Below are 144,179 nucleotides of genomic sequence, written 5' to 3' on the forward strand. Positions count from 1 at the left end.
AAACCAAACCGGTTTCATTCCTGTCCCCTGTGGGTTCAAAGCACACTCAGAAGACGTCGCTCCTTCCTAAATGTTGATTCTGTTTTGATGTTGGAGGTTCAAGACCTTTTAGAGTTGAGATTTGTTGCTATAGAGGTCGTCTTGGATCATAGAGGACTGTTGTATCTTGAGTGCAATAAAAAGAAAATTGTGCAATAATAGCATCTTTTGTGCAATAATGTCTTTTTTTCCAATGCGTGTTCCCTTGAATGGAGGCAGTGATGGACTGAAAGGATGGACATGCAGTTCCAGTTTCTCACTGAGACAGAGTGACTGTGAAGTGAGCATTGTGTAGTCTGTGAGCGCCATCTATTGGAGGAGACCTTAACAACCACCCAGTGAAATGGTACAACACACCCTCAATAGCTCTTTTTCCTCCCTCCATCGCCTTACCTGCATTTCTCCCTGTAGTATACATACATCATCTGTGGCTTTGTTACATCAAGCCATGAACTTTGAAATTTAACCTTGAATTTTTTATAGTGTAGTGTTTAGATAGATAGATAGATAGATAGATAGATAGATAGATAGATTTTATTGTCATTGCACAATCATATACGTATAATAATGCAACAAAATTAGGGCTCAGTCCTTTCGGTGCAGGGGGTTACCTACTGAGCATTAAAATTTTTACTCGTCAGGTACTAAAACTTAAATTGTTAATTATGGCACAGCACAATGATCAAATATTTGATTGAAAAGTCAATATATTTCAAATATAAAATGTTTATACAGAACTTTGATGTGCAGATCCTAGGGAAATTAAAGATAGTCCATTAATACTGCTATAATGAAATTTAATAAGCCTAATAAAAGCAATGTCACTGAATACGGTTGCTCCAAATATAGTGCATCGTGCCACAGAAAGTGCTTTGAAATGTCATTGTCGATGTGGTTTATATTCAGATCTATTCATAGCTTTACTCTCCGAATCTACATCAGTTGCTTGTGCAAATGCTTTCCATGTTTTGAGTGTAAATGTTTGCATTGCCTGTAATCTGCATGAAGGGAAAAAAAACAACAACAACACATCAGCAAGTCAGTGCCTAATATTTTATTTTCCTGGGAAAGACATTTTGTACAATAAAGAAAACATTCCATCACAATCCAAATTAAAGTGAAAATCCACCCTAAGAGAATTCATCGACTGTGTCACCCTATGATCTGAGTTAAACAGTATTTGTTGTCATGAGCACTTTCCTCCCAGAGCCACACACAAGACGGTCAGGGTCAAAATCTGATGTCCAAAACAGTGAAACCACAAAGTAGCAGCCCTTTTTGCTGACCAGTCTGATGAAAATCCACTGATGATGCTTCACTTGGCAGCCATAGATGTGGGACAAACTATCGCGATACTTCCTCTTGCGATACATTATTGATACACTTGTGCCAGTTATCGATATTTGCATTTTCAACTTAATCTGCATGGATGCACATTTCTGTGAGCCGTATTTTATTCCCTGCCTTCAGGTATTTGAACTGGAACTGTCGTGTTCATGTTGCAGTTGCTGTGTAGTCACTGAAAAATATGACTGATTCCTGCTGATTGGAAAATTATTTCACCTTTTTCCAGGGTGATTTTTCTTCTTCAGTTGCAGAAATCGTGATGTATCATACATTATCATCTTACAATATATTGCAGAACCACGATACCATCATTATCGTGGGTTAGGGTTAGGTTACTGTGACCGTATCGTATCGCCAGTTACACAGCGATTCTCACCCCTCATAAATCTTTAATTAGAGATTTTTTGGACTCACAAAATGATTGTTGGGAGCATTAATGTCCAAGTGAGCTTTATTTCATTGTAATCCTGTCATTTATGGGGGCTGAAATGTGTTCATTTCCCCATAAAATCACTGTGAATACCATAACTGCATCTGCAATCAGTCTCCAAATGATTATCAATGGAGCAGTTCCACAGTTTGATTTATTTGATATGAAGAGTTTCGGCTGTCTTGTTTGTAACTTTGGAGGAAACCTGCTCATGTCTACAAACCTGGACCAACCAGGTCCAGGATCACAGGATTAACTGGAAAGCAATTTCCTTTTTAAGTCCCAAAATGTTCCACATCAGTTTAGCAAATATTGATGAATACAAAAACAAACAAAACAGTAAAATATTCTAATAGCCACTGTCTCTAAATAACAGGAAGTTTAAGATGTGATGAGAAAATAAACCAAGTTATACTTGCGTAATGCTTTAGTAATTGTTAGTTGGCTATTGAAATAACATGATAGCACGGTTAATTTATATTACACCACTTCCCAACACCTTTGCCAACCTAACGCTGAGAAAACTACTTAGCATATGAGAGTGCAGACAACTACTGAGCATGCACTTGTTTGATTGTAGAATATGCAGTTAATAAAGCAGACTCTGCATCTGTCACCCCTCTGCCTCTGCACCATCTATCTACAGGATGTAGCGACCCTCCAAATACTGCCACTGTTTGAGGTAAAACGACTGCTGTGCACTCCAGCCACACTTTTTCATTACGCCCTGCCACAGAGGGAAACCACTGCATAATAAAACTAGGAAAGCAGTGACAAAAAGAAGTGTCTCTTCATAAGAACACACACATACACACACACACACACACACACACACACACACACACACACACACACACACACACACACACACATTATACAATCTCTCTAAAACATGGAGTTTCATAAGCCATCCACAGCTGTCACCCTTAGGCCCCATATCTGTGATAGCATCTTCAGAGAAGGAACAGATCTGGCAGCAGAGTCTGAGCCGACTGTGCCGTGAGTCCCTGTCGTCAAAAACATCCAACAGAAGCTCTTCTATTGCTTTTACACACTCAGCAAGTGAGCAAAGGAAAGGCCGCAGACTGCAAAAATACAGAAAAATAATCTTGCAATGCTTCAACAGATGCTGCATATGGTCAAAGTGCGTGTGACCAACAAACTGCTTAAACAGTGACAGAGGCTTCATGTCCCTTTACCTGGCTGACGGTGCAAATAATCTGTTTTGATTGACTTGACTGGAAGAAGAAGGAGAAGAAGAAGGAGGAGGAGAGAAAAAGTCGAAAAAGCAAAGCGAGGAGTAGGCGGGCAATTTGTGGACTGAGCAAAGTTTTAGCATCAAGTCTTCTTGGTCAGTGGAGCAGAGTGAAGAGCCAACCGTGTTGGTACCAAGGCTGAGGGAAACGAGGGAAATGTGTGGAACACGGCTGGATCCACGTCTCAGCTTGAGCCCAGTGCAGCTCAGTTCACCGATCTCACACACAACCTGAGCTAACCTTGACCATCAGAGCCAACTCCACCTCCCTACACTCCTTGAGCCCTTGGCAGCCATTGTGACCTTTAAGTCTGTCAACACTCGCAGGGCCAGTGTGGCCAGCGGCTGTGGATGGGATGGAACAACATTTACGTACAGCTTCAGAAGATCCCTTTAAATTCTATCAAACCGATCACCTTTCTGAATATCAGCACTGCTACAATAGAAAATGTGGCTATGGATATTTTTCCATAATGATAAAAGATGGGCACTAATAAAAAGACCATTACATGACCATTTTCTTGTCCATTAACTTGTACATATTTCACACCATTATATGCCATACAAATATATAAATATTTAAAAAATGTCTCTTTTATGATGAGCAAGCATTGGCATGCTTCTTAATTCTGAGCTGTATTTCTGCTCTAGTCGCAAAATCAGTACATTGCAGGATAGAGGCAGGATTTTAGCAAGTATGTGCAGGTATGAGTGTTTAAAAACAAAAACAAATAAAACAAAAAAGCAGGATGTGAGAATTTGGCTATTTCTGCTGCTGTGTGTCTAGGTGTAATTCGGTGCTGCTCAAATTGGCTGTATGGCAAAGAGTTGAAAATAAAAATCGATGGGACTGAATCTGAGCTTGGAAACTGTGTAACAGTCATATGAAGCAAATTGAGGCCAGTTTGGTAAGTTATACTTCCCTTTTCACAATTCATCATCTCCTCTGCCACACTCCCGCCTAGGTCAGCTCGTCACGGGAGGTGTCACTCTCTTGAAGGGCAACCATACTGCTGCAGGACGGTGGTGAGTGTGTGCAGGTGGGCGGCCATCATGATGGTGGGGCGTTCTGATTCTGGTATATGGATGCCTTGTCTTTCAAAAGGTCCAAGCATAGATGGCAGCTCCAGCTCCCTGTGTCCAAACAGCACACACCTTGATCAGCGTTGCCATGTGTGGCTGCCCATGAAAGCAGCTAACAGCTAACTCGAGTGATTCGACCCATGAGATTGTGGCCCAAAAGTTGTTTTTTTTATCTATAAAAAAGGCGAATGGTGAATTTAAAAAGATAAAAAGTAAGAGTCGTTTTAGAAGAAGCAGGTAGTCTTACCCTCTGGAGGTTCGGACATGGGTGGGCTGAGGCAGTACATGTGATATCCTCTATCACAGTCATCACAGAACAGAAGCTGATCCTACAGGAACAGGACAACAAGCAAACTTTAAACTTCAAACATCCCACCGGTACACTGTTGATGTTTGTGTATGATATATCCACTGAAACCATGAGGCTGCAGCGTCTGTATGATGGGTCGTGCAGGTGAGCTTACGTCATTCTCCGAGGTGCCGCACATGTTGCAGCACTTGCACTCTATACACTGCCAGCGGTAGGTTTTCACAGCAGCCATCATTACTGGAGTGAACTGCAGGCAGGAGGGGTGACCTGCATGTGGGCAAAAAAACAAACAAATTTATTTTATCTTCGATTTGTTGGACTAATTCGGCATGAATCAGATCGAGCAGCTGGCTGGCTTGTGTTTACCCGAGCGTCCACAGTCCGAGCAGGACACCAGCTCCTCTGACTGGCCGGTCTTGTGATTGGTTTTGGAGTCTCCCAGGCAGAAATCACAGTAATTATTCGGCAACGCGAGACCATCTGGGCCTTTCTTGGGAGCTGACAAATGAGAAAGAACACGACCGATGAGCAGGAGTGTTCAATTACTCAGAAATCCAATGAAACAACATACGTGATGTCCACCAATTCGATCCTGGAGCCTGGCTGGTTTACACTGACTGGCCCTGGCGTCTCACAGCGCCGCACTCACTCTTGGGCTCTTCGGGCAGAGGCAGGGGAGGCTCGCTGATCTCCATCTCCTCCTTCTCCTCGCCCTCCTCCTCAGCCAGGTGGGAGTGGGCGTAGTGGTAGCTCAGGCCGGGACGGTTCTTGTAGCGCTTCCCACAGACTGCCACCAAAACCATAAAACACAACATGTATGAAAACAAAGGACACATGAGAAAAGGCCATGCTGCAGGCAGAGTCAGTGAAGGCAACAGAGTGAGAGGGAGGATCGATTGCTATTTCTTTTGCTGCTATCGTTTTTATTTCCTTTTTTCTAACCAAAGGATGCAATTAATACTAGTGAGAGCAATACTATTGTCCTTGCCAGCCGTGTTTATGGGAACTTTTCAAGCAATACGGTGTACTTAAATTACAGTCCTGCATTTTGCCAATCACTGGATTGTTTATATATCAACTTGAGCGTGGTCTATTAAAACATTTAATGTTGATAGTGGAGAAAAGAATGTGAAAGTAGTGCTGTTGTGTGTAACAGGCAGATATATTGAAAGCAACAACTGGCTGCAGAGGTGACAGGGACATCTGTAGCGGTAAAGCTCTATATCTAACATCTTTTCTATGGAAAGAAGCTTTGTGGGCAGATCTTGAAAGAGACGCACTCGCCAAAAATCTGTACATTATCTAAAAGTACCTCACAGCCCATACATGCCTGTGTAATTTGACTTTGCATGATCCAATTACACCATTACTGGGTTCTGTTCTACACCTTGAAAACTGTTATGGCAGTAAAAAGTCGAAGTCTGCGGCTGTTAATGTGATCAAATGGCGATATGTGAGACAGCAGACGAGTCAACAGTCTACATTTATGAGACAGCAACATCGCCACGGTGACATGATATATTCGGCACTAAATTGGAGAGAAAAAAATAATTATGTCTCTATGCCTCGAGACAACGTTTTGAGACATGCATGTGTTTTATCCTGTCAGTGCTGTTTTGTGGCAACCATGCATTTAGCACAGCACCGTAAACAAACATCAGCGACTGATAATTTTATGTAGTTGGCCAATGAGATGTAACCGAGTACTTGCAGAGGGGTGATTTTCACAGCAGAGGTTTTGGCTTATCCTTTAATTTCAGAAGACAACTGCTGTACACATTAGCTAGGCAGTAATTTTGCAATCAATGATGTTTTTTTCCTAACTCCACTTTTATGTTTTCTATTAAATGTAAATGGTGCCATAATGCTCTACTGATTCCAGTAATTATGAAAACTACAGTGGAGCAAGAGAGGCTTGAAAAGTGCAGTGGGACAGTCTGCGGAGAATTCATGGGCTTCAGAAGTGAGGACGCACAAAGCCGTTATTGTTTTAGCGCTGTCACACGGGGGGTTTGAGGTCTATCATAAGATCACACACTTCTTCTTTCACTTCAACACTTTTCCTTTTCTCTCACTAAAATAAAGACACAGTCACTCGCTTTCATTTTCATTTCCTCAAAGGCGTACATCCTGTTTCTTCAACTGTCAGCCTAAATTAAACTCTCCGGGTGAGCACTCTACTCAGATATCTCTCAGCCCAGTCGCTGAACAGGCGGCTGATCACACTCTGGAGGGTTAACACATTAACCCTGGGCACAAATTATCATACTTGTGGGACGGCAGGCAAAAAGGTCAAACTACTTTAAAACCAAAGCAGAGGCATGGTTTTGCTCTAAAACACGGAGAGTGGAATAAGACTGAACAGGGTGCAGAGGTGTGGAGGAGGAATAAAGAAAAAAGCAAAGAAATAAACAGTAATGCAGTTAAATTACACATTAATTTTGCAAGACAAAAGACAAAAAGCACAGAGCGTAAAAAACAACAGTGGGGTTCAACCTCTATTAAAGGAATACTCCAGCGTTTCAGGCAAAATACTGTGTTTGATACCATTTTCACCTCTGTATGTCCAGTGATTCAACTCCTATGGGTAGCATTTTGTGTTTTAGCTTAGCATAAAGACTTGAAGTCAATGGGAGTCATTAGCCTAGCTCCATCAAAGTGGAAAAAATAAACCTTACAGCAACTCAAAAGTTGTCTTATTTACACGGTGTATCGTGTATTTGGAATACACCTTTTAGAATTAAAAAAAAGAAATTTAGGAGAAGTGAATTTGTCCAGATCTTCCTTCAGCACTACGCAGATCTCTGTGATAGACGTAAGGATAAATGTGTTCAGCGGTTACAGCTCCACCATCTAACTTCTCCTGAAATGACTCTCATTTTTAAAAATTGTGTATTTCAAATACACGATACACTGTGTAAATAAGACAGTGTTGGAGTTGCTGTAAGGTTTATTTTTTCACTTTGACGGAGCTAGGCTAATGACTCCCATACACGTCAAGTCTTTATGCTAAGCTAACATGAAATGCTACCCATAGGAACTGAACCATTGGATGTACAGAGGTGAACATGGTATCAAATATCTTCTCTCAGTCTGGGTAAGTCAGAAAAAACTTATTTTGCCCAGAGTGTTGGCATATTCCTTTAAGCTAAATTCTTCAAGGAGGTGATGTTGAGACAGCCCATTGCTTTGGGGCAACTGCTAAATTTGTTTACACTGTAGGATAATGATCTTGACTGAAGATTATACATGAATAAATGGCCAAATAATGTAAATTAACATACTGATCCTATGAAGTGATCTACACAGAGAGCAATTCGTAACACAAAGACAGAAAAAAAAAAACAGGCAGTGAAGACAAAAGACAGGCAGACTAAGGGTAAAAAGGAATGAGAGAAATATACCTCTTTCAGAAGGTTTTGAAATATGCTTTTGTTTGATAGTGTCTGAAAGAGAGAAGAGAGAGAAAAGAGAAGAGAGAGCAGAGACAGAGACTCAGAGAAACAAGCTCATGGACTGACGGAGAAATCAGTCAGTCAGCACCGGCCTACCGGAAGAACTGCAGCTGGAAGTGAAAATGATCCACAAAGAGGAAAATAACATCAAGCAACACAGATAGGTAGGTCGACAACACTTGCAGAAGTGAAAAAACAAAAAACAAAAAACAAAACAATAGAACATTTCCCTGCCCATGGAGAGCTAAGTGGAAGAAACAGATGATATCAGAATGGCAAGAGAGAACAGCTGAGCTCTGATTTAGAAAGTCTAACAAATGAACACAGAAGATGAAGTGAAGAGCAGAGAGAGGAGGAGACAGATGGAGAGGATGATGGAGGGAAAAGGAGAAGGAAGGAGACAGAATGAGGAGGAGGAGGGTGACTCAGGTATTGCTTGATTAGTTGCTTTTTAGATCACAGAACTGGTGCACATTGCAGGCTTTACACAGAGCTGATACTGACTTGAATTGAAGTGCAACCCCCTCCCCCCCACCCAACCCCAGTGCACATGCTGCAGCCAGCCCTCGGGACTCACTGTCACAGGCGTACGGCTTGTCTCTGTCCTCCAGAGCCGCTGAATCCAGCTTCTTCCGGTTGCTACTCACTCCTCGACCCTGCCGACACGGATGTTTTCACGCGTGATTATCAGCAAACTGTTAACGAACACTCTCGGCGCTTGCTCTTGAAATGCGTTCACATCCTTACCTTGCCCTTCCCTTTGCCTCTCCTTTTAGGCGTGTCTTCCTCGTAGTCTTCATCGTCCAGGTCATCCAGGAAGTCGTCCGGCTCTAGAATTCTCTGTGTCGACAGGGAAGAGCCATTGAGGCAGTGGAAAATTAAATCATCCCACTAGAGCCCGACTGATACTGATTTTTTGGGTTCAATCCTGATAGACATTTTGGGGAAAAAAAATCCTCTGATACCGATACATTGGCCAATCTTTTTTATATATAAAAACACAGATTTGGGACAAGGAATCCTCAAATTTGGCGCCTCATCTGCTCAGCTGTGATTGGCACAAACTATTTAATGATATTTTAAATGCCAACATAAACGCTTATACCGATTAATCTGTGATGAGTTAATATCGGCCACTAACAACAGCCAGCTGATGTATCAGTCAGGCTCTACTTTGCTGCAAACCCACCGGGACATTGCTCTGCAAAATTCTCTTACTTAATTCTCTTACTAAGAACATGTTGAGTTGGGTATGTCAACGCTGAACAGCAGTATTTTAGGCCAAAGTCTTCAGCTGAAAACAACAAACCTTCCTAATGCGGGCGGCGGGGTTCAGGCCCGTGGTGATGTCACTCAGGCTGGGCTCTTCCTCGGAGCCTCGGAGCTCCGCGGACGCTCGCTTGTCAAGAGATTCCCCCTTCAGAAGGGCCTCCAGGCTGCTGCCGTCCGACGACAGCAGCGTGTCTTTCTTCAACCCTAAATCCAGCTCTGGGAGGAAACAGCAAAATGAGAACTATGCACAACATACAGCAGCACTCTGCATTGCAAAAATAGCTATTTATACAGTGAATGGCTCTGGTCTTCAGTTCTGACTGGCCCTGATGACATTACATTAATACACTTACTGAAGCTGCCACTCACATTTGTTGGATGGAGAAATATTATCACTAATTATTATTATTTAAAGAAATACTTCATCATTTACTCCCACTGTCTTGAAAATCTGAGACGAAACGTTTTCACAGAGGACGTGTATGAGAGCCTTTTGTGAAATGTAAGGGGTTCATTCAGCAATATTTTAGCTAAAGTACTGTACAGAGCTTTGGAACATATTGCACACCCAAGTAGAGATTCAAGACTTACATTAGACTGCAAAAAGATTGAGAATTTGAAACAGACCTTATTGCTGGTGGGGGTTTTTTGTTTGTTTGTTTGTTTTTTTAAGTCACCGATCAACAACATTCAACAGAACAGCTGTTTCTGTGTGGCATGCAATTAAAACACTTTCTGTCTAACATTTCAGGGTAACTAAAGATAAAAAGATATATATATATATTTTAGGTGAAAAATTCCTTTAAAAAATGTATTTTTTTGAAACCTCTCAGCTGCCAACATCACTGTTTGGTATGGCCCTGTAACATTATTTATTATTATTATTATTGTTGTTATTATTATTATTAGCATTATTAGCATCATCATTGTTGTTGTTGTTGTTATTGTTATTGTTATTGTTATTATTATCAGCATTATTAGCATTATTATTATTTATTGTTTAAATCTTGACACAGCTGATGGTGAAAGTGGAGCTGAATCCTGAGGTACCTGTCTTCAGAGGGGGGAAGATAAGTCGGGGGTCCTCTGGAGGGTGAGCTCTCCGCTTCTTCCTCCACCTCCTGGAGGGGTAGGTGTAGAGCTGCCCTGGAGCCATGCCTGGGGAACGTCAGGACAACACCTTGTTACCACTCCTGTACATGATACTATGATCAGGGGTTCCTAACCTGAGGGTCAGGACCCCAATGCGGGTTAAAAAGATAATTTTGGGGTGTTCACGTGATGATTTATCGGACAGGAAAAAACATTTCTAGTATACAATTTCATTATCATGTCTAATTTTCCATTATTTTGGCAGAACAGTTTTTGTGATAATAAAAGAGCATGAAAAGGGAACATTCCTGTATTATTACTGTTCACTGCTCTGCATATGAAGCCTCTAACAGGGCACGCCAGAAAGCATTGCTTCATTTTAATGGGACACATGCCAGAAAGGCCAAGAACCATGAACCTAAAGGGATAACTTAACAGTTTTTGGACACATTTCTACATTTGTCTCCCAGTTTCCTTAAAATGCCATTCTTTCTTGATACTACAAGGCACAGCTAGCTGCAAGCAGGCTCATATTACACTGATCTGTCTGGTGCAACGAAAAAGCAAATGACTTGCTCATTTGAGCCATTCCCAAGTGTTGACACTGTACAAAGGTCAACTCCTAGACCTGTCACATAGATCTTCTCCAATTTGTGAAAAAAGCTAGAACAGACTGCTATATTTAGCCACTCATTATGCAAAGGCGTGACGTGTGTCTGTCTTTCTGCTGTTTTTAGATGATCCTCAAAGCCCTGCTGCTTCACTAGACGCCACAAAATGCAGAGTCAAAAGAGATGGAAGAGATGTAACAACATAAAACTTTTACAATCCTACCAAGCCATTTTAAGAAATCTGAATGTCAAACATAGCCTAGCCTATCCTCCATCTGCTCCTGACTAGCAAACATCCACAAAGAAAAATATACAGCAGCAATTCAAAAGCATTTCAACACTCTTCACTCCAAATCTTCCCAAAGTGTGCCAAAACATAATCTCTGGACATTCCTGAGCAGCTTCTCAACCCTTGACATCATTACAGTTTCAGATGCTGGTTTCAACCAATGAAACACATCTTGCTGCTGTATTTACTTAATCCTCCTGTTACCTTCAAATTTACTAACATTTTTTGTCAATTGGAGCCAATTTGACCCTAGTAATTTAAAGAAAATGATTATAATAATAATTGTTACCCAGGTTTTTGTGTCAGGTACTTTACTTTATCATAAACAGCCCAAACAGCCTGAGGTCAAATTAACCCCAATGAAACACCTATGGGTACCAAATGTGTGCAGGACATTGAAAACATATCATAGTGTTTATTTTATTTTTTACTCAGCTGTCTCCATTAAATTAGGAAAAGTAATTAGATATGAAGCAACAAAAATTAAAGTGTTAACCATGTATTAAGAAATGCTAAACACTGAATGGGGTCAAACTGACCTCAAAGATAGTAGGAGGGTTAAAGCATTTATCTTAATAGAACAAATTTAGTTTGCTAAGTCGACTCTGGATCATTTGAGGTGGCTGTCAGTGTGTTTTGAGTGTGTGTGTACCACCTGGTCCCCTGTGTCTCTTCTCCATCCAGATGTAGCAGTTGCTCTGAGCCACTCCGGTCTGAGAGTCGAGGAAGGGCATCCGGACACTTCTCTCAGCACAAAGCCTGGCATTGTAATTATGACATTGCTCCATGGCATCTCTGTAGTACTGCTCTCCCAAGCTGAGGAAAAACAAAACCGGAGCCAGGAACTAGTCATTAGGCCTCTCCTGCAAATGCCAACTGCCTGTGTCAGTGAAACCTCGCCATGCGCAACCTAAGCTCTGCTCCTGCTCAGGTGAATTTGTTCTTTTCTGGTTTGAAGCACTGGGAAAGCAAAAAAAAAAAAAAAAAAAAATCACTCTGGCCTGGCTAATTCAAAATCAATGTAGTCTTGCCTGAAATGTTTGAAAAGTTAGTTTGTCACTTTCCATCAGGCTTCCTGGCACCTTGGAGAGGCAGCTCGGTGCATAATGTCATTGAACACCAGAGCGAGTCATTAGTGAGAGTGCAACAGCGGGCGCTCTTTTGTTGGTGCATCAACAGCAGCAGGCTTAGCGGGGAGCACAGTCTGCCGTGTTTTCAACAAAAATACACCGAGACACTGCAGGCTGATGCTTCCTGTCCACGCTGTTTAGTAAAGCTAACACACAGGAGGCTGATTCAAATCCCACACTGGCAGGGAGAATCTGGGTTCAAAAGTGAGTCGGTAAACCTCCTGTCTCTCCTGTCATTCAACAAAGTGGCCTTGAGCAAGGCATTTAACCCAGGGCTGCTCCAGTGAGGCTGAGGTGAACAGCAGAAGTCTGTAGTTGTGCTGAGTAGTGCAGCTGGGCTCTGCTGAAAAAGAGTGTGCTAATTCAACTCCAACATATATATTTTTTTTTCCAATAAAGGCTTAATTGTTGAGTTCACAGTGAAGAAAGACAGGAGAGAGCAGAGCGTGACCTGCAGCGGACTGAGTGGACTGGATCTGAGACTGGATCATTACAGGTACGCTGTGTGTCTTCACCAGCTGAGCTACCAGGATGCTCCTTTAGAGAATAAAGTTTTAAGAAGTTTCAGGCAGACCTTAAGTCACTACAGAACATGCAATCAGAGATCACTACACGCTAAACAACAACTCTTACTATCATAACGTTGTAATGTCTCAGTTGTAAAGTGCTATGTTATCTATTTGCCATTTGGTTGAGAATAACCAGATGGCTTTTACCATAGGAAGCAGGTCAAAACAATGACTGACTGAACTAATTGGCTTTTAATTTTTTTTTTTTTTTTTTTTTTAAACATATCAATTTCATGAATGGCAGCCGCAAGATATAAAAAATGGATACATGTTGCCCAGTCCCCGCTTGAACAAACTGCACACTGTTTTAGCATTTCAATGTCTTCATTAAAATTTCATACGAGTAATTACACTTGTGTAGCACAACTTCTTTTTAATCAACACTATGCAAAGCACACCGACTTATTTTGAAAGATGTCCGGTAAGTGTTTGCTCCGTGAGGTGGAACAGAGGCATATACAAATCATTACAGAAAATCAGCAACTCTCTAAGGAAATGAATGCACATTTCCAGAAAAGGGAGGCAGACACATGACATCCTGATGCAACCAGGCAGCGCATAACTAATGTACCTGAAGCACCTCTGTGTTGTCACAAAGCACACATGATGTTTTAATAGACTCATGGTGTGATTATGATGTGGTTTCCATTTACTTTACTGTATGAGGGAGAGTTTATAGGGTTTCAAAACGACACTCTCTGGTGTGGGTTTGACAACTCAGGTATTCATCGTTTACCATGGTAACTGGGCACTTAAATGCAATGTTATGTCTGAAATGACCGCAAAACATTTCACATATAAAACGCACCGAGAGTCTTCTTCACTCAAACTCCTAAACAAATACGGAAGTCAGCGGAAATGTAAGCATGTGAAAATGTCACCGGGTCGGTGGGAACTGGCAGCACCGGGCTTCACCGTGCGTTTCGTGAGGTTTAACACCTATCGAGGTGTCAATTACAGCTTTAATACACCTCAGGTCGACAATGGAAGCGGTGACCTTTAAGCCCAATCTTTCATTCATTCTTTTCAAGTTGGGCATCGAGCAGCCGTGTTGTTGCGCTAACGCTGTCCACAATGACAGTCTGCTTTAGCCTGTTAGCGAGCTGACGCTAGCCGCTCTGCTCAGCACCGACACGGATATCATCACCGGGCGACGACGAAGCCGCAACCCGCCGTAATATCTGTTTAAATACACCTATAATGAAGCCGACGCATGTTCCGCGGTGTGTTCCCACAGCTCACACGGCAGAAATGTCATCTGCGTGTGTGCTAGCTGCCCCACTTCCATTCCAGGATGTGGACAGCCGTGACGCTCCGACGGCGTTTGCTAACCTTACGGAGGTGTCAGTGTTAGCGAGCTAGCTGGCCGGGCGGCCGCCGCCGGGCTGTGAGAGCCGAGCAGAGCGGCCTGCGGTGCGTCACCGCCCGCCGAGGAGCGAAGGAAGAAAAGTCCAACACTTACAGTTTGACAACATTCTCAACAACAGCTGCCATCTTGCTTTAACACACGGGGAAAGTCGCTCATGGGTAATGTGTGCCCTGGAAGAGGACTTGTAGGCGGAGGAGAGGTGGCAACTACTGCCCCCTAGTGGTTCAATTCAGTTCAGTTCAAAGGGCCTTAATGGGAAAAGGGAAACAGGTTTACATTGCCACAGCTAAGTATGAAATAAAAACAGAAAAAGTGGATTTTAAACAGTGGAATTGCTGTTAAAATTCTATACACATGCAAATATATACAGATAAGTAAAAAAATAACTCAAATAGTACAGTAAGTATGTCTGTGTACAGAGATCTGGACAGGACCACACAGGTGAGTCATGGTCTGACATGAATTACTAGGGTCAACACGGTGCTATCAATGACTTAAATTAAAAATCACTTCCATTTAAATCCAGATTCATGTCAAAATGGCTGCTGTGAAAGTTTTTTGTCCCTAAGTTTTTAGCACTGTCGAGCTTTCAACCATTGTACCACCAGAGCAGTGACATCCACAAACAAATTCATGGCACTAAAATTTTGTGAAAAGTTGTAGTGTTGCAGCTCTACACATAGAATTAATCAAATAATGTACATTTTTACAATAAATTGCAGAAAATAACATTCAGAGTGACTGCAACAGGAGCTCACTGACATCTGCTTGGCTTAGCTGAAGCCTGGGACGCAGGATTTATGTGGGGGAGCAGTAACACACCAGTCATCTTTTAACGGCACAATTAAATCACCATAAGGGTTGGGCATTTGAATTATGATATTTGCTACTGAGACTATGATTTCTTGTGGAATAAAACACTGCATATATATTTCTGGATGTATGTATGGATGGAGTTTGGGTAAAACAGTAGCAGTGTCTCTCACAGGACCTCCCTCCCTTTTTTGTCTTTGCTTAACAAAAGTTTTTATGAATAGAGTTTACTTATAACTTGTTATGTAATTAAAAATAAACCTGTGTACCTGGGTTAAGCCATTAGGCTTCAGACTCTTGCCAGTTTACCTACAAGATATCTCCTGGGGTGAAGTTTGCCCATGTGCTGTAGTACAGACTGTCATGTAATAAAACTTCTTCTTCTTCAAATAGTGTTGCAGCACAGAAGACCCATGTTGGCACTGCTGCCCCTCACAGGATCATGCACAATCTTACAGCAATTAAGTGACTAATAACCCCAAAGTTTGCTTTTTACCAGGCTGTCTAAAATATTTAATCACATTCTCTATCCTCTGACTGCAGCCTCTTGACTGACAATTTATGATCTGAAAGCAAGAGTTTGGGGTCCTGTAGATGAAGCTCACTGGATGCTTGCTGTGTTTCATGGTGGAGTGAGTCATCCTCAGTGTGCTCCACTGCTTCAACACGCTGCACGACAGGCTGCTTGATCAGTGGTCAGTGTTTACCGCTGCAGGGGAGACAGGGCTGGCAGGCACACTTTTCACCCTCTGCCCCATTCCTGGCATAATTCATGATAGAATATTCTCACCAGCAGCAAATGAAAGGCTAAGGTCTCAGCTATGAATAAATATAGTTTAATGTACACAAATGTCATCTAAAATTAGGTGATTCATTATTAAAGTCATGTTGTGCACTGGTGTCAACCAGTTCCATCAAAATAAATAAATAAATAAATAAATAAAAGAATTAAGCAACCGATAGAAGCAATTTGAACATTTAATTTGAACAAGAACCAGAAAACATGAACATTTAACAGAATATTTTAAAGCCAAACAACATTTTTAAGCAATTCATCAGTAGGAATGTCTAATTATTTTTGCCATTGTCCATTCAAAATAATAGTAATTAACAATATGAACACTGTTTTTAACATTTCAAAATAGTTTTAATCTCAAAATACCCCAATAAAATACATGTATGAAACTATACATTATTTAGAGAGGGAGAAGGAGTTGCTGCATGGCTCTAGTGGTTCATACGACAGGTGCTCTCCAGTGGGTTAGGGTCAAAGTCCATTTAGAAACAAAGTCCTGGAGGTCTTCAAGTTGCTTAGTTGCCTTGCTTAAGCCATAAATAATTATTTTGCTTCATTCAACCTGATGGACTTGATAAAGTGGACACTGAGTGTACATCCAGACCTTTCGAACATGTTTAGATTCATTTTCAGTTCACATATTTGTCAACTTGCTATTGTTTTGCTCCATGGACAAAATAATCAGAGGTTTTCCTATAAATAAATAAATGCATTAATTGAACATACGTGCTGAGTGCCAGCTATTAAATACTTTGATTCATAATCCGAACTGAAGCTTTAAATAGCCCATTGCTAATCTTTGCAGGGTCATACACTTTGATAACTTTTGCACTTTAAATGTTTCATATGTGTATCTGTGCATGCATATTTAATGTTTTGTTCCCTTTCTATGTAAAGCACATTGAATCTGCCTCTGTGTGTTTTATATGACTGAGGTATATTACTGTACATAGAGTGGAGAAATCATCCAGTTAATTGTTATTGAACTGACACATTTGCTATAATATGGCACAAATTAAAATCTTTGTACAGTAGTCTGTTTGTCTTCATTTGATTTTGTTGGTTACACTGGCATTGCATTCCACATTAGGCATCCCGTTCAAAAATTTCTGGACACGACACTGCTGGCAACAGCCTTTATAAATATATTTTCTCACGCTGTCTCAACCCTGCAGATGAAAAGTGCTGAAGAGATGGACACTTTTTAACATAGAACATAAGAACACAATCAAGGGTGTTTCTGATTAAACCATGTTTTATTATTCCTAATATTAGATGTAGATACACAAGTCAACAAACATAATTTTCGATCTGTAATGAAAATGCTCCACAGCACACTGACATCGTGTGGAAGGGTCTGGTATTACAGACACGTACCTGAAAATGGACAGCAGTTATAATTGTTGCAATAAGTTGCATTAGTAACAGTAGTAGTAGTAGTAATAACAGTAGCAATAATGATAATAATAGCAATTAATAATAGTAGTGGTATTAACAACTCTGAATTACTCACAGAGGAAGGAACAGACATTCGTCAAAAGTAATGAAAAATGAATTTAGGTGGACAGGCTTATCAAATGCTGCAAGACAGACCACTGGATGAGAAAATACAAGCTCCCACTAGACAGCATGTTGCCTGCCTAAAAAAAAAAGGAAGCTCAGATTGCCACCAGTCCTCTTTCTCACTCATGTCTACTACTTATAAAGTAAAAGGTTGTTTTCTTCATAAGTAGTCCATTGTTACAAGTTACTCATAACCAAAAAAACACCTCATCCCTTTGACATCAATAATACATACTTTCCTTTTTCTGGTCAAAGCTCACCAGCAGCACAATGTTATTTTAACAGGATGCCATATGCAACACCGAATCACAGCCAGCTGAGTAAAATTACCACAAGACTGGATCGCCAGGGTCATTCTGCATTGGATATACAGTACAGTATTTTTGTATGTGAGTGTGTGTGTGAAAGAGAGAGAGAGAGCTTGTGTGTATCAAGTATGTCAAATATTTTTGCTTCACATGACCAATTTGGCCACATTAATTTGTTAATGAATATTAACATTCAAATGAACTGATAAGAAAATACACTGTAGACCTTTTTCAAACTGGAATTCACTTACATTAACTGGCTTGTCTGTCTAAAACAGGTCATCCACAGCGGGGGGGGAAAATAATAATAAAACTTCCATTTGGAATTGTGCACAGTGAATGCTGATCAGGTTGGCTCACTCATGTATGCAGTGAGCTCATTAGCTTTGTTCCCAATACTGTAGTGAACATGTTTGGCTGATGTTAGTTTAGCAGGTGACTTCAGGACCAAAGCGAGGCTGAAACCAGGGACTGCGTCTCTCTGCTGGGACAGAAACAAACCCCCCCACCGACCGAGAGAGACAAGGCAGTCAGTCTGATCAAGTGTGGGCTTATCGCTCTAAACTTCTCACCCAAAACTGGTTAGCTCACTTGGATGTTTACATATTTCTCTTATCTGATTTGGACAGTTGCTACACATCAAACTGTGAGAAGGGTCTTTCAGTGGAGCGATGGTCCAGATAGCCATGCTGTCCCCTCTGGCTGCAAATTCGTTTGCGACTGGAAAATAATTTTGGTCACTGCTTAAGATTTTGTATCAGTTTTAAACCTCGGCAACCATATGCAAATTTGTTTCCCGTGTCTTTGTGTGTGTGTGTGTGTGTGTGTGTGTTATCATTTTGGTCCACCATGGCATTCCTGTGTACTGATCCACCCTCCACTATATGGACTTCATGGTGCATCATGCCATGCTATTACCAGGGCTGGGAAGGATACTTTCAAAATGTAATCCATTACATATTACTGATAACCTGTTTGATACTGTAATCAGTCCAATAATCCACAAGAATGCTAAACTCAGTGATGAAATCCAATTATGTCCTGTGGCTTTTAGGTTACTTTTAAAAAATCAGTTTAACAGTTGAATTTGAGTTACCAATTATGTTACAGTACAATTATCAACAAACTGTTTGAAGATGTATACAATTAGGCTATTGTCTATAGTCAGTCTAATCTATCTAAACAATTTATTTTGTCTGTTCAAACATGTTTCTGAGGAATCTAACATTTGTATTTGGTTTCAAAAGCACCTGATCTTTTTACAGTAAATATCAGATTGCCATTACCTTTTTTTTTTTTTCTTTTCTTTTTTTTTTTTTGATTACTGTAATCCCATTACATATAGTCAGCTGCTACCCAACCCTGCATATGAAGTGATCTCGCGTACGTGGAGAACATCAACACTGAAGAGGTTTGGACACGACAATGAGACACGTACAAGTAAAACCCTACATGAAGTCATGCCATGTATGCAAGAGCGCAGAGCTCGTCTAAGAGACAGTTTAGGACTGTGCCCTCTCCGTCACCGCTAGTGAGCAGAGCTATCCATGGTCAAATTCAACACATCTGTCCGCATATTGTACCTGGCTCCATGATCCACCGACATACATTAGATCATTGCCACGGGGCATGTTTTTAACATTCTCACATTTGTACTGTGAACAATAAAGCTTCCTTTCAGTGGTTAGGGACTGTCTGAATGGAGGGAAAGGCTGGGCTTCTACAACGGTTCAGTATAGCAGTGGTGGGTTCAAGGCTCAGTACTCCTCGCTCCCTCAGGTAGCACATGACAAAGCACATTCTTCACCACTCATCCAATCTCACTTCCACACCCCTCACCCCACCTGTAATGAGACCTTCTAACCGTCTGTCTGTCCTGCTGCTTGCCTCCCTACAGTCTGCCACAGAGAATGCGCTTTAGCTCTGGATCTACGACCTGCCCCATGCCTTTACAGCACTATATGGAGAGAACGGAAGTAGATTATTTGAAGAGTGAGATGGAAATGTCAAAATCATTTGGGAGGACTGTTATGTGCATTGATAATGTCTGCTTATCCATAACAAAACAAAGCAAAGAAAAGCCAGTTTTAGAGAGTCCTCCCTATAGTATTCTCCTGTGTTTGTGTCTGGTTTTTGTGTGCATGTGTACCATAAGAAAAGCAGCATTCATCTGGCCACCGCTGATCTGAAATAACATAAACGTGCAAAATCCACAGCACCACAACTCACGCACGCACGCACGCACGCACGCACGCACGCAAACACACACACACACACACACACACACTCACTAGAAAACTAATCTTCTCTGCTTTATACAGAAACAAAGGAAGTCAAAAATCAAGCAGAAAAGATCACTCAAAAGAAATGATCCAATACAGGCAAAATTAGAGATAAAATAAAAAATAAAACCACTTTAAATATATATATATATAATTTTCCCAATGGTGAAACTCGTGATCACTTACTGCACACTGCTAAAATTTATTGAGCTTTATTTTTTTCTCAAAAACACCTCATGAACTGTCATTCCTAGAAAAAAAAAAAAAAAAAACAATACAAACATGGGCAAGCCCAACATTCTCCACTAGTTTAACCAAGTTTTTTGTTTTGCTCCACAACATGAATCAAGATTATCTACTGTCAAATTTATTAGTTTCTCTTTTTCTCAAACCAGCAATAGCAAAAGATAAATAATAATAATAACAGCAATAATATTGGTAAGGTTAATAACATCAATACCAAGAACGAAAAAGAGAGCGATGTGGTCCTCCCCAAAGACAGTATGAGAGGGGGAAAGGAATAAAAAGAGTGGAATACCATCATCCATCATTGCTATTAGTGACACGGCATTGAAAAGGCATGGCTCGTCAAGACTCATTGAAATAAAATATTTTCAGCAAAGAAGAATCAATTTAGTGGAATGGAATTGCCCTGGAGCCATGAGATAGTTCAACCTCTTGGCCCTTCTAATATTAACCTCCCACTGCCACTCCTTAAACAACTCTGCTTCTATTTGGTGACCCACACTAATACGCTCTGACACTGCCTGTGGACCAGGGCTTTCATTTGTTGGGTCCAGCTGAATGTGAAATATGGACTGGGCAAGAGAGAAGGAAAATCACAGATAAATAGGGAGAAAGAGAGATGGAGGGAGAGACAGAGAGGAAACAAAGGTTATGTAAGCCACACAGCTGTCGACAAACTCCTTAGGACCAGCACTGAGAGCAATGTGTTTGTATGACTGGTTTGTACTTTCCTGTCCTTTCTTACTTTCAGTTTGTTGAAATTGACAAATGTTGATTCCATCAAAGTTTTTACAAATGTTTTATTTTTTCTTGCCAAAGAAGCTGAACCTCTTCTCGCGATCCTTCTCCTTCCCATCCTTGTTGCGCATGGTTACGCCTCCAGCCTCCCCTGAGCTGGGGGAGATGGGAGGCATGGTCATTGCTCGGCTGAGAGCCCGCGGGCCCCCGGGTGACTCTCCTCCTGCTCCTGATGGAATGGAGGAGTGGATGGAGCGGATCCAGGAGCTCATCTCCGACTATACAGAGACAGACTCGTGTTAATTTTCGTCATTCAGGCACAGCATCGCAGCACAGCAGAGAAAATTAAAGAGTGCATATTTTCCCATTGAATACACTCACCTCATCCTTTGCCTGGAACAGGTACTCTTTGCCATCTCCTAGCCTGCAGACCGTGTTAAAGAGAGAAAGTATGAGTCAAGGTTATGTTATAAATCACATTAAATTCCAACTCACAATTTCACCTGTTGCCTTGCTATTTCATCATGGTATTTCAATATATTTCATCATTTAATTATCATATGTTGGCAACTGTATACTCTCCACTAAAGATCCGGATTCTGAGGTTTTTATTTCCTCCGTCTCTCTCCTCACCTGAGCTTGAAGACGTGTTTCCTCTTCTTGTAGTCATGGGCTACCTCACACACAGCCTCTCCCAGGCTGATGGGTACCTCACCATGGTATGGAATGCCATTGCTAGCGCTCTTGTTGTCTTTATAGAAACCGAGGCTTCCTTTCCTAAGGACACAGTACACATTTTGCCAGGACCTACAGGAGCAGAGAAAGGTGATAAAGTGGTGAATGTGTCAGGCATACAAACCCTGGCCAATCAACAGCACGTAGTTCATGTACATATGTCTACAATGCCTTCTTTATTTAGATATTTTAACGTGCTCATGTGCCTCAGAAGGGGCACTTGCTCTCCATATCCCCAGTTTGGCTTTATGAGTCAGGCAGAAAAACTGCAACTTAGTAACTCAGCTTTTAAATCAAATATTAAACTGGTACATCAGTCCAGAAGTGCAAATCCTCTGCTTTCCCCTGACCACCTCGGGATCTTTTTTTTTTTTTTTTTTTTTTTTTTTTTAAATAAAATCAAGTTTTGAGAGTGACCTCTTGATTTAAATGTCAGTCCTAAAATTCTCCATTTCACTGAGTCCCCTCACAACGTTCACCTGCTGGCTGCCTTTTTGCTGTGGGACTCCATCTCCTGTTTTCGACAGAGCATCCCCTCCATGGTCTCTGGTTCAGATTCTGCTCCCCTGCTCGGTAACGTGGCAGATGGATCCAGGCGAGAGGAGGCCAACCCGCTGTCCCGGCCTGGTCCATTCACCGACTCTGACTCAGAGCCCTGGGGTTCAAAGGGAAACATGAACACTGGTCAGGAGACGGAAACACGTGGTTGTAGGCAAGTGGTGAACAGAGAAGCAGCTAATCACAGCCATAGATGAAAAGCCATGATGACTTTGACAGCACCTCAGATTACAGCATGGCATCTGTCCAGAAGGGCCACATTAATAGCCATCGCATTACACCGACTCAAAACAGGACTAATACAGTCGCTCAAATAAGTATTTTCAGCTAATTCCCATCTCCCTCAACATTTTGATATGGTCTCCAATAAAAAAGCATAGTATCAGATCACTGAGAGTAACTGTGCACTTTCACTTTCAATGCATTTTTTCTTTAACTGTTGAAGTTACAACAAGGGAGAAACTGGACAGTAAAACTCCTCTATTTTTTCCATAAAGTATTAGAAGGATAAAGTTTTTATCTTGGACTCAAATGAAATTCATACAGGAAACATGTATGCTACACTTAGCTTGAGGGTTTTTTAAGTAAAATACATTAAGATGTGATCATATTTAATAAGAAGAGAAGAAGAAGTGAAACAATTATTTAACAAAGCAACTGTTCAACCCTCTAACAACTGAAGGATAACACTGACCTACAATGACTGCAATGTTAAAACAATTTATCCTCTTTATCCCAAAAGAACAGGACAAATACGTTTAAAGTCAAAGCACCCCTTGCGTTTACAATGTCTTTACGTTTTACAACATTCATGAAATTCTTACTACTTTATTGAGCGACTGTACATTAATAAAGGATAATGGCAAAACACAGAAACACTAACACAAAAACAAACAGAAACACAGACAGACGGGTCAGCTCTCAAAAGCCTTTCACCTCCACAACCACGTAGATGAGGACAGCGACAAATGTTCTGACTTAGATCTTAAATATCAATTCCACAGAGGGATGTACTTTATAGCTTACAGTCATCTTGTATTTGAATGATGACAGCAGCAGAAAGCATCGTGAGTTAAAATGAGAGTTTTGTTCCTTCCAAATATTTCTAGAAGGGATCCATTGTCACTGGTTTCATTTTCAGTAGAAAGTGACTTGAGAAGATCATTTTCTTCCGACAAAACTCTTTTTTTGACTAAGAACACTTTAAATATCTCCACTAAATGATTTTGACATCCAACTCAGGAACACCACATCTAGGGAAAGACTAAAACAAACAAACAACATATATATATTAGCTTTTAAGTATGACAGTTATCACCACATAATCTACTGTGGTCTCTACTGTCACAGTCACTCCTGTCCTGGTCAATATGGGCACAGCCAGACAGGCTTCAGCATCTTCGATCCATGACCACAATCTGTTCATGAATCTGCATCATGCCTCAGTACAGTAACAGGGCTCATTCATGGTATTGCATAGTACATGAATAAATAAAGCAATGGCTGCATCTGTGACAGAGGCACTGCTGTTGACCAGGAGCTGAGCAGAGGCAGTGAAGGGGCAATGGGGAAGCTACAAAGCTGACCATGGCTTGGTACTCACACGCTCCGGCTGCTTTGGCTTATACACACGTTTAGGCTCTGATTTCTTTCCCACTGACAACGATAGCGATAATGACTGCTGGCAAGAATGCAATAAGAAATTGTTAAGAAATCTTTGTCTCTTGTAAAAATAGGGATGCCAAATAAGACATTTTTTCCAAACTGTCTTTTAAATGTGAGGTTGTCTTTTTAGTCATAGATTTGTCAAATCATTTGACTAACACAGATATTCATGTCTGTGTCATCTGGCAACAAAACCAAGAATTATATAGGCTCAGCATCAAAGTCTGTTATTTTTGCTCAAGTGTGTGATCACAATCAATGTAATTATGACAACAAACAACTAATGAATTTGTGAACACCACTGTTGAGTAGAGTACAACAGACTGAACAAGACACAACAGGACACAAACACATGTACACAGTCATCGTATACATATAACATACTTGCATGTTTGGAATCCTTTTATAACCTTCAGCTAACTTGTTCTGTACTGTCACTTAAACCTCACAGATTGAAGCAAAATGCTGCCAAATGCTGGACTAAAACTTCCACAACATTTGTTGAAAACATTTGCTGTTAGGAACTCATGGCAACATTGCTGAAAATTTACAAAAATGTTTCTGGCTCTGGCAGATTTAATCTTTCTCCCCAGTTAACTCTTTAACAGTAAAAAAAAAAAAATATCTCAGGTCCACAGCAAGACATAGTCAGTGGAAAAGACAACATGGAAAAGGCATTATACAACATTTCATAAAAAATATGGAACAGATGTCCTGCACAGGTAAAAATGTAAAATGTAATACTGTAAAAATCTTTACACTGGTCATTTTCAAAGCATGTCCCACCTGTGATGTGTCATTGTCACTGTGTACTCCATTCACTGAAACGGACTGATTAAGAGTGGTCTGGTCTAGACTGGTCCTGTATTGGAGAGAGAGGCAGAGATACTCATTGAAATGTCTGGATCCAGAGCAACACCCTTTAACTGTACCAGGAAATGGTTTCTAGCTTACCTAGCTGCAGATTCATGTGCTTGACTCTCGGCCTCAGATTGTGCAACTTCTTCTGCTGGTGGAGGTGTAGGGGGTCGTCGTGCCCTCGCTTCCTCCTCTCGCCTCCTCTGGATCTCCTGCTCCTCCAGCTGAAAAATGAAAACTCAATAATGTAACACTGTCAAAACTTAACATATCCTAAATGAGGGAAAGTCAGTGCCTAGGTTAATTGATTGAGTAGTCGGTATCTGGCAGGCAGGTGCATGAACCACCATGCTTAATCAAATCTTTATTACACTATTTTATTAGGTTGTCCTCCTTCCACTTACGGTAGTGAGTTTCTCTAACAGCACAAAGCGCTCTTCCCAGCCTGCAGCAAGCTTCTCGAAGGCCTCATGGCGCTTGATTAGGCTCTCCACCTCATCCACGTTTGAGCCCAGCTCTGCTGCTCGCACCAGAGGCTCCTGTCCCGCCAACCATGACTCTGCCACGTAGGCATCACGACCAAACTGCAACACCTCCAGCACTGAGGCACAGGGGGACAAAGAGAGAGAGAAAGAAATGGATGACATTCAGATAACAAAAAACAAAACATACACATAGTAGCATCAGCAATTAACACTACTATAGTATAACTAACAATACAATAGTTAGGGGCACACAGGAACACACAAGATTATACAGACCCTAAAACAAATTCCTCCTGCATACCTATTTGTAGGTGGTCCATCTTGTCTTGCCACTTCTTGTTTATCTTGTCCCTCTTTTCCTGGAGTTGGGCCAATTTTTCCCGGATCTGTGAAGCAGTGAAAATGAAGAGCCATGGAAAATGTAGCCACTGAGTATCAAAGCTAATCATGAACACATTCGTTTTTTCCTCTTTTTTTTTATTGTGATTGTGCCTGAGTGTGTGACTTCAGGTTTCTGTACAAGTAATTTGGTCCAAAATACCTCATCAGCTGCATAGTGATTATTGTTGATGAGAGTGTGGCCCATCTCAGTACAGGCAGTGAAGCTGTCTGCCCTGGTCTCAATCTCTGACTTGATATCCTGGTGATTGGCAATGACCAGCCCTGCAGAGGACACATCCCTGGGACAAAAGAAATGACAAAGCCATAAAAATACTGACAGCCAATCACAACACTGGTCAACTAAAGAATAAAACAGAGCAGAAAATTCACCTGGGGCTGTCATGGGCATCAATCTGCAGGTTGACACCGTCCATCCAGAGCATGAGGTCTCGCACCATGTTGAAGAAACGGAACTTCTCCACAGTGTCTAGCAGGAGGAGTCTGCGGGCCTGGCCAGCCTCCAGCAGGCCCTCCCAGGCTGAAGTAACAGCGTGTTCGCTCCTGTGAATCTCCTCGGCTTTCTCTCCAGCGTAGGCCTTCTGTAGTCGTGCTGCATCATCTTGTACCTGGTTTACCTGGGGTATGGAAAGGGGAGAGATTAAGATTTCAAATACCTTGCCTCTGTTGGCATCTAAAAAAAAGCATTCTTTGCATTACATGAAGTATATAATTGTCAGGAAATAATTTTTCCCTTGTTTGGGTTTACTGATAGATAGCTGACCTGTCCACTGAGGGCCTGGATGTCGTGCTCGAAGGTGTTGTGCTGTCTGTGTAGGTGCTGGACAGTGTTCAGGTCTCGGCCCAGGTCGGAGGGCAGTGCGTCCCTCTTCTCCTGGACACGGCCAAGCGCCTCCATGGCATCTTGATGGAAGCGGTGCAGCTCATAGGAGGCTGCCAGCATTTGTGTGCGTGTGTCGATCAGCTCCAACAAGTCAGCCCAAGCCTCGTTTAGCCCATCCTTCCATTCGGCCACGCTGGCATTCTCAGGATGACCAGACTCAATCAGGTCATCTGCCAACCCATTCACACCATCTACACGCTCTTGGCCAATAGTGCTGGTGTCACGAGCAAACTCCCGGAATTTGTCCCTCAGCATCTGAAAGAAAGAAAAAAATATTATTTGCAAATATGAGCAAAGTAATACAATCCGCTTTGCTTCCCTAAGCTTCAATGTGACAAAACTCACTGTGACGTGTTCATAGTCCTGTCCCAGCTCATGGGAGCCAGCGACCACCTCCCTCTCAGCAATCCATTGTTCCAGGTCATCCACCTCCCGCTTTAACTGGGTTAGCCTCAGTCTGTCCTGAAGCCGCCCACGACGCTCTTCAGCAAGGTCTTTCAGCCCTGCGTACAGCTTGTCGACTTGGGCTTGCCGTAGGGTGATTCTCTCACTGTTAAGAGTAAAATTTTTTATTATTATTTGGGATGTTACCAAGCATGTGTGGAATTTGTTTTTTTTGTGCTGATGATACATTTCAGTCCACGTGTGTCTTCTCACCTTTCTGGATGCTCACTGGTGACCATGAGGCGGCTGCTGTTGGCTAGTTGGTGTATGGTTTGGGCATAGTCTTCCAGTGCCTGTTCCAAGATCTGGTGCTTCTTCACCATCACTAGTGCACTTTGCTCATCCTGGAAGACAGAAAACATTAAACATTTTCCCGAGGCAACAGTACTGTGAAACAGCAGCAATGTGAGTGGGTTCATTGAGAACAATTACGCATCTTGTTTTCTCTTGACTCACCTTTGCCTTTTCCTCTGACATCATGTGTAGCTCCTGCTCTCCCATCCATGCCTCAGCCTCAGCTGCATCAGTGTAGAACTGCTGAGCTCGGTTAGACTCTATGAGACGGGCGTGACGCTCATCTGTCTCAGCAATGAGCTGCGCCCACAGGTCCCTGAGCTCAACCAGGCGGCCCTCCAGGGCAGTCTGCCTCTCACCATCCACCTGGCTCTGGGTTCTGCCTCGTCTGTGGATGTCATCAATGCGAGGCTGATGGCCCTGTATTTCCTTCTGCAGGGTCTGAAAGACAAAAAAGGGTCACTTTCATTGGTGGGCAGGTAATTTCATTCCATACATTGTCTCTTAAGGCTTTTCAGTCATCTCTATTTCCCTTCAGATCACTCTGTTTTTTTTTATTACCGGACCATGAGCTTGAAGTCATGTATTTAAAAAAAACAAAACAGATATCTGTTGTCCATCACATTACCTGGTTTTTCTTAATTAGCAGCTGCACAGTGGGAAGATCTTTTCCATGGTCTGTGGAGGTGGCCAGAGGCATCCTCTCCTTCACCCAGAGCTGGGAAAAGAACAACAAATGAATAACTAAGGCAAGAACCAACAGGAAAATAATATACAATGGAAATACATCTAGATCTATACAGCACTTTGTCAGTCAGTCAGTCAGTCAAGCAATTCCACTCACAATTTCATCCTCAAGGTCTCTGTTGAACTGATGAGCTTCTTTGGAGGCAAGCAGTTGCTGTCTCCTCATTTTGAGAGGGTCTTGAAGTTTGGAAAAGCTGTCGGTGACACGCCTCTGTTGTCCATCTATCTCAGTAAGTCCGGCATCCTCCTGGGACAGAGCCAGGGCCTGAGACTGCAGGGACTGCACCTCCTTCTCACGCACGTCCATCTGGTGCTCCAGCATCTGCACAGGAACAAGATAGAATTGCCATCTGTCATTGAGTATGGTCCAGGCAATTACCAAGAATAAAATGGATTTGTGAGTACTCAGAAAATGCCATGTCACAAGTTTACTCCAACAGCTGGCAAGTATATACCAACATAATCATTACTGAAGATTTTAAGTGTTCAATTTGTATGTCATAATGTCAAAACTGTTCAAGAGCCACTTGGACATTTTGGCTAGAGTTTTAATATGGGTGCAGTGTTGCTTCATCTTCTCTACAACCACAGTTTAGCCTGTAAGATCTCAGAGTAGTCTTTTAATAAAATATGGCAAAGATTATGCTTAGGCTGTGCAGTTTGATCTACCTGGTGTTTCTTGAGCAGGATGTTGACACTGGTCAAATCCTTGCCATAGTCGTCGCTCTGCAGCTGACCCTCCAGGTTTTTCAGCCAGACGTCCAGGGCGGAGCAGCTCTGTGTAAAGAGCTCTGCTCTGTTGGCATCAAATAAACACTGGGCCTTGGTGCGGGTGGTGCCCTCAAGCTCCTCCCACTGGCGCTGTAGGCCCTCCAGGGTCTTCTGTACCACAGGCTGCAGCTCTGGTTTCTCCTTCACCAGTGCCTGGCCCTCCTGATGGAGACAGACAGCACATGGAGGACAGGGAACAGCATGAAAAAATGTAAATAAAAAAACTATATTATCTGGCCTTATTGCTTTGTCTGTCCTAAAGTAACTATTGCCTATTACAATTACATTTACAGCACAATTATCCACACTCTATTATATAAATATTCAAGTGAAAACAATTATTAATCTGCAGCTCCAACTAAAACTGATCCTGGAATGGGCCATTGAGCAAATCTGGGGCTAAAAAACAAAATTACCCTTACCACCTGGGCTAATTTAGTGTTAAGTTTGACTCCACCTACAAAAAAATCTACAAGTACTGGAAGAGGGAATGAGTTGTTCATAATGCATTGAAATTAGGAAGAGATTCTGGATATTAATGGATTCCGGTATAATGATCAGTATAAAAATGGTCACACCTTATCAATTTTGTCCAACCAGTCTTTGTTGGATGCCAGCTCTGCCATGAATGCCTGGTGTTTCTGCCACTTGCTGTGGAGGTTTCTGGCCTCATCATATGACATGTCCTGAGCTGTCAACATCTTCTCATTGATCCACAATGTTAGCTACAGAGAAAAGAACAGTACATGGGTACACATGCCTGACATATTCTTTTTACAATAACGGTTGACTTTAACAGGCGTATCCCTGCTTTGTTTTATTGTCAGCTATCATTACCTCTTGTCCATCTTGAAGGAAGTGCTGAAGTTCACGGTTATCCTTGAGCTTCGCCAGCAGTTCATTCGCAGCCTGTTTATTCCTCTGATGCCTGGAGAAAGTCAAGGAAGAGAGCTAAATGAGCTACTCTTTAATCAAAGCGAAAATCAAAGAGAAAAACACATATTAATAGGTTCCTCTCCCTTCTGTTACTCCCCCTCTAACCTCTCCTGGATGGAGTCAGCTTTCTCCTGGATCTTATCAGAGTTGGCATTGCCCTCATTAATGAGGCGTCGTCCGGCTTCCACCACCCCAGTGATCTTCTCCTCACTGGCGTCTGTTGTGGTCAGGAAGTCCTCGTGCTTCTTAATGGCCTCCTCTGCTCCCTGAAGGCTATTGGGCATCTCTGTGTGGGACAGCACATACTCCTGCATGGAGAAGAAAGGTGTGTTAAGAATATACAGGGTGTCCACAAAGTCTCTTTACAATTTAAAAAATCTATTACAAAAGCAACTGATGAGATACGTTAATCAGATTTGTTCTGTGCCCTCAATGGTTATCAAAGTTTTTAATCACATTGCATTTGTGTATTTCAGGTAGCCTGTTGATGAAATAGGTTCTGATAAATAAACCCCTAAAAAATGGCTACTCCTCAAGAAAAGGCACAATGTGTATCATGGTTTATTGAAACAAAATCGGATACGCAGACTCAGGGAAACTACAGGTGTTATGTTAAAGATATCGTGTATCGAACAAAGATACGGGACATCATTGTTCTGAAGAAAAAGATCACTGATGCCGTTGCCACCATTGATGAGGCTATGCTACAGCGAACATGGCAAGAAATCAAGTACCGTCTTGAGTTATAAGTTAGTTAATTGCGCAGTAAATTTAAATGAAGTTGGTAACTTTTCTGACCGCAATTAATTGCCACATTCATGCGTGTTTGTTTTCCTCGTCTCTCTCTACCAAAGAGACCATATGACAAGAGCATTCACTGTCGTGCATCGTCTGTCAGCGAGCAAACGAGAACGACACGGAACTTCTTCCAAAACCAAATGCAACAGCCCCCATGTGGGAATGTTTTGAATTCAAAGCAAATGAGAAAGGGGAGCCCAGTAACCTGGGCGAGCCAGTGTGCCACGTTTGTTTTCAAACTATCCAAACTAAAAGAGGAAATACAAGGAACTTCAGTGCACACCTAAAGTACAGCCACCCCACAGTTTTCCCAGTCAAGAAAAAAAAAACAATAAGCCAAGACGGAAAGGGAGCGTAGGAAGTGTTGACTGTTAAGGAATGTTAGTCTCTATACCTTTCTGCTACTGTTTAATATTTATCTAAGTATTGTTTACAAAGATTTGATCATCCATTTTTTTCGTTGTTTTGTGTGTAGTTTTTGAGTAGTGTTTCTTTCTTATGTATGTATGTATGTATGTATACTATTATTCAAATAAACTGGCGCACACCCTACAGGTGTAGGCCTATGACCTACTTTCAATACAGCCCTCTTGCTTCTCTCTTTCCAACAATTTGCTCTGTTGTGAGAGCTAGACATAGCTACACATACATAGAAATAAAAAGGCTAAAACACTACAGCCAAGATAAAGTTGGCATAAATATTGGAAAATGCTGAGTTTGTTTGTTATTTTTTTTTAATAACCCAAAACAATGTTGTTGTTTTTAGCTTAGTCATAACACTGCAAAACCTTAGCCTGACAGCTGGGGTGATAATGCCTGCTATAGCTGAAGAATTCAAACTTGTAAACAACTTTTCTGATAAAAACTGAGAAAACTTCTAGAATTTGTTGGACTGGAAAACTTTCCATGCAAATTCAGCACATTTTAGTGATGCAGACGTAACAGGAGAGAAGAAAGGGGGGTGAGGGCCAAGATAGAAATTAAAATTGGATAAGTAGGATTTGTTTTTTTCAATCTGCCAAAAGATTCTTTCAGGAATAAATTATGTATTTTACTGTCACAAGAAACAGGAAGCAGACAAATAAGTTGGTTGTAATTATTTTCACCTATTCGGTGCTCAAAGGCTGACTTTGTGATACACAGGAATTAATCAAGCCTTTCCCTCACTCCATTATATTTCAGACTCTGGTAGAGTGTCAGCATCACATTTGGCAGTAGCTGTAAGATCCAGTTTCCATAATGCTTTATTCCCTACCTGGCTGTTAAGGAAGGCCTCTGCCTGCTTTGCATCTCTCAAGAAGGTCTGGAAGTCAAAAGCTTGAGCTAGCAGGCTGTGCCGGTTTTCCCACATCCGACGCAGTTCATGCCAGCCAGTGTCCAGTGCCTGAAGCCTCTGGGCTAAAAACATGTGCTGAGCATCTGTCTGACCTTGGGTCACCTCCTCACCAACCGCTCTCATCTTCTCATAGTCTTCCTTGTAGTTGTCCACCTCATTCTTGATACTCTCGTGCTGGGCTAGCAGACTCTCAGACTCAGGCAGTGAAGTGGGGATGTCCTCTGAGGCCACGGCTGTCTGGGTGCGGGACAGCCAGGACTGGAAGTCGTCCAGATCTCTTAGGAAGCCTTGCAGCTTGCTGGCTTCGCCTAGCGACTCCTCGCGGCGCCTCATGGTGGTATTCAGCTCTTCCCACACCTCTTGAATCTCTGCCAGGCGGGCTTGGATCTCCTCAGCCTGATCTGGGTGCTCCTTGGCCAACTTTGCTGCCTCATTTCTCAGGTCATCCAACTTGCCCTTGAAAAGACATGAAAAAAAGATCTGAATGCAAGAATGCTGACAAGATTACTTGACATGAGGCACATACTTACTACACTCAAATGCTGATCCAGGGCTGGGTGATATGTGAATAAAGACTATATTGACCACCCAAGTAGCTTGCCTGATTTTTTCATCATCTATGGTCCAGTTTCTTCTATTCCGAGCCAACATTCAACTCCTGTACCTGCATCTCTGCATACCTGAATAGCCTCCAGGTCCCTCTCCATGCCAGTGAGCTTGCGCTGCAGAGCCATCACTCCAGCCAAGTCATTGCCCAAGCTCTGAGTGGATTCAATCACTTTGGTCTTCTCTCTCATCCAAGTTTGGATCTCATTACACTCCAGGTGGTAGTTCTGGATGTTGAGGGCTGACTCTAAAGCTAGTTTCTTCTGGCCAGCCAACTGTTGGAACTCCCTCCACCTGGGGAAGGTAATATTCAAAATAAAGTGTTCAGTGATCCATATATATAAATGTAATGTTGTTTAAAATGCTAATTTTATTATACTGTGTGTACAGCACAATATGACAGCAGGGACCTGTTATTCAGCTGGTCTTGTGTCTGATGGATTTGGTCTTTGCTGCAGTTGTCAGAACTTAGCAGCTGCTGAGCCACCTGGTTCACATCAGCAACACGGGTGCCAAGGTTGTTCATCTCAGGTTCCAGTGTCTCAAACCTGCAGCCACACATTACATACATGTTCATATCACTTTTTATGAAAACACTAACCAGTTATACAAGATAATATGGCATCTGCCAGAAAAGGCCATTTTTTTATATTTCATGGATGATCAAGATCAAATCAATATAAACTTTAATCATATCCAGAGATTTCAAATATGTTCAAGGCCTCCCTTGATAAATTCATCAAGAGTAGCCCATGAGCATTGCTGAACACATAACACATTTAACTATATGCATGGATTGGCCATTATTATTTCACAACTGTAAGCAGTAACTTCCATTAACACTTATCCCTTTCTGTCCTCCCAGACTGACCTCTGCTGCACCACCTCCAAGTCCTCTAGTTTGGTAGGAATTTCCATGCCATATAGCCACTGCTCCTTTTCTTCCACCCAGAGCAAGCAGGCACCAGCTTCACTGAACATGCGGTAGAGAGCCAGGGCGCCTTCCAAAGCCTGGCGCCGAGCGGCTGACAGAGACTCCAGTTCCTCATAGCGCTGCTCAATTGCAGGCAGACGACCATCCACCTATAGATAACAAATATAGAATTAGAAACAGCATGACACCAAGGAAATGGTTTGAAAGACAATAACATGTAGTCAGGTTAAAACAGCGGTAAGGTTTGTACAGTAGTTGAACAAACCTGAGGGAAGCGTATGTAAGCCTGTGGCAGTGCCAGGGCCTGTTCATGCAGGGAATCAATGACCGGCCGATGGCTATGGATCTCCTCCTCCACCTCCCTCTGCTTGCGAGCTAGAGTCTGGGTAGAGAACTCATCATGGCCTACTTCCTGACTGGACACCTGTCTGAGAGTTTCCATGATCCAAGCCTCCATGTCATTGGCATCTGTTTGAAACTGGTGCAAGGCCACTGCTTCCTTGAGTCGCTGCTCCCGAAGCTGGGTTGACTGGGTAAGGGGAAATTGCAGAAAAGAAGTATTAAAAACATTTGTATGAAACGGCCACATAATATTCTTAACGGTATAGCAAGTGCAAAGAGTTGTTATCACCACCCACCTCTTCCAGATGTGCCCACTGAGCACGGATGTCCTGGATCCTTTCAGTGACCTCAGGGGCTCCAAAATGTCCCTCATTCACCAAAGCTTCCCCTGCAGCAATGCTGTGACCCAGAGGACCATAACGGGCTGCCATCTCATCCCTGAAGGCCTCATGCTTACTGAGCAGGTGCAAGGCAGAGGTGAGGTCACGTCCACAGTCTCCACCAGCCAGGATCTGCTCCTGCTCTCTGATCCAGGCCGCCTCCTCTCCAAGCTCCCAGAGGAACTGCCACAGCCGCCTTGAGTCCTCCAGGCGCACCCTGCGTTGCCCTGCAAGCTGGCCGAGCTCCTCATAGGCCCGGCGCAGCAGGTCAACTCTCTCACTAACCAGTGCTGGCTCACATGGTTTATACACTGGCAACAAGAAAGACAGGAAGAGCTTGGAATGTTCTCAGTCCACATAGCAACAGTTTTGAAAGCTGGAAGATTAGCACAGTAATTGTATGAAAGTTGTTTAAAGCCTCACCCTGCTCGTAGGAAGTGAAGCGCTGTGCGGTTCCCTGCACGGCCTTGATCCTCTCTGCTTGGGCTGATATGTCAGCCTCCACCAGAGTGTGTGTCTGCAGCAGGTCCAACACATCATGCAAATGCTTTCCACAGTCCTGGGACTGCAGGCGACCCTAAAAGAGACACAGATTATAGTGATCATCAAATCTGCAGACCTTAAATCTGTGTGGACCAACAGATAGACAGAGACACAAAGCAGGCAAGATGTTTCAGCAGCACACACACACACACATGCTTAGACTGCCTTCTATGCTGACCTTAAATAAGTTACAATTCAATTTGAGCTTAATGTGTCCCTGTGTGTACTTGTCATACATTTGAATGTCTTGGACTAGCTTATATTTTAAATTACCAAGATCAAAGTAATTTAAATTAAAAAAAAAAGAAGGTTTCCACAGGCAATGGTTTAGGTCCATTGTCCTTGAATAAAAAGGGAGCCAGTGTCTCTCTAAAAGAAATGAGAGCAGAGAAAATTGCTCCAATCTCTTCACTTAGACCAAAAGGCCAGTGAGTGAATGAGACATGGGCTATAAACACAATTAGAACACTATAAACAGCTCAAGCACTTCTGATTACAATTATGGGAGCTTGAATCACTGAGACATTTGCAGAATGATTCCAGCTACTACTGAAAATTGTAGATAGATCAGACATTAATATTTTAAACAAAATTCAAGTTGTGTAATGGCTGGAAAGAAGGTTTTATCTAGAAAAGAAAGGATCAGGGTTAGCTGGGGGATGCAGTGAGGAGTATGAGGGTCTCCACTGCAAAATTAAACTAGTGAGTTTAGGATAAAATATTTAAAACATTACAAAAAATCGAAGTTGAAGCTGTAGGTGACACATGCTTCACTAGCAACCAGTGATCAATTTCTTTACAATACATCTACCCACCCTCCCTTACACACTGTTTCTCAGTTTAGACAGGTCAAGAATACCTCAAGTGTTAATTTTGGAGGTTTACATCTATAACAGCAACTAGAACTGTATTTTTTCAAAACTGGTGGGTGGCTAATGAGGTCAAGCATTCAGAGCTACGCGCAGGACTATGCGGTGGTCACATTTTATCGGAGGAAAGGTAGAGACTTTGTGTAGGTGCTATTTAAACTGATATGCAAATATTTGACAGAACTGCTGTTTGAATTGACCAATTTCCAACGTGTACTTTAATTGTGCACAGGATTGCAATTTAAACTCACACATACTTATAAAGAACATTCTCTGGCACTACCAGAGCAGCAATACATCACATAAAACACAATGTAAAACAGACCTACAGACCTATTTCACCTCTGGCACCACCAGATCTGGGAGTTAAATGCACCACATGCACGTGCAAACAGACTCAGACGTGCATAACACCAGGTTACATAACAGGTACTTCAACATTTCAACGAGGTGCCCATCAGGGGTGCTTCACAAGGCTCAAGCAATATCTAGTTATACAGTGATTGGCCAGCCCACCAGGGAAGATCTCTCATGCTTGGTGTTATTGGATACAAGCTTCAGCCAGTGCAGTCACAGGTCAGTTTCACAGTTACACTGCACTTCACAGTTGATTCTAAATATATTCCATTCACCAAAAATGCTGAAAAGTTGCTTTTCTTGCACAATGTGTCATACCAGTTTCGCCCACAGGGACAGCAGCTACGTGACACTGGCTAGTAATACCTGTGGCTATATTCTCGTCTTGCAACACTGGACCATTTATTTCATTGTTGCACTGGAATGTTTACTTTAATGCAGTTACATTACAGAAGCATTACTCAACTGCAAAAATGCCTTATTGCTTAAGAACAAGTCTGGTGTGCAGCCAGCTCAAACATTTGCATATTGCTGCATTTAGACTGGTTGCGGTTGTCAATAATGCTGACAATGTTTTGTTTTATAGTAGGACACACTCAGAGTTTAGTTCCCACCTGGGCCACTGACTGCATTTTTAGTTTCCAAAATAAAAATATTCTGTCTATGGCTAACAGTAAATTGTATTTTTCTGTTCCAGTATTTCAGACTGGGAGAAACCTATGGGACAAGTCAATCAGCTCCACAGCATGTAGGGATGGCAGCACTGGATTTGTTAATTATTTTTATTGAATTGCTTTATAGTAGTGCAGTGCCTGTTCAAACATGCCTGTTCATGATGAGAGGATTGCTTGGTCTCCAGTATCGCTGTTTGCAGCTTTGTGGAGAACCGCTCATCCAAACAACTTCAAACTCTACACTACACTTCCTTGGCTCCTCAGCAATACACCAGCCACGTGTGAAGTCAATGAGAAGAACCGTTTGAGATAATCAAAGGACAGAAATACAGACTCTTTCCATTTTAGTTGAGATGTGCTTTGCCTGTAATGATGCTCTATTATCTTGTTCTATGCTCTCCGTCATTTAGTATTTTGTATTTTATTCCGTATACTTATTTGGTATGTTTTATTGTGTCTAACTTAGCAGCACTGAAAATGGGAGGTCTCCACACAGCGCCTTTTTTGTGAGGATAAATACAATACAATACAATACAATAGATTTAACCATAATAAGGGGTAACCAGATGTGCCATATGACTGAGGTCTACCTCAGGCAACCTCTGTAAAGCCAGAGACATAGAAACCTGAGAAAGCTGGTTACTGTTAATGTGAATGGGCCTCAAATCTGCACAGACACTTGAGCTGCAACAGACCATGTGTACACAACAAACAAATTTATTTAGCTTACAAAATGTAAGATGCAAATCATTAGTGCCACATAAAAAAGGCATTATGATAGAGTATGGTGTTGTGTAAATCAGTACCTTCATGTCTCCCATCCAGTCCATGATATAGCGCATCTCCTGAAGCAGCCTCTGTAGATCACGATGGGAATTCAGACGCTCTCTGCGTGCAGCCAGAAGCTCTTTCAGGTATTCCCACAGTCGAAGCACATTATCCCTTCGTGCGAGTATACGCCGGACATCATGGTATCCCTCTGCCTCCAGCTCCCTGGCAACAGCCTCCACTGCAGCCACACGCTCCCCATATGCCCCGATGTCTGTCTCAATGGCCTCATGTTTACGAGTAGCAGCTTCCACTGCTCCCAGGTCTGTTCCAAAATTGTCCTAATGGGAATAAGGAATAATAAGTATTATGAAATAATGATAGAAAAATACTCAAGTGTATTCTTACCATGATGATAGACTGCACATACAGCCAAAAGTTTGAAAGTTTCCCTCTTAACTAAATTTACAGGTGCAACATTAGGCACTATTCATTTGCAAGGATCTGGCATACATTTGAATGTTGATCATATAATGTCCTACCTGAGACACTAGCCTCTGGTTCTCACTCAGCCATGTCTCCCTCATAGCAGCTTTGCGATCAAAACGAGCAGCGAGCATCTCCAGCTTCTCTTGGCGAATTAACTCGTTCCTCAGTGCCAGCTCACGTTCATGCTCTGCCTTCTCAAGGCGTTCCCATGCCTGCCAGGACAGTTAAAAGACAGGAAGTTAACATCCTGCAACTGGATAACATTACAGTACACCTGGCAGTACATGAGGCTGCATTAAAAAGTAAATACAATGCAGTTTAACTGATGGTGAACATGAACAACTCTTCCCCAAGGTACAAAACAAACTGCTTATTTATTATCTTGATGACATTGCTGGTTCAAGTCTTAGCTTTCTGTTTTCAAGCTTCAGAAGAGAGCTACTCACATTGTCAGATCTATGACTGCTCATATTACATGCATAGCAGGAAATATATTTTTTATTAGCAAGCCCTATTCTGGACAAGGCCATACCTTATTGATGTCTGAGATGAGTTTGCCCTCCCTTGGCATGTATACTTTCTGGTTGTTAGCTCGCATTTTGCTCTGGATGGTGAAGAGCAGAACCTCCAGGTTGCCTTTCTCTGTAAATCTGTGAATGTCAAAAATGTCAGACACCATCTCTTTTGACCAGATATTTTCATACGTATTCCATATTAATGGAAAACAACGTGGGCCCTACATGGGGTGAAGATTTAGAGTTGTATCAAAGAACATATAAACATCTCATCCCTCTATGAACCCTTGCTTTACAGCTCTTGTAAGCCCTTGACTCACTTAGGGGGTTTCTCCACGGTGCGGTAGGAGTTAAAAGCCTGGAGCTGGTTCTGCACAGCACTCAGAGAGTTCGCTAGCTGCCGATCATTGAGTGTCAGGATGGTCTGCTCAATCCACTGCAGCAGCTCTGAGGCCAGGGTCTCATACTTTTCTATCAGCTGGTCAGCCTCGATCGCATAGTCCAGCACCTGTATAGAAAACAGACAGTTTACATCCTCTCATGCATGTCCACATATTCATGCCCTTTGCATACACATACTGTACACACTAACCTTGCCAATTCTTTTGCCCTCCACTGCCAAGGCCTTCATCTTGGAGAAGTAGTGGTAGTAGGTCGCCACATAGGTAATGATGGACTTCTCATCTGGCTGGTCAACATTGACATCTGGAAAGAGAAAGCATGACCCATCCACATTTGATCATGTTGCCTTATTATTTATCTACTGATCATAAACTTCAGCATGCAAAAGATACAAACTTTCCTTTCAACATGGTCTCCTTATATTGTTCAAAACTGCGTTGAACAAGGAGTTTAGGATGGGTGCCTAACTATCACCATCTGTGTGATGTCAATGTAAGCTGACATGTAATGCAGTGTTGTCTAAACTGTAATTAATTCCTGTAATTCTTCATAGTCCCCAGACCTGTCAAGCCAACCTGGGCCACAGGAACCAGATTAGTGGGCAGAAGGGACAGGTTGGGCCCTGACTATGACTCCAAACATGCCTTTGTGATTACTGGGTACCAGATCAACTCACCTTCTGGGTCCAGCAGCTTGGTGAGCCCCAGCTCCTTCTCTGCCACATTGAAAGCATTCTGGAGGTTGTAGTGGGCATTGGACCTTTTCAGGTTATCAAACTCAATCAGGTCAGGTCTGTAGAGGGAGGGCACAATTTATGCTTTTATTTAGAGCAAATCTCAAGGGAGAATACTGTGCCACCAAATGCCAAACTCACTGATGCTGAGATGTCATCTAACAATATCTTCTTGTGATCTGATTTGTTGTTTTCCTACACGCAGCAACAGACCAGGGTGCATAGGAAAAAAAATCCACTAGACATTTATTTTGGGATGACTCACCTGCATTGCAGCAGGATTTTCAGCTCTGGATTTGGTATTGTTTGAAAACTACATTTCTGTTCTTTCACTTTCAATACAGGGCTCTGGTGCTTTCATATTACTACTTGTTCTTGTGTAAAACATTTTCATTTTGGGTTTCGCAGGACCTTCGTTTTTCACTCTCGGTATAACAGCATCTTAAAATCTCATATAACGGTTGGGCACTGAGCCTATGGTAAATGACCGTTTAAAAACTTAACAGCCAATTAGCAGATTACTGTTGGTGCACAAAAACAGAGTGTAGTAGGAAATAATCCTTACTCCAAAAACACTATAGAGATAGTACTGTTACATTTTCAGATAACAGTCAGACTCCTGAGACGTTTTTTTTGTTAAGTTCTCTCATAGAAAACTGTCCACAACTCCATGGACAGTTGCAAATTTTGGGAGGGAAAAAAGATCCACCTCTCAACGGTACATTTTCTTATCTCACACTTGGTTTCCCTTTCTCTAATTTAAATAGGATCTGATCATGTAAATGGTGGTGTCATCATTTACATGAATTTCCTTTGGCTCAGTAACTCTATTTAAAGCAGCCCTGCCAAACATATCAGCTTCAGGCATTCATTTAAAACAAATACTGCCAGTTGTCTATATGAGTGATGAGTCTAGACCATCCTTTTGGCTTTTACTTCACATAGATGTATTGCAGCACAAGCACCTCAACCACTAATATTACCAGCAGAGTGTGCAAGTGAGTTACCAAATATGGTTCTGCATATAAAATAAGTGGGTTATTATTTCTGTGATCTAGGTCAACCTACTCCCAATTTCACTCCCATCCTTTTAGCCAAACTGCAGACTGTTTGAAAGACGGGAGGGAGAGGAGGAGACCCAAATAGAAAATCAGGATAAAAACACCCCAGAGAAGTGTGATGTTGCTGCAACAGGTGGTACTTATTATATAAAAAAAGTGAAAAGAAAAGAAAAAAAGAAGAAGGGGCCGATATGAAGGATGTCTTTTCAGTTAGCTGTGTGATTATCTAAAATCCTCACTTTCAAAACAGGAGGTAGGAGATAACATGAAGTACAGGAAGAAGTCAATGACCTGTGTTTGTGCACGATGGCATTGAACGCCAGGCCATCTCTCCAGCTGGTAGTGAAGTTGTGGACATTGACATTGGGGTATCTGCAAAGACCAGATCAGAATTCATTAATAATTAACTCAACACAGCAAGACTCATCAGTAACCACAAGTAAAATCAAGAATAGCATTCCTTCTGTTTTTTGTTTTTCTTTTTTTTGTTCTCTGCCTGATTCTCACCCAGCAGTTTTCATCTGGCACCAGAGCAGCAGGGCATCTTTAGCAGACTTTTTCTCCTTGTTGTCCTCCGTCTCTACACTGATGTCTTGGATCTATTAGCAGAGCAATCACTCAGTTAGACTTTATCCATTCTTCATTTTGCACAATCCTTCTACAATTAGAACTGCCACTGACATCGTATCTGTGTAACAGCTTATTATAGTTCACTAAATGATCAGTTTTGCACCAGGGTTCAGATTTTCACATCTCTAACAAGGGCTACAAAGTTAACAGATTATGACAGGAAGCTGATGACTATTAAAATAACAACTAGAATATTTATATAAATTCTATTAACCACATCCTGGCAGCAATAGCCCTGAAAACACAACCAAGCAGCACTGATCTCTACTCCCAGCAGTGTGTTTGCCTTAGGCGGGAGAAGTCTACATGCAGAGACCTGATGTCCAAAAGCCAGGCTGGGAATTTGAAAGAGAAGCAACAAGGCGGCAGGTTTGGGTGGGGAATGTGCAGATGCTCCACAGAGCTACACATTACCTGGAAGCGTAAGATGATCGTCCAGATGAGACCCAGGGTGAGACGATGATTCCCATCTACAATGTCATGGGAGCCCATGTTTTCCAGGTGGACTTTCTGCTCCTTAAGAAACTGCAGGGCTTTGTCAACATTCTCCAGGCAGTGGATACGCATGCGGCCTTTAGTGGGCTTTGGCTGTAGGGAGTGGGAGAAAAGGCAGTGACCCGGGTTAGTGCACAAAAGAGATCAGAAAAGTCTGGACAGGGTAGAGGGAAGACAAAAGTGTGAAATTAGATAACAAATATAAGCAATAAGTAGGAAATGACACTAAAAGAAGAAACAAAAACAAAACAAAACAAAACAAAAAAAATAGTAACACATGATCTCCTCTGTCTCCTGACTTGTAGTGCAGGGTGAGGGTCATGTGGTGATGGGTAGTGTTAGGGTCAGGGTTAGGACAAAGAAGTGGGGGTTTCTATGAGATACTGACCAGCTGTTCTCCTGAGAGAACTTCCAGCAGGCGGATTAGCATGCGGCCATCACGCAGGTCAGTGTACAAGTCTCCAATGCGACAGGTCACACGGCCTAAGTGAGAGTTTACCCATTTGGTGAAAGTCTTTTTCTGCACAGCCTCACGCTCATCTGCAAAGGAAACAAAAGGAAAAGGGAGGGGTTCAAGTTACATAACACCAGTATTACAATTGGCTTAGCTGACTGAGAAGGCAGCAGCTTCCACTGGTCTCCATTACTATCATGGAAATAAATATTTACAGGAAATCCAATTTGCTCTAGATAAACAGTGATGTAGTCGTAAGCTTCAATCACTCCTGAGCACAGACTGGTGACAATAAATCATAAGGACTTAAGCCCTTGTCCTGAGCAGTTCATTTCACAGATAAGCTATGCCGTTAAGTCACTGGGATCACTGAATTGACAGCTTAGTGAGGGGTTTTCATTCTGCCTCTGACCACAGTTTAGGTGCTGGTCTGCTGACAACAGCTCTGCTATTGACTGAAAATGATGCAAATATTGCAAATGTTGTGAGTGTTAAAGAGCAAACTGATGATGCAAAATGGCAGAAAAAGGCTTTTGACTTTAAGTAAGCATTTTGGTATAACTTTATTGGAACAGGACTATAAAAAGGATCACAATAAATTAAGCTGTAGCAGCAGCTCAGACATATGGACCAGGGGAGTAAGAAGCTAATCCTGCTGTCACCTAACAAGGTGACCTCTTTTCTGGGACACATGGGCTCTCTGTCTTTCTCTCTGTGAGCTATATCTGCTCTGTGTGTAGAAAACACTATTATAGTGTGGTAGTTAAAGCACTACACTCAAACCCTGAAGAAGGTAGAAAACAGATCAGATGAGCAGTCTACTAATGATTTACAAACAAAACAAATGCCTGCTTTCAGCTGTGTGAAATGAACAAAGCGGAATAGCAAAAGCCTTGAAATGTTGCTGTGCGTCATTAAACAAAACAATCCACAAATAAGCACATGTATGTGTTCAATAGAGCTGAGTACAATTCAGGACAGCAAAGTGCAGAGACTTTTGTTTTTATGCGAGGTGGCGCAGCCCACACAGCTTCCGATGATGAATCATCCTGTATACATCATGGGTGCTATCCTGTATCAAAGTGTTATACGTCACACCTCCTTTCCATATCACAACTCAGAATGGCTTTGTGTATTAGGCTGAACCTTGAAATGAAGTTGATGTGCCTCAGTCACTGCATTAAAACTAACTGTCAAAGACACAGACTGGCACTGAAAAGTCAGACAGGCCACCAACCTGGACACGATTCACAAAGTTGACTCAAGCCTCTCCTGTGCAGCACACAGTTCTTTCATTCAGCTTAATTACTGACTTAATAGTATTATTACATCAGGTTACAAATGGCTTTTTTACCTCGTGGGTTGACATAATTGTCCTGCAAGCCCACTCAAAAAACAAATTACATGCACAACTACTGTTTGCTGGAATGGCAGTGATAGCCTTGAGCTGTGTCGCTTACTTTTACAGGGACTGCCATCATGTTTAGAACATGCAGAAAGGTATGATGATTATAGCTCAGTCCAGACGGTGTGTTCACTGTGCTGTAGTACACATGATGGCACACTATCAAGCACCATTTCAAAGTAGTGTGTCATATGTGCAAGGAGATTATCGCTGTGATAAGGCAGCATGGGTGTAACACAACAAAACATTAGTTGCTTTTCCAAAATATTTCTTCAGAGGGCGAAGGCTAGTAGCTGCCACCTAAGTTTCACACACAAAAGCATTCACAAGGGAGACTCCCAGCCCTTAGGCTAGGTATGACATTGCAAGGCCTCAAGTTAAAAGTGGGAGTTTGTACCAATGTCACGTAACTGTATGGGTTATTTCAAAGCTGGAATCTTTTCTCAAAAGCCAACTTGAGAAACACTTACAGGAATAAATGGGAATTATCTGCAACTGAAATGCAGGAACCAGCATCTTTCTGTTTCACCCAGTTAGTAATGAATGAAAGCCTGGACAAATCTTACTCAAAACATTTGGAATAATTGAAAGGAATACACACTGATAACAAAGTTAATCACAGTGAAATTAAATTCAAGAAGAGATAGAGCCATAAATTACAACTGTAATGGGCTAGATGACAGCAGTCATATTGAAAGCAATCTAACAAATTAAATTAGAAGGTCACTGCCAAGAACATTACTGTCAGATCTTATGAAAATCAAGTAAAGCTTTAAAAATCATTAAAATGCCCACAAAATATCAATTTACACTGGAGGTGATTCAAACTGACTGGAGAATAAGCAAAGCCAGCCCATTAGTGACTGAGAAAGTATTACTGTGTAACTCTTTCTCAACTGTTTGGTGGACTACTGAAATATACTGTATGTAGCTATGTGTTAGGCCTTTTCTGAACAGATCAGTATCAAGGAACTCCAGCATGAGTGAGCAATTGAAGAGAGATGTTGTGCATGTTGTGAAATCAACCACTGTGCAAATGAAACCTGAAAAGAGAACAGAATTTGCAATTTCACTTAACTCCTTCTGGGTGGAGTGACATGACAGGACGAAACGCCTGACCTGTTGTGCGGGTAAGATGCGTCCTCTGCATCAGTGAACCGAACATTCTGCAGTCTCAACGACTGTTTTCAAGGCTCTCTCATTAGGCAGATCACAGATTTCTTATGGTGCTGTTTTCCTCATTTCCACTGGGTGTAATAACAAGCTACACAGTGGATAGCTTTGCCTGGGAGCTACTTCAAATTGAAAAAAAAAAAAAAAAATTGTGATGGTGTCTTGTGATGTTATGCTGAAACGGCAAATTGAGTGCATCTCAGTGCTAATGTAACATACAAAAAGCAAAACAAGACTGTCATGCATGAAGAATGATTTTACATTGACTAAAATGTGAAATTCAGGGCCTCTGACCATGGCAAGACAGTGGCAGCCCATCTGTTAGTCACTGTAATTCAGGTATAAATAGACTAGCCCTAAAAGCATTTTCTCTGCTTTCTTTCACACCCAAAATACATACAAGCATAAGAACTTGTTTTCATTTCCTCACACAACAATAAAGTATCACTTACTCTATCTAATTATGTCTCCCCCTGTCCCCTCTCTGTCTTTTACTGCTTGAAGGACTACCCAAAGATGGGGGAGTGCATGCATACCACAGAGAGTATAGAAGATATACCTGTATGTCAGACACACTAATGGCTGAGGCACATTATTGCCTAACTTTGCATTCAAGCACAACGTGAGAACAGGTAATTTGGTCCAAGTGAACTCATACGCATGAATGCAAACATTTTATGCAGCCACTGACTTCTGACATGTTTTCAACTTTCCAGACACAAAGCAGTGATGAATGAAATTTCTTTGTGATCTGGCATTAAAGGAATCCTGAAAGACAACAAAATAAGATGGAGGTACAAGATTTATCTGTTGACACTGCTGTCAAATTCAAAGCAGGCAACACAGCTGATGAAGGTTATGGCTCATAGACACGAACGGAGGGTGTAACCCAAAGCAGGAACAGGCTTTACTTTCTCAAATTCTTGTCATCCCAGTTATCGGCTCTACTCAGCTTGTGGATGCATATCCATACTGTTGATTTACCTACTTTCAAGGTAATCAGAGAAACAACAGAACAATGTGGAACAAAAACCAGACAAAAAGCCCTGGTTTAGATTAAACATCTTCCTTCACATACCATAATAGAGCCTGTCAGCTGTTTAGGTGGTTATATTACAGCTTTTGTGTTGCTGTTTTATTTGGCATGTGAATGGGCGTGACTCCACTGGAACCATTTCATTAAAAAAGCAACATATAAAAACACATGGGTTCCCTGCACAATTTAGGTTATCATTTTTTGCCATGAATGAGGGTAGGAGCTGCTAAATGAGCCAGCTGAGATGGATTACTATGGCAGGTGGAATACAGTAGAGGAGACCACATTCCGCCTGAGGCTTGGTCATGTTGTGACAGCACCCAGCACTAAGGATGAGGCAGCAGCAGGGGTCCAAAAGAAACAATATTGCTACCCTGCTGCTGCTGCACTCCTAATGACAAGGCAACTTGAACAGGAGCACAAGACAGACAAACACACAGACGCTGGTCTCTGCTGTGTTTGCTCATTATACCAAACAAACAAAAACCTGTCATCACTAGTGTCTACTGAAGGGAAGGGCAAAACTGGTGGTTGTGTTTTCTGTAACTGTGTGACATTTGTAAGATTGGCCTGTTAGTGCACAGGTGAAAAGAGGGCATGTCAACTGTAATGTTGGTGCATGCTACTCCCAGTAGTTAATCAACTGTTAATGAATTTTGCAAGTATGTTAAGCTTGCACATCTGAAGACTCAGCAGCCTGTTCATTTTCATAGAGCATGGATGGTCTAATGTTTAAAGGTGATACAGGCTAAGGTAAGCAGAGAAAACAAGGGGACATGGCCATGTCCAAATTACTGTGAAATAAACTCAGGCTTCCATCTAAATGTTTCTGGTGCAACTAAAATTAGACTGCCCATCAGCTGATATGCATCATACAAAATACCAGTACACATCAAGGGTAACTTGCCAAATGTGTTACACAACATGTAATACAAGAGAGGGAATTAAGAAAATATAAGCTTTAGAGAAGCAAACCCAACCTCTCATATTACCATTGCAAATTTCAAAATGATTTTTAACAAGACCTTGCACAAAAAATTGTCTGTTGCCAAAGCAAGACAGAAGGATGTGCAGTTCTACATAACAAATACAACTAAAGTCAAGCTTCATACAGCTTGAAAATGTGCAAATCCTATTTATAATCCCTGGCTGCAAGCTGTGACAAAACTGTCTTTCATGTTTCATCTTGCAGTCTGTAGTACAGTACAGTACAAATCCATTGTTGGGTGCTTAGAATATTATGCGAATCCTAATATGTTCCACAGATGCTATCAGTTTTTTTTTTTTTTTTTTCACAGAAATTAATATTTCTATAATGGAAATATAGGCCTTTTCATATCTTTTAACAATTTGAGGGTCAGAACAAGAGCACTGTTCACCCTATCCCTGCTGTAAGATCAGTAACTCACTTCCATGTCATTTGCTACAGAGCTATAAGCAGGTAGTGAATAAATTGTTAAAACCACTGCACTCTGTAGCCTTCTCTAAACATTGTAAATGCCTCTTTAAAGGCCTCTGGGACTAGCTAACTGCATTATTTTATAACAAAGTCCTAATAAACATTACGTGAAAACCTTTACACTTGCTCCAACTAGCGTTAAAGCATTCCCCTTCCCACATCTTGAGCATCTTTGTGTGTGTGCTAGACAAACATGTTATTAACATCTTCCCCATGCCCCATTTTCCTCTGTTGTTTTCTAATGGGAAGTTCAAAACTAGTGGTTAATGGCGTCACTGAATGTTCAAAATGCATATTTGGGCATGTACAGTCACTTTGGAATTGTTTTTCTCAGGCAGTAACTCTTACGTTTTATCTGTGTTTGTGTGTGTGTGTGTGTGTGTGTGTGTGTGTGTGTGTGCTTGTGTGTGTGTATGCTGGGAGAAGGGATGCTTCTTTGTTGCTGTTTAACACTCAAACAAACCCAGGTGGTGAGCAATGTTGATGATAACAGTGGCGATCTGCAGGTAATCCAAGCAAATATGCCGCCAGAGTTAATCCTGTCTGTGTCTCAAATTGTCTGAGATCCTGTGGTGCGATAGAAAGATACACTATCAAGGAAGGTGTGGGCAGGGTCTTACATCTAAATTGTGTAAGAGTAAGCCGTCAACACAATTCAGTTTGTGACATACCTTGAAGTCAAAGTTCAGTAATTTTTGGACAGTTGAGGAAATTTTTATTATTATTTTTTTTAATCCATGAATTTTTGTTCAGTTGGTTATTTATGAATACTGGGATACACAAGCCAATAAAAGGTAGGATCTGTTAAAAAGCAATAATATCTACACAACTTTTATTTCTCTCCAATTTAATTTTCCATTTTATATAAAGCAGATTTATACACCCCGTATTCAGCAAAAAAAACATTTTTATCTGTGGCTCAGTTTTTACTTACTGTTTTTACTTACTGTCTCGCATCAAGAGCTCAGTAAAAACATTCAAGAATGAACAATTGCCATAATTCAATGAAATACACATGAATAAAGCCAGTAATGGAGTGATACTGGCATTAGAGAGAGATAGATTTTAAAGGACAATATCTGTATGTAGCTCAGCAGTATGTAATCTGTAATCTTAATAATAACTAGAGCACAATTTGAACCTTGTCCATTATGTCCTGTGATGATGAAATTGTGATGTACCCACAGTCAACATCTTTCTTTTCTACTTATTGTGGAGCTGACATTCAATTATTGCCAGCAATTCTCCTTGGTCAGTATTAAGTAGCAACCTTCACATTGCACACACATGCAAAAATCTGTCTCTGACTTTTGTGACCTGCCTGGTTAAATAAAGGTTAAATAAAATAAAGAAATAAACAGCCATGTGTGGTTACAACAAGTAGCTGTTTCACTTAGGACTTCAACAGCACACTGTGGAGCATGGTGTGTTTGTTCTGGCTGCCGGACCGTGACCCAGCTTACTGACTCCTTACTTGTCTTTTATTAAGGCTGTGCTCTGTGCACGCAGTGAAAATCCAGAAACTGCTGGCGTCTTGATTTGTTTGTTTAAGTCCACCACACTGACAAAAATGTTGGCAATGTGTCGCTGTATACACAATACACATTGGCCGGGACAATATGTCAGCACTGCTCTTTAGCTGTGGCTCATGTTCTGATACTGATGAAATCCTGTCTGTACATCACAGGGACAAAGATCAGAGAAAACAGAAAGAGATAGGGGGTATATAGTGGGGTCTATACGGGCCTCATCTGGCAAGATGTCCAGTTACAGACCCTCTCTGATGCCAGTTCCCTCTTCTGTTCATTGTCTTCTCTCCAAACATTGCAGCAGTCAGCAGTATTGCATGACATTGCCCCTTAGCTCCCAGTGGGGTCATTTCTGCACAAGAAATGACTCCACCTATAAATAGCTTTCTATAGTAAGCATTTCACACGATAGCAATTCATGCCTACTACAGATTTTACCAACTTTCTATTTCCCTGTTAGATACTTTATGTGGATCATGTGTGTCCTGATTCCCAAACATGTAAAATACTCGTGGTCAAGCCATGGAAATGCATGACATTAGAACTGGCTTCAGCACTGGTTGGTAATCATTAAGTCCTAGGAATTTCACCTCTTTTTATGTCCTGCTCAGGTCATCTTTTCCTCCCCTGCCCTTCCTGGTTCCCTTCCCAGCTGCGTTTATAATGCCCTTGACCCTGTTTAGTCTGACATCCTATCCCCCCACTTGCTCTGAGGTTGTGTAATGAGTGCCTGTGGTCACCTCGGCCTCACAAAGAATGAGCAAATTACTGCCATCAATCAGTCTATCTGCATTTATGACCTTCTCTTGAACGTTCTCCCACAGATATAAGATTATGGTATTCTGCCAAAGGGTACAGATAGAAGAGTTTCTCAGTCAGAGTCTGACCTTCTTCCACAGCTCACTTCAGTCTTAACTGTGGTGTCATGTAGATGGACAGGAGGTGAAAAATATAATTTCTAAATTATAGCACTAAGAGAGCAAACAGGGATTATCATTGTGCTACAAATGCTTAAAAAAAAAAATCTAATCCATCACATTACTGGGATTTTGTTTGACTGAGTGTGTGTGGGAGGGGTTATAATTCTGCAAGAAGGTAAATCTTCTTACTGTTAGTATGGGCCCTTTCAACACTGTAATTGAAACCCTAAACTAAGGTTCAAGGATCTGCTCTTCAGCCACCTTCTTCCAGCTGTCTTTCAGTCTGTGATTACAGAGAACTGCCAGGCTGCTCATTAAAGGGATTGAATTTTATCCTGTTATTTTTCTTCATACAGAAATTGTCACATGGTGATTAAAACAAACAAACAAACAAACAAACAAACAAAATAACGACACTCAGACAAAAATAGCTTTGTGGTTAGCATTCCTTATTGATATGAACGGATTAGTCTAGGTGATAGTTAGTACTTTAAAATTCACCTTGTGGTGCTGGTTTCTATGAGCAATAGTAACAATGAGGACAAATACTTATATATTTTGGTTAATTGCTTGTAAATGTTACTTTTTTGCAAGTAGAAATGCTAAAATACTGGTCAATTAAAAGCCTCAAGGATGTTGCAGCAAGTAGTAAATGTCTGATACATGATATAAAGTACCTGTCAGATTTAGCTTCAATTAATTATCAAAATGGTGTTAAAAAGCATGCCAACATATGAACACTGTAGTGAAAACAGTAATTGTCAGCTATCCAGTAACTACAGGATAAAAATCTGCAAATTGTTTTTATAGCCTCTAAAAATTTTCCATAGTGTGAACAAATAAAGGCAAAGCCTCCTTCACCTCACAGAACAAACATTACTTAAATTGAAATGTGCTTAAAAAAACTGCCCTTTGATTAAAATAACTTAAGCCGTGAAAGGTCACATTTGTGTGAACTGTGGACGTTTCTACGTTGCTTTTGTTAATCGAATTCCTTCAGTGGCTGCTCTGTGAACCCACATTGAAAAATATCGCTTTATTAATGCAAATAAAAGTATTTCAAGTAAGGCTGATAATACAGCTAAATGTTTGAGGCCTACTGAACCCAGTCTATGTCTCATTTTCAAGATATCCCAAGAGTCAAACCAATTTCAGAGTGAACTATTAGTCTATGTGTGTCATGAACCTTGTAAGTCTCACAGAAAATCCCATGGCACAAGTCAGGCCACAGCCCAAAAGGGAAGTGCATGCTCTACTTGTAGGCGCCACTGAAACGCTGAACACAACACATACAGTAAATACTCTGAATAATCAAGTAAAAAATGGTGGACATATTTCAGTAAAGCTTTTCTGTAACAACCTTTCATAATCCTCCAACAGTAATTTTGAATTTTTAAGTACAAAGATGTATTTTCTCCTGCTACAGAGCCTCAGTGTGAACTGTTGCATGCTGTACATCAGGTCAATAACCTACGATATTCAAATCATGTTGTGAACAAGAGTTTGTCGGCAAAATAAAACCAAAAAACAACAACAACAACAACATAAAAACATGTACAGATGTACATGTTCTTTAAGACATTTCCGTCTAACTACAATAGAGGAACAGCCCTTCGTCTAGTTATAGTATAGAAAGTGGGGCTGTGGTGTAAACGCTCAAGTGCAACGCCTTGCCACATGTGGCATGAGTTATTTTTACACTTTAAACGGTTTGTGGTCACAATTATGAAAGCACTGTGTTTTACCTAACTCAGGACCAGATCTGTCCGTGCAAGAAGACAAACAGAGGCTGAATAAAACTTATCTCATAGTACTGTCCTGGCTCTATTATGTAAAGTAAAGGTGTCGACCCTGCAGCTCAGGTCAAGGCTTTTTTAGGCTTTCTGCAGCTGCTGCTGACAATGCGTATGGAGAAGAAGGGGGTGGCCAAGGCCAATCCCAAGGGAGTTGAGACAGATAGAGGCACCTCTCAGCCATAACATCTGGATGCAGAAAGGGTGTGAAATGTCAGCAAGACAGTAATTACCTTGAAGCCTCCCAAAACTGCACTTTTCTGCTACTTTCCCAAGTAGCAAACAGTCAATATTGTTGAAACTGTACAAACAAAACACATCCTTAAAAGGTTTCAAGGTATTTTGTGTCTGTGATTGAGTGTGTGTGTGTGAGTGCATGTGTGTGTGTGTGTGTGTGTGTGTGTGTGTGTGTGTGTGTGTGTGTGTGAGTGCATGTGTGCATACAGTGAACTCGAACCTAGGTAATGTGACTCTAAGTTACAGCTGCAGGCCAGTTGAGTCAGAGCTTTCACTATGAGCTTTAGCAGTATTGAGTTACTGCAAACAACTCATGGGCTTCTACTATACCTGTAACTTGAACCAGACTGAGAAATGGCACTCCTCATGTGGCTATTCAAATTCTTAAATAAAGTATAAGAACAAAATGATTATGACCAAGACAGCAAAGCATCTCACTCTTTTGAGTAAGAAGATCCAGATTTGGAAACAAGTTGAGTTGCTTGGCTCTAAAAGTTCAAATGCTGAAAATGAATTATTTGTGAACAAGAAAAAAATACTCTACAATAGGCAGCCTGAAACTTGATAGTTGGAACAATACTACAATATTGAACCAGTCAATTCCATGCAATTCCTGGCCACTCTGATAATATGCTGTATGGTGTACTGTGCACACTAATAGCCCCCTTTATCAGCTGATGTACATGACAGATAACAAACTTTAATATAGGTCATACAGTTATATGTAAAATCTTTGTGATTAGGCCTACCAGGTTGACTTTGGAGCCCTGTGAGCTGTACTGCTAGTGCCTGCTGAGTTGTAGTCCCCACTAAAGCTCTCAGTGCAGCGCAGTGCAGAAGACAGTGACCCTTTGGACTGACACAAACACTGGATTTATCTGGGCACAGAGATCAATGCACTAAAATAAAAAAGTAACAAGTTCTTTCACAATATTTTTCTCTTGTTATTTAGATCATATTTAAAAAGAGACATGGTTAGGCTGCATGATGTGAGTTAGGCCTAAATGTAAGGCAACAAAATGGTGCCCTTTGATATCCACTAAATATATCCTTATAATGGGCATTTAAGATTTTATTACTTCATGTATACAGGACACATCCTGCTATTACAGCATAACTAAAACAATTATCCCTTCCACTGGGAGCAAAATCAAACTATTGCCTGGCACCACAGAGATGGAGAAATTTATCACTTCAGTTAATCCATGTGTGTGGTTCAACAACTGCCTCATCCAACCTGCCTCTCTTCACTGTGGTTACACAGTTACTTTGGTTGATGGTTGATTTTTTATGTGTTAAATGTGATTTACCATTGACACAGACATAGCTAGAAGTGTATTTTTATGTTACAGAGTTGTGGGCATATATAATCTGGAAATGCATCTCTACCAATCTTCACTTTCATTTTTTTAATAGCCAAAAAGCCAAGATTTTTGACAAGAAAAAAATGCTAGTGTTAGATTTTCATTTGGATCACAGCTTCATGGATGCTATCACATTTCTGTCCAGAAAGACCAGTTCAGAGCCAATGACCTTGCACAAATTGCTTGTGGGACACTGACAACGCAAGATTTCAAATAACTGCACACAGCAGGTGCAAAAAATATTTTGTGAAGCCTTCCATGTGTGTGAAGTGAGCGTCCTGCATAATAACACCAAATTATGTATGTGCAAATCCTCTGTTTTGTCATTCCAGGAGACATCATGACTTCTGAGCACATGAGAGAGGGAGGGACAGAAAGAATGAGCCTCTAGGGTAGTCAAACTGGAATTACAAGTGGGGTGTTGCCAAAATGTTTGTGTGCGAGTATGTGTGTAATATGCTCCATCCAGAACATATCTAGGTAGAGCAGTGGGCTACAAAAAACATGGAGAGTAAAGTGGAAGTTACCCACTTTTATTCTCCATCTCCACAGAGAATTCATAGAATGAATCCCACTCTGACTTTACCTCTTACTCCATAATAGGTCTGTTAGGTGCAGCGAAATGTATACATTTTAGGTCAGCACACATTCTGTGCCTGAACTCTGACCTTTACATTACTTGGTGAGCTACAGGTTTTGCTGGTTGAAAAGTGGAAAAAGGTAGGTGCTGATATACCCTTACCTTGTCAGAATACACTCATAGGAGGTGCCTTTCACAATATAGACAATGGTATGAACCTTGTATTGTGTTTTAGCTTAGAGATATGATCTCATATGTGGGTTCTATCCCCGATCCAGATCATTCTCACTGGTGCTGTTGGTGGGAAGATGTAAACTTTTTTTTTTTTTTTTTTTTTTAAATGTTTTAATGCACACACACTGTCATTATAAACAGCACCATAGACTCTGGGAAAAAACTCCCAGTAGAGACATGCATACCTTTTCAGAGAACTATTCTCTCCCTCAGTGCCAATGGAGAAATCGCTTAGTATCAGAGGTGAAATACTGTTGGGCCACTAGAAGAATGTAAGACATGCAGAGAGGGTAGACTTGCCTCTCAAGTAAAATCTTAGAAAGATCCCCATTCCAGACAGCACCCAGGGAGAGGCCGGAAACTAGTAAAACACTGTGATCCTATGCATTCTGGCGACTGACATGCCCACTGCATAGCATGTGTTACTGCAACTACCTTACCTTCTGGCCTGTGACTGAGGAGTTTGCAGCTCAAAGGAACAAGCCACACTTGATGCCGTGACACTTGACCCCAGTGGCCCAATGTATGATCAAACAAACTTGTTCATATAGTCAAAGGGTAGGCAACTATGTGCCATAGAAAGCTGAAATTCTGCAGGTTTTCATTCTAACCAAAATCTACATCAGGTGATTTCACTGATTAGTTCCTCCTCTCTGTTTTAAAGTGAGGTAATCAGTGTATTCACGTGCTGTAATTTTTGGTTGGAATGAAAACCTGCAGACTCTCGGCTCTCCACGGCACATGGTTGCCTACGCCTAATATTGTCAGAACCTACACAAGCCAACAAAGCATCACAAGGGTTTTCTCCATTTATCTGAGTGACCGACACTTTCACATAAAGGTGAGGAAATCAAGGATTTTGTAGGGTTATGTGATTTTCCTAAAACAAATCACTAGAGATTTAGTCTACAATAGCCTGCAAGGGTGTTTTTTCTCACAGGTAATGTGAAACACACCCAAATCATGTCAGTTCTACGATGCAGTTCACTGCATCGTAAAGTCCATACGTTATAGTACACGTTATAGTCTGTACGTTAGCTGGTGGCCTCAGTGACTTCTGTGCGCAGGACCTCACAGGCTTTGGCCATAGACAGAGACCTGCATTGTAATAGGATAAAAGAGGACAGGTGGCCCAGTGATCAGGTGCCCAAGCTGCCTGCCTGCTTTAGAGCTGAGCTGACGCCTACTCAGTGTCTACTATAGCTCTCCTCGATTCTCTCAACATTAAGCCCTGAAATATCACGAGACTCACTCAACAGTCTCACAGGTACTCACAGAAACCAAGAAAATGTAAAATCTTTTGGGGACTAATTTTCTCCCTCCATAAAAGTGCTAGCATAACATAAATCCCACAGACAGGCCTATCAGCATTTAATCAAATGACAAACTCTTTCCAAAAGCCACACATGAAACTTAGATGCTAACTTAGATGCTAACAAAACAAATGCATTTCTTCACAAATACTAATGGGGCTGCTGTAACCAAACCAAAAAAAAAATCATGCATATGAATTAATACATAGAAGCTAATTCATTTTGTACCCACAGCTTCCTCGGGATGGTGTCAATAATAACTCTTACCTTGCAGCTGTTTGAACCTTCCTTCCAGGATGTTGGCGTATTGCACCTGATTAACAAATGCTGCTGGGGACAAACAGGGCTCTCTCTCCCTTGATCCACTCCATGGCCTTGGTTATTGGACCTCTCTCTCTTAGATATTCCTCTCAGATACAGAGTGACCAGGAGCTCCCCTGCATAGCACAGCACAGGCAAGCTCTCCAAACTAAAAAGGCATGAAAGTGCTCCAAAAATGTTTCCAGAAGACAAAATGTTTGTATATCCAAATGCCTTGGGTTATCCTCCTTTTTAGATCCCTTCAATGTTTCAGTTAATGAATAAGGCACAACATAAGGTGGAAAAATATTCCCTCCTTTTTGTCCTCTGTCCCACCTTGTCCCCTGAAAACCAGCAGTGTGTGTAGGGGGTGGAAGAAACTCAAGGAATCATTTAAAATAAAAGTGAAGAACAAGATGTTCTCTTGTTTCACCTCCTCTGAAATCTGCGGTACACTCCTTGCCTCTTCGCAAAGTAAAAACTTCTGGGTGCACTTCCTAGTGGTTCAAGCAAAAGAGCGCTGTCTTCCCTCCAAACTTTGAGCCTGCACTCAAACACACTCACATTTGTCTGAGCAGAGCAGAGCAGTGCAGAGCCGAGCAGAGCAGGCAAACTGGCCGTGGTCGGATGGCTGTGTAAACAAAGCCTGCTGTGCCCTCTGAAAGTTGGGTCATTTGCATAAGGTGTGTTTGAGGGAGGAGCACAAGAGAAGTACATGGTGGAAGGCTGAGGGGGAGGAGGTGTAGAGGTGGACTAAACCATTCTTGGAGTTAAATGCTCAGTATAGCAAGAGGTGGATTATTCCACTCTACCTTAATTCCAGGCAGCTACGGGGTGTGGCTTGCCAAGAAAGGTACATCACAAAAGCCTCCCGTCAGACTGAGTCCGCTTATCCTATCATCTATCGCTGTGTGCTTCCTTCTTCAGTTCTCTCACCCTCTAACACATATTTCACTCTCTATCCCCTTCTTCGTGTTCACCGGGCGTCAACTATGACAAGACGTTAAGACAGGAAGGAAGTTGTTGAGAAAGTGTCAGCATCTGCAACAAGTTCTTTCCTGCCCTAACAAGATTTGAAAGTGGTGTGTGTGTGTGTGTGTGTGTGTGTGTGTGTGTGGTGTGTGTGTGTGTGTACCTGGTATTGCTAATGTTGTGGGGACATAAATCTGTTTACACAGTCACGTTGTGGGGACTCGCCTCCCTTATGGGGACAAAAAGCAAGTCCCCATAAGTGAAAAACATTAATTTTAGGGTGAAGACTTGATTTAAAGCTAAGATAACTTTAGGGTTAGGGTTAGGCAGGTAGTGGTTAGGGTTAAGGTTAGGATAAATCTCCAGGAAATGAATGTAAGTCAATGTAAGTCCTCTGAAGTGATGGAAACCAACTTGTGTGTGTGTGTGTGTGTGTGTGTGTGCCGCGTCCATGTTGGGGTGATGCATGTGTCATCTCTACGCTAATTACGTGTGTAACACAAGTACAGAACTGTAATTTATTAATGCATAGTATTTGACATCTTATTAGGTTAAATGATAAATGCAAAAATGCTGTATAACACCCACTGTCAAGGTGCCACCATCCAACCAAACCACTTAGAGGCTTTGACTATGGTTTTACGTACTAGAGTTTTTTCAATGCCAAATTGAGCAACTGTTTGCAAACACCAGAGCAAAATGGATCTGTGTTTTGACCTATACTGGGATTTGAAAAGTTGTAAAATAATTATTTTCCTCCTCCACCATGTGAGCAAGAACTGCATAAGATCGTAAACACAGAGGGCACTAAGGTCAGAGAGGCCTTTCTTACAAGAGGATGCCCTCTGGTCTGACCAGGGGGCCATGGTAAACAGGCCTGTTGGTTTTTTGATCTGTGTTTGTCCGGATGAGCGGGGAGCATCTGGAGGGCTCTCATTAGAGGGACCACTGCCCAGGGCCTTCAGTGACTGAGTCTTTTTGAAAAGGGGATTGGACTAATGAGATCCTGAAAGCACGTCTCTTGCTGGGGGTACAGGGTCTCTGTTACGGTCACTGGCAGTGATGAGAAGCGCAGAGTGTTGATGATCTGCAGCAATGAATGTCCGTCAAACATCCCAATAAACATGAGAGAGTTTTGATGGCAGGTTTGTGTGTGTTTGTATGTATTTGTGCCTAGGGGTATAAGCACAAGTCATTAGGTAAGGAAGTCACCTCCCTATTGAACCCATCAGAATAATAATAAAAAAGTGTATAGGATATGATTTATGATAATTTCTAGATACTGTGAAAAATAAAAACAAAGAGAGAAATCTTAGAATTAATGAAAATCTATGATGGTCTAGTGTGGTGAATGAACATAGATGAGAAAGGAGGTAAAGACGAGAAATGCTGAAAGAAGCAGAGCCAGTGAAAGAGAAGACAGACCTACTGTATTGCTGAGCATGTAAAATTTTACCATCCCACAACACAGCTCCTCCCAAACACCCAGGGAGGGTGAGAGGCTGGAATATATCCCAAACACTGGCAGTACACATCTGATCCAAGGGGGATTCCCCCATGGAGCAGGTGGGGCTGATTTCCCTCAAGAGACCAAGGATCATTCCCAGTCTTACTCACAGTGGCCAAATGTGGCCAACTGCAGGAGAGTGGTTATACTTGGCAGCATGACTGGTAATTATACACACATCAAGGTGAGGACAGCTGAGCTCAGACTCCTCATTGTACCAAAGACCAACGCAAATGTAAAATGGCTTTTCATGGGCTATAAACCAACAAATATTCCTCATCTAAACTCTCAACTTGCATTGTGCATAAAATAACCCTACAAACCCTGTTCAAAAAAGCCTTAGACAAGATAGAAAAGAATGGTATTCTTAAACATTTCCTTTTATATTTCAATATGCCTGTGTTTTTGGTTAGTTACTTACATATGCTGCATGAATTATCAAATACAACGCCAAAGTTTATATAAGTTTATATTCATTTGTGCTTTACATATTCTTCCAGATTAAGCGGTGTTTTAATTTTTCCAATTGATGGACTGTTCATCCATAGTGAACAGTATACTTAAACATCTATGCCAGATGTGTCAGTCGTGTTAGCCACCTTATTCTACCCATCTTATCAAATGACATCATGTAATTTTTTTTTTTTTTTTTTAATTTATATAGGCTTACATGGAGACGGGGACATAACGCATTTGTTTTGGGACTGTTTTTACTTGGAAGCAATTAATAGAGGAAATACTATCAATAAAAGTTATACTGTTTTGCAAAAGTACAACACCTACCCTTTCCTACTGTACTGGGTAGCTTCCACGTGTGAATACATGTAACTGCAATTATAAAACAGGGCGTAGGTTAAAAATAAAAGATCAAATATTCAGGTACAGGAGAGTAGATAACAGTGTGGTTACTTATGCAAATTTACTTGATCTTAGCACAGGGAAGACTTTCCACAATGAAAGGTGGCAGCAATGCTGTCCCATAAAGGAGTAAAGAGGAGGTAGAGTTAAAAGAGATGCAAGCTGGGAAATGTGTCATTTCATCTAGGAAAAAACACGTAGTGAGAGAGGTTGACGGAAGGAAAGAGTAAGTGAGCATCAGTTACAGAAACGTAGAAGGTCTTGACATTGGGGATAAGTAGCAAAAGGAGCAGGCTGGGGGGGGGGGGGGGGGGGTAGTAGCTGTTACAGCTCGTCAAGGAATGTGCATATCAAGCCCATGCTTGTCCAAAAGGAGATGGAATTACGCATTCACAGGGGAGCAGGAGAAACCAATACACTCACACCCTCTTCTCTGGTCACACTGTTTTTTGATTGCATACCATTTGTTAAAATGTGTGAAGTCCTCCTTAGCAGTTTGACAAACAGCAAACAGCTCTGTGTTTCTTTCATAACCATGTGAAAGTTGTTTCATATCTTCATACAGTGGCCATATTCAGACACCTTTACTTTGTCCACTCTTGTGGTGTTATAACTACAGATTATTTTTTCCACCAACCTACACAATGCACTATAATGACAAGCAAAAACATCTTTCGAGTTTTTTTTCAATCTATTGCAAAAAAAAAACAAACAAAAAAAAAACAACCTGAAACGTTTCATTTACATGAGTATTCAAGCCTTTTATTCAGTCGTTTAGTAGTAGAAGCATGTTTGACAGCGATTACAGCTAGTACTCTTCTTGGTATGCCTCTACCAGCTTTGCACACCTGAAATTGGGCAGTTTTTCCAATTGTTCCTTGCAGATCCTGTCAAGCTTTGTCACCACAACCTTCATGAAGGTGTTTGTGTCAGTTAAGGGCATTCACAGACTTGCCCAAATCCACAACAGCATTGTCTTGGCTGTGTACGCTGGGTTGTCGTCATGCTGAAAGGTAAATCTTCACTACCCTGCAACTCTGCACTCGGGAGCAGGTTTACTGCAAGGACCCCTCTGTATTTGGCTCTATTAGTTGTTCCCTTAATCCTGATCAGTCTACTAGTCCCTGCCACTGAAGCATCCCTTCAAGCAGGATGATGCCACCACTATGCTTTACTGTAGGGTTAATAGTACCCTGGTCATGTAGCGGTAGTGTGCATAGGTTTGCCAGATGTAGGGATACAGAGTTCCATTTTTGTCTCATCTAACCGGACAATCTTTTCCCTCACACTCAATGTTTTCTGGCAAACTGCAAGCTAATTTTCATATGCCTTTTACTCAGGTGTGGCTTCGATTGAGCAACTCTACCGCAAACACATGACTAACTGAGTCCTGCAGGGATGGTTGTCTTTCTGGCAGGTTCTCCTTTTCTGCATAAAAACTCCAAAACTCTGTTTGTGCAGCCATTGGGCTCTTGATTGCGTCCCTGACCAAGGCGTTTCTCTTCCTCTTTCTCAGCCCACTCTAGGAAGAGTCTTTGAGATTCTATACTTCTTTCATTTCATAATGATGGAGCCCACTGTGCCTCTGGAACTGGGAACCTCTAATGCACTCAGCAATTTTCAAAAAACACTTTCCCAGATCTAGGCCTGGACATAGTACCTTGGCCAGTTTTTGGACGACTTGTTTTTTGCTCTGATACACACTGTGAATAAGACAGACCTTATACCACATCTAATGAGTGATCAAAGGAAACTGGACGCAACTGAGCTTAATCTGGGCAGTCCAACCAAAGGGTCTATATACTTATGTAAATGAGATTTTTTAAAAGAAATTAAAAAAAAAATGAAATGTGTTTTCATTTTGTCATACGGGTTACACGGTGCAGATTAATGTAAAAAATGCTTTAATCTGTATTAGATTAAGCTCTATAACATAGAGTTTGGGAAAGGTAGGAGTCTGAATACTTTCCACAAAGGAAAAATGCTATGAGAACACACAACAAGACCTATAGTGTGTGTGCTGCTTGCCATGAAGAAATGAGTCAGGTTGTATTCGGAAGGAAAAGAGGTTAAGGTTTCATAAAAACTTATCTACATGATGCTAAAAGCACACAGTCAGTGGTTTTTAGATGTGAGTAGGTGTGTGTCTGAGAGAGAACTACAGAGAGAGATAAAACAACAATATGGTGCTGCCCTGCCTGTTGCTTCCCTCTGCTGGGTCCTACATGATACTACAACTTGTTTTGACCAGAGACACTGGTACTTATTCTGTAGAATGTGAGGATGCTTGGGACTAGTCAAAGAAACAGAAATGTCTGAAAACAGCTATTTAGGATGCACATGATCAAGTTGGTGATTGGACTGTCAGGATTCTGGCCGACCTCATTTAGAGCTTCCCGAACAGGGTGGCCTAAAAGTGTAGTCAACTTTCAAGACTGGCAGGCTGTCAATGCTAGATGCATGACCACTTTGTTTTAAACTTAGATGTCAATTGTAAGTGCTGGTTCCAACTAGTAATGAGGGAGAATTCTAAAATTCAGATTGGCCTTGGGTAGCTGGCACGTTTACTGAACCCTCAGACAGTGTGCATTTTCCAGTGAAGCTACAAAATGAACACTCCTACCTCACATCAATGAGGTGGAACAGTACAGGTCCTATGACAAACCTGTTCAGTACTATGTCCTTAGTTTGGGATGCAGGTGTGTGCAGCACACCTCCAGTTTTGTCAAAGCTAGGAGGCTTTGTCCTCCTTCTCAAAGTATTTTTGTCTTGCCCTAAAAAAAGACAATTCTGCCTTTTGGGACAGAAAAGAATTAAGCTTGTACTTCATTCTACTGAGCCTAATAAGATTTTCAGGCATTTCTGTGTCTTTTGTCTTTTCTCTCTGCAAGTCAGATGTGTTTGTCAAACTCTGTCAAACTGTTGCTTGGTCATCTCTCCTTTGTTTGAGGAAGTATGCTGAATTATGCAGCCTACTAAAAGGCTTCAAAGTCTGCCTCTATGGCTAGTGCTGAATGTACAGCAGATGCATATCTACACACTGTAGTTATTTGTTCTTAGAGATCCCTGGAAGGTTATATCAAAAGACAAAGAGAAAGAAAGAAAGAAAGAAAGAAAGAAAGAAAGATATAAAATAAAATTCACCCAGGTGCTATATTGGGGCTGTGGTGTGACAGCATAGGCTGAGCCCCAAGCAGAAACTTTATTCTCTTAAAACATGTCGTGGCACAAAGAGAAAAGGCATCATGTCTTGATGGCTAAGGAACCAAACTAGATTATACAAAGATAAACGGAATCTGGAATATGTGTGTTGTAGAAAACTAAAGTCAGCTTCTGGTTCAATATATAATATAGAATAATAATAATAATAAAGTATATAATGTAGGGTATTGCAAACAGAGGGCCCAAGTCTTGATCAGGTACAACATACTAGTTTAGTTTATCAACAATAGATAAAAAAGATGGTGTAAAAACAAACCTTGGGTTCTTTAAAAATGATCAAGGATAAAACAAAATGTCAAAGACTGGGTTCCATTGTGGTTCTTGGTTCACAGCAGTGAAATATGGGGTTGGTCCCAGCGCATCATGCTCTATGAATGTTAATAACACTTGTACCCTTCCACACTCGTTAATGGTCTAGTCATTTAAGGTTAACTGTTATTCAAGAAGCTATCTGAAAGTACAAAAACACAAGTAGCACTGACTAAAAGAGAAGGATATTTCCTGATTGTGCTATTGAATTACTTGTGGAATACCTTTGAAATAACCCGGAAAATTGATTTTTGATAAGTTCCACATTAAAAGCCGTGCTCCATTTAAATATACAAGGGACCTGTATTGCTAGGATCTCATATTCAATCAAGCACACCCAGTACTCACCCATTATCTTACAAGAGACCCTTTTCACATCAGCCATTTTGACATGAAATAGCATGGTAAGCACAGATGCTTCTAATGACATTAATTAAGACTACTGTTTCATTTAAGTTGAAAATGTGCATGCTGGATCACTAGAAAGGTTGTACTATACTCAAAAGGAACAGAACATCAATATGGCATTAGTAACAAAATGGCTACTATGAAAATGTCTATAGTGGTCCAATACATAACTTAGTAACCTAAACCAACTAAAGGTGACACTACTCAATTAAAGATGGCCTATAAAACAAGTTGTAGGGTGAAGTGCTATGTGTGCACACACTCACACGTTATAGAAACCAACCAATAAGAGAGGGGTTCTTGTAATTTTAGTTGTCTTTGTGTGTTTTGTGTACAGCCCAGAACCTTGTTATCTTCTTAGAACACTGAAAAATATTACGCCTAAACATTAGTCTGACATCAAGAACTAATACAGACTCTTAGCTAATTGAGAGGACTGCTTTCCCCTGATAACTCTAGGGTGTACTGTAACTGGGAACACAACACATTCAAAGTGATATCGGGAATGCAGTCTCTTGCGGGAGCCATTTTACAAACTTATAAAATGAATGCATTAGATCTTCTTGGCGACAGTTCAGACAAGCTATGACTACATCATCCTCTCCTCATCCTTCCATATTTCATACTAACACAGGTGCATATCAATAACACACAAACACACAAACACATTGGTGAGGGTATGAGTGTACCTCACCTGCCAGAGCTTTAATGCGGGAGCGCTCGAAGAGGCGTGCTGAACTGTTCTCATTGTCCCAGTCAGTCTCCGCTGCCAGGTCCCAGCGGTTGTTGATGTCATTATACTGCTGCTGGATCTCTAAGCTGTCAAAGTCGGTCGGTGAGATGGTGCTCATGGTGTCCAGGCTACGGGAAAACGCATTCAACCTAGAATCCAAAGAAAAAGAGACACAAAGGCCCAAAGTCAGCGAATGGAGCAAAGGAGGTAGATATGGCACAGTACCCACGACTGAATACTTGTTGGCTAATATTCAGATTTTTTTCAGCTCAGGAATTAAACGTCCATCTTTCCACATCAGGGATCAGACATTGTTACAACCTGACATACTTCACTCACACTCTCTTTTGACATCAGCCTCATGCTCTAACTGTGCTCTACTTTGATATGCTGAAAGTCAAATGACAGGCCCATGCAAATAGAAGCTTGAACAGTACAACTGGCACAGTGCATGAAAATGAGATGATAACTTTGAGATAAGGTTAGTAACTGTCATGAAGCAGTTAACAGAGCTAAGCATCAACTTCAATATAACTGTCTGCTTGTGCAACCCAGTGTAACTCCAGTAATCCCATTTCAACTTGAATATAGATGGCAACCTCAGCCAACACTGATTAGATCTTGGCTTAAGCATGTGCAAAACTTAATATAGATTGCTACAAACAAAAAAATGACATGAACACAAACTGGAATCTGTTTGAAGGACACATAAAGGAGAAACTGCTTACTTAACACAAATACACAGAACCACATGATGCATAATCCTACTCTGGTGCCAATTATTTTCGGTGATATGTGCAAAAGGACGCCTGGCCAGATGCAAATGCTACTTCCAATCATTCAGTTATACCACAGACATGACCCCTTAGTTTAAAAGGAATACTGACATTCCTGTCAAAGTAGGTGAAGTGGAGGATAAATACAGAATCTTACAATTCAGTTTGCATCAAATACTTTTTCAAATAAATTGTGATAACTGGAATTTGGCCATTAGCTGGTGCAGTGATATAATGACTAAGACAGCATGAAATATGGACAGCATCACCTAACATGAAGGAAGAGAACTATCTCACAGAACTTTAACCAACTCTTGGTGGGCTCTTTTATTTTCCTCATCATGTGCTCTCTGATAGTTGTGCATTAAAGGAGCTGACTTACTCTTTTCTAATCTGACGATAAAACAAATCTAATTTGCATGTCCTTATTGGCAAAATTTAAATTATTTGCTTGACAGTTAGATGGACATGAACAACATGAAGAACCAGATGAATAACCAACTTAACATGCAAATATCTAGGGATCTACTCAAAAGCACAGGACAGGAGGACACAGAAATGGGAATGCCAGTTAATTGTGGCATACTCTTGGATATTCTGTCTAACATCTTATCCCTTGCATTGTACCATCTGTGTGTTGTGTGACACAGTCAGAAACAACAAATTATCACACCACAAAGCATCATATCACAAAGAAGCAAACAGGAAATTTGGGATGGGCAGACAACATTACTGAGCGCAAAGATGGGACATGCAACACATGATCGTTGCCCCAATTCTCTGACAATCCCCAACAACAGCTACAGTTGTTAGTAGTCAGTAATGCCTTAGGCTGGAGTGAAACTGGTACATGATGTAAAGTCATAAAATTACATTCTCCATTATCCATGCCCTCTCTCTTTAATGCTGCTTTATGTTAGAATTAAAGTTTGTTAGTTTGTTAGTATTGGATAATAAATGAATTTGATTGTCCTTGGAACAATGATATTGAGTACTCAAGCTAAATTTTTCCTGGTCAATCATGGATGTAAAAAGGTTGACGTTACTGGCAAATAATCCCAAATCAGTAGCAATGCTATGACATACTCCAGCTGGCAGGTTTTGAGTCCAATCAGACATCTTGATGTGTACATGATCAATATGTCTCTAAGAGGAATGGTGAGGGCTGGTTGAGAGAGGATTTTCTGGGAAGTTTTTCGGCTAGTGTATTACCTGAGGGGCTGGACAGTGAGTGAGTCTTCTATCCGCACCACAGCAAAGCACATCAAAATACTGACATCTTCAAGATGCAGTGAGATTCAAGAGGCTGCATTTGGAACTGAGCAGGGAAACTTAAAGCTACAATATGCAAGTTTTTGCCTTGAGGCAGGAAGTGTATTGTTAGTCTTGCCCTCCTCCCCCTCAGTCGGTCAAGTTCACGCCCCCACACTTGTCACTCATCTTGATAAACTACCTTGAAAAGGCATCTAGCCTGAGGCTGAGGCAGCTGGCATCAATAAAGCCCACAACAGGCACTGAAGAAGAAGACGGTAAATGTAGGGAATCTGCATTTGAAAACAATAAAGCATTCAAGCAATAGGAATATTCACCCGTGTCTTGTCTGCTGTGCATTCAGTTTTGCTATTCTCTCATTTCTTGCTGCATTCCTCTACATCTGTTGTTGTTTTGACTCCCTATGTGTTACAGTTACAACCTATCTCACCTGTGGTAACAAATACTTAATCTGCACACACGCAAATATACCCACCAAGCACGAAACCATTCAGACTCATGGCGCACCTGTACTGCAGGTGAAGGTGCAGCAGCACAGTGTTCAATGAGAAAGGGTGCAACAGCAGACTAATAGCAGGTGCAGACCAGAACAACAAGGCTGTAATTTGTAAAGGTTACTTTTCATCCTTTACATGACAACGCTGTTAGCAAGGCTAAAAAGAAATTCTGCATGCCACAAAGGCTTGCCTTAAAGTGTGAGGCACTATACCAGGATATTGTCATCTGAATTCTGCACTTAACCCATTGTAACTTTTTAGTAGTAGGCAGCCACAGGGCAGCACTTAGGGTTTGATAATGCTAGTAGTCATAATTTTAAACAAAGCATCAGTAATGTGTAATAGAATACATTTTAAAAGAAGCTAGCCCAGGCTTGCAGGTAAGAGTTCGTGCCAGATATAACGGTGAAAACAGACAGGAGGCAAAATGTGACAGTGCAGTAAAAGCCAAGGAACTGATCTCATGCTGTCATAATCACACTGTATTAATGGGGGCAATTTTGCTGTTTCCACTACATGGTACCAGCTCAGCTCAATGTTACTGAACTCACTTTTGGGTTTGGTTTTCCACTGCAGATAGTACCCCCTCACGGTAAAGCCCCACTGGTCATTTGTGGGCATGTTGAACACAACCAACTCAAAATGTCTGCTTCACTTGAACAATATTAGTCTATGCGGACACTCAAGGAAGAAGGGGAGAAAAATATGTAAACTGCTGATGGGTCCTAGACTCCACACAGCTAAAGTGATGCGAATATTTCATATGACGTAGCCTAAATTCTGATACAGTGGTCCCTCGTTTATTGCAGGAGTTACATTCTAAAAATAACCCACAACAGGCGAAATCCGCGAAGTAGTCAGCTTTATTTTTTACAATTATTATAGATGTTTTAAGGCTGTAAAACCCCTCACTACACACTTTATACTCTTTTCTCAGACAGGCATTAACATTTTCTCACTTTTCTCTATTGTTTAAACACTGCCAAAGTTCAAACCTTCGTAGAAAAATAAGTCCAGTATTATAGAATGAATGCATTCTGTACTGTACAGGAGACACGGCACGGAGGAGACTGATTGACAATGGTCTACAGTCCCATAGCCAATCAGGACGCAGAACAAAATGCGCTTAAAAAAAAAAAAAAAAGCATGCAAAATTGCACTAAAAAAAAATCGGCGAAACTGCGAGGCCGTGAAAGGTGAACCGCGTTATAGCGAGGGACAACTGTACTTTCAAAATTTTCACAAGCATGTGAGAATAGGACAGGAACAGCAGTCAATATTCTCCCCTCATACACTCTGCACTGGTTATAAGAAATAGTGATGCAATTAATTAGAAGCAAAAGGAGCTAACATCACTTCACTTGACTGACACAGAGTGTTTATGACTAGACTGATGCTGTCCTTAGCATTACTCACCAAGTCCCAGTGGGGGATCTACACTGAGATTACACCCTCTGCCAACTGAGGCCTATTACCTAACTGGGCTATTTGTTTAAGAGTGCTGAACAGATTAATTGACTGAGTTCACTTGTCAGTTTGCTAAAACTTGTTCATCTACTGTTGTGTCTGGTTTTTGTGGCTGACTCTGGTATTGAGCCAGGATGTGAAGATGGTGAAGGTAGATAAAGAATGGTGGCAGAGAAATGGTGGGGTGTTAGGAGGTATATCCAGGTAAAATATGTCTCAGCAATGCTCCTGCTACCCTCTGTCAGGCTCACAGTGAGACAGACTCCTGTCCTCTCCTCCACCTAGCTCGGCAGGGAACTGCAGTAATCCAGTAGCCCTTTATTCTCCACAAGTCACCATCCACCAGTTAGAATCAGTAATCTCTACACACATACACAAATGTTCAATCAAGTTGGTAGTGTGCTCCATCAAGTTTTCATGATTTTCCTTCATTTTTAGCAAGCTGTGCGCATCACAGTACCATAAAGAGCTGAGGTCAGATCAATTATATCAGTTGAAACCCTTCATTCCTCTATGCCTTGGTGCAACTAAAACCACTGTCACCTTCATATACCAGCAGAATGAGTTATTCCTTTCTTTGCTTGCATGAACTGTCACTGTGTATGTTTATAGTTTAATCATTTGATGACTGGAGGACATTGTGGACATTATTCCACTGGTGTCAGTGGAAAAGCATGTATTAGTTTTACAACTTAGCAGCCCTATGTTACCAGATAAGTGTGTAGGTACCACAGATAATATTTCTACAGTGATAGGACAAGTGCTCTAGAAGAGATTAACAAGAGCAACTAAGCAAGGCATCACACATCAATGAGGTTATTCATTCATGCATTCTGGTCTTTTCCTTGAGGTGTGACTGATTAACATGAGAATGGCTGGTGAAAGAGATTTATGAGGTTGAGTGTAAAACTGTAATGTGTCTACCAGGACCCTCCTCAGACTATACATCTTATTAGAACTCACTGCATCTTCTAAATCAAACCCAGAAAACAATGAAATGCCCCTACCCGCAACAACATATGCACCTTACTGGTCAAACCAAATCCAACAAGTTACACGTATACCTATAAAGAAAGAAAAAAAAATCCAGGCAGATCCCATTAGTGACAGCTTAAGAAGAGGCTGTGAATAGAAACTAAATACAGGGATTCACACTGCCCCCAGGACGGTTACCTCCCCATTGTCCTCCAGGAGCTGGCCAGGACCTTGGACACAGTGTGTGTGTGTGTGTGTGTGTGTGTGTGTGTGTGTGTGTACAGTATAAATATAGCTGGCAAAGTGCACTCTTACTTAAGTTTCTATTTTCCAGGGGAAAACTAATCTAAAATGTCTGCTTAATAATGTCATCAGTCACATACATCCGTGCACAGACAGATCCAGTATTTGCCTCCACCCAATGGTCCATCAGCTGGTTGGATTTGATATGCACGTATTAAAATCAGTTGAACCGCCTACACTGGCCGTTACATCTGCAGACAGATGTCTGCAGATGATCGGATCTGAGACAGATGCTGCGCTCAAAGAGCAGCCATTCCCATCCATTCATTTTATTTTCTATCATGAAAACTGCAATGATTAAACGCATCTGAACGCATTCAGTAAGGGCTTTGATATTATGAGTGTGACCATCTAATAAGTGTGACCTGTATGTCATTTCATTCAATGCTACTGAAATAGTATTTTTACAACTGAGTTTTAACATTGGAGTCTATGACACCTCCATGTCTAATCTCCCGGAGTGATAGGCCTATATGTTGACCAAACATAGTGTTGAGATGAATGTATGAAGCAAATTGCAATACGGTCATATTTGTGTTTCTGTTTAATCAAGATAGGCAACGCATTATTGATTAATCTGTCGATTATTTTCTCTTTTCATCAATTAGTTGTTTGGTCCGTACAACGTCCGAATATTCTGAAAAATGCCCCACAGCCCCAGGGGATTTCCTCAAATGTCTTGTTTTGTCCAAACAAACAGTTCACAGCCCAAAGATAACGAGTTTGCTGTCACAGAGGACTAATTGAGAATCTGGAATCAGAGAATTTGGAAATTCTTCCTAAAAACAACTCAAAATGATTAATCACTTATCAAAATAGTTGGCGGTTAATTTAATAGTTGGCAACTAACCAATTATTTGTGTAATCATTGCAGCTCTAATTTAATCAACTCTTCCATGGCTTGGCACCTTTCTGCAAAGTTTAATGTAAATCTGTTCAGAACTCTTGGGGATGTCTTGCTCACAGGAAGATGGACAGGGCAACTACATAATATCATTGTGTTAGGCTATCGGGCAGTTCTTTCTCTCTCTCTCTCTCTCTCTCTCTCTCTCACACACACACACACACACACACACACACACGAAAAAAGATTAGGCCTACATCAGATGACAGATTGTGGTGTGGCGCCGCAAATAGAGCCAGGTGGTGAGACATCTATGCAGCTCAACCTCATTAACCAAAACCTCACTTCTTGGAGCCAGGAGCCACCAAGAGGACACAGCTATCCAGCACAGGCCTGGTGGCTGCATGACAATGTGGCTGTGGGTGTTGAGCACGATGGGTGAAGGTGAAGGTGGGGTGGGGCCAGTGAGGTGACGGTAGTGTAGCTGAGGCAAATGGAGGGCAATCCTCTCCTCTTTGTGGGTAGGGAGAGGCGCACTAATCGCTCCTCAATGGATCAGACAAACAATCCCCTGACCTACTATGATACAACCTACTGTACTCATCCTCCCACACACACACACACACACACACACACACACACACACACACACACACACGCACAGACACAGGCACAAAAACACACATGCAAGCTAAGCTGCCCCCTCCCCACACATATCTCCCCTCCCACACACACATACACACACACACACACATACACACACACACAGAGCTTGTAACAGACACCCATGCAAAAACACCCACACAGCATGTAACAATTTAACACACAATATAGGTCAAGTTGACACCTACACTCATATTTGCCAGAGTGATATGCAAAAGCTTCCCCAGTAGTTAATACAGTGCAAAAATATATATCCACAGAAGGAATATAACTCATCAAGAACAACAATTTTGCTCTGCAAAGCTAAGGAAGTAAAAAGGAGCGCTTCAAGTCCAATATTTTTTGAGCATTAGGTCTCCAAAGATGACAAATACATTATGACAACTCCTGAGCTATTGCAATGCAACTTCCATAAATAATAGAAAAAATGTATCACAGATAAAAGTGCTGTCATTTAGGCTTTAGCACTTGTATATACACATTCATTATTAAGACACACACACATGCACACACATGCATAGACACAGAAACACACACACACATTTCCTCACTCAAACCAACCAAATGACTAATCCCACAAACACAAAGACCATCCGCTATTAAACAGCAATTATGTTACACTCAAACATTTGTGTAACCCTCTGTTACAGATAATCAGATAAGCCTGTCCTTGTACTCTTCTCTTGATGCACAATTCATGTTGAGGGCCATAACAGTTTTTGTATGTCAGAAAAAACCCTTAATGCCTAATCCCATACACTGCAACAACAATAAACTCATATGCCTAATGAATGATTTAAAACTTGTCATGAATGAGTCCCTCATATGTAAATAATGCCTCTGAATAGTAGTCCTATGACCATTTATTGAAGCAATCAAGAAAAAAAAACAATCAACCTGCCATGACTGGGCAGTGAGGTACTGCTGAGACAGTGGACCGGTTTTAAGCAGACACCATGAAATGTAAGCTGAAGTGGAGTCACTGCCGATGAAATGGTAGATGTCCTGAATATTGTTAGCGAATACCCTCAAGGTGAGTAACAAAGAACGGCCTAGATGAAAACTAACCTTTTCAAACATAACAGCTCTGGGCTTTCTCCAAACACAAAATCGAAAGCGGGGCATGTAAGTGTGACGGTTCAGAAGAATAGCTCTTTTCAGAAAGGCGAGGGTGAAAGTGGGACATCGAGGAATGCCTTGGAGCTAAAGACTAGCCTTTGACCAGGCAGACACGCATCAGGCTATCGCTCACAGAGAAGTGACAGCAGCTCAGAAAGCAGGGCAGAGCCAGCAGCATGGGAGGCAGCGCCACCACCTCCGTCTAGCTCTCCTCCTCCCCCTCATCCCACCTCCCCTCCCAGAACTGCTTTCCTCTTGCCCAGCTGGTCTGTTTTTCACTGCACCAGTTAATCAGAGAGAGGGAGAAATAGAGCCTGGCACAATCAGTCGCCCGCAGGGAATTAGTCCTGTGCACATTAGACAGCCGCACGGCAAGCCTTTACCCAGTGAATGGGGGAACAAACACACACACATACACACACTCACTAACACACATACACCTCCCTCCACCTCCAACAAAGGGGCTATAAGCTGAGCCATGCTCCACCCACCCAAACCCATCACAAAAATAAGATTTCCTATCTACTTTTTCAAACTGGAAGACAGAGTGAAAATATACCAAACCTGAACAACATGCCCTGCTGGCCACATAATCACACTGTTTTGCCTATGAATCACTTTATCAGCGGATAACTGTGCTAGAAAGTCATTAATTACATTTGCTCATGTGATGTGTGAGTACTCCTGTTCTTGGATGCACATTGTACATATCAGTGCTTTTTGTGCTTCATTTCCAATTTAGGAGAATTTATGCATTCTCTTTACTTTGTTCATTAGAAAAAAAGGTTTAATGACATGCAAGCATCATATTTCTCTGCGATTGTATGGCAGCCAAGAACCTCCACTCTGTATACACCAGCTGATGCCCTCTCAGTGAATATGGGGGTGGGATTCAGGGTGGCAAAGCTTCGTGTTGCTCCAAGTTAGCCTGGCTGTTATATTAGATGAAGGAGGGGGGGTGGGGAGTCAGATCCCAAAAAGCAGTGCACAAAGCCTGTCCCGCCAAACTGGCCCCATACAATGGAGGAGTCAGCAGAGAGTTGGGGCCAGCAGTTCGAGCCTTTCCTGTTTGCAGAGATGAGGCAGCCAGAGACACATATGCATCAGAGGCCCCCTCCACAGGCTTCTGATCCCAGCTTGAATGCCCTGCTGAATAGGCCAGCAGTAGTCCATTGTTGACCTGTAGCATCACATTCATCAAACACTCAAGCGGCCAGCATGCCCTCCACACACAGACACACATGGCATATACTGTGGTTTGGGGTATGAGCTTATTATATACTTGATCAGTCCTATGACAAACAGTTTACTCAGGAACTGAGACTGTTTGTTTTCTAGGGTCTTATCTATGGGTGGCATTTACTGTACCCCATGTTTTTCTATCAAACTGCTTGAAAATATTTCTAGTGTAGGATAATCTGAAATAATTAACCCTGTCTGTTAATGAAAAGGCCTACATTTTTATTCAGATGTTGAGAAGTCACTTGCAGGAGAATTTATGCATTCTCTTTACTTTACTCATTTACATAATATTTAAATACAAATAGGTGAAGCACAACTCTATATTTGTTATGCTTTTAATGGGATGGAGAATGGGGAGTAACAGTCACTTCAAGAATGCATACATATTCCTGTGGTCTTGGACAGCTTAATCAATATTTGTAAACATGAACAACTCTCATGGACTTAGAAACCAGAAAACAATGATTTAATATGATATACTTGTGTATGGCCTGGAGCTACTGCACAAATGCAGAATCTGACTTTGTACGCCCTGGCAATATTAATGCTCACATCCAAATAAGCTTTATGTTAAATGAGCACTACTGACTACAAATAGATAATGCACTCCTATGCTGAGAAAAACACTCTGGATAGTGTCAAAGTCATGGCTACAATCTTTAGTTTTTAGGGAGCGAGACAAGCTCCACTCTTTTATCTTTGACAATGGGGAACAATCAATCAATCAATCAAATCAAACATCGAGTTTGAGATGTTACCTTCTGGGAGAAGGTATAGAGTTCCTCACTGCAGATTAAATAGATTTAGAAATTCATTCATACCTATGGCTATCAATCTAGTAAATAAGGCCAGTTAGACCAGTGGGATGTTGATTTGCGCGTCTTGCACAGGTGGCACTTTACTCTGTATTTATTTATTGGTCTATTTATCTATTTATTGGTATTATGTTCCTGTACTTGTATTATGTATGTATTTCATGTTCTTTTTTTTTTTTTTTTTTTAAGTACTATTTATTATTGGTATTATGTTCCTGTACTTGTATTATGTACGTATTTCGTGTTCCTTCCATGTTTTTTTTTTTTTCTGTTTGTGTGATGTGCAACACTCTGTTTATGTACTGTTCGATATGTGTGGCTGCAGCATGGGCGTTGGGGCCCAGAACAAATTTCTCACTCTGCGAGACAATAAAGGTAATCTAATCTAAAAAAAAAATCAATGAAAACTCTCTAAAATAGACTGAACTATGTGTAGGAAGAGTAGGTTTCAAAGCTGAAATCCCTAAGTATTTTCCTTAAGAACCCCCTCCAACTCTGTGATTTTAAGCAGAAATGCACTGTATGCATAAATAACTTATCTTTGAAGCGTTACCTGGCCATGTGACTTCGAGAATATTCTATTTTAATCCCACTGATTTGAATAGTTTGTATCTCAAAGGGTCAAAACAGGGATGCTGAGATAATAAACATGTAATGCACTGCCTTCTTCCCACTGTTGCAATTTTGCCCCAGCTGTTGCATTAGTTTTTTTTTTTTTTTTTTTTTTTTTTTAAATCAGAACCACATTTATATTCAAAATTGGCACAGCCTGAGCAAGGCAAGACAAAATTATACTGACTGCTGCTTGTGTCCTGTTTCTGTTGCTGAATAAGTCCTGATCTTAGCCTGTGCTTTGAAGTGAGGTTGGTTGGGGAACTTGTGATCAAATTAAAAACATGAGAGGATGAATTATTCATGCAGATCAGGCTAATCTATTGTGGATTGGCTCCTGTCATTTTAAAAACAGTTAAAACCAACCATGCGTGAGCACTGTCAGCATGCCTGGGTCACATCCTGCGCTCATTCTCTCCCCATGGACTCAGTAGGCTCACTTGCAGCAGTCTGTTATTGTGTGTGTTATGTGTTTCTATGTGTGACAAACTGTGTGTGATAAATCTAACTATTGTTACGCAAAACCGTCACAAAGGTTTTTTTAAACACTATTTAAACTATTTTACACATTTTCTCTTCTATACACCATACTTTTATTAGTGCATGACCCTAATCCGTACCAACCCCAAACAAGTACATAACAAACAGAACTGAATTTCAAAAATTTCAGCACATCATTTTGCATGAATGAAAAAGCTCCATTAGCTTCACTGCCTCTATGCTGGACAGTGTGTATATGGAATTTGAATTGATGGACAATACTACAAAAATATAAAGCAGCATATAAAATGTCATTAACCAAACATTAACCAAATCACACCCTGCTATCTGTTCACATGGTTTCTCATGAAAGTCATACTACACAGACATGAATATGGACTCAAACAACATATTTAAAAATTACAGGGGAGCTCCCTTCTTATTTTGATATGTAAGAAAACCTTATATTGTCACTATTTTTATCGACAACTGTCCATTAACTACCTGTTTACTCCTGGGACCCCCACCTGTCCCAACTATTTTGTGTAAAGAAAGGTGACAAATAAATTTTTAACCAAATAATACTGATTTTCATCACAAACTGCAGTTACAGACAACGCATCCAATTCTACTGCTATCCAATAACAAAACTAATGACTTGAAAGATGCACAAGCACAAGCAAATTAGGAGTGAAAGTGAAAGTAACAGTAGCAAACATCTAGACCATTGATAATGTGCCATCCAAAGCAACATTAATGCTAAAACAATTTTCCACAATGCAAAAATAACTAACTAAGGCAGGAAGCCAATAAAAAGTTTGTATCATGGTTCCTGCACAGTTTCAGTCTCAAAGTTCCCTTTTTCTTTTCCAAACATTAAAGGTGCAGTATCACTGCCCCATAGCAGAAAATGACCCATAATTTATCTGCACCAGGATGATAAAGTGGTTGTTCAATACGTATGACCAAACAACTACTTTTATAGATACTGAGATTCTTTTGAGTGGTGGAGGGAAGAAATTTCCCTTTTTATTTGATAGTTAACAACAGACAGACAGGAAACACTGACACATAGAGTGGGAGATGACATGTGACAAGGGTCCCAGCTGCACTTGCATGATGCATGTCTTAGTCAACTGAGCCACCAGAACATGGTGCTGAGATGTCTAGCTTTCAAAATTAACTCTGTCTTGGAGCAAAACTGCCCCTTGACACACAGATTTTCAAATATCCAACAGTGGGGGAAAGTGCTACATGTGGGCTGCTAGCATCGAAAGACATTTTGTTTTCAAGCAGTAAAAGCAACTAACATTGCAGTGTTACTATCACAGTGCTCTGCATTGTGATACCGCATGTTACCTCTTCACTAGATAAGCCTATGTCTGATGGATCCCTGCTCCAATTTATCTTACTAATCTCTATTTTTTGACAATGTAGCATCATTGTTGACCAGCCACCATAAGCTGTGCTAGATACCCATTGATCTTGTGACAAACACTAGTAGAGTTTGATGAAAGTTATAGATTACTCAATGACTCTTTGACTTATTGAGTGGATTAGAAGATTTGTGGTCAGTGTTCAATATGATGCATCCTAATGACAACTGGGCTACATAATCAATAAAGCCATGATAAAGAAAATGGAACATTTTTTTTTTACAAATGGAATTTGTAAAATAAAACTTTAATGATAAGTTGAGCAATATAAATCAGTCATCCATGTGGGTGATTCCTCATAAAAATTCAGTGCTTTGTGGAATACCTCCTGGTAATTCCTGAAAAAAGATTTTAATCATTTTAATACTCCATATTATCCTCAGGTATGGGCCCAGCTGTCATACCCCCAGATCACCATACTGTAAGAGCCCTGGTATATGTGTAAACAGTTGGAGGCAATAACACAAGATGAGGAGAAGAGTAAACTGTCCCATTGTATGACAAGCTACCATCACAGCCACACCCACCAAATACAAGCCTCTGTAGCATGGTTCGTGACAGCCCACCAGACTGACTGGCCTTCACAAATACTTTTCTGTGACTGGTTTGTTTTTTTTTTTTTTTGCACTGCGTGTCAACAAGGTGGTGTTGGGACGCCAACTAGAGGCAATCACAGTGCTTAAAAACACAAAGCTCCACCTATCATGGAGTTGTATCATGTTAAACAACTGCACAATCAAGTGACAGGTGCAGACAGTTAATATGAGCTGAGGAGTTGCCAATCTGTATAGTGAAAAGTCTGCATTAAGACCACACTTTCAAATGTGCCCACCCATGCCCGCCCACGGCTTAGGGAAAAAAACAACTATGTTGCCAAAATCTGCTGCAGGACTCAAGGGACCCACAATCTTGCCTACGCCGTGTAGACCTCCAGCTGGGGTTTCTTATGAGATGGAGTGATGTTTGACCTGTCAGACAATATTGATGACCTAATATTCAATGACCTGCATTCCACAACTCTTCTACTGTCCAGTACTACTACAACATGTACTGACATCCACTGCAACAATCACATCAACAAGGAGCACATTTGTAATACCAGTCATGCAGCACGTCCGGTGTCTCAACTATTCATCTTATGATGATTATGTCACATCTGAAAATGACAAACTTTGCGACTAAGCTTAAAGTCTTATCCAAAACAAATTTACAAACACTGAACTCATATTTAGGGTCTCTTGCTTAATGACTCTTCAACAGGACACATGTCTGGTATGGGGACTGAGCCTACATCCTTTGGTTATAAAGTCATTCAAAGTACCTCTTGCAGTGCTAAAGCAGTTTCAGACTGTTCTCATTCACAAAAGATCTAAATTGTGCTTATGTGGCATCTATCAGCAAATTTTATTATTAATACATGCAGTCTGACATGGTCAGTACCAACAATTTGTCTACCCCTTCCAAAGAATACTTTCAATAATCAAGAGCATAGACAGAACTGATAGTGCTAGTTGTGCCTTCTGCTGTTCTGTGGAAAGCTTTTCAACTGTTGTTATATAAAGGATGAAACATACAGTTGTATATTGCAATTTATGATGAATATAGAACAACATAGGTTGCATTTTTCCATGTAGTGTGTTCAATTAAGACTGGATAGCATTCCTACCATCATCAGACAGTATGAATTTTCAGATTTCTCGAAAATTGCACCATCTGTGACTGGCATTACTCATCTGCAAGGTGTGCCCACACAGTCATACAGTTAAGTCCACCTACTCTACTGCCACATGTGCCCCTGCCAGCCTGGGATCCAATCCTGTCATCACTTTCTCTGCCCTTGTTCTGTCTCTCTTTCTCTCTGCTTTCCAACTATCTGAATATTTAAAAAAAAAAAAAATTAAAAAATACTGAAGTTGAGTGCATGGCTTTCTCTTTCTTTTTATGATACAAAATGTGCAACCATCTACATTCCTTGATGAAACAACAGCATAAATTGGAAGTCAGCAGTCTATATTCAGTGCACACCAAATCCAACACAGCAAAGGATGAAAACCTCCCACTTGCCTGCCACCCCTTGTGACTCATTATGGTCTCCCCTTTTTAATGCAAAGTGGCTTGATGGTTATCAAGCCACTTTGCATTTTTGAATCTTTGCATCTTTATCTGGGTCAAGGTCATAATTTAATTTTACTGTGGCTCTCTAGTAAGTATTCTGAGTTGTATTTCAGGTCTCTGTCCTGAACAGTCACACAGATCTTTGTAACTGTATTAACATTAAGATACAGCTTGGTTTTCTGGCAGACAGAAAAAGACAGAGATGGCAAACATAATACATAATACATCTCTCGTGTACACAACATGTAACCACCGTTATGGGTATTATAAATGAGTATCCCTTTGTGAAGTGAGCACTCCCAAATACAGTATCAAACTTCTGTATTTTTGTATTTTGTATTCTGTGTGTACTATGTAGTTCAAAGGTATGGCCAAAGGTACAGCTTGCTTGTTTGTTTTTTGTGTGTTTGTTTTTTTACAACTTCTAGCCACCAAATCTATGAAATTACTTACAAAAAAATCCTTGTTATTGCAGGGAATGGCTAGGACTGTCTACTGTATGTTCCACTAAAGAGCACATGTCGTATGAGACATCAGAGCCATGCAGCTTCCTTCTTCCACTTTAAACTGTCTGATATGTGTGTTGGATCTCAGGTCAATATGTACTACTGAGCATATAGCTTAACTGCCGCACCATTTATGCTTCCACACTTGAGTATTATGCACAACAGTCTTTAAGTCAATGCTCCCACAATGTCCTTCATAGTGCTGCAATCTACACGATATCGAGGTCAGGTACAGCCCTTGCAAACATGTGATATTCCCAATACATGTAACCGAAATAAAGTACACACAATATTGAACTTTATTTCTGAATTTTGTGACTTCCATTTGACAAACATGCAATAAGCAACTTGTCTATGAAAACACTGCTTTTGTTTTAAAGAAATCCTCTATTTAGCTAGTTTTCTGTTCTGTCAGCTAGTCACATTCACTTGTTACTGCAGCCTTAAGTCAGGCCTCAACTGGACAGCTAAAATGAAAACTACTACAGAAGTTCTCTGGATATGGAGAACCAGATTTGAGAACCACTGGTCTACATCTTGACGTAATAGCAAGGAATGAGAACAAGCTGCCTGTATTGTAGTCCTATTAACCACACACACAACATTACATCCATTTATGGATCAGTGTACACTATTTTTGATCTGTCTAACTACTTAGGACAGTGGATACTGGCACAAGAAATCAAGAGCACATGTGCAAACATCGGCATCATTTGAGCGTGGGAGGCACTGGGGCTAACAGATGTGTCTTAAGCCTGTAAAATATACTCAACCCCCCTCTTCACCCACTTCTCCATCCTAGATACTAAACCCCCCAGCCTTTAGAAAAAAACATGTCCATACCACAAGTGCCACAAGTACAAATACAAACTCTGCAGGCAACCTTCAATAGGAAAACATCAATAAGCTAATTGAAAATTACTTTCAGTCCTGACACTGAAAAAAATCAATACAAATAAATAAATCCTTTCAATATGTGCTTGTTTCCCTGCAATACACTTAAGAGATGTGCTATGTTTCAATGAGCAAAATTACAGGTAAAAATGCAAAAAGGAAGAAACAAGAAAGTGCAGTAAAGGTGCAATAACCTTGGTTCACTGAAAAAAAGACTATGGGCCCTATCTTGTGCCACCCGCTATCCGCTGCCACTACCCGCTACCCGCAAATTGCGGATTTAGGAGCTTCCGCTATCCCTAAACGGTATCTTGCGCCACCCGCTACCCGCTATCCTTATGCCGACTCCGTCATTTGCGCCTGGAGGTGTGTTCGTGGGCGTGTTTCATGCGCTATCCCTAAAGTTGCTATCTTGTGCACACACTTTAGGGATAGCGGATAGCGGGTGGTCAGGACCACCCGCTGCCTCTTGTGTGTGTGTGGTGTGACCCGGGGATTTTACTCAATCAGTACAACCTTGTGACACGTCCACTTGGACACATGTGGCTCCACCTCCCGAATTAACTCGCCTATAATATAATATATAATATGTATATAAAGCCAACTTGCTTTAGCCTCAGTAGAAGCCCTGAGAAAATCTACCTCCCTCTCTCCATCGCGGGTTTAGGATTTAGGATTTAGGATAGCACATCCTGCCCTTAAAGGCAATGGCACCTGGCACACTGATTGGTTTAACTGGCATAACGCCCAAAACACGCCTATTCATAATATAGCGGGTAGCGGAGGTGTTTTGCGGATAGCGGGAGGTGCACAAGATAGCAACTTTTACGGGGGAACGCCTCTTCCTAAATCCTAAATCCGCAAATAGCGGGTTTAGGGAGTCTGGCGCAAGATAGAGCCCTATATCTGAGAACTCCCTGAAGTGGCATGTAAGCCTACTCTAACTGCAACAGCCACAACACTGTATCTAATTGAAAATGAAAATTAATATTAAGGCATGTTTGTTGAAGCTTGGCTTGCAAACTCTGGAAATTTGTAAGAAACAAAATGTGTTAACCCAGCCTAATAAAAGAATTTTTTGTTTGTTTGTTTTTAGTTTTGTATTTACTCTCTTGTCTTTACCATAGGGCACATTGAAGATTGACAGATTTGCTTTCAGAATGTCAAGTTTTAAACATTATTTATTTATTTATTTACTGGGCATTTCTACTTTATTTGACAGTCACAGTGGAGAGAAAGAGGACAGCTAGGGAAGAAAGAGGGGATAACATGCAGCAAATGGCCTGAGGTCGGATTTGAACCAAGGATGTTGCCATCAGGACTCAGCGTTAACACACAATACGCGTTCTTATCCAATGAGCTACTGGGGCGCCCTAGGATGTCAAGTTTGACAGGAGTGTAGATGCTTCTGATTCTTATGGAAGATTGAGCTGTAGAAAAAACATAACATAGACCAAAACAAAAAATGTTAACTTAACAGCTGCACATCTGACAACAGCAGTAGTTACACAAGGCTGAGGGTAGCAGTCTCCAACCATGTGCTGTGGTACAACCAAAAGACTGCATGAGGTGATTTCAGTGATTAGCACAAATCACCTGGTGCAATCAGTGGCTGGGACAAAAACTTGCGGACTCTCTGCCCTCCATGGCACATGGTTTGAGACCCCTGGCTTAGGGTTACTAATATGGTTCACTGCAGCACAATGCATGTGTGAATGGCAGGAATTGAAAAAAGCTTGTTCGGGACGGATTTTAAGCATCAGCACTATGGGGGGCCCGCATTCACATTCCCTTTGAATTGTCGAATGCAGTCCATCGCGCCAGCCATCCAGCGAGCTAACAAGCCAGTCATTCCTTGTTCATCGACCATCACGACCTACTATTGTCTCACCGTCATGAGGCTACACAGCTATTTGAACCCACGAGCATGAATACAATAACTAGGTATGCTCTGACTGTGATTTTTTTTTTAGGTGACATTTTAATAAACAAAAAAATAAAATCACTGATGTTTCAATTACATAGGGTTAGGGTCCAATGATCGTTTATTTGTATGCAGGCAAGTTTGTTTATGATGTTTTTCCATGGGTCCAGTTTTGGTAGTTCTCCCAAAGAAAGCTAGAGCACAGTTCAAACTGGCAAACTGACTCACTGCCATTTTCAATAAATATGCAAGTAAATAACTCAAAACACCTCACAGAATGCTCATCAAATCAATTCAATTCAAACATTTTTTTTTAGCAACCATCTTCTCTCTTCGAAAAGGCTATTCTCTGTATTTTGGTGACAGATTGCACAGGCAGAACGGTAACATTTTAATTTGTTGGTAAATTTTCGGTGTAAGAGTATTCAATGTAAGATTCAACATATAAATGAAAATCATGGCGGCAATCAAACAGTCTGGTGATATGATTTGTGATGGCTGTTTTTAATTTTAACAATTAAAATGCATTTATTCATTTATTTATGTAAAATCAACTTTTTAGACACAAAGACTACAAAACACATCCTACATTGTTCTTTTGCACTTGTTTTGAGGAATTACGGTCATGGAACTGCTGTATTACCCAGTTGGGTTTCTATATCTGTGGCATCCCTCGAGGTTGCAGATAACCCAGATAAGACATAGTTTACATGAGCACTGCTGAAAATAGTGAGTTAAGAGATCTAGGGACCAATGGGTTAGTTATGTCACTAATTTAAAATGGTAATAAGTTAATATCTGCAGTTTTGTTTTTGTTTTATTTCCAAATTTAGGCCTACATATTACAGGTTCATAAGACAATTGTTGTGTTTTGATATCAATTACTCCTCACACACAAGAAATAGGGTATGACTTCATTTCATATTTATGGTAAATGACATTAGTTCATTACACACTACTGGTTGCCAATATAAGTAGTAGGAAGGTTTCGCACAACTGATCTTGTATTTCTGTGTGCATGGTGAAACCTGTGTGAGTACTGTGTGTTATCCTGTAGTTGTGTTAGAGGCTCTGTTGTGCTGACTTACATTTCACTGGAATTATGACGACAGGGTTTCCAAAACATGGCATGAGGGATGTAAGAACTGCACAATAGCCTATACCTTACTGTACTGCAAAACATATTATCTGTAGTGTTATTTTCCCTGTGATTAAAACACCACTGTGTTTTTGTCATATCATGACATGTTGGCCTGCCTCTGCTGACACATTTCAGCTGCAGCTCCACAGGGATTTAGTTAATTATGAAATATGCTTGGCCCCGTATGCATTTACACTTCATGTAAGCCCTCCCCAACCCACCACATGATGCATGCAGGCAGTGAATCATATGAAAAGTGAACAGGGATGCAAAGTCATCCTGTCGCCCTCTGGTGGTACCGTTACCATGTAGAGCTCAGGGAGAGAAGGCCTGGCTGATTCTATTTTTGTATGCATTTTTTTTTTCTTTTTAATTCTGATTACACTCAAGCTACTACAGACAAAATTGGCAATATTTAATTTATGAAGATAACTGCTGATTAAATTTTATAAACATAAGACTCCAATATTTTATGTATAACCTATAAAAATCAAGTTTGTTCTGTATATTATTTGAGAAATTATTTTTAATTGTCAATGGGAGGACAAATGGGGATTTTATGAAGAGTTATTGCAACAAGCAAGGGATACTTGAGATTGTACTGCTGACATTTGGCTGATATTTGAATTTGAATATGGTCTGATGTGGATTCATTCAAACCAAATTTTGGTAAAAGATGGCATCTCTGTTTATAAAACTGCTTGCCCGCCCGGTCCTCAGGACAAAGAGCACTGATGGTTTTCTATCCTACCAGTTAGTCAGTGGCAATTAATTGCACTCACCTGGTGCCATTGGTTGAAATCACTCCCTGATTAGGTGGCTAGAATGAAAACCAGCAGGGCTCTGAGCCCCGATGACCAGGAATGAAACCCACTGGTTTAATGGTGATCATCCCACGAGGAAAGGTTTGATCCTTAACAACCATACGTCGCACCAAAGTGCCCAAGAGCGAAACAGTGAGCCACATCCTGATCCACAGTAAGCTGCTCTCGAAAAGGGGCTACAGCTAAATGCCCCACATTTATATTTTTCACCAATTACATCTGTTTAACCGATCATCCCCAGTTAGCCAATGTTATTGATACACTTTGTCTGACAATGCATCTCATCCATACATTTATTTTTCCCTGGTTTGTTATTGTATAAACATCTATCTATCTATCTATCTATCTAACAATCTAACAATCACCCCTCTTAAGTGTGAGGATATGCCTTTATCAGCAAAGACCACTCCTCTCCAATATGGCATAACTGATTTTAATTGCCATATTTGTCCAAAAAAAAAAAAAAAATCTGATTTCCAAAGGCTTTCTTATTAGAAATTGAGGATAATAACTTGATTTTACTATTATACACACCTATGTATTTTTAAACAATACATTTTCAATAGGTTGCCTTGTCCTTAAGCCATGAACCACGCTCTACACGTGGAGGCCAGCAAAATGTCAGCTCTCAAACCCTTCAAAGGCAGTATTGGCAAAATTAAGGATAGACTGTTTACATGACTGGTAGGAATATGACGCGCTTACCCTTTTCAAAACAAGTTGCTCAACAAGCTTTGTTTGATCATCTTTTCCTGGTATGGCTACCTTTCCATACTTTTTACCTGATGCTTTTCTGCTATGACTCACAGCCTAGGCCATGCACGCAGTAAATCTCAGTCCCATCATAACACAACCACATACTGTAGCCCACAATGTCTACCAAAAAAAAAAAAAAAAAAAAAAAATCCAGCCATGCCTTGATAGGATACCCATTAATAATAACCTGGCTGGCACGCAACAAGGTATTTGGGTTAATAGCTGGTGTTACACCAAAGATCCACAGGCTTGTTGTACACGCAGATAAAATGTGGCTGCGTTTGACATCGATTCAAACAAAGGCAACAGAGACAGGGAGAGAGAGAGAGAGAGAGAGATGGTTCCCAATGAATAGCTAGTTAACGTAAGGCGCTGCAGTCAGCTACGCGTTTCAACTAGGCAGCTAACACAACAGACTCATTTATCTCCTCATTTAAGACACAATCTCTTTCAGAAGACTTGCCAAAAATGCAAAAGCAACAATACAATAACGTTATGTGTTGGCTAGACAGCTAGCTAGCTAACAGCGGCAAGACACCTGAATACAACAGACAGGAGCTTCTCTCTCATTAGCCCTTGTGGTTGGCGTTGTTATTGGTGGGCAGCCTACTGGTGGTAGAGAATGAAAATGGAAAGAAAAAAAAGAAAAACACCGCTTACCCCTTATTTTTCTCTTCTGGCAAGGAGGCAGTCGATTTTTTTTTCTCTACCGCGTCACTAAACAGGGTATTTCACCAGGCATGAAAAACAACGTCCCTCACTACCGACACATTCGTCTAAGCTATTTCAAATTTAACGGTTAAAATCCCAGGTGACACTGATAACGTCTTTCCGTTAAATCCGCATCCTTGAAACAGATCTTTCCGCGCTGCTCTCAGTGCAGCACCGCATGTTACGAAACCAAACCAGTCTTTTTTTTATCTTGCCCGCTAGCTTTACACATTTAAGACAAACGGGTAGCGGAGGAAAGGCAAAAAGGCGATGGAAGCCCGTTTCGAGGCAGTTTCAGATGGATATCCGCAGCAGCTTCCCCCCCCGTGGCCGAGCATCCGAAGGGCCGTCCCTCACTCACTCACTCACTCCCCTGTCGCTTCACTCCCGTTCAACAGGGAGAAGAAAGAAAGAGAGTGGATGTGGTGATGATAGTTAGGGGTGGAGGGAGGTGTGATGTGACCCCACGCAGTCACATTGGAAACACCGTGCACACGACAGCTTCCAGTCTTCTCCACGATGACTGCGTGACATTGCATGAGGATGTGTCCTGTCCTGTCCTGTCCCTGGTGCTGTCCCTGGTGCTAAACCCGACAGCTCACCTCTTTTATAGCCTTCACATCCACATCCATCTTTTTTTGTATTTCAAGTGAAGTTATTTTGGGAGGATGCAGTAAAAAAAAAAAAATCCCACATGAAAATGACCTGTAATCCAGCTAACATGCAGTATTTCATAATGATACTAGACAAATAGGAGAGCAAAACTACATGTATGGATAGAGAGGTGGCATGGAGCTTACATAATATTAGGGACATCTTCCTGCTGTTGTGGCAGGCCCTTTTAAACAAAGCATTGTCCCAAAGCTTAAGCATTCTTCTCTGATTGGTCTGATTCTTCTTACATCTCCTCATTTGTGATTGGTACAGATTTAATTAGGAAATCAGTAAAGGGGTAATGGCTTTTCACCTGGATTGACCTCATCAGTGAAGTTAATGAGAAGATTAAGCATCATACCTGACAGATTTTCATGTACATCCTCTGTATGAATCCATATTTCCCACAGGAATATTGTAGGATTGTATTCCAGGGGTACCACAGGAGTTAAACCTAGGAACACAACTGGAGAGAAAACTGCTGTAAATCACAATACAAACACCACAGACAGTACAAGTCTTTGAATAATACTGTAATTTTTCTTTGGATTACTAGAGTACACAGCATCTTGCAGAGGGGGCACACTGCCTGTGGATGGAAGGCGAGCCATTTCATGCTCTGAATACCTGTGCGACATGTTCAATAAAACATGGACTCCAGCTTTGCTTATCACAGAGCTGCCAGGCAGATCTTTTAATGAATCTAACCAGTTTAAAATCTCTGACGGTGTGATAGCAGCTTACTACATCCACATGCTCACTTGCAATGACTCAAAAAAGTCCTAGACATTTTGTTGTCCAAACAAGTTGTTTCAAAATACATATATTGGGTATGGGTATCTGAGCTCCATGCAAAATATATTTAAGTATACCATCTAAGAATCTAAGTAAAAGGAAACAAGCAATTGATGGTAATGCATAGCAGTAAAATGTTGGAGAAATATAGTTTGTAAATGGTTGTGGGCAGAACCCTTTTTGGGAATGCTTGGGTACAGTGTAAAATAAATAATTTCTCAATGGACTGTACCTTGGACTTTGCAGCAAGTCAGTTCCACTGGAGAAAAAATGACTATATCATTTTTAAACATGCTGCTTGTGCAACAGTAGTCCCAGTCAGTGACCTTCTTTTTATTTTAATGTGGACCATTTTTGAAGTTTATGGCTTTAAATAGAAAACTAGAAAAAGAAAACTCACCCAACAGAATGGCAAGTCAGTCATAGAGGGAAAATAGTGACAATATGTGGACAGAAATCAGCTCCTGCAGTACAGGCTATTACAGATGGTCATTAGCCTAATATGATTAATTTTACAGTGCCACACTATAATCCCAATAAGAAGTGGGACAGTAACATCCTTCTTGGCTTCTTGCTATTAGAATTAATTTGAATATGAAATAGCATAATGACCATGCATTTCAAAATGTATATCACATCAGGGTATGTGCAGGGTAAAAATTCTCCCTCTGTAGTCATTTTTACATTGGAAATCCTTTTTGCATTTCAGTATATCTCTGTGACAATTCAGCTATGACTCCATGTGGCTTTAAATCACTCTGAGGCTGTGTGCGGTATACCAAGTTGGCTATAAAAAAAAAAAAAAAAAAAAAATCGGATGTGGGTTATTCCTAAAGCTCCAAATGGTTTTGCTCATGCAATAGAGCCTCGAGTATTTTTTTTAGTAGCTATTTTTTCTATGAAATGCTTTGAGTGGCAGAAATCTGATAGCCATTGCAGGTGAAACAGAGAGGACACAGTCAGTGATCATGGAGAGAGGGACAGATAATTTTTGGTGGTGTGTAAACCCTACAACTAAACCACTTTTGCTTGTGTTCTCCCTCTCTGTGTCTTTCTCTGCTTTTCTTTCTCTATCTATATCTGTGTGTGTGGGTGTAGCAACCCTCTCAAAGTGCTGCCGGTGAGGGCTTTATGGGTAATGGCTCTTTTGTTATCATTATTATTATTATTAAGAGGGCTGAACAGATTGGAAATAAGGTACCGCTGATTATAATTTTACCATATGATGTTAGCATGGTTCCAGCATTTTGTGTTTTTTTTTTTTTTTTTCTTTGTAGGTATTATTGTATTTGAAGCTGTTACCAAGTTGGCAGCCTCCTTTCAGCTGTGGCTTTAGCATCAGTTGGTCTGCATTGATTTGTGCTGTCAACATGTTTGAGTAAATGTGTTGCTGCGTACTCAGTTATTTGCATTACACTAAGCACTTGACTCAACACACTTTGTTTTTTTTTTTTTTTACTGAGGCTGATGGACAATATAGAGTTTAAATGGGATCTGGCAGCACCACAGTGGTCAAGAGCTCTTTGCAATATGCCTCAAACAGCAAACTGTTGGCCAGTGCAACATAGTAAAACCATGTGTTGTATATTTTTTTAATGGATCAAAATACCCTGGCAACATTTGAAAACCATTGATAGGGTTCAAAATATCTGAAATAGCTCAACAGTATTCAGTGTAGTATTCTTCCTTGAATATTAAATGGCATTGACCATGAGGTTAAGATGAAGTCTACCTCAGTTTGACACTATTTTCATTCATATCAGACATACAGCCAAAGTTCAATTCTTGAAATAAAATTAAACATAAAAGACTTTCATCTCCCTGCAGTGAAATAAAGTCTGATTTTCCACATCCTTTAGTAGTGTGTTAGTATAAACTTTAAGGGAATTTGCACAGAGTCAGTCTCTACATCCTGTAGTCTGTGGCTGAGTCAGATTTAGATCTGGATGGTATACTGTTGTCATGCAGAAATTTATGATGGGAATTCACCCAACCAATCCAATGACAAGCTGGAGATGATATACATTTGTTTCCTCACATCTTCACTTGGTGAAGTTGCTAATTAAAGCTCCTCGGGATATTGCCCTTCAAGAAAGAGCCTGTGAGGTTGTCTTTCAGTAAGTGTTTTTTCTATGCTAAGGCCCGATTTGAAGTCATGTAATTTTAATAAGCCCATCTGTGAGATATTTTGTCTCAGGTCACCAATGTGTTATTTTCTTATATTTTTCAAGGTGGTTGAGAATCATTAGCATATTATGTGCTCTCATATCTTTGATGCTCTATCTGGTTAAATGCACTCCACCGATTTTAATGTAACTGCATACTGTGTGGCTGTTCACTGCAAAAAGTCATGGCTCAGTTTTACTAAAATGATTGGTTGCTTTCACCAACTCAGTCTATCCAAATTTGATGATATGGAACTATTAAAACTAGGCTGAATTTGTAAATTTGAGCAGACTCAAATCCATGATCCCCCTTGGATCAAAGCAAACATTGGCAATCTTAAAAGGGATTATAGAAAGACAGAGCAAAATGTGAAAAACTGTTAAAGTTTATGTCCATTTCTTGCCAAAGGACTTGAAAATCAGAACGGCCTTTGACACAACTGATCATGCCACTCTGATCAATAGTTTGGCATGATCTTATGAAATATTGGGAGCCTTGCTTGATGTTGTATTTAATATACCTGTCAGTGAGTGACAATTTTATTTATTTATTTATTTATTTATTTTTACAGCATTTCACACCTTGCCTATTTCCTCATAAGCAGAAAATAAAAAAGTATAGTTTGAGTTTAGCTGGATTGATTTGTTATTCCTCTGGGGGTAAAGTGTGAAACACACCCATCTGTCTGTCCAGATGCTATACGGTTGGAGAGAAAGCCCCAGGCCTACAAACACCATGCATCTGAGTTGTGTGCATGTGTGTATGTGTATCAGCATTGATAAAACACACACACACACACACACACACAACCTGTTTACAACCCCGGCCCCTGTCCCCACCCCTACCAGCCCCCTCTGCTCACAAACCCACACCCACATCGCAGCGAGAGCTCATCCACAATCCACTGTGACAAAGGGAAAGAGCTGAGTGCAGGATATAAGGCTGCCACTGGCTGCCAGACAGTGTCCAGCACAGTGCTTCTGAAAGGGTGCTTTCTGCAGATTGCAGCAGTTTGAGCTAAACCCCCCTGTGTCCGCTCACTATAGACGGGACCCCAAGGGGGGAGCGGTGTGTGTATGTGGTTGTGTGTGTGTGTGTGTGTGTGTGTGTGTGTGTGTGTGGGGTGGCAGCAGGCAGGGTGGGGTCGGTGAAATTGGTATGATTGTGTTGCTGTGTGTTCACAGCTGAGTTGACATGATCTCTATTTTTTCTTCTTTGCCAGCACAATGTGCATGAATGTGTGTGTGCTGCTGATACTCCCAAACCTTCAAGCTGGATCATTACAGAATGAGGCCGGTCCCAGGTAACAGAGCGCTCTCTGTGCTGCCTCTTGGTCGAATCTCTGAGGCTCAAGAGTCATGCTGAAGGAAACACGACGAGGGCAGAAATCAAACAGGTCTCTGTGGCCTGGAGCAGCACAGTAAACACATATCCTGCTGCAGAGCCTCTCTCTTAGCTCGCTTTCAGATATGTGACAGCATACGCTCTGAAAGCTGAGTTATTAGAATCCTTTGCACAAATATAGGAGTGAAGAGGTTGTCAAACGGCTCAACAGAGAAAGCATTTTGTTGATAACCGCAAACACTTACTACAGCCTGCAGTTCTCACTTATCAGTTGACAATCAAAGGCCCAAAATTATTTTTTACTGTTCTTGAAAGATATAGACGATTCATCACTTTAAGGTGCACTCTAAATCCTCTTTCAAAGAGCAGAACTCATAGTTACAGTTGCATACTGTGGTTGCTTAGTTGTACATGCTGAATGGCCCTGTTAAATCATATAGCAGTGACAAAAAAAACCAAAAAAAAATCATGGTGCTCAGGTACTTCTGTAGTATGAAACAGGGGTAAAATTACACTGAGTTTACTTCTTCCTACTCCTTTTCAAACATGATTTGCCATCATAATTTCCTCTTTATGACTTTCCCCCCCTTTTTTATATTGTGAAACAGTGTTTTTGTTTTTTTCTTGGGGGGGAGGGGTTTGCTTTGTTTTTGATTTTTTTTTTTTTTTTTTTTTGGTATGACTTATGTTATGTGTAAGAAATAAACGATTCAATCCATATCAATGTCCTATTTGATTTTATATTATGGACTTCCTCACCACAAGGTTGTTCCGGCTTTTGTTACCTACTTGGCAACATATCTGGTGCTCTGATCTTCCAAATTTGCACAAATATGAGGATAATTCTTCAAATCCACCCCTGTGCCCCCACCCACCTCATACAAAGTCAGTGCAGTCCTTTCACTTTTTGAAAATTAATGTGTTCATGAAGCGTGGCCACACCAACATCTGAAAAGATTGGTGACTTTTTGTCCATTCATCCTAGCATTTATTCGATCAATTGCTTATGCAGGCATTTGGTAGACTGTCGTTTGCTCACGATACACTCTTCATTTTTCTATTTTTAATTTTTTTCCTCTGTAGTGTAGCTTCTATTAATAGTACATTGTCTAGGCTGCAGAAACAGAATTAGAAAATAGGTTGACTGAAAAAAAAAAACATGATAGATGATCAAAATTAAGTCAGGTTAAAACTGCTAAATATTATTTGGTTGTCATATACATTAGTTTAGCAGCTTGCTACCCCTCTCCAAGTTGTATTTGACCAACAAAGAAGAAAGTTTTGATGCTGCTGTCTTCAGCCACCAGTGCCCATGGGTTACTCTCCGGTCAATGCGACCTACTAAAAGATATTTATATTCCTCAACCACTTTTTGAGTCATCTCCCAAGGACAGCTAGGCTATTTCTGTTGTGGCTCTCGCTCATTCTCTGTCTCTCTTTTCCCTTCCCTTATCTCTCTCTCTCTCCCTAAACTAGTTGCTAGAGGTCACCCTGCCGTTCTAGTTTGAAATTATATAATAATTCGACAGAATGAAACCAGGACAGTGATGGTGCCACAGCAACGTGACTCGTCGCGCTCACATGATGGGGACCGTCGGTCTGGGCCACACATTTCCTCAGAGGAAGACATAGCTGCAGTTCTAACACCCAATTTATGATCTGCAAATCACTGCACACACTGTGTAACATGCAATTAACACATTTGGGGATGACATGCGGTGGCTAATCAGTGAAGACCAGGCACTCTCCAATACATGGGCCACAGGAGATGAAAGACAGTGTTGCTAATTTGTGCCACAAACAGTCCCAGATTCTACTGAATACATTTTCTGACACTCCCAAAGCCTTTCACATGCAGTATGTGTTGCTATTAAGATAGGCAATCCTAAAGTCAAACATGTAAAGGAAATGATTATGATTCAGAGTTTGTCTCTTTGCCACATGTGATATATCAGTGGAGAAAAACTGGCTGGAGTTCATATGTGATAGGAAAGGATTTGATGATTTGTTGTTTGTGGATTTATGAAAATTAACTGCTGCATAAACTTCTGCATATAAAGTAGGCTGACCAGTTGTAAAGGCAGATTGATCCCACGTGGTATTTGTTTCTCATTAATCCATGAAAAATCGATTATGGAAATGAAAAGTTATGCACACTAAAGTAATGCAATCAGTGATTATAGTACCTGCAGTGGCATATCTACACTGAGACACAAAATGACCTGCTATTGTGACTAACCTCTGTATCTCAAATAATCATAACCGTGATTATCATTTTGCCAGCAGATTACAGCACAGTAAAGCAGTGATGATAGCCCTGGTTAAAAAGAAAGAGTTGGATTAATGGCAGTTATGTACCATGTGTACAAGCAGCTCCCCCTAGTGAATGATCCTGTGAGTGTTTTCACCCTCCCAATTTTGAATGGTTGACACGTTTTGAAATCAGAATAGAGTAAATGAAAGGCTTTCTTTGGTTAGACTAAACTACCGACTTGTTTGAAGCAAGAGAAAGACTTTTATTTACGGTTAAGACTGAGGTTTGCCTCATGTTTAGAAATCTGGTTGCTAGAAAACAACTTTGAAAAGCTTTATTTCAAACATGGGGCTGGAACCTGCCTGTCAAGCCTGATTCATGAGAATGAAGTTAAATTATAGACAGTGGGACAGGTATCAGATAATGCTTGTGTGTATATGAGTGCAGCAGGTATCGTGTAGGTGAATGAGAGACTTGGTAAAGAGGATATTTTCCGCTCACGTCTGAAATGTCCCTCTGTGCTCAGGCTTGATGATAGAGATCTGCTACCTCCTCGCTGGGAAATTTCACTCTAATTATAAGCTACTAATGAGAGGCTGCACCTCTGGGGGCCTTAAAAACTTCAACAGGCTATTTAAAGCCTCAATGTGGACTTTTTTCATTATATCAATTATAGATCAACACTGATATCTAAAGAGCAGGACTCGCTGATCGTGAATATTCTCTTGTCATCTGTCAAATCCCAACGGAACTCAAAATGCAGTCCCATTTTTCCTTGGATGTTTAGAAAAACTAAAAAAAAAGAGAAAAAGAATTTACTCGGTGATGATCATTTGAAACTTATGGTTTGTTGTGCCGACATGGTGAAATAATGTTACAGCCAAGCTTAAGTCACTGTTGCACCGTGTTATTAGCCACCCTGTGTGACTCATTTGCATTCAATGTCACGAGCTGTTTAAGGCTTTTTTTCTTTTTCTTCTTTTTGGGGAAAGACTCACCCACTGATGTAATTTTGGGCATGAGGAATCATTTTTCCACTTGAGTCAGAGAAGCACTCTGACAAACAATGTGTCATTTTGAATACAAAGACAGGAAAGTTTTAAATTACAATTGTGCTGTTCCTTAAACTCACCATTTCAGAGCAACGCTGACTCAATAATCATTACTCTGAACATATAATCATCAACATATAATCATCTATACATGCGCTCAGAATAGACTTCACGATAGTTTTGGTCACATTTAAACTGTGAGACATGAATGACTCCCACACCGTGCAGATAGATGTCCCGGTGGTGTCCTGAATCACAGTTTAATTCACCAGTCTAGCCTCATCCATTTTCTCCCGTATGAGCCTTTATACCCCTGGCACCTTTTCCCGCAGCCACATGTCTTTTAAACAGCAGCTTTAAATGATGCTGCTCTATCAAATCTAATAACTGCAATATAACACAGGTTTCACTGATATGGGTCTTGGGTCTTTTAAAAATCAGTATCAGTGATGATATCTGTAGACTGAAGTCACTGAAAGCAGTATTTTGTGCTGATATTTCACCTCTTTAAAAATCTGATAATTGTTATGTAAAATTACAAGCATTTCATTTATTTCATGCTCCCCCAGAATTTTATTCTTTGCAGGAATAAACAGCATCTTAACAGTTTGACATATGTTATGTGGCACTAAAACTCTCAATTTAACTTGAAATTTAATCTTCACAAGGCAGGGAGTCCCACGATGCCTTGTCAGTGTCTGGGCATATATTTCAACTTTAATGGTGTGATTCATTTACCAAAAGATAACTGAAAACAATTAAACTAATATATTTTTTTTATAGCTGTTATCACTGTGGGATGTCCACTTTATCAACCATGATATTTAGAGTCCCCATGAAATGACCTCACAGATTTCTACTTCCTGTAAAACGGGGCATCTTAAATAGTGACATCATCCTGTAATAGTGGGTGTGCATTAAAATTTCAACCAATAAAAGCTTCACAAATCTTTACACATCCTCTCTGATCCATCTGTCCCTTCAAATAAAATTGTTTCTCTCCCAAACTGATGTCCTGTTGGTTTGCATGTCTGAATAATCCTTGTCCTGCCCAAACATCCTATTTCAACAGGAAGCACATAAAATCAAGAAAGTAAGAGTCCATTTCATGGTGTATTTAAATACCAATATCAGCCTCATCTCTAACCCTACTAATTTCCTAAAAATGGTGATGGCAGAACATGTCAGAGCGTTTTCAAAGGAAAGTGGCATGCATTCATTAGTACAAGCAACAAGCTGTTCACCAAAGACAAAACAACGGATAAAGGGATGACAACATGTGAAACCCCGAACTGCAACCCCTGTAAAGATAACCGCATTTATTCCCTTCTATGATCCTGTTCAGCTGTTTAGTCAATTATATTTGTCTGCGTATTGATCAACATATTTGTCTGCACATCGATTCAAATATTTGTTTGCCTTGTTAGCTAGTAAAGAAGATAGCTGGAAAGGAAAGAGAGGAAATACGCTGCATAGGGGCTGCTGCTGCATCTCTTTTCCCTCTCTCAAAGGGGATTATAGGGAAGGTATTGTCTGTGATTTCACTTGCTATAGCATAAAGTGCACTGTACCAGCATGGTCCCAAGACAAAATGACTGCATTACGCACTGGTCCCAAGAGGTCTTTCATGAATAAATGTTCTGCTATATGGGTAAAAACACAGTAATGAGCTGGTTGTGATGTGCTGCTGAGGCAGGCGAGCTGCAGGCCGGCTCACCTGTGGGTCGCTGCTTGCTCAGAGGTGCAGACTGAGAGTTAACTGAGGCCTCAGTAGCCTGTCTGGGCTGAGACGCTGCGTCAAACTCCTCCACTGTGCAATCGGCTGAGAAATTGTTCAGTTTTGTATCAGTTTTGCTGTCATTGTTATTTTTTCCACCCTGTGACTCTAGACTGTAACCGGTGACCCACAACAAGAATAGAAAATAGAACAACAACAATATCATAAATTTCTTCCCCTTCGGATTGAGCTGTTTATTGAATGTCACTGTGCTCAGAGCCTGCCTTCAAACACTAAGTACACAACCCTTTCCCTCTGTCATTCCATTTTTCTCCTATTGTATTTGGGCGCTCCAGTGCTGGAGGAATACCAGACCACTGTGTGGCACTGTGTGATCCCTACACTGCACCTCTTACTATTGATCAATTGAAAGCCTTTCTGCTTTTGCACTGATGTCATTGTGGATGTCAGCTAAATGCCTCAAAAGCAAATATAGTAATGCTCCTTTAGACGGCAAAGACATTCAGTTGCTTTAAAAATTACACAAAACGCTACAATGTATGGCAGCCACCATACTCCTATAATAAAATACAATGAAGTTGCTGTCAAAAGAACTTGAAAACAACCTGCAAGGCAAAAACTAAAAGTTGTGGGAAAGGTGAAAGTCAAGTTTGTGAACCGAGTTTGCACAGTGTTGGCTGAGGAAGAAACATGTGGAAAGCCATAAGCAGGCCTCCCCTGCTGTGTGACGGGTTTATTTGCTTTAGGCCTGTTTGAAAAGGTCTCCCACACCAAATCCCACATAAGCAGTCCGCCACAGATAAATCAACTGCATGGTAACTCCTTGCTTTACTTGTTCAAAGAATCTGCCTGTAAGATATATAGGCTTTGATGCAATACTCAGTACTCACAGAAATCCATTTATAATCGAAAGTTAATTAGAAAGCTTATTTATAACCACATGATAACCATCAAAATCAAAACACAAACATACACAAACAAATGTCTGAATGGTTTGACATCTGTGTTTTTTTAATTAAAATTGTTCTTTTCTCAAGAGCGTCTTTGGTTTTCTATATGCATAGATGCAGCGATTTTGTCTAAAGATGTCACACATTTTCTTTGTTTTCCTTGCTACATTTAGCAAACATTCCCCCTCGATTCATTGCTAAGCGCATTACCTTTTTGTCTAGCTTAAAGTCCACTTAGGTGCACATGTCAAAATTATACAAAACATTTAATTTTCCAATATTATACATCAACACAAATACAGGGGGAGATAGGCACCAATCTTTCAGAAAAGGATATTCCACTGAACAAACTGTACAATCAATCAAAATCATCAATGCATGGTTAAAAAATACAATTCAGAGAGAGAATGAGATTTCCCAGACAGAGGAATGTGGCCCTAAGTGAAAAAGTAAAGGGGAATACGACAAAATTTTAAAGATCATGAGGCATTCAAATTCTCTGGGACAATCTAATCAATATTTGTGATAATGAACAACTTTCTTTCAGAGATGGAAACCAGAGAACAAAGACTTGTAATGAGACCTGTTTCACAATTTAGGTGCAAAATGTCAAGGAGACTTGAAAAAGAGTGTATTGGCCATGATGATGAAGGTGAGAGCACCCTGGAGAATTTGTGGAGATAAGGATGCAACTTCTGGTTCAGTTTCGATAACTTTACTACCATATAAAAAAAAATCGAATTTGTTTCAAACTTAAATAAACATTCTGGCTTTAAAAAATCGGTCTCGCATTCTTGGCCAATGGAGCAGATCCATTGGCCATATCTTCCACATGTGTTCGTTTTCTGGCTTTGGCTGGTGTTTGAAGTTCACAAATATTGAGTGGGCTGCTGTAGCAATAACAGCAATAACCTATAGATTCATAAATGTGTGTGGGTTTTTGTTTTGTTTTTTAACACATCATTAAAATAAGAAAACATTTGACATTAAGGAGTGAGATTAAGGATGGAAGATCAAAGCAAAAAATAACATAGAAATTCACAAAAAGCACACTGAAATGTTCATTAACAAACAGTTTAAACAAAATACTAATTACAAAACGCGTAACAAAACAAAACCTATGTCTTTGTCTGCATTGTTTTACTTTCCTAACTGTGCAATGGGGAGTGAAAGAGGAGCATGATACATTTTGTACATTTCAAACGAGCCATTCCTATGATTTGGCCCCAAACGTAAAAACATGTTTTTTTAGGAAAACCGTGTACACACAGTCCCACCTTTTAATTATGAGACAGAGGTGTACTATGTGCGTGCATGTTTGTGTGTGTTGGATAGATACAGATAAACAGAGTCACAAGGAGAGGTTATCGAGCTCTGGGACGGACACACAAGTTTGGCCTTCGTGGCACAAAGCCGTGTTTACAGTGGCACTTGAATGAGCCTATGGTGTTCTGGCAGCGAGCGTTCTTGCACAGATTATTACGAACTCCCGGTTCAGTACACTCATCAATATCTGAAAAGACAAAGGGAAAAGAGTGCATCAGTATGTGCGTGTGTGGGAGAAACTGTCAGCTGATTTGCAGAACACACACACACACACAATATATATACATTACTTGATGAAGATGATTTTTCACCAACTTTGCTTTGGTTTGCAATCAGGGTTAATAGTAAAGCACAATAAAAATACATTAACCTGCAGCAAAATAAAGAATAAAAATGCCATATAAAAGAAATACAGACACATAACATAAATTCAGATTTGAAAAAGCATGAGTTGAAAAGGCAAAATCTTCTGAAGAAAATGTGTGTGCTTGCTTTAGGCTGAAAGGGCAGTCAGTTGGAGTAGCTGAAGCAGCAGCTGACGCAGTTGGAACAGTTTTACTATGCATTTGAAAAGCAGTGATACCTTAAATGGTGCCAGAGACGAAGAAGAAGGAGGACAAGGAGAAGAGGAAGATGAAAAAAGAAGAAGAGAAGGTAGAAAAGGGAGAAGAAGAAGAAGAAGAAGAAGAAGAAGAAGAAGAAGAAGAAGAGGAGGAAGAGGGAAGAAGAAGAGGAGGCAAAAAAGAAGAAGGAGAAGAAAATGTAGGAGAAGAAGAGGGAGGGGGAGGAGGATAGGAAGAAGAAGAAGACAAAGGAGAAGGAGAAGAAGATGAAGAAGAAGAAGACGAGGAGGAGGAGGAGGAGGAGGAGGAAGAAGACTAATAGGAGTATGCAATTGTGGCATACTGTACACACACACAAATAAACTGATACAAACACCCAATACAGTCAAATATTTAGAGGACTAGATGACCTTGATGCCGCATTATGGTCCCATAAAAAAAAATCACTCATCAATGTGATAATCAAAGTTCTTACACAGACATACAATCATAAATCGTTTCATAAATGTTGCCACGCATTATTTTCCATATTACTACACCCGAATACCTGTAGTGACTGTTTTCCTCTTAATACAAGAAACTACTGATGATGAAAAAGACAGACAATGAGAGCTCGTGTTAGCCGAGGTAAACACACCTGTACAGCGGGTGCGGGAGTGGTCCAGCCTAAAACCTGGGTTACACTCACACATGGTGCCCAGGTAGGACGGGACACAGCGGCCGTTGGCACAGCTGCATTCGTCTGAATCCTCCTCCGAACTGTCACCTTTGGAGCGTAAACAGACCAGATGAGAGAAACCGATTTAGGGAGATAAACATAAAGGGAGAGGAAGATAAACGAGAATGGGATCAGCGTGGACGTATCATTGTCTTACTAAGTCTGACGTGCCGGGTGCTACCTGGGTTGTAGTTGGGAAACGGTGCCTCCAGCTCCCCTTCAGACTCTGTCTCTAGATGCATGTCACACAGACGGCTGAAGATCACTGAGAAATAAAGGACTCGTCAGCCTCGGGGGCAGTTAAAGGAATATTTCAACGTTTTGGGCAAAATATCCTTTTTCCAACTTACCCAGACTGAGACAAGATGTTGGATACCATTTCCACCTCTGTACATCCAGTGGTTCAGTTTCTATGGGTAGCATTTTGTGTTAGCTTAGCATAAAGACTTGATGTCTATGGGAGTCGTTAGCTTCGCTCCAAAGCTGTCTTATTTACACAGTGTATCATGTGTATTTGAAAAGCACATCTTGGGATTTAAAAACAAACAAAGGGGATAAATGTATTCAGAGGTTATGGTTCAACCATCTAATTTCTCCTAAAATGACTCTTGTTTTGTAAAACAATTGCAAGACGTGTATTTCAAATACACATGATGCATTGTGTAAATAAGACAGCTTCAGAGTTGCTGTAAGCTTTATTTTTTCACTTTGACAAAGCTAGGCTAATGACTCCTATAGAAGTCTTTATGCTAAGCTAACACAAAATGTTACCCATAGGAACCGAACCACAGGACGTACAGAGGTGAAAATGGTATCGAACATCTTGTCTCAGTCTGGATAAGTCAGACAAGGGGTATTTTGCCCTGAACATTGGAGTATTCCTTTAAACTGGAACTTTAAAGTGGAAAGAGGACAAAGCATTCAAGAGCCAAAAGCCGAGGTGAACAGCCGGCTCGCCAGTCTTCCCCACCTGAGTTTCTCTGCGGACAGGTGCGACACTCGGGCCCCCAGCCTCGGCCGTAGTGACAACAGCACTCTGAGTAGGTGAGCACCATACCGCTCCTGGGCACGCTGCAGATCAAATCCTCATCGACCTGCAGGAAACACACGTCCTTATGGGCTGCGGTGCGGTCTGGGTGACAAACAAAGGTGGAAAATGTGTAAAATGTTACTGGAGTTTAACAATTAACACTGACTCATTTTTTTTTTCTTCAAGACAATAATAAAGCAGGTGTCACAATTCTTTTGCACTTGCATTACAGTTCATACTGTAAGCAAGCATCATCATGAGACTCTTGATTTCCATAATGAAAATACTACAAAAAATGTCCACAGTGATATCGTCACAATTGAGTTTGCTTGTTTAAACATTAGTTTTTAATTTTACAAAGCCATGTCATGAGTGTGCACAATAAGAATTGCATTCAGCGTGTGAAATTTCATTCAAAGTTGACAGAAACTCAGCTTGTTAGTCCCTCACTAGATAATACAGCACATAAGTTACAAACATACATTCGGCTTGGAGGCAAATAAACAAATCGGTTCAAATTTTCAGCAGTAGGGCAGACCTGCGACACACAGTCCAGATGATGCCATCTCTCACATGGGCACGATAGCTCAATAAATGTTTAAATTATGAATCCCACTTCATGTAATAAGACTCAGTAGAAAATAACTGTCAGCATGAATAAGAGAGAAGTAAAATGTAACTGCAGAATATACACCACCCCGATAATGCATGCATACTGGTCCATTTCACTGATTCATTTACCGTGCCTGCCATAACCTACAGTAACAAGCCATAAGATAGGATTTATTTGATTCTTTTTAGCTCGCTAGCTTTTGCATTCCTCTTGTGAATAACGGATATAGCAAAGAAAAATATTGCCTTTATATTTTTCCCCAGCCGGACCAATTATTTATACCAGTGGCAGGCTGTTTAAACTGCATGGACACAACTGGAATCTGAAGACTAATGCAAAACCAACAGACTGATCTAAGAACCAATGTATTATCTGAAAAGTGGATGAAAACTGTTTAAGCTTGCCTTCAGACGTCAGGTCATCACCTCAGCCTCCAAGTGACATACAGTGCACAAGTGTGTAGCCACTTAGTTGCCCATTACGATCATCTGAATATTTTTCTATACATAATCGTAATCTGAAACTACTGCAGGCTCCTGTTGCCACCAGCAAATAAACTGATAAAAACATTACATATGAGATTATGGGAGGGCAATCAAATGCTGCTCTTTTTGTATCTTCTTTTTTCCAATAGAGCAAACAAATGGTGATTATGGGCAAAATCACCAGTGTCTAGCCACATACCATTCTCTCATGCACAATGCTTACTGGTGCAAAATGAAGTCCACAGAAGACATGCAGAGTCATTTTTTGTTCTGTTATATCAAGATAGCAAGCTGTTCTCTGGAGATAACCACACTGTACTCTCAAGATAACAACATGTTCTCTCCCTGCATTAAAAAAAAAAAATATCATATATTATATATTATCAAGATATCAAGATTTTTTTTTAGAGAGGTTGTTTTCCAAAGATACAGCAAAAGACACTGTATTGACAACTTATCTCGAGAAATGATTTAGCTCTAAAAAATGATTTCCTGTCTTGAGAAAACATATTTTGTTATCTCTAGATAACAGTTACTGCTTTCAGGAGACAACAAGTTCTTCTGGAAAATACAGAGTGGTCATCTCTTAAATACAACTTCCAGAAAACAACTTATCTTGAGATTACAGGACAATTGTGCAGTATGTCCTCTGTGGGCTTCCATAGCTCACAGTGTTGCGTGGCAGACTTGATGCGATAATGCTGACTACATGTGTTACCTTGACGCTCAAGACATTGTCAGAATAGCTTTTAATGCTTTATTTCCTGTGGATCAATTTGCTACCGCCTCTTCACCTTCTCACTTATAAGGCCACTTTTCTACATGTGTGACGATAGAGAATATGCTGGAAAGCACTATAGTTCAGTGTTAATCATGTCGGTCACTCATCTGCAACTTATGTTTCATGTTTTATCAATTTCACTCATAAAAGTGCATTATTTTACCACATTTGTACTGTGGCGTACAGAACAGTAGATTATACCAACCATATCACCATTTTCATAAAAATGGTGGTGCACCACACATCAAATAATCACTGACACATATCCACAACACTGTGGATATGTGTCAGTGATTATTTGGACCTTATCTGTCAAGTGACCTCCATTGAAGCCTGCTGAGTAAAGCTGAGACCTTTCTCCGCCTGAATGTATAGTTTTATTGATCATATTCCTACTGTATCAAGGCCCAAAACAACATTATTGTCTGTTATAGATTGTGCTCAAAGTACCACAAAGTGATAACACAGACATGCGGACAGAGAAAAAAAATAGGGAAGAATAAACATGCAGAGAAAATGCCAAAGGCAATCACATTTTCTCACACTGAGCATAATTTGACATTCCTTTGCGTGCATAAATGCATAGATACGATGTGTATTTGTGATATGTAATTTTCATAACGATAGAAAGGGATATGATGTCATCTCTCACTAGAAATGGGAGCTATTTCTATAGAGCAGGTAAGAGGGGAAGTGTGCATGAACATAAAGCCAGTACTGGCCAGATGGGAGGACAAATTGGGGAGGGGTTAAAAAGAGTAACATGAGTGGCAGATGTCAAGGTAAGCCAAAACTCATTTTGATCGGTCAGGCTCGAGTGAGCCGACGCTCAGTTGATTTTTACCCACCGTCATAGACGCACTGTTTGAGCGCTGCACTGAAGGTGAGGGGCTGGTTGCAAATACAGTGAAAGGAGCCGGGCGTGTTCACACACCTCCCATTCTTACAGTACGAGGGGTCCTGGCACTCATTCACATCTGCAAAGGGCACCATAGACACTGGTTACAATATGAACATCTGCTTGGGGCCAGCTGTCAGATATGCACCACAAGCTGTGGGTAGATAATGTAGGCAGATCACTGGGTTTACTGGGTTTGATCATTAGTATGGGACAGCCTACTGTAGAGCTGAAGATACAATAATTTATTTCATGGGTAGGAAGTAAACATTAAGCAGGGTTTGTGACTCACACTGTAATCCGCACTGTGTGACATCGCTGCCGGATGGATTATCAAGCAAAGGACCAAATAGCAGAGTCTGTGCATAGAATATCAAATTTTCTTGCTTAGATGACTCAACCAAGTTATTCACCTTGGGTGTTTGTTGGCGTGTGCTACAGATGATGCTTAAGTCACGGAACTGAGCGTTCACAACGGCTTCAGGCATTACACTGCAATCGGGCCTCTTGATACCATGCAGACACTCACTGCACTATTTGCAATACAGCTGCAGGCTAAAACAGAAAGCTTGGTTGCAGTGACACATCAATCAGATGATCATGAATCTGCCTAAGTAATTTGAAGCCAATGAGCATGAGGGAATAATCGCAGAGTAAATGAAGCTGCCGTGTAATAACCTAGAACGACCTGAACATCAGAGGTTCTGTTTGTATGGCTTTGAATTTTTTAACAATCACTTAGTTGCCAAAAGCAGCAGTAGATTATACCTTTACATTTACTAAATCATGCTTAATTTCTCTCTCAAAACCTGTTTACCTTTTTTCAGCTAGTGTCATACAAATGGTTGCATTGCATGGTTATAGTAGCACTAGTCCAGACTGAACAGCTCGGTAGATACTTGGCTAAAAATGAGATCTCCTGGATCAGACTGCAACATCCTGTGTATAGCTGAGCATTTAGTGGGCTATTCACGCTCAAAATTGAGATCCAGATGTGTATACCAAGTTTTGTAAAGATGATTTGCATTCTCTTGGAGTTAAAGGCCATTATAGGCCCAGCCATACCCACGTTCACCAATCACAACCAAAAATTTAGATGTTTCTTCTCAAATCCGATGAAACCCAACTGACCAGATTATTGAACCGATGGTTCGGCAGTGGTGGTGCCCCCAGTGCAATGTGTTTTAAGAAGTTTTTGCAGACATGACTCTTTATCTGTCCTCAATAAAGGTGCCATGTTTGGGACTGAGCTTGACTTGAATGATAGGCCAAATTGTTTTCCAGTCCATTAGTCAATCACAAATATTGTTTATCCAACTGGGCGGTTTTACAAACATTAATGTTTGCAATTCAAATAATATGTATCAACAAATGCAATGGGTCAAAAAATTTAAATGTCTTCTTATGAAAAATATGATTCCAAATCTTAAGGGTTAAAATGTAAAAGTAGCAATGACAATTTGGGTGTGACAGCAAGTTGAGGAAGTTTTAAGAATATTTCAACGTTTGGGCAGAATCCCATATTTCTGACTTACAGAGACTGAGACAAGATGTTAGATACCATTTTCACCTCTGGACGTCCAGTGGTTCAGTTCTAATGGGTATCATTTTGTGTTAGCTTAGCATAAAGACTTGATGTCTATAGGAGTCATTAGCCTAGCTCTGGCAAAAAAACAAACAAACCTTGAAGCAACTCTGAAGCTGTCTTATTTACACAGTGTATTGTGCATTTGAAATAAAAATCTTGAAATTAAAAAAAGAACAAGTGTCATTGTAGGAGAAGTTAATTTGTGTTGAATCTTCCTCTACCTTCAGCAGTGTATGGATCTCTGTGATAGACAGAAGGATAAATGTGTTCAGCAGTTACACGTCCACCATCTAACTTCTCCTGAAATGACTCTCATTTAAAAAAATAATAATAATTCCAAGACATGTATTTCAAATACACAATACACTGTGTAGGTAAGACAGCTTTGAAGTTGCTTTAAGGTTTATTTTTTCACTTTTACGGTGTTAGGCTAACAACACCTATAGACTTCAAGTCTTTATGCTAAGCTAACACCAAACGCTACCCATGGGAACCAAACCACTGTGCGTACAGAGGTGAAAATGGTATCAAACATCTTGACTCAGTCTGCATAAGTCAGTCAAAGGGGTATTTTGCTGAAAATATTAGAGTACTGCTTCAAGCACTGGTGGATGTTTGTTATTCTCCAAGTACCTTTTCGTTTTTTGTGGTTTTAAATTCACAATTTTATCTTGTTATTTTTATCCCGCTATTTTGGCTCTCTGTCAGCAGTGAAACACAAAAAAATCCCCACAAAAATGTAAATACATCAACACATCTCTGCAGATGCCAGATGTAAGATTAATGCTGGATCTGCTGCTAATCTCATGAGCCAATCCATGATTAATTTGCTAAATTTAGGTAAACAAAACACAATTTAGCAGCCTCACAGTTATTTAAAGTTTTAATAAAATGCTATCATGTAAGATGGTATAATAGATCAAATGACTGTAAATACATCACTGACTTGCCTGAAAAGGCCATTTTCATGAAATATTTTCTTGTTTCCTCGACAGTAAAAATCAGCATCACAACATTAAGAAACTCCAGGGTCTTAGTTTCAAAACAAAAGGTCCTGCAGCTTCAGAACTCCAGGGCTCATCTCATTACAAGTATAGTTTACACACACACACACACACACACATGCAAGTACACATTCCATATGCCTACTATATTAATCACTGACCATAACCTGTTTATTTCAGTATCACTACTTACTGATTAAAGCTAAAATGCAGAAAGAAATGAAACAGCATTTACACAGTGCTTATCATATTCTGTGTAATGTTACTGCAGTGTCTTATTTGACTTTATAGTTAAGCATTTATGACTCTTGTCACTATAATATGTACATATCAACTGATTAATTAATTGTTTTCACCTTATCAGTAGATGCATCCAAAATTATGACAAGGCAGCAGTTTCCTGATTGGTTTACTTTAGCCAAATTTGTTTTTTAATACTTACTTGGGTAAAAAAAAAAAAAAAAAAAGTCACAGCACAGCACATGGGATTAGGCCAGGGAGAGGACTGACTCAAAGCTGACTGATTCTGTAATCTTTTTATAGGACACACAGTGAAATGTTTGTGCCAAAGGACTGGGGAAGATGCATTGTTTGTGATCTAGTTTAGCGTGACTTCAAAGAAACAGTAAATCATCAATCATCCAGCCATGACTACTGGTGCAAATACATACTGGTGTATATGGTATGATGCAGTTTTGGTGTTCTTATTCTTTGCCTTACATGATAAAATAGCCAGTTACATATGGAATGTAACATCACAATGTAACTTGGCGAAAAAAATTCTGATGATGAAAACACTCTGACCACGGGTACTGTAAAGATTCAAATGAGCAGAACTAGTTGCTCACATAGTTTTCTAAAATCTCCACTTGCACAGGACATTATGGAGAGGACGTTTGACCACTCAACTCGGAATGATGATACTGACGCCACCTAGAAAACTGGTGTAATGTTCTTTATGCAACCGGGCACTGAGGAAGAGTTTAAAGTATTATCAAACTGAAACCAGCATTTCATCTCATTCACGCTCCCTCCTACATGTGTGCACAATTCATTCATTGCATTGGTGCAAAGAATGAATTGTTGCATCGCTAAGCAGATCCATTTAATTGAAACGATCTGCTAAATAAATGGGATGAATGGCCCTGATTTTGGCTATGAAGTGCTTTGAATCAAATAATTTAGGATTCTTTTAATTTAAAAAAAAAAAAAAAAAAAAAAAAAAAAGACCCAATGTTGTGGTGATCTATCAGACTTGCAACTTTTGTTTGGCATTAATGTTTTTTCCAGAATACATCTAACATTATTGCATGCATTACTTTAATGGATCTAAAATTTTTCTTAAGTTACTGAATCAAATTCTGGTTAAAAATTCAAACTGACTTGAATTGTTTTTGAATAGTTTCTTAAATTGCCAACTAGTGAGTCATAAATCAAAATGAATTGTGTAAAGTCAAAGATTTGCAGAGGCACCACTGTGATTTTTGCTCCCCAGTATACCCTGCCCATGTTCCATGTTGCACACCACTGCACAGTCACTCGTTATAATCTGCCTCCACTCACCAGCCTGCTCCTCTGGTGTCACACAGCTGTTCCGGTCGGTGGCCAGGGTCCAGGGCGGGGAGCAGATACAGTAGTAGGACCCTGCGGTGTCCACACAGCGACCGTTCTTACAGTTGGCTGGGTCTTCACATTCATTCACATCTGCACGACAAAGAGGTCAACTCAGTGCTCAACACTCACTCAACACTCGAGGTAAATCCTCCAGCAGCTGAAGCAGGCTCGCCAGTTTAGAAGCAGAACTGAAGGTATGGTTCAACAAAAATGCAAAAAACTCTTCACTCCACGAGGGAGCTGTGGATTATGTTGGATAATTGTGTAATTTGTGATTTGGTAATAGTTGCTGCCGTTGAGTTTTCCACATTTATTTTTTGACAGTCTGAGCTTCACAAATGAATACCAAACGTCATTGTAGAAAATGAAACAGAAACAGAAACTGATCTACAGAAAAATATAGAAATAGACTATAAAGACACAGAGACAATAAAAACACATATGCTGACCTAAAAAATCCCTAGAAAAAAAGGTGAACATTTCTCTTTAAGTTGTCGTGGTATTAAGGGAAAGGAAAGCTACAAGCTGAGTCACCTGCCACTGTGGTGATCACACACTTCTTCTTGTTGTGGTCCGGGGTCCAGGGGGCGTTGCAGTTGCAGTAAAAGGAGCCTCTGGTGTTGACGCACTGACCGTTCGTACACAGAGACTCGTCATGGCATTCGTTCACGTCTGGAGGAGAGCACACAACGTTCAACAACATCAGGATTCAATGATGAAACATTAACAAAAAAGGGTGAGTCAGAGTGTTGCGTAACTCAGCACAGCTCTGCTTTGTTTCAGTATTTACAACCTTCACAAATATCATCACAACAATGAAGCTTTAACAGCCCTTGACAGTGTGTGTGTGTGTGTGTGTGGTGAAAACCATGCGTGCCAGTTTCATGGCATGTATCTCAGCAATTACCGATGCACTCGAGAAGGTTGCTGTCATAGTAGAAGCCCTGCTGGCAGTAGCACTCGTAGCCTGGATGTGTGTTCACGCAGCGACCCTCCTTACAGATCTCATTGGCAAACAGCACACACTCATCAATATCTGGAGACAAGGCAGGACATCCCATCTCAGTGTCAGGAAGATTACTCACAACATTTGAAGAGGGATGACTGAAGGCTTCTTGTCAGTGGAGGGTTTTAAAAAATATTATTGATTATCCCTGACTGTCTAGATTAGCAATCCATCTATGTTCAAGGCTTGGTAAAAAAAAAAAAAAAAAAAAAAAATCAGTAAGGATTAGGCAATTTAAATTATCAATAAAAAAGTTGCTACTCTTTATTGCTCAACTATATTGAAGTAACCCTTCAAAACTTCAATTACAGGTCTGTTTTGTTTAAGTATTTACAGTATTTACATGCATTACAAAACTTAAAAAAAAAGTTTTACAGCCTTGAAATAAATGTAAAAATCATATTTAGCTGTTCAACTAAAGCTGCAACCATGCAAAAAACTCCTTACAGGTACAGTTCTACTACAATTTTAGATTAGGCCTTTCAGATAAACAAAACATCAAAACTATCTTTTGCCCCCAACTTGTTTGGTAAACTCCTTCAGGGAAAAACTCCAAAATAAATTATGAATAAATTAAAGATTAAGGCATATACTTCAGAGATAAACTGTGATGTGTGTGCTAATACAGAGACTCAGGTTACATAATATCTACCCCGGCGGAGAGACAGGCTATAGTCAGCGAGTCCTTCCTCATGGTAGTAACCTCGGCCCTGCGGACACAGGGAGTGGAACTCAGCTGCGTGGAAAACACAAAGAAGAGACCGATCAGTGAGTTCAGCAAACGAGTAAATTCAAATAATCCACACATCATACATAACACAATATAGAATATGATATAATGTAAGGCTGGGCGATATGGTTAAAATCAGTATTACAAAACTCAGGATGATTTTTTTAAAATATAGAGCTAGCCTATATAATCACTACTAGATGATTTCTGTTTATAAAACTACATTAACAACGTGGCGTGAGTGACCGGTATGGATCATGAACAACTGTGAAGCCTCATTGCTCAGTTATAATCATTTAATGACATATAATCTCATTTGAGCACGTAAATTATATTATTTCTTTAAATAATCAAATTAATGTTCATGTCTTTAGTAGTAAGGTTAAATGTAATGTCAAACAAAACTCTTACAGTTTACAGTTTGTTAATAATAATTTGCTCCTTGTTAGTTCAGACAGCAGAAATATGTGGTAAAATATCCCCAAATCACCATATGATTCTGCTGAAAGCCAAACGATAATACTGAATTGTCACCAAGCCCTAATATAATGTGTTTTATTTGGTGGATGCTGTTAGCTGAATATGCACATTTCTATCATGGGTGACCCAAGTGGCACCCCGACCCTCACAGTGTTTGTATAGAGTTGGAAGCCCATTAATACAGCATATGTGCACATGCAGTGTATAAAGCACAATTTGCACACGAGCACTGGAAACGTACCAGAGTGGTAGACTGGGCAGGGGTAGATCTCACAGTGATCTCCCCATCCCACCCCGATGGAGCAGCAGCACTCCTGCTTGGTGACGTTGGTGGCCAGGACGCTGTCGCAGAACACAGTATCGTCCAGGTTCAGGTAGCACTCCTTTTTGTCGTCTGTCTGTATCTGAACCGCTGCAAGACAGAAAACAGGGAAAACAATGTCTGAGACTGTGGTAAAGATCCAAAATGCGGTTACTAGACAGGATCCCAAAACTGGCTTGCCAAACTGACCTGTATTTTACATTTCATTGCGCCCATTGAGGTCAGGCTCCCATTCCAAAGTATTGTTGAAAATAGAGGCATTAGTAATTCATTATGGCCCATTTCAATCATTTTGGGGCTTTCAGGTCCAGAGGTTTGGTTTGGGTTTGGACAGAAAGGTTTCGGTTTTGGGTCAGGCAGGGATCAAATTTTCAGGTCCGAGTAAAGCTGTGGGATGAATATGTTTCAACAAGGTTCTAGAGTAAAGTAGCAGGTATCAGAGCAGGCTTACCCTCACAGCTGTGTTTGTCCTCTGACAGCACAAAGCCGTGGTTGCACACACACACATATGAGCCCGGTTTGTTCTCACAAGTTCCAAAGGGCTGGCAGAGACTCCTGTCTGCCGCGCACTCGTCGATGTCTGCAAAGGAGATGGCGAGATTATACTGTTTCATCAATTATCATGCAAACTCTGAAACATCATAAAAAAAAATAAAATGTGAATTACATGCATTATCATCAGCCGAGTCGCAAATAAAAAGGTTTCCTGGATGTCGAAAACGTCTTTCAGTTGACTGGCATAGTAATAGCATAGCACAGGTTTAGTGTAAGTCATATTTCATGCCCATATCCAAAGATGACAACAAAGAAATACAATATTCTAATAGAGCCACTAATGGTCATGAAATCAGGCAGAAAACGATCTTCTTCCTCAAGGGGCCATACCACCGGGGGTCTAATTTGATCAAACTCGGCTGGTTTCCAATTCCATTTCATTCAAATATTATATTTCATGTTAGAATTTGCTAGCCTGGAAGCGACTGACAGCAGGCTTTTTTTCCCCTACAATAAAGGTCGGATCATAAAGGCTCCAGGAGCGGGTGGAGACTGACCTTGGCATCTCCTGCCTCCAACCAGCGTGTAACCCTTCTGGCACTCGCAGCGGTACGAGCCCATGCTGTTGATACAGATTCCTCTCTGACAGTTAGATGGCCTCGCACATTCATTGATGTCTGGATGAAAGGGAAACAAGGAAATAAACACCGGTGCCACAGGATGATGCAGACTGTGGTTCAGCAGTCTGAGGTGCACATGCTTACAGGTGGATATGTAAGACTGTCTGGACAAGACTAAATGGATCCAGTCAAACTTTATTCGGGCAGTCCAGCGCGAATGATGCACAACTTGACTATAAAGTATCACTGAAAAGTCTTATGAGTTTCAGCTGAATGTCACAAAGCTTAAAAAGTAGTTAACTAATATTCAGCATCTGGATTAGGGTTGTAAACTGTAGTAAAAAGCCAAGTGACAATTAGCTGAGCATCTTCTTTTTGTGCTGTCAACAGTAGACAAGCCGAATAAAGTCTCACTCTGGACCCAACAGCTCATCTTAGTTTAAGATCAAACTGTCAGCTAATTGCTTGAGGTTAAGTCAAGCTTGGGTTCTATCAATACTCAAAGATTATTTTAGTTTATTTAATGTAAGTAAATGATCAGGACTTTAACCAGCTTTTTAAACAAGAAGGTATGCACCCCTTGGCTCAGTGCAGCCTGGACAAGCTCTGCACTCCCTGTGATACAATCTGCTGTTCGCCTGGAGGATCAAGGACACTGTTTCCTTTCCTTTCGGCAAAATGATACTTTGTTTTACTTTTTGTCTCTGGGAACCAAATTTTAAAAATATTTTTTTTACATTTTAACTTTGCATGGCAGCAATATTGTATTGGTTTTGGCGAGTCAGTGACTTCAACGGTGTGACCTTCCAGCCTCATTCAGTGTTAAAATCTTTTTTTTCTTAAAACAACTGAGAAAAAAAATCTCCCAGGAGGATGAAATAAGTCCACTTGTTTCCAGTGCAGTTTCACTTGTTTTAAGTTTTTGGGAAACAAGGCACACCAGCCCACAAGTATCACAAAAATGGCATTTGATTAACGAAAATTCTGGAAAACAAACTGATTAGCATTAAAAAAAAAAACAAAAGTGTCCGATTTTTTAATTTCTTTTAAGAAAAACAACACTTTAACACTGTATATGAGACTAAATGACTTTTGTAGTTTAAGCAAAGTGGAAATATACTTGTTATTATTCCCATAAAGCCCTATATTGTGCGATCAAGTTGTGCTGCAGTTGGTGTTATGATGAGATACAGTATATGTTGTGATTATTTTGTCAAAGCCCAGGCGCCACAAATGAAAATAAGATTCAAAGCTTTGTTTGGTGCATTAGCCTGTGAAACAAACAATCAGACTGCTGTTGGACTGATGAAAATTTACCCAAAACAGTTCTGTGTATCAGTCACTGTTATCACCCCAACATAAAGGGTTTTTGTTTTTTTTTTTAATCATGAGAAATAATTCATGCCTTCACAGTGGCTGCCTTCCTGTGTGCGCTGGTATCCCGGGTAGCACTGGCACTGGAAGGAGCCTTCTGTATTAACACAGCGCCCGTTGGCACACAGCCTGTCATCCTCACACTCGTCAATGTCTGTTTGTTTGGGAGGAGGGAAAACACACACGTCTGATGTCAATACACTCCAGTTTCTCATTCACTGTGCCTTTAATATTGTGTGAGCGCTGGCACAAACTCAGTCCCATGTGCAGGGGATGAGTTGGTTACTAACCGCTGCATCCTTTGCTGTCTGCAGATGGGAGGAAGCCCTCGTCGCACAGGCAGCGGTACGTGCCAGGGAGGTTCTCACAGCGGCCGTTGGGACACACACTGTGCTTCTGACACTCATTGATGTCTGGAGGAACAGGCGAACAGAAACAAAAAATGTTGGGTGGAGTTAAGAAGCAGTGATCCAATAACTCACCAGGAGCGCTGGAGAGCTGGCTTTGGTGTGGATTTTCACATAATGAAAAAAAAAAAAAAAAGCTCTCCAATCCAAGGGCTTTCAAACTTTTTCACATTCTGGACCCCCAAGTTCACTTTCAAGAAGCCGTGGACGCCCACCTGGAGTGGTTTTGCCCTTTGGGGACGCTTATATGAGGACACATTTTTGGTTTGTGTTCAGTAAGCTGCGTTCAGGCGTCTTTCACAGGGATTTAAACACAAGAAATCTGACATTGATCCAGCATCACTAATCTGGCTTTAAATTATGAATATAGTTTTCTTGTATATTTTTAAAATCATTATTGAGATTTTTTAAAAGTATTTCATTTATTTATTTTATTTATTTGCTCATTTTCAGGTGCTTTTTTCGGATTTTCTGGTGGGTTTTTTTCCTCTTCTCTTTTTTAAAAATTTTTTATAATTTTTTGTATTACGAATGCTCCAGTAATTTTTTTTTTTTTTTTGCTGATTTGCGAATTGCCTTTTTTCCCAATGTTTTCTGAAGGAAATCAAGTGAATTTGTGCAGGTTTCAAAGGCCTGAACACAGACAAATCGTGATGAGATGAAACCTGAAAATGTTAAAATGATTTCTCACATATTTTCTGCATTCTAACAATTTCTAGTGAATTACGCAACAGTGAAATTAAACTGTTTGTTTTGCTGAGAACCTCACCTGAGCTCCCCACTTTGAAAAGCACTGCTCTAATTGCCCTTTACTGAATTTCTTTGAATAAAGCCAAATGATGTTTTCAATTGTTTTTGGCCCTTAAAAGATAACATCTGATACGTTCACCCTGGGCCTTATGCTCCTTGTTGCCCATGTAGCCAACAACATTGTTTTGTATTCACAAGCAGGTTCTTACAGTTTGCTTGCATGCTAGCGGGCATTGCCTCATAAAAACACACTGACAGGAAGTTCAAATGTTAACTCAGCGATACAATAAATTTTTCTGTGTGACAGAGCGGCTCTCACCATAGCAGGTCCCGCCTCGCGCCTCATGACCGGGTAAGCAGGGAATACACTCATAGGAGCCTGGCGTGTTCTCACATTGCTCATTGGGACAAGTGTTGGGGTTCAAACACTCATTTATATCTGAAATAAGACAGTGCATGTTTTACATGCTTAGATAATTATGTAAAAAAAATGCGTATCTTATGTTGTTATGGTTAATTTATTAGTTAATTTATCTCTGCTTGTGTTTTTTTTCTCCTTTTTTATGATCTATCATAGAATTATTGTTTTGTTAACTCTTGTCCCTTATTTTCTTGTAGATATGCTAGGGGAGGATATGTATAAGCCAAAGAGTTTTATACTTCTGCATCATTTTTTACAATTTACCTATGTATATATGCAATTTAAATAAAATCAATCAATTGTGCACATAAGGAGTCGCACAGTTTAAGTGATGCTATAATACAAAGTTTTTCTAATACAGAAAATGACCAATAGTGAGATCCAGTCGTGTACCTTCACAGGTTGGGTGATGGTGCGACTTGCTCCTGAATCCTTTGTGACATTCACATTTGTAGGAGCCGACCACGTTCACACACTGGCCCCCGACGCCGCAGACGTCTTGCTTGGAGCATTCATTCACATCTGTAGCACAGAGACATTACAGCAACTGTGAAATCTGATAAAGCAGATTAAAAACATTTCAGCGTGTCAATCACCGCAGCTTCACTCACCCACACATCTCAGCCTCCCAAGATGCACCAGGTGTTTGTAGCCTTGATGGCAGCGGCAGTGGTAGCCTCCGTCTGTGTTGACGCAAATGCCTCTGCCGTGGCCGCACGGCTCTGAGTCACATTCATCATCATCTGACCGGCAGGAGTGGGAGAGTTACATTAACTGCACATTATCGTTTCAATGTGACGACATATTAAATATTTAAGACGGTGAGAGAGGATCCCGGAGAGGACAGAGGACACACTGTGATTCCAGGAAGGGATTTCTCCCATTTTCTCCACCCAGTGCAACATCGATCATGTCTTTGGCAAGAATTTCCTCTATCACATAATTGAATTGTCTCATACTTACAGTAGGAAGTATGAGACATAATTTCTACTGTACTTATTGTACATACTTACATACTTACAGCAGTATCAGGGTTAAGCCAATTCACATCTACAGTACCATAACTATAGAGATAACTATATCTATAGAAACATATTACCACCCACAAGTCTTCAGACAGATGCCCTTTGTCTTTCATTCTTTCCATTTTTTATTTTTTGCAAGTAAGAGACCCTGAGAAAACATTTTGCATCACATACGCTTTTTGAAATTTGCTCTCTAAACATGTTGTCTGCTCAGGATGTCTTACTTGCAAAAAATCTAAAAAATAAAGGAAAAAAATTAAAGATTGGGGGCATCTGTCTTCTTTGTGTGCTGTGATTTGTAATTTATGGACACTGTGCACATGACATGCAATGTCTGTTAGTTAGCTACAGTACTGAAACATTTGAACTGATATAAGCAAATATGTCTGCGTACCCTCTACTACAGTGACTATAAAAACATTCAAAATGATAACTATTATTGGATTTTTGATTGTTTTTAATGTGCAGAGACAACAAAAAAATCAACCAATCAAGTTGTCATTGCAGGAAAGAAGGTTTCTGGGGAATCTGGTAAGTCACTGCAGTGATGCTTCATTTGCTGGAGAACTTTATCAAAGATGCTGCTTTATTGTGAACACGAGCATCAGTTTATCATGAGCTACAGGGCCTTTACAGTGAAGACGTGGAGACCAAGACCAGGACTTCACCCGGTTCAGACAGACAAGACCAAACCCAGGAACAAACAACTGCTTTCTGAAACTCGAGATTAGTAGAGTGTGCAAATCTTTTAAATTGCTATATGATATACAAAAATGCATCGATTTCTAAGTCAGAGCATATACTTGTGATAGCCTAAATACTGCTGCCAGACTAAATTTGCAACCTACGTGCAGAGGGAATCTTCCACAAATTTCTGAAAAATGTAAAAAAGGCATCGGTGTGTGACAAATCACGCAGGAAGAGAAGGTGACTAAAAAAAGTCAAGAAATTTTAGAGCCAAATTTTAGAGCCAGAGAGACGAGAACAACAAGCCAAAACTAATAAGGTTTCAGACAAAAAAAACTATTGTTCTCACTGCTGATACACACGGCAAATAATTTCCTGGAAACAGAGTATTTCTCGCCTTTCTCTCATTCCCACAACTTCCTGCTCTTTCTCTCTTACCCACGCAGATGTTCCTCTGGCGGTGGAGGTGGTAGCCGGGGTGACAGTGACAGGTGTAGCCGCTCGGGCTGTTTTCACACTCTCCACGGCCACAAATGTTCCTGCTCAGCCTGCATTCGTCTGTCTCTGCTTCAGGGAGGGAGCACAGAGAGGACAGTTTCACACACCAGTGCAGACATGACTGTGATGACGGCAGATGCATCATACAGGAAAGAAATTAAGATGCATAGCTGTGATTTAGATGCATTTTCCGGATGCTGGTACCTTTCAACCCAATTTCAACCCAAAATTTGTGCCAAAGCCATTGATGGAAATAAAGCTGCTGAGTATAGATAGAAATAGCTATTAGAGAAGGGTAACAAACAACCTTGCTCAAACCAGTGCTGTATTTGAAGGCCTCTGTTCACACTATTTTGTTTTTTGTTTTTGTTTTTGTCAAAATGTTACAACCCTCAGGTGGCATCAAGGCAGATAGAAAGTGAAAGCTGCTTGGCTTCCTCTAAGGCAGAGTGGAGCTCTTTCAAACATTCATGTGCATTCAGTGTCCAAGAGGAAAACCACTTTTTTGAGAGCCGACAGAGCGCAGCAACAAAGTGCCGAGTTTCATCGTATGTAGACAATTAAGAGAGCTTTTTGTGTCTCGCAGTCAAACAGAATGGATTTGCTAATAAAAAATAGATTTGAGAGCAAAACTTTTGCCACTGAAATCAAAATTTTTTTTATCGCAAGTAAAATGAATGTATGGTTAAAATGCAAATCCCAAAGTTTTGTTTGCAAATCCAAAGGTTTTGTTTTCTGCTGAGCAAAATCTCATGGGACGTACACTGAAAGCTGTAAGACATGTCTCTATTGGCCAGTCTTGATCGCAGTGAGAGCTTGGCAACATCCATAGTTACTTGTAAATGTACGTACTTGCAATAAAACACTTTTGATGGCAGTGTCGATAGTTTTGCTCTCAAATCTATGTTCTGATTATGAATCTATTCTGTTTGATTGTGTAATGATGAAATAAAAAACACAGAGAATATATTCTGTGTTTTTTTGCTGGTGGGCTTGAGGCGTTCAGAGGAACTCACGTGAGACTTGCGTGTGTGTTTCGAAGAGCTCATAGCCCTGGTGAAGCTGGATGATTGGCTCAGGCGTGGGCTTCGCCACTGTGGATCAAAAAGAGGAGAAATGTAGAGGGCAGACAACAAGAGGGATCATTACTTAGCATGTTTCTGTGTTGGAACTAATGGGTGCTACTGGCAGCTGTATAGCGCAGTCATACTAATTCAGCAAATGACACTGGTATTACACATTTGAAGTCAGTGTCTATTACTGTATTAGGCCTAATGTATTATTAGGCCCAGAACAAGTAGTTTCTGTGACCATCCCGTATAAAATTAATAGAAATGAATGACGAGGGGGATCCATTCTTAGGCAGGTAAAGGCCACAACGTGTGGTATCTGCTGAATGCTCACGTTTTTCAGCATGTTCTGTCATTGGCATTATAAATACATTTTGTGTTTTTGTGCAGAAATTACAGATGAACAAATTATTTTCTGACTGATTATAATGAAATAGAGATTAGGGGGAGATTAGGATTAAATAAGTTTTACTTCTTCCTACTCCTTTTCGAGCATGTTAATGATGATAGATGCATCTTATTTTATTTAATTTTATTTTATTTTTCTTTATTTTACTTAATTTTGGACCTTTGTTTTCTTATTTACCTTTATTTAGTATTGATTATTATTTTGTTTTTGTTTGATTTACTGCTGTTTATTTTCAAAATAAAGATCTCAATCAATCAATCAATCAAATAAGTAGTGAATATGGATGGTGTGTTTGGAGGTCTGTGTACCAGGCACACGAGGACTGTGGGTGCTGGTGGGAGCCTGCTGCACGGCGGTGGTCGTCTCCGGCGGCCTCTCCTGGTCGAAAGAGACGATCAGATTGTATAAGAGCTAAAAAAAATAATCTTTGAGTTGAAATTATCACTGTATTCAATAGATTATTAGAAATAATCGATGTCTTACCGGTGGCTTGATTTCTGAAAGACGAGCAGACAGACAGGAGAGGAGTTAACACTGAGCAGTGATGATATTTATGACTTAGCAGCAAAGTGATGCAATGTTTGGTGCCTCAGAGAGGTGTGTGCTTTGTTTGGGGACTCACCCTCCTGTTGTGTCTTGTCTGGCTTGCGGATGCCCTTCTCCGGGATGGTATAAATACGGGGAGAAAAGGCCACAGTGTCTCTCACATGCTGGAGGAAGTAGCCTTTCCCAGCGGGGCATATCTTAATGAAGGCCACTGAAGCCCACACGGGACAGGCGAAAAAGGAGAAAGAGGGGATGCTTACAAGTGAAATACATGCAGTGTCATCAGATAAGTCCTGTAAGCAGCTCTGCTCCTGAGGAACAAGAGACACTCGAGCTGCCTAACGTCCTGCCATAATCACTGTGATTTGTTACATAATGACTGCATGAATTAGCAAATACTTCCATGTTAGTATTTTATATGTTATGCACAAAAAGCACTAAAATGAACTCCATTTCTCAGAGCACTGAAGGACTGCAGCAGTGTTTTGCATTTTGCATCCCTGCCGGCCATTTTCCAAAGCATACCACGCTGTTTTAGATGTCTGGAAGCATGGATCCTAAATTCTGGGCAAGCCAATAGCGTCTGTTTATTCGATTTATTTCAGTATGATATGAAAATCAACTAGCAGGGGACTTGCAACTGTCTTGAGACTGGTAATCCATCACACTGAGCATCCTGCCTGGGTTTATTTTTATCAAAGTTCCATCATAATTTATTGTATTGTATTGTGGTAATTTAGTTTAATGCCACTTTGAATTGAAACGTCTGATGTATTTTGCTGGTAGGGAGCTCTGATATCCAATTTCCCAGTTGGCTGCCGAATAGTATTGCATTCACGTACTCTTTGGTTGAAAAATAAAATCTAGCAGACAAATGATAAGCAAACATGTGGACTATAAAAAGGGCGATGTATATTTGGCCTTTTCCTGCTTTGCAAAATGATGGGATAGTTCATCTGGATGGCTTTTTTTGTGATTTACTCACAACACATGCACAGCCAGAAGATAATCCCTAAAGAAAAAATAGTTTTACAAGCTAAATTCAAACATCTATGACCGGTAAAACCCGGGCATGAATGTTAGCCAGAACAACACAGGTAGCATTTTAAGGTACGTTTATCACCTCAACATTTGAAATTTTTAAAACATATGGAAACTGAGGAAAAATCTAAAAAGCATGTTAAGCTTTAAAAAATGGCCAGTATAAAGGTGAGCATGTGTCTGGTGTAGTAAATGGGCTAAGGCATGTAAAAACACTGGTATTTCCTTTAGGGAGTTAGTTTAGCAGTTTCCTAAAATCCAGTCTGTCCTCATTAATATGCAAATTTATGCAGCAAGGTGATCCAAAAGGGAACTTGTGCTGTATTACGTTGATGGAGTGCATGATGACAGGATATAAACAACAGCTTATTAATGGGACTTCTGATCATACGCCACACTGGAAATCACCAAGACATTTTCGCGGCCCCTCAGCGTGGACTCACCTGTGCCCACCTGCGGGCATCGCTCACAGCTGCTGCCCCAGGCTTTGCCCACCGTGCAGCAGCACATCTCCTGCGTCAGCGGGGTGGGCAGGGCGTGCTCGCAGCGGCCGGCCTCCGACACCATCCTGAAACACTGCGCCTGCTCCGCCGGAGACTCTGACACACACACACACACACACACACACACACAAAGCTTTCAGCGCAAAAATATGACACCTAGAATATCACTGCTCATTATCTCAAAGAAAAAAAGAGATGACTTTATCATTATAATTTTTAGTCAGAGCTCTTTAAAAGCTTTTAATAAGTCGAAGCTCTTTAACCCTTTGAAACCCAGGCGCCCTTGAGTGGTAAGGCTTTTATTTTTAAGGTTTTACTTCACCCTCTGGACAAAATGCAATTTCTTTTTATTTTAAATCATTTTCTTGTCATTCTTGACTAATTTTCAATTTTTTTTTGTAATGTCTTTAATTTCTATAATTTTCTGATCCTGCTTAATAATAATAATAATAATAATAATTATTATTATTATTATTATTATTATTATACAAAATTTCACATTATTGCTTGTCATTTTTCAGTTTTTTTTCTAAATTTCAGATAATTTTTCATACTAATTTGCTCTTGATTTGCTGGTCATTTTCTTGTAATCTATTGCAATTTATCTTGTAATTTATTTTCTGGACATTTCACCATGTTTTTGAAAGAAATCAAATTTCCTCAGGTTTCAAAGGGTTAATTCACATTTTTAAAACTCTGGTCCAATAATCATTTTGTAAGAGCATCTGTCAGTTATTTTTTTTTTTCAAATGTTGCATGTTGTTCATTTTGGAAAACAGCCGAATCCTAGAAAATCCATCTGAACTTTGTCTTGGTTTGTTGTTGAGGCAGGTTTATCCTCAGCGAGCAGCAGCACGGGGAGGAAAGCCAGAGGCGTCTTTACTCACCGACACATCTGTTCCTGTCGAGCACCAAACCGGCTTTGCACACACACTTGAAGCTGCCCAGCGTATTCAGACAGTCTCCGTTCTGACACACTCCTCGCATGGAGCACTCATTGATGTCTTCAAAGTGACGGGGTGGGGCATAAAAACATATGATTTTGTTAGAGAAATTTGGAAACACGGAAGATTTCAAGTAGTGACTTATTGTGATCTGTCCGTGCTCTCAGCTGCATCCTGCCTGTCTTACCTTGACAGTGAGTGCTGTTGAATCTTTTATAGCCCTGTGGGCAGGTGGAGCCATAGTCCTCCACGATCGTCTGTTTGACTGATGCATCTGAGGGAGAAGAAGACATGGCTGAATACGGAAGGAGAGGTGGAAGAAGTGTGAGTGGTGGAGCATCGGTGAAATGAGGGTTAAGCTGAAGGAAAGACAACAATGTGAAATGATGCAAAACTGGAAATATATATACTAGGCAAAAAAAGTTCTGCATCGCTTTTTCAGTCTATAATTTCTCCCCTTTATTTATACCCAATATACCCAATAGTGTTGTATCTTATACCCTTGTAAAGCCTGTTTCGTCCTCTTTCCAATGAGATACAACTTGTAAGGATCCTGCATTTCTGGAATGAGTGACACCGGTAATTGTGTGGGAAGCGACCAATTTTTTTTTGACAAAATCCCCTCCAATATTTCTTCAGTTGATCATTTCTCCCATTTAACAATACCGACTGGTGTTGTCTTTTATACCGTTAGAAAGCCTGATTAGTCCCCTTTTCAATGAGAAATAACTTGTAAGGATTGTCAATCGATTGGTATGACATGGCTAAACATGTCCCCTCCCCCCTTTTTTGAGGGGAGCAAAATCTCCTCCAAAAAAAAAAAAAAACTAACAGAAGAGGAGCAGCTGCACAGGTGGACCAAGAATAATCAATCACCACAGTGCCAACGGGCTGTCAAGGTTTTACAATTTGACTTTTATATTTAGAGCAAAACACTGGGTCTGTTCATGGTTTTCCATTTTTGATCAAGGAAACCAAGTTCAGGTCTTTTTTCTACATGAAGTAGTAGAAAAATCATCTTTTTCCTTCAAACAAGTGAAAAAAATCTGCTAGCAAGAAGAGATAATCTGATTTGTTTCCAATATTAACCAACATGAGTCCATAATTTTCCTGAATCGAGAATTTTCTTGACACCAGCAGGCTAAATCTGCCTTATTGTGCCTTGTTTCAACATATTTATACATCTCCCCAGATTTTAGCAGCGCCTGTGAGACTTAAATGACTTGTTAAGATGGAGATTTGTCACAGAACACAAAGAATAAAAAGAAGAATCTCCAATGCAGTAATCCCAAAACAATGGATTTCATCCCCTTCAAGGCTCAAACCTCTGATAAAACCTTTAAACCTCTGATAAAGGAAATACTGCTCCAGCCTGTATGAGAATGTTAAAGATTTCACACTGTCAGGGGTCAGGAGCTTTATGGGGATGTTTAACGATTATCTTTTAACACTCACAGCGTGCTCCATCCACCCACTGACATGCTGATGTTTACTATGACATGTCCACAGACACCTTGTGCTCCTACTGTAGCTGGAAAGATGAGTTTGATTCCCACAGGGCCACCCATGCTAGACACCACAGGCCTGTGCTGTAAGGTGCTGTGTAAAGTGTCCACCAAACGGCATTTATTAAGCTAAAACAAAAGCAGGGCTGTGCGATATGACGATATATATTGTGGGACGAGAGAAAAATATCTATCAGCAGAGATTTTCCTGTATTGTTTCTGTTGCTGTTATCACAAAAGCTGCTTCAGGGCAGTATTTTACGTCACTGAGTCGGCGCTCCTAGTTGTCTTTGGATGAAGCATTGAACTCCCTGCAACATGCAAAACAGAACTCGGCCCAACAGAGACTAGCTGGCGAACTCGTACCTAAAAAGGGGGCTACTTCTGTTGTTTGGACATCGTTTGGATAAGAAATCTGACACTGACCAGGAAAAAAAAAGCGCTTTGCAGAGTACACCGCAGCAGTCAGATTCAACAAATCTCCTCTAGGTTTTACGGAGGAACCATGAGAGGCAGCGCAGGGAGAGGCCAAAGACACGGGCTTCTGCTCAATGTCGCTTACAAGTAAAAGGAGAAAAGAAAAGGTGCCTTTCATTCCTACATATTTCACAGAATTACCAAAAAGTAGTTGTGATTATTTTGCATAGCCAATTTTTTTTTTTTATCAAATATACAGAAGACACACTGTATTATGGTTTACTGAATATTGTTATCAAGGTATGAAATGATCCATATTATAATAGAACATTTTGTCCATATCGCACAACCCTAAGAGTGTGATAAACAAAGAAAAATAAAGAAAATGCTTGACAGAGGAAGAAGAAAGAAAGAAAGAAAGAAAGAACCTTGGTGCTTAAATCTCTAACAAAGAATGAAATGCCAAGGACCATGGCAACATTCAGCTTCTCTTGGAGACTGAACAGAAAGAAATCACAAATTAAGAAAAGAAAAAAAAGGTGATGTTCCTCTTTCCATGTGGGGGTAAAAACATGTAAGAATGTTTTAGCAGACAGCTGCGGGAAGCCTGCGCTGCAAATTTCTGGAAAGCAAAATACAGAAAGGGGCAGGATCCCAGTTCACATTTGCCCTTTCCATGAAAAAGAGTCGAGTTAAAAATGGAGTGAATCAATAGGAATTCCAGACCTGGCTGTCCCGAGCCTGAAGAATTACCAAAGCTATCAGGTTAGTCAAAGGCCGCATTGTCTGAGTCACAACTGAGAGATGGAATAATAGCAGAGTGGAAAAAAACGAGTAGCCAAGATTTTCTTGAAACTAAATCTTCAGCAATGTGATGACAGTCCTGCACGGGGCAGGCCCAAAAGAACACGCTTCAGTAGAGGCTTATTTTCCACATTCCCTCTTTCTGTCTCACTGTCTGTGCGTAATTCCCATAATTTCTTCCGTTTTCACCTTCCCAACCTTTCACACACTCCGTAATCTTTCGTAAGACTTTCTTGCACACATTCACACTCACTTTTATAGATATATAAACTGATTGTGCTGACGTTCACGAGGAAGAAAAGTATAAAGCGCTGCGAATGCTTGACATTTTTGGCTCCATAAACAATAATTTATTTCCTGGCACGGGCGCAATATGCAGATCTGATAAGCAGCTGCCAAACAGTGTAAAGGAACAACACACTGCACCTTCGCGTCTGATGATACAGAGCAGATAAGAGCCAATAAATAAGAGGATTTGACATCTAGCAAATCGGAAAAGGGAAATTAGAGATGCTTGAATTGCAAAAGATCAAGTAAAAAAGACCCAGATATGTCATGTGGAACAGATTTGCACAGATTTTAGTAAACAGGCAGACATTTTTAACTCACTTGGTAGTTTGGGGCACTGATAACATTTGTTTTGTCCCCATGAGTTGCCCACGCTCCCGCAGCAGTCCTCCTGGTTAGTCAGAACAGGAAGCGGCGTGCTGTTGCACTAAAGCGGCGAGACAGAAGGGGACACGTGATTGGTGGAAATGACCAAATGAATTTTTGGTGGTAATGTGGACGGCCGCAGCGTGTCATTATGCTCACAGCTTGTTTGGGTGTGGTCTCCTGGAAGCAGCGCCCCTTCGGTTTGTGCCTCTGCAGGCTGTGGCGCGTCACGGCCTTGTGGGGGGGCTTGGCGTCCGATTGGTCGAGAGGGTGAATGACTACGGAGGTGTCGGGGGCGTGGTGGACGCGTACGTTAATCTGCACTGGAGAGAGACAGGAGGGACAGAGGAGGTAGACATCGGGGAGAAGAATACATCACAATATTTAAAACACATGAGAGGGCATTCGAAAAAGGAAAAGATAAGGAAATAAAGGGGTTAAATAAAAAAAAAAAAAACTTTATTATAGTGGCTATACGGTTAAAAAAAGCTGCATCAGGACTTGTCAGTGATGAAAATCTAGCAAAGATCAAAACATGTTGGGCTTTTAAAGACAATGTAAACACGTTTTTTTAATTTACCCAGCCTTTATTTCTTTGTTTTTTCTCTTCTGGAATGCCAGGAACGCCTTCCTGTTTGTTTCCAAAAGCACCCCCGCTACGTTCGACTACCAAGAACACCCAGTTACCTACTCATTATATCACAATATATATTTTCCCTGTCAGTCAAACCCAAGTGAGAGAGCTGAAGTGCATGATGGGTACCTTCTGAGGAGTGGTGCCCTCCTTGTGCCAAGGGCAGGGTGAAAACCGAGTGTGTTTGTGCCAGCTGGGTGCGCCCCATGGCAGTCTGCTCCCCCTGGGTCTGGCTGTCTGTCTTTACTGATACGGGGTAGACAGGCTGCTTGTTGCCCCGCGCCGCCTGAGCTTGCTGCGTCTGCGGGAGTGGAAGCTGGCACAGCCGACCGGTGAAACCAGGCGGGCACAGGCAGTGTGTCCTCGAGCTGCATACTCCTCCATTCATACACGTCAGCGGGCACACAACTGCGGTGACAGGGAGGAGACATGTTTTTGTTTCTCTACGCATGTGTCTGGGATGCAGAAATACATGTTACAATATAAAATGCCGAAATACAGTTTGGTCCCCCATTTTATTCCACCTGACCTTCTCCCAGCCCATCAAACCAAACACCCAGCCAACCCACAGAGAGCAGCAGCTGTAATCTGTGGTGGATCGAAAGAGGTTTCAAAATAAAACAAGCACAAAATAAGTCAATAAAAAAGATAAAAAATAAAAAAATAAAAGGATGAAAAGATGAAGAAAGAAAAAAATGAAACACACAAACAAATAAAGAATATTACATTAAATAAATACACAAATAAAATCCATATATGAATAAACAAAGCACAAAATAACTATATAAATAAATAAAAAGATAAAAAAAAAAACAATTGACAGATATTACATTAATGAAATGAAAAAATACTTGAATAAATTAAAAAAAAACATGAATTAATAAATAAATAAAAACAAGTGAATTAAACACATACACACTAAAACAAAAAAGCAAATAACTGAGTAAAATATAAATGAAATAATAATGCCATGTCAATGACACACATATATATTAAACCAAGGAACCAACCAGCCAAGAAAACAGATAAATAATGATGAATAACCCTTGTAGTGCAAATCACATGTTGCCTTTTTGGTGGTTGCCTTTTCGTTTTTAACAAAATTCATAAACAATCCCAAGTATCATAAAAGTCAGATACGTTTTTTTTTTTTTCTTACTTGAGAGCCCAGGTTGACAGTAGCTTTTTAAACCAGTGGCTGAGCGGAGGGCAAACAGGACTGTTCCAATCCTGAGCAAATAAACACTGACCTTGTAACAACAGACACAGATCGACCATCTCGGCCGTGTGATTGTTGTTACACCAAACTTTTCCGACCCTGCAGGTATAAAGCCCACAGAATGATGTGTATCTACGAATCACATCACAACACAGGGATGGGAATAATGTAAAAACCATGTAAAACTCAGGACAAGACAAAGAACAGGAGGTAAATCTACTGCTAGGAAACGCAAGATCTGCCAGGATACTTTTCCCGGCGCTTTACTCCTAAGTTTCCTCAGAGTGGAACTGCTGATTTTGGACCGGTTTCCTCCAGAGTCGACTGAGGTTTATGCGATCTTGTGAACTGCCCAGTGATCTCAGTTTAGCGCTGGCTTTCTGTACAACTTCATAAACGTGGCTCAGCACAGCAGAACGGCTCTTGGCACGAGCGGAGGCAAGTAAAAAATTCACTTTGAATCGGACCACGGTAAAATCACATGGGCTTGGCGGTCCAGCGGGCCCCTGCAGCCAATCAGTGTCCGGGCTGTGTGTGCGCAGGAGAGCAGGTACAGCCACTGATCTGTCTGACAGCTTTCTGCTAGCATATGGGAAAGATCATAAAACCTGTGGGAGGCCTGCCAGCACGAAAAAGAGGTTTGTGGCAGATACAGTATTCACGACAGATTTATTAGGTTTCTCATTGTGTTTGCACAAAGTCCACTTATTCTTTAATTCTTGCAATGGAACAATCAGAGGAAACCGGTTTGAAGCGGAAACAGTAAACAAAAATATACCAAAGACTTTGATTAGAGAGATAAATTCAGCGACTACAACTGTTACACCAACAAATAAACCACTAAAGCTGTGCTAAACAAGATTATCTATGTGAAATATGACCTTGTTTTCAGCTTCGATTAAACAAAGAGTGACTGTAATAAAGAAGACAGCCTTGTGTTAGGGTTGGGCAAAATGGCCTATAAATAATATCACAATATTGTTAGGCTATATCATGATACACAATATATACCTCGATATTTTGAAATCTTCACACTCAAATGCTCAGTTTAATCCTCTGATGCATATGATCACATTAGTATAATGATTCTAGCCACATGAATCAAATATAAATGACAGTTTTGACCAGATGTCAATATTATATCAATAATATGACAATATGGTGGGGATGACTATTGGTGCTTTCACAAAATTTTACACTATGCAATAACTAAGTGGATAAAGGAAGTTATTACAAAAGCAAGAGGTGTTTGGTAAGTTCAGAAAATTACACCACTTTACTGAAATCCAGCTTTTAAACCAGGAAAAGACAACACTTACATCATATCACGATATTAGAATATCCAAATCCAAAGACGATATCTTGTCTCATATCACGATATTGTTATAATTTCAATATGTGGCCCAGCTCTGTCTTGTGTTGGGAATGCCCGCTTATCCACCAAACTTGCAGAACGTGACAATTGAAACTGAAGACCAAAATAAAATATTCTCTCCTTTACAGCAGCAAGAAAACAGAACTCACCGCAGAGCTTTTGCTCCTCTCAGACATTATATTACATTATTTACTAAGTGATGTACTGTATTTAGAGGACCACAATGCATTCAACACTTAACAAATGACCCTCAGTGTCAAGATACGATATTGGCTGCCAACATGGACGTCGCTTTGAGATGAGGATATATTAACATTTCATCATCATATCAGGTATAACTTCCCTCTCATCGTCTGTCTTATGGCCTCATGTTGTCTTTCTTGTTATGAGAAATAGGAGAAAACACACTGTCGCTTACTAAAGTTGTCATGATGAAGCCAAGTGCCATTGTTGCAAAGTGTTGCAGTAAAATTGTGACGCGCTTAAGTTTATTTAAATAAATTAAAAGCAACACGGACAAAATAGTAAAAAAAAAAAAAAAAAAAACACCCGTCTGAATGTGCGTATTTCACTTCTTTAACTGTCAGTTGAGTCAAAACAGGCTTCAGTTGAATCGATCTTCAGCAAATCTTCAGTGCACCTTTAAAGCTTGAATGCTTTTAATACAAATCTATCAGACAGGAGAGGAGAGGAGAGGAGAGCAGAGGAGAGGAAAGGAGAGGAGAGGAGAGGAGAGGAGAGGCCTCTCTGGCTCGCTGCTGAGCCAAGTGCACACACATGGAAGTTATTAGGTGTGGACTGCCAAGGAGTCTGGGCCACGGCGTAATTAGGGGACTAGATCACTTTAAACACAGCAGGGACATCCTCATCCAGTGAAAGTCAGGCAGAAAAGTTAAAAGACGTCAATGAAACAACAAAAGCTTGCTGGGGCGAATTTGTTCGAACTCACAGCAAGCTGGCGCGATCTGACGCGGCCCTCCACCGGTTAACTATACGGACACGTGACAGTGGTCTTTAACCATGGGATCCAGAGCAGGCAGCAACACGCAGAACCAGCCGGGGAGGCTCAGACACGGCAGGGAATACTAGCAGAGCAAGTCCAAACTGTAAAAGACAGACGTTGCAATGCTGGAAGACTGCTAATGATATATAAATGGCACTCAAGTTACTATAGGATCATATTTTGTCTGAGTGCAGAGTACTGGAAGGCAAACTGGGGGAGACAAGAGGGTTGAACAATTAGGACTGCAGACACAGAAAGAGAGGAAAAGAGGGGAAAAGACAGACGGGGCGTGCCCTCTTTCCAAATAGGATTATACAACAGAAGTCCACAGAGAGAGGACAGTCAGTAAAGTTTGGGCTGAAGACGAGGCCGGGCTGGCAGGGAGGCGTCAAGGAGAGCTGACCTTCTAACCAACACAGGATCAATCCCAAACCGGCCACAATAACATGCTATTTTCAATTTTACCTTTCTGCAAAATAACAAATATGTTGAAATGTCAGTGTTTCTGAAACAAAAATACGGTGCATATGAACATTTAGCCCATGTGGTGGAGCCTGCATCGACACCAAGTAAATGTTAACGTTTGCAAATGCACACTAGTTATTGTTAGCTCATTACTTTAGCCAGTTTTGTGTGAATGTGCTTATTAAAAATTAAATGGTAAAGACACGCCTCACACACAATAATAAATAACCAAATATGGCTCGACACAGGAAGGACGTGCAAAATGCTGAAGTTATGATCACTGTCTGTACTAGTTGAACTATAACAACTGAACAGAAGTTGAGAAATATCAATACAAGACATGATCATCTCAGAGGCTGGCGCAACACAGATGATGGATTCAGAGATTTCATACTTTCATACTAATTAAATTTTTATGTACCACGAAAAAAAAAAATTTAATTTCTATCAAATCCCAAGAAATGCCGTGTGGAACAGTCAAACTGACAGACATCCAAAAAACATCCACTTTTACCACATTCACTCGGATTTGGATTTGATGTCCACAACGGGCAAAATCTAACTTCTTGAGGGGGAGACGAGGGTTTCCAGCTCCAAACAAAACCAAACAACAGTTTCCTGACGAGGAGATGGTCTGCCTGACAGCTGCTGCACCAGCGAGGCTGAACCCGGAGGTCACCAAGGCCCTGCTGTAACTACTTGACTCCATGTTGCTTCCCACATAATGTTAACCTGATGATGCACGGGCAAATTTTAAATGCCCCGGGCGATGGGCAGTGTGTGTGAGTGATGGGCAGACGGGGCGATGGGCAATACGAGCTGAGACATCAGACGGTTGGAAATGGATGAAAAAAAAAGCACTCCTTCCATCATAGTCACTTTGGTCTTGTCTCTCCACTGCACTTTAAAAACATGTGCAGGCTTAAAGTAGTTAAACAATAAAGAAAAATCTGTTCTGCTGGCAGCCAGCAGCTAGTAGTTAGAGTTAATGGCTTAAAAAAGCTATTACTTTCTAGTTGTTACTATTTAATATCTTAATAACTTAACAAGTTGAAGTTATTATTGTAGTTCATACTGGATTAATAGATTAGAATCCATAAACTGTACTCATATTATCAAGTTATTGAAAATGAGCCTTTTTTGCCCATAAATCAATTTATATTGTTGGTTAAGGGCGGGTCACCTGACCAGTTTTCTTGCCCCTGATTGGCTGGTGTTGAAAGAGCTTGCTCTCTGATCACACTTGGCCACATTTCTATCAGCCAAACTGTTCTGAGAGAGAAAATATTTACAGCAGAATTTTTAATATTTGCTCATGTATCACCAGCTTCGCCCTTTGAAGCTGCACTTTCAATTAACGCCTGTAACATAATGAATGGGTTCCAAATTCAAATTAGGTGTCAAATGTCCGTGTCTGTCTTCACTAATCAATTTGTATGTTATTATCATATTGTAACTTTCCTCCTTCAAATATGCCTCCAAGCCATATTGGCAAGACTGACTGTAGGTGCAAATGATGCATGGACTAATGATTTCTGCAGATCTCCTACATGCATGGGTGTGTTCGTCCTTGTGTGTGTGTGTGTGTGTTTGTTCTCTGCTAGTGCTATTAAGTGGGGAGTGTGCTGTCTCCTGGAGCACTGCTGTGGTTAAGCTGACTGTTGAGCATTACATACTGCATAAGAGCACAAAGGTTTAAGGCTGAGATCATACCGAGGATTTTCTCTTCCACTGGATTCTTCCCTGAGAAGAATCAGCCCGGAGTTCATTAGCAGGATTTGTGACCTGCAGTCGCTCTCCGAGGCGGCCGCGCTCCGCTCCACCACACCTTTGTCTTTATGGATCTGAGACATTCCTGAGACTACAGCCGGTGTGTTATTAAAAATCAAACAAACATAAGTGTTATTTGGCGGTATGAATGAATGAATGCGAGGCACGAAACAGAGCTGGCTGGTTGTTCCTGCTCGGAGAAGGTGGGGGCGGGATCTGTGAATGTGGAGCTGTTATCGTGATCCCTTTTTCCACATGGCCAGGGCAAAGAAACAGTTTCTGGAAAATGTTAAGCACAATCCAGGATCCCATGCAAAGACCACTAATCCTGCACTGAAGGTATTTAAACCTTCGGTAACTATGTGATATAATAATTCGACGTATTTTTCCAATTTGAAAACAGACAAAACTGAACTACCGTTAACTAGAAAGGCCACGTTTTCACAAAAATATGGTTTCCATTAAGCTATGAGATCTTCCAAATTTGACTGTATTCCTCACTGCCGTTGCTTTGAACACAAATTTAATATTGAAAATTGGCTTGCATGTGTCTTCCAAGACAGCCAGGGAGCGTATAATTTTCCCATGCAGCATTCAAAGGAGCGAGCTGAGCGGAGGGCGAGGAGGGAAAGAGAAAGGAGAAGAAGAAATGAAAAAAACTGTCGCAAAACTCTTCTCGTCAGAGTGTTTCATGTGACAGAGCAGTGAGAGCTCCTTCTTCATAATGTCATGATTTACTCTGAGGCAGTGTGAAGAGAAAGACAGGACTTTCCACTGCACGAAATGGTAGAGGGGGAAAGGCTGAAATATCATTTGAAATATCACATATCAGGGAAAGTGAGAGAGAAAAGTTTAAAAAAAAAAGAGAGGCAGAGAAAGAGGAAAACTGTAAAATCCAGACTATAAAGAATAATGTGATGTTTCAGGAGGGCTTTTCCCCCCCAGATGCTTGTTTTTTTTTTGTTTTTTTTTACCTTAAGGGGAAAGAAATACATACATTCCTTCAGTGGTGCGTGTGCGGTTTGAGACTACACAGACACAAATGTAGGAAACAGAATATACTGGAAAAAGTAAAAACCACGTAGCATCCGTACAATCACCGTCTGGGATACACATTTTTATATTTTCACCAAATTAAAGGTGAAGCGACGGCTGTGGGGAAGATCTTGAGTAAGAGGAAGAGAGATTGTACGTCAGTGGGGCCTTCATGGCTAAATAAAGGATGAATAGAATAAACAGAAAAACATCCCTGACCATACATCTACTGTATGTAAGAAAGAAAGGAGACAGACGGGAGGGAGGGTGGGGGTTGCCCTCTGGGTGCCCTGTGGCCACCCACCCACCCGCCCACTCAGTCCTGTCTGTCTGGAGATGACGCACCGTCAGCCCCCTCCCACCACAGCGTCTCCTTCAGCCACAGCCGCACCCTCCCAGCTCAAATATTCCCAGCACAAAAACAACAAATTATAGCTCTTTAAACTGGAGTTCAAAAGCTCACCAGCTCACTGAAACCAAAAGGCTGAGCTACAGCAAACGCAACCTCTTCAGGAAATGTGACGGCGTTCGTCTGGAGCACCAATTTGAAGGAGGCCAGAAAATATCACCGATCCAGATTATTCAGCGGCTTGAGCACAATAATATTATGGCAAAATAACCCGCAGCAATTTATCCCACAGTCGGACTCCTGTTCGCTGGGAGCCCTGTGAGTCACTTTCACTAAGATTCAATGTCAGTAATAATTCACAGCCCGTCCTGAATCATCACACTTTAACATTTCCCTCTGGGCTAAAGAAGGTTATTTTAAAACTGTACTCCACTCACATGTTACCTCATCAAAAGTGTAATCCAATCCTGTAATATTACCCAGACTCAATGATATACTCTGACTGTACTTTGAGATTACAGTGCTTTGCTATAATTGAGGTATAAAGGAGCAAATCAGAAAAAAGAGACTTCAAAACCGCTTTTACTAACTTTCAGATTACTTTATTTGAGGTGTACAGGAGAAGAATAAAATCAGATTAGATTACCCAAACTGAGTAATGCTGGAAGATTATTTTGAAAGAAGCATTTTAAAAGAAAATGGTTTGGAAAATGTAAATTTTAACATAGAGAGAACATCTCATCAAGACTGCAATTAGTAATATAGTCCCCAAGAAACTCAATAATGTATCCTGATTACTTTTAGTTATTTTGGGATTACTTTGCCACAAGTATAGGAACAGTATAAAGGAGCAGAATACATCATATTGCATCAAATTTTAGTAAACAAAAATTGTAGTAACATGATTTGATTATTTGAGTACTTTTACTTTTACCCCCTCCCACACACACACATATATATATATATATATATATATACACACACACACACACACTTCTTGCACTGCCACTATTTAAAAAGCTTTCTAAGTTTCTAAGTAAATTTCTAAGTATTTCCAGAGGTGATCCGCTACCTTCTCATAACAGCTGTGCCTGTGATAACACATACACATTTGTGATACACATTTGCAGGTGACTTAGCTTAAGCTTTTCTTCGTATCTAGAATATATAACAGTGTTACACGTACACACTTGCTACCCAACCCTGTCCGCCACCAAAACGGAAAGGGAAAAGACAAAGCAACCCTGGATGACACAGAGAGTAAACACCACTGCCACTTGGGCCTCTGTTTAAAAGGGAACGGTGACAGCAGTGGAACGGCTATCATCTTGTGACGCGCTTCCCTTTACGATCGCTCGCGAAGCAGGAAACCGCGTCCCCCAAATACGCCTACGATCCGCTGGCACTGTGAGACCACATACCACACGGAGAGGGAGAGCGACGTATGAAGTGGGTCAGACTGCTGTAGTCTGAGCCAGTCTTTGGGGAGTAAATGACATAATCACTGCCTTTTGAAAACACCAACCTGACTATCCGTTCCTTACCCCGCGGCCCCCAAACCTCTGGGCTCCATCGGCCCCCGGGAACACTTGGCACAAAGTCCAGCGGCCCTGGGCTCAGCTATCCAAACAAAAAGTGTCTCCGTATGCCAGCGCCGGCAGCAAAGCCTTCATTGCTTGTTTCAGACAGTCAGAGACGCCTGCTTGTTAACCTTCGGGACGACGATGAGCGCTATTATCTTGAGAAGCTGTATCAGTCCTGATCTGAGTAAGAAGGTTCACAATTATCCCAAATCACACTCCTCATTGCACAATGTGAATTTCACATGTCATAAAACTATGTGGTGTGGTTTCCATAGCTCTTGGGTGGGCACGACTCCAGAGTTACCCTGTCACTCCCCTCTGGCAGAGATGTTTGTGGAAAGAGAGTCAGGGAGTCAGACAGGATCTTGGCACCGCTCCGCATGATGTCATATAATGAGTGCCTAAATGCCTCTGCTATAGGGACGTCTATAGCAGGCAGGCAGGCAGGCAGGCAGGTAGTGGAGCGCTGACACTGCTCCGCTGAGATTATGTCAGATACTGTACCTGCCCTGCGGGAGACCCGTGCAGCCCTAAGCACCGAGGCATGTGCGGCACTAATGACAGTGAGCTGCAGAGCCACGAGGGCCCTGCCTGATTCGGGCTGATGGCAGCGGCCCTGGCGGAGGCTGTGTTATTCTGTTTACCCTGGCTAATCGCTACAGCTACACAGGGTCCTGCGTGGTGCGGCTGCAGTTCTCTGGCGCTCGCATTCCTCTGCGCTGCTTTAAATAACTGCTCCGTTTCTCCCCCTCGCTAAGCAAATGGGAGGAGAGTGTTAAAGATGGCAGAGAAGCTTGTTTGTTTGAGCTGCGTTCAGTACACTGCTCGATTACCTCCACCCTTGCACACACACACACACACATACACATGGTGTCCCCTCGTGACGTTCCAAAAAAGATCTCTAATTGGTGCTTTGTTTTACCCTGGCACTTTTTTTCCAACCTCCATGGCAATATAGACTTAATTGCAGTTGGTGATGATATGAAAGAGCGTGATTCAATGAGAAACTCCTGCTGGGATCACTAAATAAACGTTAATATGCATCTGGGTACTATATAAACCCTAACAGATGTCTGCATATAGGATGTGAGTTTAACGAGAATGGCAGACCCCAAATAACCACATGTATTATTTTCCCTTCATACTGAGAAGCATAAATAGACAGCATCCATAAATGTTAAAACGCAGCCCTGAGGGGAAGTTGACAATATGGCTCCAAATACACACGCTCAATGCACGTTTCAGCAAAGGTGAGGCTGCAAAAAGCACGCACAGTTTATCATCTGCAAATGAACGTGTATTGCTTTCTCTTCTGTATGTGTGTGTATGTGTGTGTGTGTTTGAGTGTTTATGTGTGTTTGTGTTTGAGAGGGTGTGAGTATGGGAGCCATGCCCGGTTTCACCTCTGGGCGCAGTCCAACCTGTGGCAAAATCCGGAGTGCTGCAGGTTTTTGGTCGCCCGTGTCAGACCACCCTTCCCAAAGTCTGGCATAAGGGGAGGAAGAGCTTGTGGGGAAGGGCAGAGGGCTCTGAAAGGTAAAATAAACTAAACCTCCTAAATAAAGAGCAAGCAGCTCCAGCTCCGTCTTTGAGACTGACCACTCCTCATTTTCAGTCTCCCATGGACCTTTGACCTGTGCCAAGGGAAAACCAAAACAAACCACAATTACATACTCTGTCACTCACTACTGTCATGTTACTCACTAAATACAGAACCACATGGGATAGCCTGAAATAGCCATATCCCCTTCTCATGATACCCATCTGAGGGGCAGACACGCACAGAACAGGCTATGATAAGACTGTTTCCCCCCAACAACCTCAAGGACTGGGCTCACGGCGAGACGTTTACGGCTAAAATGCCACCAAATCAGTCATAAGTCAGTTTTTACTAGTCAAAACTCCACTTGAAAATGACATTTTGCCAGTAGAAATTCTAATTCAAGATATCTGCAATGCATTATTTACTGCTTATCACACTAAGTTTACATAAAGCAATGTTAATTACAAAAAACACCATTGTGACCTATATATTCTGTAAAAGTCAAAAATGTCACCACTGACTTGCACAGAATCTCATTCGCTCTTGTCTACAATTCAATAAAACGTCAATTAAAGATATCTCCATTTCAGTTTCTACTAGTGGAAAATGCAATCCCTGATATCGACCGCCATATTCTGTCTGGCTGTTATTCTACTTTTAGTTTATAAGTAATATCTAATCTGTTTAGTTAAACTTATTTCTAAAACTGACTATCTTCAGTCATATTTCAAAGATCCAAAAAGCTTTTTACAAGTAGTTGCAATTAAGAGATATCTTTTCTTACTATGTATTTTTGCTAGTCAAAATTCAAATATGGATGTGTGCACCTGAAATATTTACTCATCAAATCTTTAATTGGTCTTTTTTACTTGTCACATGTGAATTGTAGATTAAAGGCAACAAGATTCCATGTATGTCAATGGTATCATGAAACCAGTCACCGTGTGGACATGTAGACCTTAGATACTGCATTATACATATCTTGAATTAGAATTTTGACTAATAAAATGTTGTGTCAGGCATCTTCAACGGGATGTTTTCAGATGTTTGAATGGCGCATAAATTTGGTGTCATCTTAGGCTAAAACGTTGCACTACGCCAGGATCTTGGTTGCAGTTGTCCCAGATAAATCCAGCAGACCAGCCTGCACACCCGCAGCCCTACAATGAGAGGGGATGCTGCTGAGATGCAGAGGGAAGACGAGGCTTGCAGAGCTCTCTGGGAGCAGAGCAGCTGCTGTCAGTGAGGCTGATGGATGGGATGCCTCTGTGCTAGCAACGCCAGAATAAGCCAAGCCAGGCAAAGGCCAGATGCAGCGAACTGGAGGAACTGGAGGAACCAGAAGCAGCTGGCACTCAAAATTTCTATTTGCCACAGAAGATGTCAGCATGAACTTAACACTTGCTGCACAAACCGCATTCCAGTCAAAACAACCAATGTATCGACAATCATAGCGTTATTTTATCATTATCACAGCCACTTTATTTTGAAATGATGAGTTTTTTTGCCACCAGCTAAACAAAAAAATCTTTAAATGATGATATCATAGGCCTTTAACAATTGGACAGATGGGAAAACAGATCACTCTCACACATCCTCACACATGCACATGCGCGCGCGCACACACACACGCACACTCACACACAAACAAACATAAAACCACCCAGTCCTCAAGGGGCAGAGAAGGCTCTTCATTCACCTTGTACCACAGAGCTCTGCCTTGTGCTTTCAGCCCTTGCACTCTACCTCTCCCTGTCCTCAAACCCTGACTGCACACTTTGAAGTGTCCAGGATTAAAAATAATAATAACACTAATGTAGGTAGCGAGGCTTCATCTGGGAGGCATTGTTTCCTTTCCCAACCAGCGAGCGGAGAGAAGCGGAACATGGGGATCAGCGTGTAAAGGTGCACTCTAGGCTCTAAAAATATTTTGATTGAAAATCCAACTAACAACCCTTGTCACATGCCATTTCCTCTTTCCTCTCGCTCTCTAAGTGCTGCACTATGTAATACATCAGAAACGGCAAAAAAAAGGAGGGTGAAAGGGAAATTAAATGGCAGGGAACAGAAAAATGTGCGCCCGTTCTTTCAGTCCCGTTCTCGCTGTGCAGAACCTCACATAGGGTCGATGCACGCTCACTGCTCCCTATAGCTATCACACAGCTGAAGGAATGCTGTGCTTTTTTTTCCCCCCCCTCCGCCCCTGCTGAGCCCGATGACGAGTTACAGTGCCCTTCTCAGATACGAGGCAGAATCCAAGAATAGAGCGCATAGGTTAGAAACATCTCTTTTTTTCTCACTCTCTCTCTCTGCCCACCAACATGCAGGAGAGGCTTTCATCTTTCCACGCTGTCACGGTTTTTTAGGAAGTGTGCAGGTGAAATATAGAGATGGCATGTAGATTTTCACTCCATATCATTGGAAACACATGGCCGCAGATTTAACATATTTTGAATTCGGCGTAATGTGGTTCATGTGATGCAGGTAAAACATGCCAAGTAGGGCAGGAGCACACTGTCTCACCTGCCAAAGATAAAACTTCTCAAGCTGATGAGCAGCATGCATGACTGAAGCTCAGATAAGACATTTAAGATAAGCTCTGCCATAGCAATAATCCCTGTGGTGTTAAAGCTGCTCCAGTCTTTTACTAGTGAAAGTAGCAGTGCAATGCTGGAAAAATGTGCCAGTAAACATCCTGCAAATACAGTTTTACTCAGGTCCGATTGTAAACATATTAGCTGTACAATGAATTGCAGTGGTTCCCAACCCAGTCTTCAAGGATCCTCTGTCCTGCTGGTTTTTGTTCTAGCTCTACTTTTGCACATCTGAACCGATTAAGGCACCTTCATGCATGCCCTGTTCAGGTAGATCTGTTTCAGCCAATCAGCATGAGGCTCTTAAATGGTTCAGGTGTGAAGGAGCAGAGCTGAGAACTGCCCTGCAATCCAAATCGCATACTTCTACTTTTTACTTTTAGCATGTACTGCAGCTGCCCTTACAAAGTATGTAGTGTAGTATGCAGTATGCATGCGTATGCATACTATTGGGACACACTACAAAGGATTGTGGGTCAGAATGGCCAGAGAAGCACGCTGAAATGCATACTGTGAAATCTGTCCGGATGTAGTAGAACATCCTGGTACTCTTGGCATACTGCATCTGACATACTATGTATTGGGACATACTAATTCATTTTTGCCTACTAAATAGTATGGTAGTATGGGTATTGGAACGCAGGGCTGGTTTTGGAACCACTGATGTATTGAAAGAGTTGGTAAACTACAATATGTCATTTTCATCGTCATCATTGATTGGCTATGAGTGCAGCGATCCAATCAGAACACGACCTGTTTAGATTGCTCCCACCCCCGTTTGATTGACTCTCCAGCTTATCTTCCTCTAGGCTCAGCATGCCAGTTTCAGCTGTGCTTCTCTTGGATATAAATCTGAAATTTTACATTTTTTAGGATTATTTCACCAATCTAACGCTAAACAAGGGCTCACGTTAATAACATCTACTACTGCAAGCCTCCAAAGTGCAAGTTTAGAACGTGAACTCAATAGCGAGGTTAGGTAAGAAAACATTAGCTAACATATTGTTGCAGCACTAGTAGGACCGGTAGCTCTCGAGGGCCAAACAGTACGCCTATATTTATTGAGTACTGTTGACCCAAAGTGGTCATACTTCTGATCAAAATATTTGACATACATATTACGAAAGTCAAACATCAAAATATAAGTAGGTTGACAACCTCCGCCACCTGTCTTAGTTGAAAATATCTTTTTTCCACTTTTCCACTTTTGTGGTGCTGATAATGCAGGATGTTGCAGTGCATGTTGGGGTTTGTAGTGTCCACACTGTGGGCAAATGAAACTGGGTCAAATTAATAAAATATCACAAATCATCTTGTGGGCCCTAGACAATTGTGCAACGGGCCCGATCTGGTCCACGGGCCTTGAGTTTGGCGTATGTGGTCTAGACCCTGTTAAGACTTTGTGTTTTTACCCTATAAAGGGGACTAAAACTCACCCAGTCCTGCTGGAATGTATTACTGTAGAAAATACAGACCCTAAAACTTGACTTTAATTACACTTTTTACTCTGAGATCTTAGGAGATGATGAAGATACTACTCAAGAATAATACTAGATAACACTAAATAACAAAATCACCATTTTAAACTGGGTCTCCCGTCCCCGTAAGAATCAAAAGTGAAAGTTCTCCTTATGAAGAACGGCCTCTTTCAGTGTGTTAAATTCTTAAAGCATTAACCTCCGAGTGATATTTTAATGCTGTAGGTGGTCCAGGTGGTGCCACGTCAAGCTACTCCATATACTGCTGGGTAGTCTTGACTCTAACAAGGCATCAAATTTTATGAGCTTTTCTTCAGCTTTGCATGTAAAAGATTGTTCTGCAAAGTAACTAGTAGCTACACCTGTCAGATATTTGTAGTGGACAAATATTTCCTTTTGTAATGTAGTGGAGTGATTGTATGAAGTCACATAAAATGGAAATACCCAAGTAAAGTGCTCGTGCTCAAAAGTGACTGTGAATGGATATGAGTACAATATTACAGCCAAGCAGAAGCCTTTCTGATATATGAACTTATTAACCAGGACCAGGAGGCATTGCTCTGACAACATCATTGAGGTCCTCTGTCCCAGGGTGGGACAGCTACCAGGGGACAAACATACACACACACACCCACACACAGTGCTCTACAGTATCTGCTGTCTCATCCAGCCATGGGAGAGCTAATATAATTAAAATTACCTCCTCTTTTTATAAAAATCAGCAACCGCAGTTTATGTTGTGATTGTTTACATTCATTACTTGACTGAAATTAAGATTTGACTTAGACTTGAGCTCATATTTGTGAGTAATATTTGTTTATAAACAGCTTGTGCGTATAAATAAAGAAAGAAACACTCAGAGAGCTCAAAACAGAAAAAAGAGCATTGAATAATTGTCCAGCTTGGTGCTACACCCTATCCCTACGGCATCATTCCTATCACTTAAATTTCCATTTCAACTGATTTCTTGACCCTGCAAAGATGCCTTCAGAATTTGAAACCAGGTCTGTGTCTCCTTTAGTTTTGCAGTAATGGCAAAAAAGTGGTAATCATCCAGTCCCAGATTTGGAGCACCACCAAAATCTAATCAGCTGCTCCTTGGCCCAAAGCCCATCTGCCCACAAAAATACACAGAAATGCGTTTGTAAGCCTTTAAGATATATCGACAGGCAAATTATCTGACAGGGGCAACAACGTGGCCTCTTTGGCAGCAGTAATTAAGGCATGACTGTTTGTAAAAATGCTCTAATGATAGTAATAACATGCACTTCTAATCACCCTACTAAAACAATATATTGAAATCTATTTTTGCTCAGTCTGACATTCTGAAAATGTTTTGACAGAAAATAGTTTATGTTTTTTGTTTTTTTTTTTCCTGAGAAACAGCTCCGTCAGGTTTGCTCATTGTAGGCTTCAGCCTCAGAGCTGCTGACGTCACAGCCACGCAAATATGGAAAAGTCTTCATATTGTTGCTGCCCTGGGTGTTTTAACATGGACGAGAGAAATTTCCACTTGTCCGCACCACATTCCAGTCCACCTCCAACACAACAGCCTCCTCCTCTGCATCGCCTGCCAGACAAACCCAACCTGGGCAAAGGGCTTTTTTTTTTTTTTTTACATACAGCCTACCTCAGCCATGAGATCCCAGACACAGGTGACGGTGAGGTAGTTTGATTATCCAGACCAAATGTGAAGCACCATGAGGTATTCTTGGAATGTCAAACGCCTCTCTTGAAATATGTGACACAGGAGCTCCAAAATGTGACGTACCGCGAGGAAATCAGTGAAGAAAAGGGAGAGTTGGTGGCCCGCCAGCTTGCTGAGTCCAGAGCGGTCTACATGGAGCCGAGCAGGAAAAATACTGTCGTGGCATTACAACTACAGTTCACTCAGCCTTGATTACATTCACCCCACTTACTTCCACCTGCACATGTCAAAGAATACAAGCGCATGGGCTGCCAATATCTGAGCAGATGCCAGGAAACAGCCGTACATCAGTACTGTGTGTGATACAGCAGACATAACAACCATCTCAGCCCAGCAACCAGATGTAGTCTACAGCTTTCATATGATTCATACTCATTAACTTCCTTATTGACTTCCTTTATTGGGACCACAGTGCTAAAAATAAAAACCTACTGTGTGTAAAGGCATTGCCCTAAGAGTCATCAACACTGAGCTTCTCCTGAGCCCCACTCTCTCCTCACCTGCAGCTCCTTAGCAACATTTGATGTTAGAAAGACACTCATTCGGATTTGATCTAGCTCTCTGAAGCAAAAATAGAAAAAAAAAGATGGTTTGGGTGCCAATGTGGCAAATCTACAGGAGTATGAACCTGCTGACATCAAGGCGAGCAGAAGTGGATGCTACCCAAACTTTGTTAAACACGAACATGTTTCCTTAAAAGTTTTTGTGGTGTTATAGAAAGGGAAAGCTCCAAGGATGGACCATGGAAAGTTTCTCATGGTGTGCTTTACAGCGCAACAAAAGGTGTTTAATGTAGATAAAACAAGAGAGGGCAAATGTTTTGCCACATCATTAGTTAAAACATACTGCGCTCCCTCTAACACACACACACAGCTGCAGAACTATTTGAGAGTCTATGAATGAAAACTGCAGTGCTCCACTCTGGACATAAAAATAACAACTTCCTTTAAATCAAGAAAACTACCTAGGGCCAAGCTGCAGCAGGGCCATTATGGGCTAATTTGTAAAATTGGAATCCAAATTGAGGTTTGGGCTATACTTTATTTTAACAAAACCCCAAAGCATCCGCAAATAGTGTGCAAACAGTTAGGAAAAATGTTTTCTAACACCCTGTAACATAATGGTAAGCACATATAACGTTAAGTAATATTTATGAAGATGTGTTTGGCATACTCTGGCAGAAAGTGTTGGTTTAATTTTACTTTTATTCACTATTTATTAAAGGCTTCATCAAGGGAGAGGTGAGGTGAGGTTTGGGTTATATAGCAATATAGTTTTGACAACTTTAGGGAAACAGGGTGAAACAGAAAAGGCCCACTGAATGATAACTAATAAAGCAACAAGCACTTCTTGGCATAAATTGAGGAAATTATCTCCAATGGAACAACATCACCGTCCACAGCGATACAAGAGGAGCCGTCCATTGAGAGTCTCCTTCTCTGCCTATTGGTTTCATAATCATGGCCGGACTTCTTGGATCATTAATATTTTCCACTGCTCTGTCAGCATTAGCAGAGACACGGGGACAAGTGAGCTGTAGTGTGGCGTTGGGCTGATGCAGACTGCGAGGCTCCATGTCTCACCACAGCTGATCTGATACAGCACAGAAAGGCCCGAGTCATGCCAACCAGACATTGTGGAGAGCGGGCCGGAGCAGGGGAAAGTATACATCAGTAACGTGTATGCCTCCAGTTATTATGAGCCATGCCTCAGTAATGAAAGACTAACATATTCCAGGGTGAACCCACCTCAAATCATCTCAGACACTGGATGACAATAACTAACCCCTTGAACCCTGAGTTCTTCATAGTTAGGATTAAAAAAAAACATTTATTTCCATATTGAAACAACAATGGCACACCGTACTTCCTGGCCTACATCACATTGAGTGAAAAGTTCAACCCCAAGACGCCATTGTTTTACCTCTACATCAAATGGAAAATATCTGCATGTCTTGTGCATCATTCCTCTGTAAACTCAGCAGGGCATATGTGGCATCTTTGGAAACCTTGAGATCTCCACCAGAAGTTCTGCTTGTTAGAACAAAGCAGCATGGATGGGACCGAGTTGAAAAGGTTCATCCTAAACATCACAAACATCAAAGTGATGGAACCCAGGGCCTTAAAAAGACAGAAAAAGTATGAATGGGCGCTTTTATGGAGTTGTAAACCACTTTTGTTTACACTGGTGCTTGTGTGTCTTCAGATGATCATCTACCTTTTTAATTTTACACTAATTACGTTTAATAATGCTGTGGGGTGATTTTAAATGCAGCTATCCCCACAAGTATGGCATTTATGGCCCAATCAAACAGGCCTCCTCTTTTGTTATAAGGCTTGATGGCACAAAATACCATTAGACAAGAGGCCAGGGAGCAATATTACTTAATCGCAGCGGCCTAATTATATCCCAGTATAAATAAACACCATTGTTCAAGACTCCCACCGATCTCAGTGTCACTCACCAACCCTGAAGCCGGGTCCCGTGAGCGTGTCCGCCGCCTGGCCGTTCTCCCCGATGAGCGTGGTGTTGTTGCCTTGCTCGCAGGTATCCTGGCACTGTCCCTTCAGGCAGATCCTCTTGCAGATGAGGGGCGCGATGACCACTTTGAAGCGCTCCCGTGTGGAGGAGCGCTCCGTGCACCACGCCAGCCTGTGGACGCTCAGCCAGATGACAAGCAGATGGGAAATCAGAGAGGGCATCCTGGCATCCTTCACTGCCGTCCACGCAGAGCTGGGGGCATTCACGAAGCCAGATCACACGGGTTCAGCGGCTCCGGCCCGAAGCGCGTCGTTGACGGGGGTTTGCTCCGCTTGTGCCTCGGCCGAGTTTGATGTCTCATGCGGCGGAAAAGGGAGTAAACTCCAAAGCGAGTGCGTCCTCCCTCTTTTCCCCTCAAGGAAAAAAAGAAATCACTTCCCTCGCGTACATGAGTGATCCGTCTGGAAAAACCAAAATGTTGGGCATCTTTGAAACTTTTGTGCCAAGTTGCAGAGGTGAATAAAAGGGAGCAACGTGATTTCAAAGTTGCTGAACTCCTCTTCGCTTTCGTCGGTCTTCCTTCGCCCTGTTGCTCTGGAGAGTTGGAGAGTGCGTATGTGGGTTTGGGAAAGAAAGAAGGGAGGAGAGAGAGAGAGAGAGGGAGTGAGAGAGAGAGAGAGAGAGAGAGAGAGAGAGAGGGGAGAAGGGGTGAGTCAATCCTCTCTGGAGGAGCCTGGCTGCGGGCCAGCTAAGCAGTGCAGGAGCTAAGCTGAAAGTGATTTCCTTGTTGGTTATTTCTCCTAACACTCCCCCGTAGCCCCCATTCTGCAAACGATAAGAGCACAGCTGTGCGTGTCGCTCCGGAGAGAGAAAACACACATACACACATAATGTATGCCTGTATTACACCCCCCAGTGGTATTTGGTGAGCCCTTCAAATGTGTGAATGTACACGTGAGAGAATGCCAGAATACACTGTACTGGTACATAAAAAATGTAGCTCAACTGTGACCTCACATTACTTATAATAAGATAGTCACAAGATAACTGATCATTTATCTTCAGGTAACTCGCCTTAGCTTGATATTACTGACTAAAAAATATATTATTTAAAAATGCCAGCAAAGCAGGACAAAAGGATTTACAAGAGATACAACATAGAATGGGACATGTATACAGCAATAAAACAGCATAAAACAGGGGAAATGATAGAATAGAATAGAAAAACATTAAATAGAATAGAAAAAATACACACCAACCTAAAAAAAAAAAGTTATGAAGTATAAAGGTGAGTTGATGTAGGCTGCTATCCACTACACATCTTATTGTGATAGAAATAAAGGGAATACTTGTTGTTATAAAAGGAAAGTAATATCAAAAACAGTGTGTCTGACAGTATGCATCAGTGTAATATATTAGTTACAGAAGTTTGTGTTCTCTGTATTTTCACTCATTCTGTCCCCACACTTCATGCAAAACTAAATGAATAATTAGAAATTATAGACTATGACTCCAGTCCTGTTGTCATCATCATCATTTACAGCCATGACAAACTGTTACAATAATTTCATTTCCTTCCTTCTCAACATGGCTCAGTAATCAAAGACCCCCCCCCTCCAACACACACACACACACACACACACACACCCCACCCCCATAACTGCTACAGAGCATGTTTCCAGTTTTTGTAATCAGTGTGTGTGACCCAATAATCCTCAACCACATCTGGAGGAAACACAATTATCTACTGAATCTGATGCGCTGCCGTCCAGTGGCTGG

At 41.0% G+C, this 144,179-nt stretch overlaps 3 protein-coding genes across 8 annotated transcripts; all 3 read right to left on the reverse strand.

Moving 5' to 3' along the window:
• Positions 1-1,078: 1,078 nt before the first annotated feature.
• dpf2 (double PHD fingers 2) lies at positions 1,079-14,443 on the reverse strand. 2 transcript variants are annotated; one of them, XM_030068378.1, is made up of 12 exons: positions 14,345-14,443; positions 11,839-11,999; positions 10,242-10,349; positions 9,229-9,407; positions 8,667-8,759; positions 8,497-8,575; positions 7,869-7,910; positions 5,114-5,251; positions 4,831-4,962; positions 4,619-4,731; positions 4,402-4,483; positions 1,079-4,205 (listed from the first exon to the last, which is right to left on the reverse strand). In XM_030068378.1, exons 1-12 carry the CDS (start codon positions 14,374-14,376, stop codon positions 4,123-4,125), a joined length of 1,242 nt encoding a protein of 413 aa, XP_029924238.1. In that variant the 5' UTR covers positions 14,377-14,443; the 3' UTR covers positions 1,079-4,122. The 2 variants fall into 2 exon arrangements, with proteins under 2 accessions (XP_029924238.1, XP_029924239.1); XM_030068379.1 differs by lacking the exon at positions 7,869-7,910.
• A 2,654-nt stretch (positions 14,444-17,097) lies between these two features.
• Positions 17,098-85,180, reverse strand: sptbn2 (spectrin, beta, non-erythrocytic 2). Of its 3 annotated transcripts, XM_030068822.1 has the most exons (40): positions 84,832-85,180; positions 63,472-63,659; positions 42,093-42,244; positions 41,624-41,797; positions 41,087-41,178; positions 40,871-40,951; positions 39,462-39,577; positions 38,976-39,088; positions 38,704-38,891; positions 38,401-38,518; positions 37,922-38,080; positions 37,418-37,720; positions 34,592-34,745; positions 34,085-34,479; positions 33,712-33,975; positions 33,384-33,595; positions 32,923-33,060; positions 32,587-32,806; positions 31,826-32,362; positions 29,878-30,080; positions 29,674-29,764; positions 29,415-29,561; positions 28,735-28,998; positions 28,163-28,387; positions 27,947-28,036; positions 27,481-27,759; positions 27,238-27,368; positions 26,926-27,130; positions 26,461-26,835; positions 26,070-26,314; positions 25,840-25,978; positions 25,600-25,684; positions 25,218-25,414; positions 24,910-25,037; positions 24,742-24,817; positions 23,894-23,971; positions 22,212-22,387; positions 21,631-21,804; positions 21,379-21,421; positions 17,098-21,275 (listed from the first exon to the last, which is right to left on the reverse strand). In XM_030068822.1, exons 2-40 carry the CDS (start codon positions 63,626-63,628, stop codon positions 21,060-21,062), a joined length of 7,140 nt encoding a protein of 2,379 aa, XP_029924682.1. In that variant the 5' UTR covers positions 63,629-63,659; positions 84,832-85,180; the 3' UTR covers positions 17,098-21,059. The 3 variants fall into 3 exon arrangements, with proteins under 3 accessions (XP_029924682.1, XP_029924683.1, XP_029924684.1); XM_030068823.1 differs by lacking the exon at positions 84,832-85,180 and having other exon boundaries at positions 23,894-23,968; positions 63,472-63,628; XM_030068824.1 differs by lacking the exons at positions 23,894-23,971; positions 84,832-85,180 and having other exon boundaries at positions 63,472-63,628.
• A 10,691-nt stretch (positions 85,181-95,871) lies between these two features.
• ltbp3 (latent transforming growth factor beta binding protein 3) lies at positions 95,872-142,999 on the reverse strand. 3 transcript variants are annotated; one of them, XM_030069493.1, is made up of 29 exons: positions 142,384-142,999; positions 123,927-124,205; positions 123,323-123,486; positions 123,119-123,224; positions 119,971-120,057; positions 119,727-119,843; positions 118,780-118,935; positions 117,372-117,506; positions 117,233-117,246; positions 117,058-117,127; positions 116,287-116,364; positions 115,211-115,339; positions 113,672-113,803; positions 113,454-113,582; positions 112,959-113,078; positions 111,773-111,895; positions 111,514-111,636; positions 110,046-110,165; positions 109,445-109,573; positions 108,913-109,083; positions 108,114-108,197; positions 107,363-107,491; positions 106,990-107,127; positions 106,405-106,545; positions 102,200-102,328; positions 99,413-99,574; positions 98,624-98,707; positions 98,362-98,490; positions 95,872-97,348 (listed from the first exon to the last, which is right to left on the reverse strand). In XM_030069493.1, the coding sequence occupies exons 1-29, from the start codon at positions 142,619-142,621 to the stop codon at positions 97,200-97,202; spliced, it is 3,765 nt and encodes a 1,254-aa protein (XP_029925353.1). In that variant the 5' UTR covers positions 142,622-142,999; the 3' UTR covers positions 95,872-97,199. The 3 variants fall into 3 exon arrangements, with proteins under 3 accessions (XP_029925353.1, XP_029925352.1, XP_029925354.1); XM_030069492.1 differs by having other exon boundaries at positions 98,600-98,707; XM_030069494.1 differs by lacking the exon at positions 102,200-102,328 and having other exon boundaries at positions 98,600-98,707.
• Between the last annotated feature and the right edge of the window lie 1,180 nt (positions 143,000-144,179).

The sequence above is a fragment of the Myripristis murdjan genome, chromosome 14 (genome assembly GCF_902150065.1).
Source record: "Myripristis murdjan chromosome 14, fMyrMur1.1, whole genome shotgun sequence".
In the NCBI taxonomy this organism is placed as follows: Eukaryota; Metazoa; Chordata; class Actinopteri; order Holocentriformes; family Holocentridae; genus Myripristis; species Myripristis murdjan.

Bases quoted from the DNA above. Each gene is read 5' to 3' on its own strand.
- ltbp3 (XM_030069492.1), bottom strand. From the start codon at position 142,621: ATGCCCTCTCTGATTTCCCATCTGCTTGTCATCTGGCTGAGCGTCCAC. The intron at 123,487-123,926 runs GTACCCATCATG...GTCTCTCTCCAG, and splicing joins AGGGCACCACTCCTCAGAAG to TGCAGATTAACGTACGCGTC. The intron at 98,708-99,412 runs GTGGGGAAGACT...TTTATTTCTCAG, and splicing joins CTGTCCGCAGAGAAACTCAG to TGATCTTCAGCCGTCTGTGT.
- sptbn2 (XM_030068822.1), bottom strand. From the start codon at position 63,628: ATGAGCACCATCTCACCGACCGACTTTGACAGCTTAGAGATCCAGCAG. The intron at 34,746-37,417 runs GTACTGATTTAC...TGTCTCTTTTAG, and splicing joins ACTGGATGGGAGACATGAAG to GGTCGCCTGCAGTCCCAGGA. The intron at 23,972-24,741 runs GTGGGACATGCT...CATTCTTGCCAG, and splicing joins GTGACAATGACACATCACAG to CAGTCATTATCGCTATCGTT.
- dpf2 (XM_030068378.1), bottom strand. From the start codon at position 14,376: ATGGCAGCTGTTGTTGAGAATGTTGTCAAACT. The intron at 4,732-4,830 runs GTAAACACAAGC...GCCCACATGCAG, and splicing joins CTCGGACTGTGGACGCTCGG to GTCACCCCTCCTGCCTGCAG. The intron at 4,484-4,618 runs GTAAGCTCACCT...CTGTTCCTGTAG, and splicing joins GCGGCACCTCGGAGAATGAC to GATCAGCTTCTGTTCTGTGA.